The sequence below is a fragment of the Apodemus sylvaticus genome, chromosome 11, assembly GCF_947179515.1.
Source record: "Apodemus sylvaticus chromosome 11, mApoSyl1.1, whole genome shotgun sequence".
Lineage (NCBI taxonomy): Eukaryota > Metazoa > Chordata > Mammalia > Rodentia > Muridae > Apodemus > Apodemus sylvaticus.
This window is the reverse complement of record NC_067482.1, coordinates 67,281,964-67,426,142: the sequence shown is the minus strand read 5'-3', so window position 1 is coordinate 67,426,142 and position 144,179 is coordinate 67,281,964. Positions and strand designations below refer to the sequence as shown.

Here is a 144,179-nt window from a genome sequence, read left to right as displayed (position 1 = left end):
CAAGCCAAGAGCTAGACAGCAACTTAAAATAAGTATCACCTGATAGCTTTCAAATTAGTTCACATCTCAGAAGCTAGGAATGTGGAAAGATGTCAGTGGAGAAGGGAAGATCCACTGGACCAAACACTCACCTCTCCTGCCTACTACCAGCCCTCAAGGGTCTATCTTACCATTTAGAAGCATATTTTTGACTAAATTTTTCTTGGTGTATGGAAAAGAAGCTATAAAAAAAGAAATAAGTTTGTCCATATTTCTGGCACAGTTATTCAGTAAAGGTGGGTCTAGAAGCCCAGATACTTCTCTTTGTGAACATGTCAATAGTTCATCAGGTTCACGCAAGCACAGGGACTCTTAGGGGTCTTTCCTCCTAAGAAGAAGTTTCTCCAAGAGGCTAGCACTCTCCTGCAGAGATCCTGCTGGATCCAAAGAGTCCACTGACAATGCCTCTGTATCTAACAGTGGTCAAGATCAACTGTTTGGTTCTTCAAAATTCATTTTCTAGCTAACTGGTCCCAACAACCACAGAAGCCAGTGAACTCCACAATTCACTGAGTCTGAACATTCACAGAAGAGCTTACATATGACAAAAGGAGGGGACTGCGGCTTATTGGCTTTGGAAGAAATGAAAATCATTCTTTCATTGCTACATCCAGAGAACTCGAGCTGTTATCAGAATCTGATCCTCTAGTCTACTAATTATCAAGTATAACCATTGTCTCCAGAGATGAAGTGCTTTGTGGTGGGCTCACTAAGAAGATGGAGGTAGCCTTCACTGACCATCTATGAGGTAATGAGTTTCTGCTCGTAAGCTATACCCGCTTACAGTTCATTTTGGCTCAAGAATGTTTTATGTGTATCTGTGCGCAGTGCCCAGAAAGGCAAGGAGAGGGAGTCAGATACTCAAGAGCTCAGTTACAGGCAGTTGTGAGCCTGTAAGCATACGGCATGGGCACTAAACATGCATGCACATCCCATGCATAACAAACACACACACACACACACACACACACACACACACACATATATATATATGCACACACATATATAAAATTTCAAATAAAAGTAAAATTTTTAGAAGAATTTAATTCTAGAATAAACATTTGATTCTATATTCAGCATTTTCAGACTTAATCTATATCTTCGTTCCAAATACACAGTACAAAATTATAGGTATGTATTTTAGGCCATTTCAGAAATAACCAGAAATTGTGTTCTAATCCCATGCCAACATTAATTTAGTGATGTTTGTGAAGTTCAAGTCAAGCAGGAATCTTTAAGCCAAACATTCTAATGCAATATGATCTGAAGATGTGGTAATTTGATACCTTATTCTGAAGAATGATGTTGGAAAAATATTATCTTTGTTCTAATTAAACCATTATGTTTCTATTAGAGCAGAGATTCTGTGTACAGTAAAAACACTGCAATCCAATAGGCTGAGTCTAAGCTGAGGAATTCCAAGCACTAATCAACAGCATTGAGTGACATGAGAGCATGCGCAGGTCCAAGTGCACAGAACCAAGGCTTCGGAGACACCGCACTGGGGCAGCACAGGCACATACGTCAGAAACAGCTCAGATCTCTTATGCATTTGATTGCGAGTCAAGTTTCCATTGTAGCATATTCAGAAACTCTTTTCTGTTGCCAGATTTTTCACAACCCCAGCCACTTCATTATGTGGGTGAATCTGAGGTCACAGACCACAGTTTCAGATGCTTTGTGCAAAGCCGAGTCTACAACCTTTGTGTTTTTGATCTTGACAGTAGCCTAGTGGAGAGTCCAGTTCTATTCCAGAGAATAAACAGAAGCCAAAGATCTCATGGGCAACAAACATTAGCACACTAATATAATCTTCCTGGCCCCACACCCTGAATTCTTTCTATTAAAACTTTTTTCTTTTTTTAAAATATTTTTATTTTCTATATTCTTTGTTTACATTCCAAACAATTTCCCCTTTCCTGGATCCCCCCTCTCTATATGTCCCATAAACCTTCTTCTCTCCATCCATTCTCCAATCACCTCCCTCCTTTTTTACTCTGCCCTTATATTCCCCTCCAATGCTAAGATCAATCCTTTCCAGGATCAGGACCTTCTCCATACTTCTTCATGGGAGTTATTTGTTATGCGATTTGTGCCTTGGGTATTCAGGGCTTCTGGGCTAATTAATATCCACTTATCAGAGATTGCATTCCATGTGTATTCTTTTGTAACTGGGTTACCTCACTTAGGATGATATTTTCCAGATCAAATCATTTGCCTAAAAATTTTGAGAATTCATTGTTTCTAATTCCATTGTGTAAATATACTACATTTTCTGTATCCATTCCTCCTTTGAGGGGCATCTGGGTTCTTTCCAGCTTCTGGATATTATAAATAAGGCTGCTATGAATATAATGGAGCATGTGTCTTTATTGCATGCCGGGGAATCCTTTGGGTATATGCCCAGGAGAGGTATAGCAGGGTCCTCCGGAAGTGTCATGTCCAGTTTTCTGAGGAACTGCCAGACTGATTTCCAAAGTGGTTGTACCATCTTACAGCCCCACCAGCAGTTGAGGAGTGTTCCTCTTTCTCTACATCCTCGCCAACACAGCATCCTTTCATGCTAAAAGTCTTGGAAAGAACAGGAATTCAAGGCCCATACCTAAACATCGTTAAAGCAATATACAGCAAACCAGTAGCTAACATCAAACTAAACGGAGAGAAACTTGAAGCAATCCCACTAAAATCAGGGACTAGACAAGGCTGTCCTCTCTCTCCATATCTTTTCAATATAGTACTTGAAGATCTAGCTAGAGCAATTAGACAAAATAAGGAGGTCAAGGGAATACAAATTGGAAAGGAAGAAGTCAAATTATCACTATTTGCAGATGACACATAGTCTACTTAAGTGACCCGAAAACCTCCACCAGAGAACTCCTACAGCTGATAAACAACTTCAGTAAAGTGGCTGGTTATAAAATCAACTCAAGCAAATCAGTTGCCTTCCTATACTCAAAGGATAAGCAGGCTGAGAAAGAAGTTAGGGAAATGACACCCTTCACAATAGCCACAAACAGTATAAAGTATCTTGGTGTGACTCTAACCAAACAAGTGAAAGATCTATATGACAAGAACTTCATGTCACTGAAGAAGGAAATCGAAGAAGACCTCAGAAAATGGAAAAATCTGCCATGCTCATGGATTGGCAGGATTAATATAGTTAAAATAGCCATCTTGCCAAAAGCGATCTACAGATTCAATGCAATCCCCATGAAAATCCCAACTCAGTTCTTCACAGAGTTAGAAAAAGCAATTCTCCTCTTTCTCCACACCCTCTCCAACACCTGCTGTCTCCTGAATTTTTAATCTTAGCCATTCTGATTGGTGTAAGATGAAATCTCAGGGTTGTTTTGATTTGCATTTCCCTAATGACTAATGAAGTTGAGCATTTTTTTAAGATGCTTCTCCGCCATCTGAAGTTCTTCAGGTGAGAATTCTTTGTTTAACTCTGTACCCCATTTTTTAATAGAGTTGTTTGGTTTTCTGGACTCTACTCTGGAAATCAGTCTGGCAGTTCCTCCGAAAACTGGGCACCTCACTTCCAGAAGATCCTGCTATACCACTCCTGGGCATATACCCAGAGGATTCCCCACCATGTAATAAGGATACATGCTCTACTATGTTCATAGCAGCCCTATTTATAATTGCCAGATGCTAGAAAGAACCCAGGTATGCCTCAACAGAAGAGTGGATGCAAAAAATGTGGTATATCTACACAATGGAGTACTATTCAGCCATTAGAAACAATGAATTCATGAAATTCTTAAGCAAATGGATGGAGCTAGAGAACATCATACTAAGTGAGGTAACCCAGACTCAAAAGGTGAATCATGGTATGCACTCACTAATAAGTGGATATTAACCTAGAAAATTGCAATACCCAAAACATAATCTACACATCAAATGAGGTGCAAGAAGTAAGGAAGTGTGGCCCCTTGTTCTGGACTCAGTGAAGCAGTATTCGGCAAAATCAGAACGGGGAAGTGGGAAGGGGTGGGTGGGAGGACAGGGGGAGAGAAGGGGGCTTACGGGACTTTCGGGGAGTGGGGGGCTAGAAAAGGGGAAATCATTTGAAATGTAAATAAAAAATATATCGAATAAAAAAAAGTCAACTCTCTCAATAAAAAAAAAATGTGGTTTAAAAAAAAAAAGAAGAAGAAGAAGAAAGGAGGAGTGGCCCCTTGTTCTGGAAAGACTCAGTGAAGCAGTATTCAGCAAAACCGGAATGGGGAAGTGGGAAGGGGTGGGTGGGAGGACAGGGGGAGAGAAGGGGGCTTACGGGACTTTCGGGGAGTGGGGGGCTAGAAAAGGGGAAATCATTTGAAATGTAAATAAAAAATTATGTCGAATAAAAAAAATAAATAAAACGTCTTAACATAGAATAAAAAAAAAGAAAAGAAAAAAGAAAAAGCAATTCTCAAATTCATCTGGAATAACAAAAAAAAAAAAAAAACAGGATAGCTAAAACTATTCTCAGCAACAAAAGAAATTCTGGGGGAATCAGTATCCCTGACTTCAAGCAATACTACAGAGCAATAGTGTTAAAAACTGCATGGTATTGGCACAGTGACAGACAAGTGGACCAATGGAATAGAATTGAAGATCCAGAAATGAACCCACACACCTATGGTCACTTGATCTTCGACAAAGGAGCCAAAAACATCCAGTGGAAAAAAGATAGCCTTTTCAACAAATGGTGCTGGTTCAATTGGAGGTCAGCATGCAGAAGAATGCGAATTGATCCATTCTTATCTCCCTGTACTAAAGTGGATCAAGGACCTCCATGTAAAACCAGACACATTGAAACTAATAGAAAAGAAACTGGGGAAGACCCTTGAGGACATGGGCACAGGGGAAAAGTTCCTGAACCGATAGCTTATGCTCTAAGATCAAGAATTGACAAATGGGACCTCATAAAATTACAACGTTTCTATAAGGCAAAGGACACTGTTAAAAGGACAAAATGGCAACCATCAAATTGGGAAAGGATATTCACCAACCCTACATCTGATAGAGGGCTAATATCCAATATATACAAAGAACTCAAGAAGTTAGACCCCAGGGAACCAAATAACCCTATTAAAAATGGGGTACAGATCTAAACAAAGAATTTTCACCTGAAGAAATCAGGTGAAAATCAACATCATTAGTCATGCAAATCAAAACAACCCTGAGATTTCCACCTTACACCAGTCAGAATAGCTAAGGTCAAAAACTATTAAAACTTTTTACTTTAATCAGATTATTAAAAACAAACATGTGTGCCACCTTCTAGGAGCAGCCAGGCCTTAGTTCTAGAGGCTCCTTAGTGAGATATAAAGAGTTTCCTGTCACACATATCACTGTGTTAGCAATAAGCTCTTTGTCTAGTTGCCCTCTCAGGCCTGAGAGCCATTCTGCACTACCAGGGCTTAGCACAGTTACCAGCAATGAATAAATAGAATACTGTGCTCTGAGAGCTGCAGTTGGTCCAAAATTTATACCAATTAGCTGACTGGGGTTTGAGGTAAGTGATTTGGTCATAAGGGCTCTGCTTTGGAAATGCGCTTGGTGTCCTCATGGAGAAGTTTGAGGGGAGCATGGTCTGTGCTTCTGCTCTGGGTGGAAATGTTGATTCCTAGCAGGACCAGAGGCTGCAACGAAGTCACTGTGAACAAACAGTGAGTCTTCCCCACACACTGGATCTGTTGCCGGCACCTCGAGCCTGCACTTCCCCATCTCTCTGTACACGGGAGATTTGTGTCTTTTATAAGCTACCTTGTCTCTGTTCTGATTGTAGTCTGAGTTCACTAAGACATCAAATCAAATAAATGAAACATAATGAGATCAAATGCTGATTACAAGTCCGGCTCTGCCATTTCTCACTCTTCTGGCCCCAATCTTCTGCACTGAATTCCAGCGTGTGGAATCTACTGTGCTGTGTAAAGGTCACTCTGGTGTGGCTTTTGAATTTTTTTTTTTATTCCATGTTCAGTTTTTTACAAGTTTTTTTTTAAAGTCCTTACTTAGCTATTTTTCACAATAGCTCACAATACGCAGATTGCAAGGATAATATTTTAGCCATCTCTTTATTGCGCTCCGTGGCACAGACTCTGCATCGAAGACTGAGTTAATGTGGAAGAGGTGAATGAACTTGATTGCTACTAGAATACATGAATACTGAGAGCTTAGGAGTTTGCCATCTCTCAGCTGATGCTAACAAAGACCCTGGTATGCCCATGCCTTGATGTCATCAACATGAAGGAAGCAGTAGGTATGGAATAGTCACAATTTCACCTTGGCCATTTGGGGAGAACTGGGAGGTAGAAGTCTATTCACTCAGCCAACATAGCTAATGGCCAGTGACAAGGGGTTAGTGAGTTGTGGCTCCTGTGTGAAGATCTTTGAATAACTGTATATGACAGTTAACATTCACTGTCAACTTCAATGAATTTAAAGTCACCTAGGAAATCCCTGAGCATGTCTATAAGGACACATTAGAAAAGTTTAACTGAAGAAGGAAGCCCCACCCTAAATGTGGGTGGCACCATTCCTTGGGCTAGGTACCAAATAAAAAAGCAGGACTCTAGCTAGGCACCTGCATCCATCACTCTCAGCTTCCTGGCTATGGACACAGTGTGACAAGGTGCCTCACACTCTTGCAACATGCCTTCCTCGTAATGATGGCTTGTGCCTGCAGACTGTGAGCCCAAATAAATCCTCGCCTCCTTAAGCTGCTTTTGTCAAGTATTTTATCATAGCACTGAGAAAAAATGATGGTAAGGATTTTAGCCCTTATTCTAGAGGATGAAGTCAGAGCTCATTTCACAAAAAATCAATAGCTGGGAGAGAGAGAGAGAGAGAGAGAGAGAGAGAGAGAGAGAGAGAGAGAGAGAGAGAGCGAGAGAGAGAGAGAGAACAAGTTTCTATTAGACTAAAAAAATAACTACATAGTCTTTTCTCTACAAATGTTTAGCTATGTTTGAGTTTGTTGATTTCTGTTTGGGTTGAAATCTCAAATATAGGACTTTTCATTAGTACGTGATAAGGAACATGGATGTTGACAACACAAAGATATGATTTGGAGTGCTGGATGTACTCTGATTAGACAAAAAATCTCTCTGGTTCTCTGTGTCCATATCTGCAAAATCAGATTCCCCATGTGTCTTAGTTAGGGCTTCTATCACAGCAGTGAAACAATATGACCAAAAAGCAAGTTGGGGAGGAAAGGGTTTATTTGACTTATACTTCCAGATCATAGTCCATCATTGGAGGAAGTCAGGACAGGAACTCAAGCAGGGCAGGAACCTGAAGGCAGAGGCTGATGCAGTTGCTATGGAGGAGGGCTGCTTATTGGCTTGTTTCCCATAACTTACTTAGCTTTCTTATAGAACCCAGGACCTTCAGCCCAGGGACAACACCATCTGCCATGAATTGAACCCTCCCTGTTGATCACTGATTGAGCAAATGCCTTGCAGGTAGATCTCCTGGAGGCATTTTCTTAACTGAGGCTTCTTCCTCTCCAATGACTCTAATTTATCAAGTTGACACATAAAACCAACCAGTGCACCATGATACTACCTGCACAGAACTGCACTGAGGACTAAATGAATTGGTAAATGTATAACATTCAGTTCTGTGCTTGGCATGACATTACTGCAGTGACTGCTCAATGAGATAAACTTATCATGGGGGGACATTGATGGGGCTAGCCAATGGTTTTCCATCTCATTTGAAGCAGGAGTTTTACTGGATGCTGAAGCATATATTTGCCCAATGAGCTACACACTACTCTGGGGACTGGTATCTATCCTGGTCTCTGGGAAGAACGAACGTTATATTTAAGAACCGAGCATTGAAGAAAACAGAATATAAACAAAAATCTGTGCTTTCAAGGACCTTCCATTCTAATGACTCTACTTAAATCTCATAATGTACCTTGGCCTCCCTACCTGTAATAAAGTGATGAGAACTGTATGGGGATATAATAATAATAATAATAATAAAGCTTGACAAATCTACCAGCACAGAGAATGGAATACATCAGGACTTATTAAAAATAGATGTGTCATTACTCTATTATTGTTAATGTCCTTACTATTAGTGTCATTGTAGTGTACAAGCAACTTTCTCTTCTTGTGGGCATAGCTGCACAGCACACTATAAAGAACCTCAGTCTTTTATAAAGAGGCTTAGGAGTTCTATTAAAATCACCTAGGAGAGTGCTTTTGCACTTAATAAAGGCAGAGCGGAATTTAAACAAAATCTGTGCCCAAAATTGACACTCTAACTCTGTCCACATGTTCCCCAGTTTCCTCACTACATACCCTAGAGAAAAATTTATTTTCCAGGCACTGACTAGCATCAACAGTTATATGATAGGCTTGTTCTCCCAGAGTCATCTAAGCTCTTAATAAATGGGCTTTCCTGCGTTTGCAGTGATGAATGGGTGAATTAGCAGTATCTCTGGAATTTTTACTCCCAGGGTGACCTCATGAGCCTTGCATAGAGCCCAGGACAACGCTGAATAAAACAAAGGAAGATCTTCTATGGGAGGCAGTGTACTTTGATTACCCTACTGAGATGCCAGTCATGAGCACTGACTTTCACTGTATATTTTAATGCCAAACAATGAGACATTCTGTTGTTCTGAAATGCAAGTAGACATAGTTTTGTCTTGTTTCCTTAAAATGACTTTTCAAAGTCTCCAAGTTTGGTTTGCATACTTCTTGCCAGTAATGAATTTCTAAACCATCTCCCTGAAGACCAATTGAAATCCCCTTTAATCTACAGATTAACACCTAGTGGGAAATTAAATTCTTTCCCCCAATAAAAGGGACAAATAAGACAAAGATCAATATTGTGTGTGATGGAATTTCTCAAAGAGCTAAGTTCAAAGTAAAGACTGAAAACTTCAGGGAGAAAATATGCAAAGTACACAAGAAGAAAGCTAAAAGATTACAAAGAGAAAAAATGGATTAATAAAGTCTGTGCCAAGGCAGGAGATCAACCTCGACATATTTTATTTAAGCCTCTTGACTTTCTTGTTTAAGTTGAATTTCAATGGCTTTGAAATTTTTGTCTTTACATTTTCTGAAGTTGTTTCTTGCAGAAGAGGGACACTGGGAGAGAACAGAGTAAGGTTGCAAGAGGCAACCTTTAATTATTAATTATTTCAGTTGTAGCCTGGTTAAAGTTTTTAGGGTCTTCTCATGAATCTTTGCTGCACTTGGAAAGGCACTCAGGAAGTTGATTAAAACTGGAGGCACCTCACCATCTCATGTTCCTACTGTATTAGAAGCCTAGGTACAGATAGGGGGGAAAGCTTAGGTTTTCAAATACACCACAGGAACTCTTAAGCGGGCCAGAAGCCATAATTCTACCTTTGTTTGCTGATCTGCAACCTCAGTGAAAGTCCCTGCTCTAACTTGGATGTGAAAGTGGAACATGGAAAAGTGTCAAACTCAAGCCAGAAATTCAAATTTTTATTTTGAATATGAAACATAGAATATCACTGTATCAACTATTAGTGAATGAACGGGTTAGTGTCCTTAGGTGGATCAGGTCACCGTGTTACCATTTACCACCATCCACCTCCAGATCTTCTTGTCATCCCTACCAGACTCCATGTCTTCTCAACAATAACCCCGTATTCCTGCTCCAGCTTTTGGAAGCCACTGTTCCACTTTCTTGCTCTGTAAATGTGAATATCTGGAGTATCAAATAGAAAGAAACTCCATACAATACCCATCCTTTTGATTCAAGCTCTTACATTTAGTTTATCTTCAAGGTTCATGCATGATGTAACATGCCAAAATGTCACTGTGTGTACATGAACACACATGTCCATATTTTATAAAAATACCAAAGACACACACAAACATACACACACACACACACACAGGAAAAATACCATTTCCATATAAACATGCTATATACAGTATTTTAGATGTACTCATACTAAAAACATTGACTATCTGCTGATCTGATGTTCTTCTTTAACTGATGTCTTCTATTTTATTGGATTGCCCTAACATCCACAATCAAATCACAAGTGAGAATACTCCTGTTTGGAGCTCTGAGTTACAGGGGGTTTGCCTTTGCACTATACCTTATTGAAGATTAACTTACAGCAGGCAAAGGACAGAACAGCATAGAACCCACCAGCTCAGGAACTTTGTCTGCTGTATCACATCTTCTCCTAACCCTCAACCACAATTTTGTCTTCTCTTACGGAACTCTGAGAGTTCCCAGATTCATACCAGTGGGCTTAGGCAATAACTGGGCAGTTCAAAATGGAGAGCTTTAAAGAGAAATGTGTAAAAATTGGTGGGATGTGGTCTTGGTTCACTTCTTTCTGGCTTGTCTGCTCTATCCTCTGGAACATTCTCTGTAGGGAGAGTAGAACATTTCTCATTTCTTGTCTCACTGCATCTACTGCCTAGAATAAAGCCTTCTCTATTCTGGTAGATGGGTGGTAACTAGCCAAATAGCAACAACAACAACACAAAAGGAAATACATGACTAATCATCCTGGTTGAACTGTTCAAAAGGGTTCCTGATTTATCAATGACGTTAGGGTGAGCCAAGCAAAGAATCCAAAACTTCTGGTCAAATCTACGGTTAATAGACTGCTCTCTCCAGTGTGTAACAGAACTGTGTGAGCTCACACATTCAACATACAGGCTGCCTTCTCCCAACTTCTCTCTCTACCAACCTAGGCAGGCAAGTCCAGGGAGTTTATTAACCTTGCCAAATCTTCCAGCTCCTAGAACAGCATCTGGCATACAGTGGCCTCTTGATTAATGAAGATGGGATTTATCCTGGCAGATATAGAAGTGAAGCCTTCTTCCCTCTTGGATCAGCACCCACTCCACCCATCAACACGTACAAACAGTCCTCCTCTCTTTAATCATCATCCACATGACTTTAGGCAAATGGAAGGATGCTATTGGGGGAGGGGGGAAGAAACAAGTTGAGAACCCAGTTACTAAAATCCAGTCAACAATGCTATGCTGTGGGAGTGATATTACTTATTAAGAGAAAAACTTTCCAATTCTCTCTTTGGAGCAAAAGCTCAGTCCACTTCAGTGCCTCCATCCCACCATGCATTGGGCAAACTTATATAACAATGAACATCTATAGAGTATTGTGGCCTTAGCTACTTTCAACCAGACTCTAGCTTACAACTTCCTTATATATGGGGAACATGAATCCCTGTCTTTGGACAAGGGAAGACATCACTGCTTTGTCCTAAAATTAGATGAATGAACTGCTGTCCTACAGAACTTGGCTTACTTACAGGGGCATTGTTTGGTCACCAGCTGTCTGGCCTGGTATTGACTCTCCACTGATCTGTACACAGCAAGTGAGCTCACCTATCTTATTGTTCTTTCTCCTACCCCAAACATTATAATTTGATCTTTTTCTAGGTATGTTAATATACCTCACTATCAAGAGAATTGTTTCCTTATGAAAAGTCTTCTCTCATCTGTATTAAAAATGCATGATCTTCCTCTTAACATAATTGACCTAATTTTCAAAATGCTAACATCTCTGTTACAATGTGTTTACCAGTCTCTATCTTTCTTGGCAAGCCCACCCCTCTTTCTTGCTCTGATCAGATGCATCTGAAGACACTCCCACTATACTACAACTTTCTGTCCAATCACTGCATCTCTCCCCTGTCTCAGAAAAAAAAAAGATCAAAGAAAAAAGAAAATCACATGCTAGTGATTTTGGCAATACCCTAGAACATACTGATAGCCTGGCCAGATGGCTGTGGCAAAGGAAACGAGGCCATTCCCAAGGCCAGACAAAATTAGGTTCTATGTCTGTCTTGCTGACTAAATTTGCACAGAGAAGTCCAAAGTCTAAGCACTCTCACATGCTCATATGTCAATGAAGACAGCCACATTTTACTCATAGAAGTTAGATGCAAAGATGGAAATGAAATTATTCTTATTCTGCAAAAACTAAACTAATGCATGGATTGCTGCTGCTTTCAATTGGACAATTGCACAGGGAAATGATTGTTCCATCTTCATCCAGACTGCCAAGCAATCCTTGGCCTCTTTGGTCTGCAAGCTGTTGACAAGCACACTGGAAGACAGGTGTGGACAGTGAGCAACGGTGACTTCAAAGGCAGACCAACATCATCACTATCATACTGCATGGCATTATTTCAGGAAGAGCACTTCCTTCCTGCCTACCTTCTCCAGCAATCCCCTTCAGGTTCAAGAACAAAATGATCCCTCATTTGGCTGCTTGTATCAGAGATAATTCTCTCAGCCATATGTAATTACTGAAACACGATGAAACCCTACCACCACACACTCTTCTGATGGGAGGAGCTTGAAAAATCATATGGCAGTTATGAGCTCTGGACGTTTTTACCAAACACACACAGGCTCACAACTAACTGTAACTTTAGGTCCAAGGGATCTGACACCCTTTTCTGGGCAACTCGAATACTCATATATCCAGGCAGGCACATGTTCATACATCAAAAATAAATCCTCAAAGTAAGAAAAGGATAAAGGACATCAGGACTTGATAGATGGTTCAGTGGGTAGAGTGCTGACTTGGAAAGCATGTGGAGCTGAGCTCAGGCCTGCAGACTCCAAGGGAAGGCTGGACAAGGAGTTCACCTGGAACTCCAGCATGGGAGTGGAGGAAACAGATTGATCCTTAGAGCTTACTGATCAGTTGATCTAGCTAAGTGTTCATGCCAGGATCAATGATAGACAGCGTCTACAAAAATAAGCTGGAAAATACTATAGGAAGATAACTGTGTCAATCTCTAGGCTCCACATATTTCTGCAAGCTTGTTGTTGTACAACCACAGATATTCACATGCCCACATGAATATATACATACAACACACACGGAAGAATGAAACACTCTGCCAAGTCAGGTAATCACACAGGAGGATAAAGGGCTAGGCTGCAAAAGAAACGCTTCCTTAATATATCTATTAATCCATTCTACTATGACACAGGGCAACACTAATTGAAATAGACCATGAGCATTTGTTAACACAAGATGAACACCCACAATCCAAGTATCCAAAAGCAAAGATGCTCAAAAGATGGACATTTTTTGACACAGTCATGATGCTTCAACTGGGAAATTCTACACCTGAGCTGACCTTATGTGACAGACCACACTCAAAACAAAGGTCAAACTGTGGAATAGTAGAGAGAGAGATGACTGTGTGTGTAAGAAAGGCTTGTGTAAGCAGAAAACCTGAGTGTGGATCCCAGGCACTTCAACCCCTATGCTGGAGACGGGAGCTGCTAGAGTCAGGATAGTTGGACCTAGCCAGTCTAGCCAAGATAGTCAGCTCTGGATTCATCAAGGGAACCTGATTTGTAAAAATAAAGTAGAAAATAATAAGGCAGGATACCCAACATCCTCCTCCTATGGCCTCTACGTGTAGTGGGTGCATAAACACCTGTGCACAGACACACACACACAGACACACACACACACAGTGTTGTACAAAATTACTTTCAGGATATACCTACATAGGGTAGATGAGACAATATGTCTAGATATAGAGTTCATTCCAAGTTATTTCATTATAGATATATAAATGTTCCATAGCCAAGACACCTTCTGGCCTTAATCATTCCAGGCCGCTGAGACTACACTTCCTTTTCATTGTTGTATTCCAGAGTTCTTCAGAGAAACAGAACCAAATAAATGGAGGGAGATGAGGAGAAAGAAACCATCAAATACATATTTTAATAGACTAGCTCATATACTTTTGGACAAACAAGCTCAAATTTTGTTTGCCAGGTCTGCAGACTATCAGCTCAAGGCAAAACAGCTGTAGTAATCCCTGAGACAGACTTCCTTCTTTCCGGGGGAGATCTGTTTCTCTAGTCAAGGCCTTTAACTGATGGAGTATAGGCTACTCATAAGGCTCAGTGGTATAAAAATGTCAGTCTTATGCTCAGACTTATAAAAATGTCAATTCTGTTTGTAAAATACGTTTCCAGAATCTAGATGGTAACTTGGTCAAATGAGTGGCACCGTAGCCTAGCCACATTGATATAGGAAAATTACTACATCCTGTGGGTAAAGTCTTCATAGACCTATCAGTGTATAAACTGAGTCTCTTCTCCAATGAAGGGCACTGAAGTGGTTTGCAGAATTCTTGCCCAGTCTACTATGGAAAGACAGAATCCTTTGTTAAAGTAATAAAAGTAGACACACACACACACACACACACAAGCTCAGGGCAAAGCCTGGCTAAAAGTGGTTCCTTTGTGTTCTAAATTCAGTATCATTGGTTGGAGGCAGGGGAGGGAAGAACTTGATGTATTAATTGGCTTTCATCACACTAACAAAATACTTGAGATGACTAATTTATAAAATAAAATGTTTCTTTTGGCTCAGGCCCTGGAATTACCATTCCAGGATCCCATGGTCCCATGCTTATGGAATTGTGGCAAGCTAGGACACCACGAGGAGAAGCTACAAGAGGAAATCAACTTATTTTGTGACTCTGGGTTCTAGAGAGAAATAAAAGGAAGGAGACGAGGGACCACAGTTCCTGTTGAGGATTTGCCTCCAATGATCTCAGGACCCTCCCTACCCCGTCCCCACTCACCCTAAATTCTGCCTTTTCAAGGTTCCATCACATCCCCAAATGCTCATCCTTTGGACCAAGACTTAGGTCATAGCAACCGATTTCCTTGCAATGCACATGCTTGATCTTACTACAGAAAATGCAATCCTTGGCCAGCAATACTGACTTACTTGGGATTTTATTAGAAAGGCAGGGCTCCAGATTCCACCTATGGCTGCTAAGTGGGAGTCATCCTAGTGGGAATCTCCAGTGAACTCATTTTCTAAATCTGTGGAACGAATTATCACAAACGCAAATCAAACCAAAGCCTGAGCTCACAGCTCTGTAGGTCAGAGCTGGAGGCAGGATGGGGATGGGAGGCTGCTGGACTCCCTACTCGGAGTCTAATAAGTAGGAAATCAGTGGGGCTCCTGTTTAAAGGCCTGGTAGAAGGTGTTTCAAGCTTACCAGTGTGACTGTCTGCTTTTTTTCACTGACATTGTTGAAATGAGATCTTTCTTCCTTCGGCTATTGTGAGCTGACTCGCTCTTTGCTCTTGGAGGCTGCCCATACTCTCTCTCTCTTTCAGGATGCTGCTTCCATGCACAAAGTTGCAATGCTTACTTTATTAGTACACTGCTGTAAACTTTCATCTGCTTCCAGTCTCTGCTGAGTACTGCCACCACCTGGAGGAAGCGCTCTATTTTTAAGGGCTTACAAGATGAGATCCTCCCAATGCCAGATCAGTTACCTTCAGAAGTTGGCTGTGTCATATTGTAAGACATATGCCGCCTTCACAGGCTCCTGTGATCAAAGCTGTGCCCATTAGGGGTTCCAGAAGGTTATTGTATAAAACACTTTACTAGTTGTTGTGACAAAGTACATTGAAAACGTACCTTAAGGAAGGAAGAGTTTATGTTGGTTCGTGTTTCTAGGGTACTATGCCAGGGGAGTCAAGATGTTAGGAGCTTGAGGTGGTTCCTCACTGTGCATCCAGAGTCAGGAAATACAGAGAGATGAATTCTGGTGTCCACTTGGCTTTCTTCTTTTATACAGCCCAGGACTCCAGTCCATGGAAAGCTGTTGCCCACACTTAAGGTGGATCTTCCTACCTCAGATAACCTAATCTAGAAAAATTCCTCAAAGACGTGCCCAGAGGCTTGTTTCTGTGGTGATTCTAAATCCTATCAAGCTAACATTTAAGATTAGTCATCATTGCCAATTGCAAATTCTATGCACCATACCAGTGGGTCCGTTAGGCACATTTTTACAGTATTTACAATTGTGCGTTTGTACAGAGTCAGTGTAAGACAAGACATGTGACAAAAGAAACTCTTTAAATTTGGTTAATGGAGTTTATTTAGATCATACTTTGTTTGCTTGTTTGGTTTTCTCTCAGCTTTGCATCCGTGCCAGTTTTCCCTCCCTCCTCTCCTCCCAGGCGCCCCACCCACTTTTCTTCTCCCTCAGATCTACTCCGCCTCTCTTTCACTTTAGAAAAGAGCAGGCCTCCCAGGGATATCCATCAAACATGGCATAACAAGTTACAATAAGATTAGACAACTATCCTCATAGCAAGGCTGGATGAGGCAACCCAGTAGGAGGAAAGAGTCCCAAAATCAAGCAAGAGTCAGAGACAGTCTCTGCTCCCACTGGTAGGAGTCCCACAAGAGCACCGACCTACACAATCATAACATATCTGCAGAGGACCTAGATCAGACCTCATAGGCCCACCCCCCCCCCCCCCCGATTGTTGCTTCAGTCTCTGTGAGCACCTGTGAGTCCTGAGTAGTTGATTTTGTGGGCTGTCTTCTGGTGGTGTCCTTGGCCTCCCAGACTCCTACAATCCTCCCTCCCTCTCTTCCATGGGGTTCTCTGTGCTCCGCCTAATGCTTAGCTCTGGCTCTCTGCATCTGCTCCTATCAAGTGCTGGATGAAGTCTCTCTGATGACAATTTTCCTAGGTTCCAGTCTATAAGTATAGCAGAAGATTACTAGGAATAATTTCATTGACTTTTTTCCACTTCTGTGTACTTTGCCTAGTTAAATTCTCAAGATCAGTGGTGGTTAAAGGATGTAGCTGTTAGACAGAAAATGTACAAGCACAAAAAACAAAACAAAGAACCCCACACACACAAAATTAATATTCAGATTAATTAACCCAAACTTCAGATTAAATGCAAACACACTTCCTGCTTCTCTTTCTGTTAAATGCTCTAAGTATTTCTGAGAGACCAGGCTTGGGTAGATTATTAGCAACTCTGTCACTAAGTACAATTTTGCTGAAGTGCAGGAGGTTAATAGAATGATTCATGAATTTGTTCAGTAATTATTTGAGGGGGGATCTCACTGCTGCTGAGTGACAGGCTTGCTCTTTGGTGGCTGAGATCGGAGAAACTGCTCTCTGCTAGAGAAGCATGTCAGCAGTCAGAACGCAGCTCAGTACCCGGAAGCTGGCAGTACAGGGTGATGGTGTCTGGTCTGTAGATTTATGAAATATCTGCAGAGCTCTTTGTGTTTTGCAGCCCACATATGACCAAGTAACGTTTAAATCACTTTTTAGGGAGATAGTCTTAGATCAAGAGCCTTTCCTTTGAAACGACTCAATCTAACCCTAGGAATTGTGTGGACATTTTCAATGGCAGGAAACACAGATTCTAGACATAGCCACCACTGTCATAGGGAACATCACAAAGCAACACTGAACTTGGCTTTGGGAAGCCTCAACTGGAGTAAGGTACCTTCTGGATGCTCCTACTGAAGCATGTTATCCTAGAAACATCAAGAAATCAGAAGGATGACCTCAGGAAAGGAGAGACAAGATACCTGCAAGCCATTGTGTAGAAATAATCTGAACTTGTCTCTTAGGGCCCCAGGCTCTGCTGTCAGCTCATTGAGCAAAATCTGGGAAAGCAGGTGGTCCCAGAAGGGGCCAAGAAGAGCTAGCCTGGAGGAATTCCATGCTGCCAGCTTTTTACCGAGTCCCACCTCATGCCTGGAGGCCAGTTGGGTTTGGTAATGGCGTGGCCACATCCAAGCCACAGGCCTTAGGCACTGGGCCAAATATGGGTCTCTGGTGAGCCACTTTCTCTTGGACATTTTAACAGCTCAAATGGAAAATTCTCGGGGACCCAATTCCTGAAGCCTGGCAAGACAAACCATCAAACTAAGTGATGCCACCTGCATACTTCATTTCATCTGGAAAGCTTTTCAAATCTTTTTTTTGTTTGTTTGTTTGGAGTGTGAGCATCTGGCCACCAGATGCCAGTCTCCACTCTCTGAATTACATTGGCAGTTTAGCCTGGAGGTAATTTAATGACCAATCCAGACTGAAGTTGGTGCTTTGCAACTTATAGGCTGATCTTGGATTGTGACATTTAAATTTAGGACAATGAAAGCCTTAAGGAAGAGAAGGTGAAGATGAGCCCAGAAACTGGCCTGGGGACCAAGTGATCGCAGCCAACAAAATTTTATAATTTTTTATTTAAAACACTGTTCCTAGAGTAAATACATTAAAATAACTACATAAAATAAGACCATCTTACAAGTAATAATTTATAACAACTACCAAATTGCAGTCCATTTTAAGACTTTTAGCATTTATCAGAAACATATTTGCATGCAATTGAGCTGAACTCATCCAAATTGATGCTCCAAAATCAATCAAGTCTGATAGTTGCCAACTATTGCAGCACATATTGTTTTCAAAAGCATATTAAGCTGAATGGAAGAATCCAAATTCTCAAGATAATTATGGAAATTATTTTTGAGAGTATAATCATTATAAATCAACTTTATTTCACATTGTCTTAGTTAGGCTTTCCACTGCTGTGAAGAGACACTATGACCTAGACAACTCTTATACAGGAGAACATTTAATTGGGGCTGGTTTGTATGTTCAAGGTTCAGTCCATTGTCATCATGGCAGGAAGTATGGCAGCATCCAGGTAGTCATGGTGTTGTAGGAGCTAAGAGTTCTTCATCTTGTTCCGAAGGCAATGGGCAAAGACTTTCTCCCACATGGCTAGGGAGGAGGGTCTCAAAGCCCACTCCAACAATGACACACTCCCTGCAACAAGGCCATGTCTACTTTAACAAGGCCACATACTTCCTAATAGTGCCAATCCCAGTGGCAAGCATTCCTAACAGTGCCTCTCCTTGGGTTTCCAAAAGCTATCTAGGAGAGGCTAAGCCAGAGAGACTTCTGCCTGATTCACCTGAGAAAGGAGCACTAGCAATAAAATCCTTTCACTTAACTCCCTGCTGTTAAACAGTATGAGTTGATAGTGCTTGTTAAAGCACAAGTAATAAAGAATTAAGAAAGAGTTAAGGTTTTAGTGCATTATGAAGCACAGAACAGTAAGTTCTTAGCACAGAACAGTAAGACAGAGCTAAGTTTCCTTAGTGCTTATTTAAGCATAAAGAGTTACATAAAGGACAGAGAATTGTAATGCTTAATAAAACACAGAGTTTAGGGGACAAAAAGCTAGCATTTTTTACCCATAGAAGAAACAAGAAGGTTTTAGAATCTTTTAGAAGTTACCAGCAAGCATTCAATATAGTTAAAGAGCTAAAATGCCAGAGACCATCAGTCTTTAAAGCAAAAATTCAATGCTGTGTCCCATTTCAAGCTCATTCCAGGCCAAGAAGGCTCCCAGCACTGGGCCAAGCATATTCAAACCACCACACATTATAACAAAAGACGAACCTGACACATGGATAGTTCAGGGTTGTGTCAACTCTCTATCATTGTAACCCTAACAACAATCAAAGTATAGAATGTTCCAGGGTCTCCACACTTTCCCTGGAGCCTCCCAGGGTCCAGCTTCTTCCTGACCCCGAGTCCATTCAATCACTGAATCTATATGTAAGACAGATCAGCCTTTCCTAGAATTTCATGTCATTGAATCATTCCAGCACATTCTCTTTTATATCTGTCTTCTTAGTGTTTTCATTTATCTGTGCAACACATGGTAGTTATCTGACTATTGTTCAGAATAGTATTAATTGCAAAGATTCAGCATAATTTGTTTATTCATTCACTCATTACTGAATTTGGACTGATGGCAGTGTTCTAGCTGAATAGTTAAGATAGATATAATAATGTTGTGGATGGATATATTTATTTTCAGATTTTTCCATTATTAATTGGGCTGCTAATAATATCTTTAATTAACTTCTTAAGTACATATTCTTTCAATTATTTTGGGTAATGTTATGGTTTGAATATGAAGAACCTCTTCCTATGAGGGCACTAATCCTACCCAGAGGCTTACTGTCAGACCTCATCTAAACCTAATTATCTCATAGAGATCCTATCTCTAAATTCTCTCCCATTGAGAATTAAGGCTCAAAATTAGAGTTTAAGATAAAATATAAATCAGTCCATATTAGCTTCATCATAGCAAATCTTATTGCTAGTTAGCATGTGTATAAACAAACATTCCTCTTTTGAGAAACACCAAGATGTTACATAAAATTTCTTTGATCCATTTTCCATTGAGCCAAAGCAGCCCTTAATCCCTTTTCTGAAGCAATCTTTGTTGAGCCAAGGAGCTCTGAAAGACTCAATCTCTTACATTTCTATCCCCCCTCCAAATGCCATCATTAGCCTGGGGACAAAGTGTCCCATGCATAGACACATAACTGAGAGAAAAATCCATGTCCTTCCCAGAATTCTATGTGGTGTTCATCACCTCCATCTCCTCACAAAACCTCCCAGGAGCAGACGTTGCCCAAGAAGGCTTCGCCACATCCATGCAACCACTATTGGAGGTTTTGATGACATTCAAAATTATACATTATTATATATCTCATGTTTTGGGACTGCTAGTTTTTCTTCCAAATGTAGTCTAGTGCTTTGGAATAAAGAATCAAGCTTATGCTACAAAATGTGATGTAAACTTAAAGAGCCACTGTTATCAATGAAAATGTATTATGTCAAGTTTTGGCTTATTCCAAAACAAATTTGGACATTTATCCTCTCACAGGTTTATATAACCTTATGTCTTGGCCCCTTATGAACTCAAAGATTCACACTTCGTAACCAGGAATAATTTTGTTCCTGAAGGCAAAATAAGAGTTGAGCCAAAGATCCTGTCCATCCCTAAAACTAAGTCCAAGATAAAATGTTTTCTTGGCTTTTGTCCCATTTCTGCCTTCATTCTGGCAGCAGGCGGCCACCAGAGCTCAAGCATCTCATTTTCTCATCATCTATCTCTTGCCTTGTCAGTATTCATGATCCACTAACATCCTGTCCCCAACATCATATCTGGTAGCACTTAGAAATTGTTTGAAAACATATAAATACATGCCCTCATACCTAAATTCTGCTTCCTATGTTTGACCACATTCTTTCAGCATAACCTTGCAAACACTCTCCTTTGGGGGGGGTGAATACATGTAATAAATAAATTCTAGATTTTATGTGAAGCATGGTAAACATCAGAAAGTTATAAGAAAGTTTAAAACATGTCTCTAGTCCTTGAAAAACACGTTTTAGCACCAAACACACACACACACACACACACATTCACACATACACACACACCTGGAGAGCTATGACATGAAGCAGGAAGTGGTAATTACTCTCTGCATGAGATAAGTGACCACAGCTTGAAAGAATGGAGTGTCCTTGTAAGCAATTGCTTATTCCGCCAAGAGAGCTATGCAAGCAAGAGTTAGTATCAAAGTAAGAAGCAAAGGCAGGCTTTTACTAGGAGCTGGGTTGGTGCCTATTAATACCACCTTTGGGCTGGGGAGGAGAACTGCTCTGGAGACAGAGATGAAGCACAGGACCTGTGCTTTGACTTAGAAGTAAGCATTGTCTGTCCCTATTACCCATTCCAAAATGTGTAAAGATGCCAAGTCTCATTTCTTAATAAACTAGGAACACTAGAGATATAAAAGAGAATAAAAGGATGGTGTAGTCCTCCTCTGTGACAATGGCTTTCTTGTATCTATAAGAAAATATAAAGTACAAAACCCAGCTCTTCTGGAATAAACATTTCAAAAGGACTGTCTCATCCCATGAAAGATACACAGCTCCCTGGCAAGCCCATAGAGAAGGAGAATTCCTCCAGAGGAACTATGGATCCCCCATTGTGATCCAGTCACAATCCTCCTCTATTAGAGGACAACTGGACAAGGGCAGGATGATAATGTAAAGAGAAGACAATAAGTAGCATAGCTTCACTTCAACAAGCTGAAGATGAGCTGTGGGAAGAGATGAAGAACTGCCCTTCCTCTTCCTGTAGCACAGCCTCTTCCTGAATGTGCTTTTCATGGTTTTTCCATTATGAAGAGCTTCTGCATTCTGTCAATCAAGGGCTTGCTGTAAAACATGGAGTATTTTACCTAAAGTTGGATTGAGCACATCCCTCCTGTATCTGTGTCCCATAGTTCGAATGTGTCCCCAGCAAAGAGCCACATGCTGGAATCTTGTTTCCAGTGTCATAATGCTGCAGTAACTCCAACCTTTAAGAGGTGGAGCCTAGTGGAAGAAGTAATAGATGACTCACTATCTCACTGAGTGTACCACTATCTGGGAAGAGGTGGGTAGTTCCCATGAGACCCCAATTACGTTGCATGAGAATGACTTATTGGAAATCAAGCCCATCCCACATAATCGATCCCTTTTGCATTTCCCTACCCCCTTTTGATTATCTACCATACTGTGACAAGGAAAGGATACTTATATGACATATGCCCTCTAGTCGCAAGATTCACAAACCAGATAAATCTATTTATAAAGTATAAAGCACCCAACCTTATTCACTGCATTTCTGGAAAAAAAAGACTCATAGACCATGTCTTCCTTGTTCTTTTCACATTGACTCTGAGCAGGAGAGTGGCCTAAGAGGGGTCATCAGCAATCTTACAAAGAGACATTTGTTTAATTCGACCTAGGAATCTTCTCAGACTTATACAAGTGCCTGGGGGGTACATATAATTGTCAGATGGAGGAAACAGATGAGGCAGAGTCAGTTGCCACAACATTGTAAATTCAGTTCCAGCCAAAAAGCTATAAGTGAACCTCATCAAATTCCAGAAGAATTGCCTAAGCTGTGATGGACAAAATCATCAGAACAGCCCAGACAATCTGCAGAGTTATGAGGAATAACCCATAGTTAACATTCTCAGGGACTACGTTTTTGAAGAAATTGATGTTAGGGATAGTTAATTGATGTACCCTCCTTGGAAATTCCTGTATTTATTTTACTATATATTCCTTATCATGGAACATTGCAAAGTTTGGTTTTATAGACAATAACCTGAGGAAACACTGGGGTAATAAAAATTACAATAATGCAATTCCCACCAGGACACTAGCTTTAGAAATACAGCAAAGAAAGGAGAGTCAAGATTTATTTTGATAAAGAGGAAACAAAACCTATAAATATGTTAAAGTCTTAAACATTTGGGAGGACTGTTATTAATGACACATCAGTGACATTCTGGAAGAGTCCATTTAAGGGAAGATAGTTTAGCCTTGAATATTAAACTTGAAGGACTGAACTATTTCCAGGAAGTGAGTACCAATAGACAAAAGAAAAGAACCGTATCACACAGAGGGTAGGGTGGTCCTGTCTAGTCTGTATCACAAATAATTGACTGGAAAATGATTCTTCATAGGGATGTTTCTGAGTGATGAATCTACATACCCAGAGGCCAAGGATAAGACAGTGCCTTCTTAAGGATGAGAGGGTGCCTTCTCAAGAGTAAGAGCACACTTGAACTGCAGCTCAAATGTTGACTTTGGTCACCTTACCACACTCCTGCAAAAGACATTTAGCCATTAATTGGATATTGACTCACTGGAGGGCAGCCAACCAAGATGGCAGCCTAATTGAAGTCATGTCTCTTGAAGAACAGATGCAAAAGCAGACTTATTGGATATGAGGAAAGAAGCAAAGAGTTACTTTTGAGTGTTTGAAAGCCATGTGTGTGGTGAAAGGGGAAAGCATATTTGGTGTTGCTCAGAGATGTTTAGAGGCTTTGTGACATTGGGTCTTCCTTCCCTTGAGAAGGGCTAAGTGGAAATAGTATGGACACTTGTCAAGAGTTTACTGATGACCAAGAGTGAAGAAGATGATAATAGTGAAGGGATAACATGCCAAATACATGTCTAAAACATAAAGCTTTCACATGAGGCTCCACCCCTTAAAGGTCCAGCCACAAACCCATAACACTATTGTGAGGGCAAAATTAAGAAATGAACCTGTGGGGGTCATTCCAAATTCAAACCACAGCACCCACCAAGATTAAAATCGGCGATGGGAGAGAGTCTACAAATCCCAGAAATGACTTTGGTCCTTCCATGTCCTCAGTAGCCAAGAGCAGCAAACCTTACATCATCATCTATGTATAGTCGGACATGGAGGAGAGGCTTCACCTCCTTAGTGCTTTCCCTTGACACTGGGACTCGTCTTTCTCTACCACTCTAAACACAGATCATGTAGTTCATCTCCGATCTCCAAACTTAACAATGTTTTCCCAAGGGAAGTTGGGTTTCCTAACAAGATGTGTGCCTCCTCCTAGCCTCTTTCTTCATGTCCGTGGGTAATTGATAGAATTTGGCAGAGATTTATTAGAAAATCCAGGTGAAGCCACCTGGGTTTCAAGATATAATTGGAAACTTGTCTGGCTGCAGCATGCGAGCTGAGAGCAATCAAAGTTAACCACGAGAGCTCAAAGCTTAATACATGAAAAATGTCTGAACATTATAATCACATTCAGAGAAGGGCAGACGTGCTTTCTGAGTAAAAAACAACCTGCTGAGTTTTAGAAAAGCTTTCAGAAGGAACCAGAACTTATCTCAAATATCTGCCCAGCAATCTAGCTAAGGGAAATGGATGACCTACGAAGGTTCTCTTCATCGCCCCAGAGGTAACTGCTAAGGAGAATGGATAGCCTACAAAGGTGCTCTTCTCTTGCCCTGGAAAAACTTTTAGGCAGCATTCAAGAGTTTGGATTGATTGGGAGAACAAGACAGTCCATATACAAATTGAAGCCTGCCTTCTTACTAGCTCTGTGGCCATGAGCTAGTTGCTTAACCTCTCTGTGCTTCACACTGTCCGTCCATAGAAGGATAATGCTAGTCTTTGCCTCACAGGACTGTTATGAGAATAAAACAAGTTAATGAAATTAAAGAGACATAGATCATGGACATAATAAATAAATAGAGAGGCATAATGGATCAATAAGAGACATATTGCTAGATAGATGATAGATTAAACAAGAGAAAACTTTTGGAAAAGATGCTTCCTTATTGTTGTATAAATTGTGGTGATGGTCTCATAGTTCTACACTTTTTCTCCAGACTCATCAAGGTGCATATATAATATGCTTAGAATTCTATCTGATCACTACATTTAGATCAAAGGTCTTACTTCCTGCATGTCCATGTCTTAATCTAGCAATCTGGAAACTTAAACAGAAGTCTACAGACAGGTGAAAAATCTTTGTTTAGATCTGTACCCCATTTTTAATAGGGTTATTTGGTTCCCTGGGGTCTAACTTCTTGAGTTCTTTGTATATATTGGATATTAGCCCTCTATCAGATGTAGGGTTGATCAAGATCTTTTCCTAATTTGTTGTTTGCCATTTTGTCCTTTTGACAGTGTCCTTTGCCTTACAGAAACTTTGTAATTTTAAGAGATCCCATTTGTCAATTCTTGATCTTAGAGCATAAGCTATTGGTGTTCTGTTCAGGAACTTTTCCCCTGTGCCCATGTCCTCAAGGGTTTTCCCCAGTTTCTTTTCTATTAGTTTTAGTGTGTCTGGTTTTATGTGGAGGTCCTTGATCCACTTGGAGCTGAGCTTAGTACAAGGAAATAAGAATGGATCAATTCACATTCTTCTACATGCTGACCTCCAGTTGAACCAGCACCATTTGTTGAAAAGGCTATCTTTTTTTCCACTCGATGTTTTCTGCTCCTTTGTCGAAGATCAAGTGACCATAGGTGTGTGAATTTATTCTGGGTCAGACTGTCTCTCTATCTCTGTCTCTACCTCTGTCTCTGCTTCTCTATGTCTGTCTGTATGTCTCTGTCTCTGTCTCTGTCTCTGTCTCTCTCTCTCTCTCTCTCTCTCTCTCACACACACACACACATACATGCATACACTCACACACCTACAAAACGCACAGCAACAATAGTATAACCGCCAAAAAAGTTCTCACTCACAAAAGGGTGAGAACATAGGCAACAGTTATTGATACCTAGTCTGACCAGCCAGTTCATAAAGGCCCTGCCTCTTCATGGACAAAAGAGAGGCTTGGACTTGCCCCCTGGGAAATCCGTACGTCCATTGCTCTCTAAGTTGTTCTCTGTTGCTGATGTCAACTCCTCTTGCTAACAGCCCCAATTGCAGCTTTTCTCTTGGCCAGAGAGGTAAGTATTGGGTAGTGTGCCTTCACACAAGTCTTCATTTCATATCTCGTCTGTAGAAGTTGTTTTCAGACTTGAAAGACATTCTGAATATAGACTTACAGAAGTGCCAGAAATATGATTTGTAACATAGGCATTTTAGACCATTGAGATATTGGTAGGCTCCTTCAAACCATAAAATGGGTGTTCCCTTCCCAGATTCCTGTTTCACATTCATTTGGCTTTATATCTTGACCATTTCTTCCCTGGCATGGTCTCATTCTCAAAACAGCTGAACCTAGCAGTGGCCAGTCACATAATGTGTGTCTTCTCCCATCCCTTTCTCAGAGAGCTAAAAGGTTATTTACCACGCATTGCCTTCCAAGTTACTGCTCTTAGCAAAGGTTTTCCACTTCAAGCCATGGACTGTTGGCTTTTGAGCCCTGTATTCAGTCTGTCACCCTCACCTTTTGCCACCTAATGCCCCCGAGTTAAGAATTTTGATAGAGCAGTATCATGTCTATCACCTATTTGGCATTGGTCAGTATGCTCATGCTAGCTTCTCTGGTAAACATCATAAGATGACTTACTAAATCCCCACTGCATAGAAGGGCACCTGATTAGCACTTACCAAACAAATTCTTGATGGTATGCATATATACAAAAACCACTGTTTGACACATTGTTACTTATACTTTCCAAATTTTGCTTTTTTGTTGTTTAAGGTAAAGCAACACATTAAGGATTACAGGGAATGAGGATCCAGCATGTGAACTCAGTTCCCCACGCTGTGCTCTGCCTTGAGATCACTCACCAGGAGAAACACAAGCAAAGGAGGCCCCATTGTTCCTCTGATTCTCATATAGAAAACCTAAAGCCTCTTCATTTCTCTGTGGGCTTAGGTCATTTCTGTTGGTACTTATTATTTATAGACTATAAAATATTTTAAGTGCTACCTATTGTGTAATAGTTACTTGAAAGGACTCTAAAACACTGGGGAAGGATCAACAGCCTTTGAACTGGTTTGCATAATACTGTGCACTGAGCATTCTTAATGGAATGTGTCCATGTCAATGTTTCTGTTCATTCTTGAATGGTTTATTGGTCTAACTGATGCTTTATATTCATTGAGGGAGTTTTATTGCATGGATAGTCATTAAGTTTGTCAAAGTCATACATTATCCTATGTTGATTCCTACATAAATTATGAAATATTAATCATTTTAAAGGGGAATATGTTTGCAAATCAAAATTGGCACAAATTGTTTATTGCTATAAACATAAGCACCACTCCATTAGTATTTACTGAGCACAGGTTACTTAGCAAAACCTGTTTTGATATATACCATAAAATACTTTTAAATCAATATTTAAACTATGCTTTAAAAGATGTTGTCATTTTAATTCGTGTGTACGTGTGTGTGTGTGTGTGTATGTGTGTTGTGTGTGTGTGTGTGTGTGTGTGTGTGTGTTGACAGTGGGAAGAACTGTATAGTAAAATGTAAAATATAGTCACCAGCTAAAATGTCAGAAGATTTATTCTTATTACAGGCTAAAATATCAGAAGATTTATTCAATTGCATAGACATAATTTACAAAGTACATGTCCTTCCTAGATTTATAACACACATGTGGACTAATACTTAAACAAGACAAATGTAAATAGCATCATCTTAAGTATTTTCCTGTTTCATGAAAACATTGGTGATAAATTAAGGTGAAATCACAAAGAAACAAGCCTGTTAACACAGTTCCACTCGTTTAGCCCCTTTCCTAACTCGCTGGGTAAACTCTCCTGAGTGCTTCAGGAAATGATGCCCGTCAATCTCTAGATACTACTTGAAAAGGCTTCAGGGACTCAAATCCACACAGCGCGAACAGCGATGACTGCGGAGAGACAGGAAATCCTCCAGATACCTGAGACCCTTGCTTCGCATCTGCCTCCGTCTGGGGTTTGCAGAAGAACCTAGCCCACTTCTCCTCGTTCCTAACGAGTGTATATAGTAAACTCTTTGAAATGTGAGTATTATGGGAAGGATCGCAGTTGCTTTAAATTATAGAAGTTGGCAAGTGCCTGGGAGAAGGAGTGGGAGGTTGTTTAAACTGAGAAAGACGGTTGCAGAACTTCGTACGACAGCATGAGCTGGCGCTCCGCACACATCCTCTACTTTTCTTCAAGACACTTCCCTGCATTGTTGGGGAGCAGCTTGAGGAATAAACGGATTTCTACCCTGAGTATTTTTTAATGGTTTCTAAATTCATGGGAGAACCAAGGCAAGGAAGTCTAATGTTTGGGGAGGACGTTTGAACCCAGCAATGCCCAGGAAAGGTAAGCTATTGTTTTGCACTACAGCCTTTCTCTTTTCTCCTCCTGTTTGGACTTTATCAAAATATTTGCAGGAAGAACCACAGACAGCTACTTGTAAGGAGATGGAGGGACGTGTGGATAGAATGTCAACAAATGATAAATCAGAGGATGGACTCAACAGCGGTCTCTCCTACTTTCTGTTCCGCTTGATGTAGTGAGCGTCTATGTATGGAAATGCTGCTTCTCTTAGAAAAGGTTGGAGGGCTCTCTCAAAACCCCTGACTTTGAGCATAAGCTGTTTTATGGGCAGTGGGCTAATGTATGGTCCAATTTCAGTATTTATTTTTCTACAAAACTTGACTTCCAGAGCTGAGAGTCTTAGAACTCGGAAAACTTTCTCATAGATTGTGGTAACATCCTAAAACGTCTCTCAGTCGTGGTTACTGTGACTTACTGTTTTGTAGACTATGTTTTCTTACAGTTAAGTAAACCATTTGACTCTTTGTTGTAAAAACCTACGAAAATGTTACTAATATTAATTTCATCTCCCTGGAGAGTAAAACAAAACAAAACAGTCAAATGTGACATGTTTAGCTTAAGTCAAAGTTGGCCGAGAATGTCCTTATCTGAGAAGGGTGATTGCCTTGTTATTGTGCCTTCAGATAGCTCTCCTGTTTTTCTGTGCATTGGTCATCTGAGAAGCATCTTGGAGTGGAGGGACATGTGAACATTCTGTGCCGTTTTCTATTTTCAGGAGAAACTGTTATCAGCAAGTTCCTATTTTTTTCAAGGCAGAATTCCAGGTGGAAAAAAAAAAAGCCAGATACTCACTGAGATCAGAAGAGGGATCTTACAGGCTAAAATTTTTAGCCGAGCCCTCCATCCATTGCTTCATGTGCACACATATGTATGTGCTCACAGGCAGAAGTTAAAGAAAGCTGGGGTGGTTGGGACACGGAGGTGACCTCAGTCTGCAAGGCCCACTGGTGTAGAAACATTAGCAATTAAGGCAGTTAAGTCTGGGAGGGAATGGGAGGGATTGCTACAGTCGCCGTCTCCAGCAAAGAAAGCACTTTACTGTCTTGTTATTTTTTTTCTGCATCAAAGTCTAGTTACATAATGAGGATTGCTGTGACTTCCCTTGCCTTGAGGTCTTGGTGATTAAGGTCAGAGTAAAGGCAACACTGTATAAAAGCAAAAAGGTGACTGGAGAAGTAGTAGAGGGACAACATTTGTTAGCTCCCTCCCTCCACCCTTAACTAGTGGGCTAAGTAGCCCACAAGGCTAATTCACAGACAGCTCCCTTCCATCTCTTCCCTGATTTCTCTTTCTGCCTCTGTTCTACCCACATCAGCCTACAGATCACAAGGAGGGAGCAGGCGGTCAGACATGCAAAACTATCGCCACAGCCTCTCTCCCAATCCTTCTGGTCCACCCCTGGGCTGTAGAGAAAGCCCCCACCCTATTTGGAGGGGGTCTCCAGCACCCCACCCATGACCTCATCGCCGGCAGCTTAGAGAGCTGGATGGCCAGCGCTTGCATGGCGCCTGAACTGACCCTGGGGATGGGTGTGGCCTAAAAATGCGCAGTATGGCATGACGTGGCTTCTCATCATGGGCTCCCACAGAGGCTGGCAGCGTTTCTAGAAGCCAAACTTGCCAGACCCCACCCCAGAGCCCAAGAGCACACCCCCACCCAACGCACACCCCGTGAAGATGAAAACAAAAGCAATCAGGGTTGTTAACAAAAATACCCCAAGCCAGCTGACTCCTCCGAGACTCAAACACGGGGGCTTTCGGGTGAAACACAGATAATGCCTTGCAAGCAGCCAGTCAAGGTGGTCTCCAAAAGGGTCGTGATGACAGAAACCCAAGGTGATCTAAATGTGTCCTTGTTACAGAATCTGGGAGAAAGGAACAGCTTCTTCCAGGAAGTGAGGTTTGGTGGGAATAAGGTTAAGTACTAAACTGTCGGGACGATGCCAGCTACCTGTCTGACCTGCTTTGGTGTGAACCAGGCTTAGCTAAATCTGTCGGCATACAGAGATCCACCTCAAGTTAGTCCGGACTTGACAAGACGAGCTTAGTTATCAAAGGCTGAAGGGCTAGAAAAGTAGCTCCGTGCTCTTCAACAGCCTTTCTAGAGGCCCCACTGTGTGCCAGGAACCTTAACAGTATGCTTTAAAAGCAATCTTAAAATTAGCAGCAGTGTAAACAATAGGAGAAGGCCCAGAAATGCCTTGTACAACAGTCCATTTGTGTCAAAGAATCATATAGAGCAGCCTTTGGAGCCTCCAAACTAGACTTTGGAGGCTGAGTCCTTACCCATAAGAAAGTCAAAGGATGGTGTATCCTGGCACAGAGGTATGAAGGTCACCCCAGCTCTCCGATGGGGAAATATGTGGGTAGTGACTCTGTTCCTCAGCGTGCATTCCACAGCAACAGGTTTTACGGCTGTTCTGTTCGCTAGAGGAAAGCCCAGAGTGTGGCTTGGTCAGGCAACGTCCGGGATATGGAAAGCTATAGACCACAGTGAAGCAGGGTTTCAACTTCACAGATGTCAGACACCCAATCCCGGCCTGCACCCTGTGGATGAACTTGGACCCGTTCAAATATCGGGGTCTTCACCTGTTAGATGGGAAGAGCAAATGTATTCGTCTCCCGAGGGCATTCTGAGGATGGCCTTAGAGAGCCCATGTGAGGGTCTAGGCATGACAGCTTGATAATGCCAGCTATGATCAGCAATTCCGAGCTGGGTTTCCTGCAGGACCACTTTCTATTTTAGCTGATTAGCATGTTCTCTGGCTCTCTGTGAGCCGGATCATAAAAATCTAATGTTTTCCCGAACTTAAAAAACATAAGCGTGAATGCATGCTGAAAAACTGATCAGCTGAGAATAAATGTCCTTACCCTGCATGAGCTTTGCCAAGACTTAATAGAATTGTACCAGTTTTCACTGGCCACTACACAGGCTGCCCTCTTCAGAAGCCCCCCTGAGATCCAACTCACGCCCAAGAAAAATTGACTTATAATATCTGATTTTAACTTTTAGAAGGAAAGGTGGCAGAAAAGTAAAAAGTGCTGTCAGTGAGTGGACCATGGAAGCCTCAGTCTTTCTGAGGTGGTGCATTGTGTCCATGCTAAGTTAGCAGAAACCTCTGTCTAACTTCCAGGGACTTCCCAACTAAACGGAGAGGAGGCAATATGCAATACAGATCTGAAATGCAAATTGCAACCACTGCTCTAGAGATTGTAGAAGAGATTCCAAGTAAATGAAACTTCAGAAAGAGAAGTTCCCAATAATCAGATGAGCCGGCCATGGTCCTTAACGCCTGGCTTATACAGAGGCTCCCACTTGATCCCATCAGCATGTGTAACTTATATCCCTCAGGTGGGAGAAGAAAACTCATCCCCCCCACACACACGAGAAAACTTAAGACCCAGAGGAACTCAAAACACATCCTACAGTTTCAGAGTCTAAGTACTAAAGGAACAGGGAGTGACTGCAAACGGAACTTCATCTGATGCCCTGGGTCCCTGGCCAGGAAAGAGTGCACAAATCAGATAGCATGCAATATGATCCCCTAAAGGACTAGTGAAGACTGGTGGGTGGGGCATTGGACACTAACAGTACAGGAGCAAACTGAGGAGAAGCGGGAGAGCAGTCCTGACAGACAGAACGGAAGTGCAGCCACAGAGGGTGGAGTAGCAGGGAGGAGGAGCTGCAGACACTAGATTGACACTCAGCAAACCTTGAGTGCCAGAACACAAGGTTTGGGCATTATTGTTGTTGTTGTTGCTGTTGTTTCATGGAATAACCATTAAATGTTTGCAAATAATAAAAGCAGTGTGATGGTATCAAAGAGAAAACCTTGCTAGGAGCTAGACAGTGAGACATCCATGGCCGAAGCTCTTGCAGACATTGTGTGGAAAAGGATGCACTAGGCCCAGTCTACAGAGTCCAACCCATCGCTGTGGCCTTTGAAATGGAACCCTCAGGCTTCACCAATCCGATTCCCTGTGGTCCTCCTCAATTCCAGTAGAGTGCAGCGGGGTAAAGAATGAGGAGTGTGGGAGGGGCAGGCTGGCCCTGGAGAGCCCTCCCAGTCCACGCTTCTGAAGATGACATTCTAAGCACTTTTATGGAAATCATGAACTCTACAGTTCCCTGTTCCATCACTGAGTTCCAGACTTACCTTGTATCAAGTAGGCACATTTCCAAAACAACCTTTGACTCTACAAAAGTTTTATGAGTTTAAAGTTATAGCAATTACATAATAATGGCATTGGCATGCAATGGTGGAGGTGCTGGTTTTAATATCCCTTCAGGAGGGACTCAAGTCCCTCCTCCTGGCTGTCTGCCTTTTGCAAAAAACATAGCCTCTCTTATGTCTGAGGATTCTGACAGCAGCTTGCTTCACATTCTCTGAGTTTTGAGTGATGTGCACAGGAGTTGCTTTATGAGCCTCTGCAATGCCCAATACCCCAGGTGAAGGCATTCAGAGATCAGGAGTTAATTTTCCTTGATTCCCCAACGCCTTACAAATGGTGCAGACCAGAATCTTAATTTACAAATGGAGATCTGTAAGAAATGTCACATTCCTGTACTGTCTTTAATACAATGGAAATCTGAGTCCCAAAGTCCACACCAGCGAGGCCTGAACTTGGAACGTTATTGGTGCTGCCGGTTCCACCGTCCACAGCACCAGGATCGGGCGCTGGCCTCGGGCAAACATCGTTCACAGCAGTTAAGGCAGCTTCTTGACTACATTGCCCTTAACTTAAGCCTTCAAATCCCACTTCCAAACCCTGGCTGGGGACTGGGAATCATTCAAAAGATGGGGAAGCCTAGAATCTGAGCATTACTAGGCAGCCCTGGCCACTGAGATATGACAAAGAGTGGCAAAAATGGCATATTGATTTCTCATAGACTCTTCAGCCCAAGTCTAGCAGATCTGGGAAAACCTTTCATCTAAACCCCTTCACTTCGCCCTCCCCCATATACACTTTTTTTTGAGATGGTAGTTTAATTACACGTTTCCCTTCCTTTCCTCTCTCTAAGCCTCCCCCCTGGCCCCTCCCAACTCTCCTTCAAATTCTTGGCCTCTTTTTCTCATTACCTGTTACTGCATGCAACATCATGTATTCCTATATACACGTATACATTCTTAAATATAACCTGTTGAGTTTTCTATAATACTACTAATTGTATGTATGTTTTCAAGGCTGACCATTTGCCACTGAACAAATAATTAGTGTGCCTTCCCTGGGGAGGCCCACCTCTCCTGCTCCCAGCTTAAATCAGTTCCCTGAGGTTCTCTGTATAGTATTGGAGCCCCCACGAGGGCCTCTTTCCTTTTGCAGTTTAGGCTGTTGCTTGGTGTTGTCCTTGTGAAGCTGGATGTCTCTGAAAAGAAAGGCAAAATTTTCTCTTTCCTTGGAACAAAGAAGCAAGAACAGTCTGGCGGCATCCTTGAAATACTGTGGTGGAGATGAAGCCCAGCACATAAATCAACACTTCAGGAAGTGATTCTGTCCTGTGACCTTTAGATAAAACATAACCATCAGCAAATGTGCACACCCCACTAGTTAATAAAACAAATTCTTCAAAGTTACAAGCTTTCACCAAGGAAGTATTCACATTACCATGTTCACATTAATGGTGCTCTCTTCTTAAGCGTCTACAGAGCCAGCACTCCACCCGTACAGTGGCAACATCAGCCTTGATTTTCAGTAAGGAAAGGTGAGAGACTCGCCTAAGGACTTTAGTGAGGATGCAATTGCACACATGTGTGTGTGTTTGCAAGCACATGTGCTTCTGGAGGCCAGAGGACAACTTGGATATTGTTCCTCAAGAGCCATTCACCTTTATATTCTTTGAGAAAGGGTCTCTCAGGGGCCTGAGGAGGCTAGAGAGGCTGCCCACTGCACCCCAGGATCTGTCTCTGCCTCCTCAGCATCGGGATTTCACAAACACCCCACCACACTCACTCAACATCATTTCCAGATTTCTAAACATGGGTGGATGCTAGAATTAGAACTCAAGTCCCCGTGTCTGCATGGCAGGCACCTTACCAACTCAGCCATCTCTCCAGCCCATGGACTAGGTATTTTCACTCCCAGACTATCTCAAAAAGTAGCCACATACTTTCTACTCTGCCTCACAGAATCCCAGAAGAAATACCTTAATTTTTTTTTTTTTTTTTTTTGCTAAGCAACGCAGAACTCTGATCTTAGCTAATCCTTCAGTAATTACCTCCAGTTAAAATGAAATGTTTTATTATTTTGTTTTGTGTGTTATAGATGTTTTGTCCAGATATATATCTGTGCACCAGGGGCATGACTGGTGCCTCGGGAGCTATTGGGTACCCTGGCATTGGAGTTTCAAACAGGTACAGGTATAAGCTGGTATAAATAGAAGCTTAGCCCTCTAGAAGAGCAGTCAGTGTTTGTAACCACTGAGCCATCTCCATAGTTTCTAAAATACGTTTAAATAGAGCTCTTCTGTCGAAATAAAGTTTCACCTTAGTGTGGTAAGAAGCATTCAAAATGGCTTATTGCCCTGCCTCCTAGTTCACCTGTATGGTGGCAGATGGATGATCCATTCTGATGGAAGAGAGTACAATAAGATAAAGGATGTTATCCCAGGCAGAGTTGGAAAAGAGACCAAATTCTCATCCACTCTTCGGCCTTCTGCCTGTAACTCGGGAGAAGAAAATACTTCCTAACTAATGAACGGCTGACTCACGGAAAAGCATCAGACTGATGCATCTTTGAGCCTCTGCGTTCTACCAGCAATGCAAAGCCAGGGCCGATACTGTCGCCCTGAAACACATTGCTACCAGATGGTCTCAGACAAAATTTAAGAGCAGTCATTAAAACACTATTTGCTAGCTAATGGCCAACATCCTCCAAACAGCTTTTCCCCTTAAATTTGAGGATTTTTTAAAGAGTATTGTGGTTTTTTTCTACATTAACAAACTTACATAAGACTTTATGAAGTAATTCCTATTTCGTTCCATTCTAAACTCTAGTTTGACATTAACCTGGTTTGGCATCAGCTTGTTTACCAAGGCATTCCATCAGTTTCCGGAATCACTGTCGTTTCCTCGTATACTCTACAATAAAGATCATGTTTCTGTGTGTGAATTTAGAGGATGTTATGTTTTCAATGTGTTCCCCAAATGTAGGTCTTGAAAGCTGAAGTCCCATTCAACAGTGCTGAGAGCCAGAGCTTAATGGGAGGCATAGGTCAAGTGGACTCCACTGCACTGAGTGTATTGATGCCCTCTGCACAGGCTCTCCTTGTGATAAGTTCTGTTGTACATATTGCTCATGTCCTGTTGCTTTCTAAACAAGATAAAACATCATCAAGGCCCTCCCTTATGAGATAAGGGATCTTTGATCTAGCCTCCAGAACTTAATTTTTGTTACTCATAATTGTCCAATCTCTCGTATTCTGTCACAGCAGCACCAAGAGTATTGAAATGGGATCTTTGAGTTTCTGCCTCTTGAGTACCCTCCTTGTCAGCTTTATGCCTTCCACCCTCCTCCATAAACCCCAGTCCTTGGTTCCTAAGGTAGACCGTTTCCATTAATGAATTATATCAAGTCATCTTATTACCTACCAAAGAACTGCAACTTCATATAATTCTAAAGTAGTCAGGAGATGTAATGTAAAACTCTTGCTTCTTGAAGAAATTTACATACCATGTCCTTGAATACACCATCTCTTTGTTCTACATTTGCCCCTGAGGTCAAGCATGAACACTATCCAAATGGACTTTTAAACTCCATACCAGATATACACTTACTTTCAGCTTTAATAGCAGCAGGTGCAAAATGCTGATGCCTAATAAAGTCATCTACAGATCACTAGAAAGTTCATTATATCAGCAGCTGGGAGTTACTGAGGTTTATGATTGTCCTTATGCTTTCTTATATAGCAAGGGAAAGTCCTCCTTCCTCTGCCTGCCTTCTCCCAACTCTCTAGGATCTCTATTTATAGGAAGAATGTTTCTCTGAGCTCTGCAGCTTACTTAAGGTGTGTGTGTGTGTGTGTGTGTGTGTGTGTGTGTGTGTGTGTGCTCCCTTAACCCCAGGTCTCAAATGACCTCCACATCTCCCATCATGTTTACATTTCTTGTTACTATGATACAAGTATCTTGACAGAAGCAACTTAAAGGAGAAGGGTTTGTTTTGCCTCATAGTTCAAGAGGACAGTGAGTCATGACTGTGAAGTCAAGGCAGCAGGAGCCTGAAGCAGCAGGTCGCTTGTACAACTGCAGTCAGGAAAGAGAGAGCAACAGTTGCTGATGCTCAACTAGCCCTCTCCCTTTTGCTCAGTCCAGGACCCAAGTCCAGGGAACAGAGCCCATTTTTATGCTTTGTCTTCCCACCTCAATTGTCTTAACCAAAATCAGGCTTCACAGATGTTCTTGTAGCCTTATCCCAGAGGAGGTTCCATAACCTGTTCCTTTGATGATACATATACATGCCAAGTCCATTTTCATCAAGTCCTGAGGTACAGAGAGTACTTAATGGTTTGCCCTGAAAAAATTAAGTAAGGCAGGGAGAGACCTGGGAAGAGAGGGGAGGAAGGAAGGAAGGAAGGAAGGAAGGAAGGAAGGAAGGAAGGAAGGAAGGAAGGAAGGAAGGAAGGAAGGAAGAAAGGAAGGAAGAAAGGAAGAAAGGAAGAAAGGAAGAAAGGAAGAAAGGAAGAAAGGAAGAAAGGAAGAAAGGAAGAAAGGAAGAAAGGAAGAAAGGAAGAAAGGAAGAAAGGAAGGAAGGAAGGAAGGAAGGAAGGAAGAAAGAAAGAAAGAAAGAAAGAAAGAAAGAAAGAAAGAAAGAAAGAAAGAAAGAAAGAAAGAAAGAAAGAAAGAAAGAAAGAAAGAAAGGAAGGAAGGAAGGAAGGAAGAAAGGAAGGAAGAAAGGAAGCTTTATCCCTAATCTTGACTTAGCAAGAAAAAGTGTGGCTATCAATCAGTGGTCTCAAATGGAAAATCAGGTGTTTCTCAGGGTATTCCTAACTACCACTCAGAATACTGTCTGGCACCTATAGTACAGGGGATATGTTAAGCTCCATGACTCAAAGATTCAATTTCTATTAATGCTAAATTTGCAACAATAATCTCATTAGAAAAAAACAATTTAGATATTCTGTGTAATACTTCCTTTCTAACAAAGTTTTTTATCATCCATATCAGGGTTCTGTTTATTTCTTTTCCAAGTTAATTAAAATTAATCATAAATTAAGAGCCTGGAATTTTGATCTTCTTGTAAGCCAGCCTCAGCCCTGACTTTTTCCTGCTTTGTGACAATGCGTAACTCTATTTATCCTTTCTGAGCTGCTATTCCTCCTTGAAAACAGGACTGATGTCTACCTATAGCCCTGGCTCACTAGATGCATTGATACACTATGCAAGGAAAAGTGTGTAGTCTGGGAGGTAGCCCACAAATGAGTTGTCCTTAAGGCAAAGTTGATAATTTCTCTGAACAAATTAACACCTAACTTAATGAATACAAACAAAATCCAAGTAAGAGACGCCCGAAGCACGCCAGGGACTCAGAAAGAGACTTTCGTGAGAGTGTAAACATGTCAAGGAAGGTAACATGTCGGCAGCCAAGCTAGACATGTTTCCATGACGTTGCAGGCACAATGACAAGCACATTCCAAGCTGCCTGGCCTTGACTCGCTTTCATTATGTCATGTGTCCTTATCCACAGTCTCGCTTTCTGTGGTTTCATTGTACACCAGCCACTTTCAGCAGTCCCCCGTGGCCTGAGAAGATTAAACAGCAAGTTCCATAAGTAAATAACTCATACTTTAAGTTATACACCATTCAGAGCAGTATAGTAAACCTTACGGCGTTCTGCGCTCTCCTCCCTGGGACACAGATGCGTCCTTTATCCAGAGTAGCGCTTCTGTGTACCACCTATGTTCCAGGCGCTTGGTAGCTTTTCCAGTGATCAAGCTGAATCTTCTGACTTCACAGTGTACACCTTCATAGAACCCTTATTTACTTGATACTGATCCCAGAGTGCAAATATAGTTTGATTTTTTTAACATTGTTGCTTACTATTAATGCCTTCAACTTCCTATTATACCTAATGTATCAATTAAACATATATATATATATATAAACCATAGTGAACGGAGGTCAGTCCTATGTGAGGTTTTGGATATCCACTGGATTTTCACATGTTATTTCTGTTGAGAAAAGAGCGCATTCAGGGCTGCTTTGGGATGACTTGTGCTTGCTATTTGCATATACAACCCAACTCCTTCCCTGGTGTTTCTGTCAATGAAAGAAAATATAAGCACTTCTCAAAAATACATATCAGTGGGACACCACAATATCTGTGGGTAATACTCTGAGTTAGCAGTCACAGTTATATACCTACAAACATAAGCAGGAGCCAAACACAAATGCATGTCCGGAGAAGAGCCCAGGGAACGGGAACCACATGCTTTAGCTGAAGCTGATAGGTTCCCACGTGCTCTGGAGAAATGGTATCCAAGGAAAATGTGGCTTAACAGTGCCTCATCTTCATATTTTTTTTAAAAAAAATAAGACCTTCATGTTTAGATTTCTTAATGAATATTTCTTGAGCAGGAGAAATGGTTCAGCAAAATATTTGATAAAGAAGCATGAGGACCTCAGTCCAACTCCATGACTGACAATAAAAACAAACAAACAACAACAACAACAGAAACAGACACAGTAGCATGTGCTTGTAAATAACAGCCCTAAGAAGGAAACTAAAGGAGATTCTTGGGACTCTGCTGGCCTGCCTGCCTGCCTAGTCTAATATGTGACTGGGTTTCAGGTCAGTGGGACACTGCTTCAAAAAACAAGGTGACAGATCCTGAGGAGTAACACTCATAGTTGTCTTCTGACCACACACACACACACACACACAAACATACACACACATGAAAACAAATATACACAACACATGCACATACACAAAAACAAATACACACACACACACACAAAGACTTGTGATGTGTTTGGCCTATAGAAACAGCACTTTCATATGGTTCAACTCACTATTGTACAGAAATACTTTAAAGTTCTATTTTATTGTCATGTGAGAGATCTCAGGAGCACTTGCCACTCAGCATGAATACTGATTTAGCATGTACACATATGCAGATGTTCCCAGTAGGCATGTACACATATGCAGATGTTCCCAGTAGGCATGTACACATATGCAGATGTTCCCAGGAGCAGCATGCCTTGCAGCACATACTCACCCTACAAAAGGTGCAACAGTCTGTTTCATATTCCACAACACCACTATACAACTCACACTATATACCTCTACCCCTGTAGGACCCAGAGCCTTACAACAGTCAGAGGTGGCAACTACATAAATGAATATATAATTTGTTGGCTAGTGGAGCTAGTATCTTCACATCTTTGGTCATAAGTCTCAGAGGGTTACATGTAAAATATATTTCACTGCCCGTTCCCAGGAGGGTAGACAGCGGAGCCTGTGACCAGATGATTCTGTCATCTGCTCTTTGCAACAGCGTCAGTCTCTATACCCCTTTGCTCCTCTGCAGTGACTCAGTTTCCCCTTCCTCTCCCTCTTTTCTGGTCTTTAGCCAGGCCGGTGTCTGACAGCTGCCTCCTCCAGTGCCTTCTTCCTGCTCTCTCCTTTGAAGCGTTGCCTGTCTTTCATTTTCTGCTTTCTTTTTACCCATCTTGTCATCCCGCATTCTCTGGCCTTCTCTCTCATTCCTTTCTCTCCAAGTCCACCCCTATTGCGTTTTCTCACACACCCGTCTAGTCTGAACTCTCTTTCTTCATTTTTATTTGTGCATCTGTCTCCTTCAGTTTCTATGTCCCTACATAACTGAGGTTTCTAGCACAGTACCCAGATTTTTAGCAAACGTTCCATAAATACCAGTCGATCCTTCCATGTGTGATTTTTTTTTTTTAGGTGAAGGGAAAGAAATATGCAAAATAAACAACTGAAGTGGAAACAAAATCAGAGCCATGAAAAGGAGGAGAAATAAAATATGTGACCCGAAAGGATCAGTCTAGTTAGAATGATTGACCATGAAATTCTGCTTCCTGGCAGCCCACCAGCGAATTTTTAGACCCACGCATTCTCTGGCGCATGGAGGGTGAAGAACCAAAGGAGAGGAAATGAATTCTCTTTTTGCCCTGACCCAGCCCTGCTCTTTTGGAGCACATATGATTCCCCATAACTCCATTTTGTTTCCAGCAATCCATTAATCTTCCACCACACACCCAGAGCTTTTTTGTGTTAAAGCCTCTTTCACATCCTGTTTGGAAGGTTGTTCTGTATGGTAAATACAAGGCTTCTGATGAAGGCCATTTACATCGACGCTGTTGCTATGGTCTTTCGAAAGGAGACTTGTTAAGTCTTGGTTAATGAGCTTCCTGGATACGGGTTCCAGCTGCAGGGGGTTGGTTTAAGGGAGAGAGAATCAGATAAAGGCCCAGGATGACAGATCTTCAGATTCTTTTCCATTTTTCTTCAAAGGCACCCAGTTTGTCACCCTTCCTTGCCTCTTGTCTTTCTCTCTCTCTCTCTCTCTCTGATTAAAAACTATCTTTATTTTTATTTCTTTTTTTATTAGATATTTTCTTTATTTACATTTCAAATGTTCTCCCCTTTCCTGGTTTCCCCTCTGAAAACACCCTATCCCATCACTCCTCCCCTGCTCAACAATCCATCCACTTCCCCTTCCCTGTCCTGGTATTCCCCTATACTGAGGCATCAAGCCTTCTCAGGACCAAGGCCTCTCCCCCCATTGATGTCCAACAAGGTCATCCTCTGCTACATGTGCAGCTGGAGCCATGGGTCCCTCCATGTGTACTCTTTGATTGATGGTTTAGTCCTTGAGAGCTCTAAGGGTACTGGTTGGTTCATATTGTTCCTCCTCCTATGAGGCTGCAAACTCCTTCAGCTCCTTGGGTCCTTCCTCTTGCTTCTCCATTGGACTTGTGTTCAGTCCAATGGTTGTCTGGGAGCACCCACCTCTGTATTTGTCAGGTGCTGGCAGAGCCTCCCAAGAGACAGCTATATCAGGCTCCTGCCAGCAAGCCCTTGTTGGCATCCACAGTAGTGTCTGGGATTGGTGAATGTATATGGGATGGATGTCCAGGTTGAATAGCTTATTCCAGGGAGACTCCCAGGCTTTACTGCGAATGCCCTGGTACTTAATCTAAAAAGCCATCAAGGTAAGGACTGACTCTAGAGATGAGTTCAGGTCTGGTGTTTTCTACCCTGCTTGGTTTGAGCCACATGCACATCACTCTCCCAACAATACCTAAACAACATCCTAGGCACGTGGAACGACACCTGTACTGAGCACATGCCTCCATCCTCCAAAGCAATCTGGTCATGCTATAGCCCCTGTCCCCAACAACAACACTTAATAGAGCTAACTCCTTTGGTGGCCAAAATAAACCCTGATACTAAGGGTCGTGGGACAAGTTAGCCTAGATTGCTTTTAGGCTATATGTGCAGAAAGGAAAACTCTATCTTCAACAAAAACATTCAGAGAGAGAAAAAAAAACCTATTTACCATCTTCTGCCTGTGTGTAATTTGCATATGATTACATATACATAAGCAGACAATATTAAAATCAGATGCATCATAGGAAAACCATATCCAATGGCTTACATAACTCAAATCTATCAGTTAAAACAGAAATCATCCATACTCTGCCCCCCCATCACTAACTCATCCTCCTGAGGCCATACAAAGAAACCATGCAGTAATCACATGATACAGTATCCATGGGCATCGAGGAAGGACTTGTGCTTGAAACTCTTGCTCTTTGTCCTGTCTGTACTTTCACATCAGTTCAGAATGAAGCCCCTCCACCCTGTGGACCCTTGTGTGCTTCTTTGGTTCTTTAACAAGATGCCAAGGACCTGCAAACACCCAGTCCAGACAGAGACCATCGGTAATAGAGTTTCAATGAAATATTAACATGCTGTGTACATAAACCATAGCTACTGATAAAATCCTGTCTTCACCCTTAGGAATGGACTAGAATAGAAGCCATTAGCAAGCAGGGTGTGGACAGAATCGTGGTACATCAGGTTCTCTTTCCTTCCTTGCTTCGTCCCTCCCCTTTTTTTCCTCTTCCCTATTTCTTCTCCTTCTGATGCCCCAGTGAGAACACACATTTATTGAGTATCCTAATTAAACACAACCTGTGTAGATTCCATGCAACAATTCCAACTATAAACTGACTTCATTGTAAAATCTTCACCCTTTTGTTACACAAGACAGTGTTTTAAGCCTGACTTAGGTGACATCCTGAAGGAGGTTGAGGTGCCTGGTGATAGGAGAAAGCATGCGTGATAGTGTCGTGTACCCTTAAGAATGTGGGCATTGCAAGCATACTCTCAATCCTGGATGTACCGTAACTACTAGTAAGGGAGCCTCAAAACGCCCCTAAAGTGCAGGCTCTACCCACAAGCATTACATCAGAGCTCTGGGGGGTGGAACTGAGGTGTGCATAATTTTTAGAGCTCCCCCAGTGACTTTAAAGTGCAATCATTACAAAGAATCACCAATTTAAAGACTGTGTTAACCAATGGCGTGGAAAGCTGCTGAGTTCCCAAGGCTTTGTGTCTCTCCCTTGATCTGAAGGTCCTGATTATTCTTTAGCCCCTGCAGAAGAACCCTTCTAGGAACTTTAAAGAAAGGGAAGTCAGGCTGTGGAAGGAAGGGTACAAAATGCCTACAGCAAGTATACTCTGGTTTTTCAACAACAACAACAACAACAACAACAAATGGTGGACAGGAGGGAATGGGGCTAGAGGAATTAGCAAAAATAACATAATTCAGTTTCAAAATACAATTGATATGCAAGAGCTAAGTATTTTTGAGCCAGGATAAGTCAAACCAAACCACTTTAAGATTCAGTTAAGCTTTTTTTAGAAAGTGAGAGTCAGTTTGCCTTCATCCAATAGATTTATCAAAGGGTCTTGACCAAGCGGCTTCCATCCACCGCACCTTGTATATTTCTTTTTAATTGCTGCTTTGTGAAACTGGTCAAATGTGTCACTTCATTACCTCTCCTTATCTTCACAAGTATCCCATGAAGTGGCTACCTTCCAATTTACACATAAGGAACAAACTTCAGATGAGTAAACAGGACTCACAAAGCACAAGAAGTTTCCCTAAAGTCAGTAAGAAGCCAGACTAAGACTCAAACCTGGGTCATTACAAGCCTCTAAAGCCCACTGTCTTTGACACTGATATGTAAAACACAGGTTCAATTCCTGAAAAACTAGGTGTTCATTTTATAACCTGAAAAAAATGACAATTGTGTCCCAATGGCTATGCCAAACACCAGAGTCTCAGAATAAAAGAGAAAAATATCCCCAAAGCTGTAGCTATTTTTTCAGGTCCAAATCATTTCAAAGAAAAGTGGAAGGGTGTGAGGTCTTTGCTTTCATTGACACAGATGCCCAGGATACTGGCAGAGGAACAGCCAGGATAGAAATCGCCCATAACTGCCACTAATCAGGAAATGTCGCTCCCTCAACTCTAGACAGTCAGGGTTCGATAGGAATGATTGCTCCAAACACCATTCATCTCCACCATCTGCTCCTTCCTCCTCCCTGGACAAGTACTCCTTGCTGACTTCTGTCTGCCAAAGCATTATGTGTGCCAGCTCATTTGGCCATCTCCTCTTGAGAAAACCCAGTCTCCACAGCCTTTGATTGCTCTGAAAACTGATTAGTGTCCATTTGCAAGCCACAGTCTCCTGCTAATGCCTCCAGGTGTCTGTGATCCAGAGCTTTGATTTCTGGTCTATTAACTTAGAAGAGAATTAAACCTAATAAAAATATAGCATTAGCTCCAAATAGCAGCATAATGCAGGGCAGTAAGATGCTCTCCTTTGGTCTGCAGAATATGGAGATTTGTGTGAGTTCTCTTCTCCAATGAGGGGAATGAGTAAAATACCACTTCCTCCCCACAAGAAAGGCTGATGCAATATCCACTTGAAGGAATAAATGGCACTTTATATTGTCTTAATTAAACAAAAAAAAAAAAACACGTTAATGCTACATCTAAAGGGGGAAACTGGCTTAGAACTTCATTCCAGGACAAATTTAAGTTCCTAGAGAAAAAAATCTTAATAAGGCTATTAGTTGGCTTGTTCAGTTTGGATAGGAAAAAAAGGACACAATGTCCAATAAAGCAAAGATTAATTAAGCATTTATTTCCTTTCCAGCGCACATTTTCTTTTCTTTTCTTTCAAAAATTATTCTAACAAGATTTTGAAGGAAGGCATGTTGTATGTCCATAAATATAGCCATCTCTGAGAACACATAGCTCAGACCAAATTGGTTCAGGGAGTTTATGGCTATTTGGTCATGGCTGCTGTCCAGAATATTTACAGTTTATTGCAATAGTTGTAAGGAGAGTAGGGAAAGTAGGTACTGGCTCAGCATTCTGCCTGGACAGACCTCAGCTCTAACTGCGTGTGGGACTAATATTATCTCCCACTATTAGTACTCCCCCCATAGTTGTTTATCATCACTGCTTACCTAAAATGAAGCTGAAGGAGATGAGTAGACAACACAGCCAATACATGCTTGAGATTGGCTATGAGCTACGCTTCCCTAGTTTATCAAACTATGTAGGAATCCATACATGAATATGTCTTGGGAGCTAACAATAACGAAAGAAGAACGATCTCTAAGCTCCAACTCTGGAGGCAAGCATCCCTGTGAGTATAATGCTTTCATAAGGCACAGCCTAGTATCCACAGCCACAGTGACAGGCTTCAATGGCCTTGCCCAGCGCTGGTTATGAGTGAAGTTCTTGTGGAAGGCTGGTGTGTGCATTTACTCGCCATCAAAACCAAATTATCAGCTACAAAAAAAAAAAAAAAAAAAAAAAAAAAAAACGAGCAAAGGAGTCCCAGGAGAAAAGGGTGTGCAGGGTTCTAAAGGAACGAGAAAACCCACATACATCATCAGGAACAGGGAAGGAGAGACTTGCCTATGGTATATTCCCTGAAGGCCAAGTAGCTTTCTGTTTAGTCAGAAAGGAATGTTCTGGAAGAAAAATCGTAAGATGAAAGAAAGAGATTAGAAAAGGATTTGAACTGTGACAGGATGGAAATGGAGGGGAGGTGATTCTGACTTTCTTCTGAAAGGACTTGGAAGCCATCAAAGGCTCTGGTGTGAGGCAAAGACATGTGGGAAGCAGAGTTTGGGAAGATTAAGCCACTGCAGTGCACTAGGGGTGGGATTGCAGTCTGAGGCCAGATGGGGGCCTTCCCTGTCATTCGAAGGCTCTCTGGAGGTCAGAGCTATGTGAGGCTCTGAGGTCTTTCAGCTCTGCTGATCTCTGCCCTGGGAGCAGGAAAGGCAGGAGGATGGTCAAGTGGCCAAGAGTTTTCCCTAATGTGCTTCATTGTGAAGGTTCTAAGTACCCTTGGCCTTTGATGTGGAAATGTCATCAGTACATTGAGTGGATTCCAGAAAGTCTTCTGGGGGAGAACACGCCATAAGGAGGCCCCACACAACATACATGTGGACCTCGGAGAGCAGAAAGATTCGGATGAGGGGGAAAGCAGACTGGAGGAAAAATGTGATCTTTCCCCCAATGTGGTAGGACATAAATTTAAATTATGGGTCCCAGTGCAAAAGTAATATGTGAAGCCTCACTTAAACAAGGCTAGCATTTGAGGAATGGTTTTCCACAGACGTTCTGTTTTACCCTCTGAGTACTCATACATGCACATGAGGATCTGGTAAATTCTACAGAGACTAATGCACCAGGGGCATCCTAGCCGGGACTCAAATTTGAAAGCAAAATGTTCTTTCACATTGCTTAGCTGTTATACAAATTCAGGAATGCTCTGCTAGGGAACAAGAATTAAACCTACTGTCATTCTTAGCCATGTGACCTTGGGAGAGTTTGCTCATTACTGAATAGTAATAGAAAGACAAGGGTCCAGTGATGCTGCAACTATGACAGCATCTTGCTCAAAACAAGGAGGTGGCCTAAGAGTGAGCAGGGTCAGATATCAATGTAGACAGAGCCAGGCAGGAAAAGCGAATGAATCCTGAAGGATTCACGAGAATTCAGAGCTCACTAGGTACTTGCCTTAATTGGTATTCTCATGTGCAAGGGAGCCACACTGGATAATTCATAAACACTTAGACCAGAGAGTGAAAAAAAGAATGATTTTCTGTGGTTTATCAAATAATGAGCTTTATATTTTAATCATGCCCAGGGCCAATATTATGTTGCTGATCCTAGAACTGAGACTGAGGAGGAATCTCTGCCAATATGATGGGCTGAAATGAGTAAAAGTAGATCAATGTTAGCAACATTTGAGTGACGGATGATTCTACCTTACAGAGAACAATGTAGGGCATTGGGAGGTTCATGGAGTCCCAGCTCCTTCCTGCCTCCCAACTAAACGGGACAATCTCAGGTACCTCCAGGAAAGTGCCCTACCACAGTCCCTTGTCTGTACTAAACCCACATGCAGAGAATACTAGACGGCTAAAACAAATGTTAGCATAAGAAACCGAATTGTGGAATTAAACAATAAGTCTCAGCATGGAAGATAATTTGCAGGTTGTCATTCACGCTTCTAAAAGCCCTGGTTCTCGGTGGCTAGTGACCACTTTCAGCATCTGCTCTCTAGGTCCAGACATCCTGTTAATGCAGGCTTCCATCTCTTCCAAAGAATGACTCTGCCCAGGAACATCCGCAAAGGGCATGACAAGGTCAATCAAGAAATAGTACCTGCTCCCAGACTCTGAAGACAAAGGAAAAGAAAAAGATGGCCACCCTACATAAAGCTGAGGGGCCAGGTGACAGTGTCACCTCTATCCAGGTAGGGGTAGATATAGGCTGGCCTTATCTTCCCCATTCCAGCAGCCCTAATGTCCTCTGTGCACAGACCTACTGTTCTCAGGTTTGCACTAATCTGTCACAGTCCTGGTGGGCCTGACAGTGATGGCCTGCCTATGGAAACGGCCTTCAGAGGCCTCCACTTGGACAATCTGAGTAACCAGGGCTTTAAGTCTTTTCTCAGGGCAAGGGTAATCCATAAGTCTTTTAAACAGATAGGTGATTTGCAGTTGTAGATGTGTGAATAACGAGGACTATTTACAAACCACACACATACCACACCACCAGGCACAGTCAATTCTCATGGCCCACTACAAGCGTGTATCCAAAATCATCAGTATTGCTGAACTAGCATCCTGAGCCAGTAATGAACTGTTCCTGCTGGAAAGTAAGTCTAGGGCTCTGCTTCTGAAAGCCTTCATGACAGTCTTAGTAACAGGACATTCTAAAACCTCATCTTGCCTGCATTTATGTTCAGATCACCTTTTCCACGAATCATCAACATTGAACTTCTTTTTTTTTTTTTGAAAAGTAAGTTCTTTTGTTGAAAAGGGAAGTAAAAAATATGAGTAAAACTCAAGATTTACATGGAAAATATTTCTGATAAAAATAGAAGAGATACATAGAAAAACATGTTAAAATTGACAATTTTCACGGAAAATTAAAGAGTAAAGTGGTAGACATAAAAACATTGCTAAATTAATTAAAAATTGGAATAGAAACATTTTATGATAGAATTGAAGATTTATGTGGAAAATATTTCTGATAAAATTGTAGAAAAATATAGAAAAACATGTTCAAATTGAAAATTACCACAGAAAATTTTATATAGATATAATAATGGTAGGCATAAAAGTATTCCTACGTTGATTGAAAGTGGAATTATAAACATTTTCTGATAAAGTTGAAGATTTACATAGAAAATATTTCTGATAAAATTGAAGAAATATATAGAAAACATGTTAAAATTGAAGATTATCATGGAAAATTATATAGATAAAATGGTAGATATTAAAAAGACATTTCTAAATTAATTGAAGGTGGAATTAAAAACATTTTGTGATAAAATCAGAGACTTACATGGAAAACATTTCTGATAAAATAGAAGAAATACATAGAAAAACATGCTAAAACTGAAGATTATCATGAAAACTAATGCAGATAAAATGGTAGACATAAAAACATTACTAAATTGATTGAAAGAGGAATTATAAACATTTTCTGATAAAACTGAAAATTTGCATGAAAAATATTTCTGTTAGTCTATGTTTTTTTAATTGGGGAATTGAGTCCATTGATTTTAAAAGATATTAAGGAATAGTGATTATTGTTTCCTATTATTTTTGATGCTATTTTTATGCTTGTGTAGATATCTCCTTTTGGGTTTGTTGGAAGATTACTTTCTTGCTTTTTCTAGTTTCCCTCCTGATGTTGGCTTTTCCATCTATTATTCTTTATAGGACTGGATTTGTGGACAGATATTGAGTAAATTTGATTTTATCATGGAATATCTTGGTTTCTCCATCTATGTTTTGATGGATATAGTAATCTGAGCTGGCATTTGTGTTCTCTTAGGCTCTGTATGACATGTGACTAGGATCTTCTAGCTTTCATTGTCTCAGGTGAGAAGTCTGGTGTAATTCTGATAGGCCTGGCTTTATAAGTTACTTGCTCCTTTTCCCTTACTGCTTTTAATATTCTTTCTTCGTTTAGTGCATTTGATGTTTTGATTATAAATGTGCCAGGAGGACTTTCTGGTCTGGTCCAGTCTGTTTGGAGTTCTGTAGGCTTCTTGTATGTTCATGGGCATCTCTCTATTTAGGTTAGAGAAGTTTTCTTCTACAATTTTGTTGAAGATATTTACTGGCCCTTTAAGTTGGAAATCTTCATTCTCTTCTATACCTATAATCCTTAGGTTTTGGTCTTCTCCAAATCCAACTGAAGTTACAACTTTGTTTGTAACTTTAGTCCCAAGGATCGTACAGCCTCTTCTGGCGTCCACTGACATTGCATGCACGTGGTGCCCATATATACATGCAGGCAACTCCATTGTGTCCTGAATTTCCTAAATGTTTTGGATAACAAGTTTTATGCATTTTGCATTTTCTTTGACTACTGAGTCAATGTTTTCTATGGTATCTTCAGCACCTGAGATTCTTTCTTCTATCTCTTATATTCTGTTGTTGATGCTTGCATCTATGACTCCTGAATTCTTTCCAAGGTTTTCTATCTTCAGAGATGTCTCACTTTGTGATTTCTTTATTGTTTCTACTTCCACTTTTAGATCCTGGATGGTTTTGTTCAGTTCCTTCACTTGGTTGCTTGTGTTTTCCTGTAATTCTTTTTTTTTTATTTTATTCAATATATTTTTAATTTACATTTCAAATGATTTCCCCTTTTCTGGTCCCCCACTCCCCGAAAGTCATATAAGCCCCCTTCCCTCCCTCTGTTCTCCCACCCATCCCTTCCCACTTCCCTCTTCTGGTTTTGTCTTATACTGCTACACTGAGTCTTTCCAGAACCAGGGGCCACTCCTCCGTTCTTCTTGTACCTCATTTGATGTGTGGATTATGTTTTGGGTATTCCAGTTTTCCAGGCTAATATCCACTTATTAGTGAGTGCATACCATGATTGATCTTTTGAGACTGGGTTACCTCACTTAGTATGATGTTCTCCAGCTCCATCCATTTGCCTAAGAATTTCATGAATTCATTGTTTCTAATGGCTGAATAGTACTCCATTGTGTATATATACCACATTTTTTGCATCCATTCTTCTGTTGAGGGATACCTGGGTTCTTTCCAGCTGCTGGTTCAACTGGAGGTCAGCATGCAGAAGAATGTGAATTGATCCATCCTTGTCTCCTTGTACTAAGCTCAACTCCAAATGGATCAAGGACCTCCACATAAAGCCAGACACTCTGAAGCTAATAGAAAAGAAACTGGGGAAAACCCTTGAGGACATCATATAGGGGGAAAGTTCCTGAACAGAACACCATATATAGCTTGTGCTCTAAGATCAAGAATTGACAAATGGGACCTCATAAAATTACAAAGCTTCTGTAAAGCAAAGGACACCATCAAAAGGACAAATCGGCAACCAACAAATTTGGAAAAGATCTTCACCAACCCTACATCAGATAGAGGGCTAATATCCAATATATACAAAGAACTCAAGAAGTTAGACACCAGAAAACTAAATAACCCTATTAAAAAATGGGGTACAGAGTTAAAATATTCTCACCTGAAGAACTTCGGATGGCAGAGAAACATTTTAAAAAATGTTCAACTTCACTAATCATCAGGGAAATGCAAGTCAAAACAACCCTGAGATTTCACCTTACACCAGTCAGAATGGCTAAGGTTAAAAACTCAGGAGACAGCAGGTATTGGCGAGGATGTGGAGAAAGAAGAACACTCCACCACTGCTGGTGGGGTTGCAAATTAGTACAACCACTCTGGAAATCAGTCTGGCGGTTCCTCAGAAAACTGGGCATGTCACTTCCGAAAGATCCTGCTATACCACTCCTGGGCATATACCCAGAAGACTCCCCAGCATGTAATAAGGATACATGCTCTACTATGTTCATAGCAGCCTGTAATTCTTTAAGGGATTTTTGTGTTTCTTCTTTAAGGGCTTCTGCCTGTTGACCCATGATTATCTGTATTTTTTAAAGGGATTTTTGTGTTTCCTCTTTTAAGGGCTTTTAACTGCTGACCACTGTTCTCCAGTATTTTCTTAAGGGAGTTATTTAAGTCCTTCTTGAAGCCTTCTATCAGCATCATGAGATACGATTTTAAATCCAACATTTGCTTTTCTGGTGTGTTGGGGGTATCTGGGACTTGCTGTGGTGGGAGAACTGGGTTCTGATGTTGCAAATAGTTTTGGTTTCTGTTGGTAAGGTTCTTGTGCTTGCTTTTCACTATCTGTTTATCTCTGGTGCTAGTTAGTCTTGGTGTCTCTGGCTGGACTTTGTCCCTCCTGTGGGTCTGTAAGCCTGTGTCCATACTCCTGGGAGACCAACTCTCTTCTGGCATGGTCTATGCACAGAAGGCCATGGAGCTGTCTGGTTCCCTGGTTCGAATGGCAATCTGAAGACCTCTGTTCCGACTGCTCCACCAGTCATATGCCGTGTGTGCTCCTAGCTGTTTCCCTCCAGAGAGAAGGTGGAGATCTCACTTCTGTGCTCAGAAGTGAAAGCACTGCTGGGAGATCACTCTCTCCTGGCAGGCCATGCACATAAGGCTGTGGAGCTGCCTGGCTTCCCAGTGCAAATGGTGGCAGGAGGCAACATTGACCTTCTTGCCAAGAGCTTGCACATGAGCAAGGTTTGTCTGTCACGCAGTTTGCTCTGTAATACACAGCCTTCTTGTACCTAGGGATATGAGAGAGGAAGCTAGTCATGTCCATTTTTGTGTTGATTTTATTTATTTCTATTTTAAGTGTGTGAGGGTTTGCCTGCATGTATATGTGTGCACCACGTGCATAGAGTGTCCGTGGAGGCCAGAAGAGGCTGTCCAATCCTCGGGACTGAAGTCATAAACAGTTGTGAGCTGTCATGTGAGTGCTGGGAATTGAACTCAGGTTCTCTGGAAAGAAAAGCCTGTGCTCTCAACTGCTGAACAATCTCTCCAGCTCCTCCATATTCATTTTAAATAGCATGACCATAAAGACAAAGAAATTTAATGAAAGATTAATAGACTCACAGAAGAAGAAAAAGAAGAAGACGACGAGAAGGAGGAGGGATAGTCATTTCACCACAGGAAGCCCGAGAAGTGAAGGCAAAATGTCATCTTTAACTTCAGCCATAAACACCTGAAAATATAATAACTACAAGTGCTGAGAGCATTCATGTAGGAATTACAGACTTGTTATCCAAGGGTGAATTCAAACTACCATAATCTGTGAATGATGAGGAGTGGTTGTCTATATCTCAGAGTCGTTCTCTTTATCTCAGCTTAGCAGGTCCACAGTGACATCACAGGAAGGCTTCCGCCTAAGACTGACTACTAGATAGTCTAAAGGGCCACGTGTCAAAGGGAAACAGAGCACTCCATTACAACATACTATTTGGCTTTGAAAATATGAAGATCTCATATCTTCACACCTTTCCAATATACCACATATACCACTTACATACTTCAGCATTAAATTGAGAAAATACTTTTCCAGGGAAAGCAGACTCTTTTTCTAACTGAACTATAACTTATTTTTTATTTTTATTTATTTATTTTTATGTGTACTTGATGTTTTGCCTACATGTATCTCTGTGTGAGAGGGATCTTGGAGTTACAGACTAGGTGCTGGGATTTGAACCAGGGTCCTATAGAAGAGCAGTCAGTGCTCATAACCACTGAGCCATCTCTCTAACCCCTGAACATTATCTTCTTTTTAACTTGGTTTTGCTTTGGTTCACTTTGTTTTGAGAACTCATTATGTAACTAAGGATGACTTCGAACTTCTGACCCTCCTATTTCTACCTTCCTAATGGTGGAATTACAAGCCTGTAATTATGTGTCTGTACATACCCAGTTAATACTGTACTCAGGGTGGAACCCAGGGCTTCCTGCATGCTATGTAAGCATCCTACCACCTGAGCCACATCCTCAGCCCTGTTTTTTCTACTTTTTAGTTGATATATAACAATATGATAATTCTGCATGCTGGCCAGGGGATAGTAAGGAATGGTAGGTGGCAATTTGATATTTCCAAATAGGTAGACAACACACACTGAACACAGTAGAGTCACTAACAGGAATATTACTTCGAACACTTTGTCATTTCTTTGTGTTGGGGCACATTCAAACTTTCTTTTTTTTTTTTTTTTTTTTTTTTTTTTTTTTTTGTTCTTTAACTCCTTTCTTTTTTATTTTTTATTAGATATATTCTTTTTTTTTATTTGATATAATTTATTTACATTTCAAATGATTTCCCCTTTTCTAGCCCCCCCCACTCCCCGAAAGTCCCGTAAGCCCCCTTCTCTTCCCCTGTCCTCCCTCCCACCCTTTCCCAGTTCCCCGTTCTGGTTTTGCCAAATACTGTTTCACTGAGTCTTTCCAGAACCAGGGACCACTCCTGCTTTCTTCTTGTATCTCATTTGATGTGTGGATTATGTTTTGGGTATTCCAGTTTTCTAGGTTAATAACCACTTATTAGTGAGTGCATACCATGATTCACCTTTTGAGTCTGGGTTACCTCACTTAGTATGATGTTCTCTAGCTCCATCCATTTGCCTAAGAATTTCATGAATTCATTGTTTCTAGTGGCTGAATAGTACTCCATTGTGTAGATATACCACATTTTTTGTATCCACTCTTCTGTTGAGGGATACCTGGGTTCTTTCCAGCATCTGGCAATTATAAATAGGGCTGCTATGAACATAGTAGAGCATGTATCCTTATTACATGGTGGGGAATCCTCTGGGTATATGCCCAGGAGTGGTATAGCAGGATCTTCTGGAAGTGAGGTGCCCAGTTTTCGGAGGAACCGCCAGACTGCTTTCCAGAGTGGTTGTACCAATTTGCAACCCCACCAGCAGTGGAGGAGTGTTCCTCTTTCTCCGCACCCTCTCCAACACCTGCTGTCTCCTGAATTTTTAATCTTAGCCATTCTGACTGGTGTAAGATGAAATCTTAGGGTTGTTTTGATTTGCATTTCCCTAATGACTAATGAAGTGGAGCATTTTTTAAGATGCTTCTCCGCCATCCGAAGTTCTTCAGGTGAGAATTCTTTGTTTAACTCTGTACCCCATTTTTTAATAGGGTTGTTCGGTTTTCTGGAGTCTAACTTCTTGAGTTCTTTATATATATTGGATATTAGCCCTCTATCTGATGTAGGATTGGTGAAGATCTTTTCCCAATTTGTTGGTTGCCGATCTGTCCTCTTGATGGTGTCCTTTGCCTTACAGAAACTCTGTAACCTTATGAGGTCCCATTTGTCAATTCTTGCTCTTAGAGCATACGCTATTGGTGTTCTGTTCAGAAACTTTCTCCCTGTACCGATGTCCTCAAGGGTCTTCCCCAGTTTCTTTTCTATTAGCTTCAGAGTGTCTGGCTTTATGTGGAGGTCCTTGATCCATTTGGATTTGAGCTTAGTACAAGGAGACAAGGATGGATCAATTCGCATTCTTCTGCATGCTGACCTCCAGTTGAACCAGCACCATTTGTTGAAAAGGCTATCTTTTTTCCATTGGATGTTTTCAGCCTCTTTGTCGAGGATCAAGTGGCCATAGGTGTGTGGGTTCATTTCTGGATCTTCAATCCTGTTCCATTGATCCTCCTGCCTGTCACTGTACCAATACCATGCAGTTTTTAACACTATTGCTCTGTAGTATTGCTTGAGGTCAGGGATACTGATTCCCCCAGATTTTCTTTTGTTGCTGAGAATAGTTTTAGCTATCCTGGGTTTTTTGTTGTTCCAGATGAATTTGATAATTGCTCTTTCTAACTCTGTGAAGAATTGAGTTGGGATTTTGATGGGTATTGCATTGAATCTGTATAGTGCTTTAGGCAAAATGGCCATTTTAACTATATTGATTCTACCGATCCATGAGCATGGGAGGTTTTCCCATTTTTTGAGGTCTTCTTCCATTTCCTTCTTCAGAGTCTTGAAGTTCTTGCCATACAGATCTTTCGCATGTCAAACTTTCTTTTATAGCTTTTTTGAAACATAATTATTATCTACGATTCCCCTACTGATCTACAGACTACTAGAATGTAACTCTCTAACCTGAATATGGTTTACCACATAGCCCGTGTCCCATGTCCTGTCCCATATCTCTACCCTTCCCAGCTCCCATAACCACCATTCCAATCTCTACCTCATTGGACCAATGGTTTATCTTCCACATTTGAGGAAGAACATGCCACAGTTGTCTTTCTGCTTATAGCTTATGTCATGTAGCATATTGTCCTCCCGAACATGTAAATCAGACTGTCTGGAACTGCTACAAATTGGCATCAGTTCTGTGCTTGGGTAACCTTCTTTCCACAGAGCAGCGTTTCAGACACTTGAAGATGCTGCAGGTTCCCTCTTCTAAGGTGACAGCTTCCCACATCTGACATCCTACTCTGATCTTTCCTTACAACCTCTCCAATTTCCACATTATGGTTACTTTTTCCAGGCATGTTCTAATCCATCAAAATTAATGGTCATCTTATGCCTAGGCTATAGAATGCCATTAGTAACATCAAACTCTATGTACAAGACAAATTAATTCACAGAACTTTCCAGAGGACAGATTTCTCAACATCTAGGAGACTGCTTTTTAAAAGAAGACTCTTCCCATGTGTCATAGTGAATCCTAAAGGAAGTGGGGAGCTGATTCTGGGGGTAAACAACACTTGCTCCCAAGCCTGAGGACCTGAGGAGAAAACTACTCTCACAAGTTATCTACTGACTTTCACAGCACACTGTCTTAGAGTTTTACTGCTGTGAACAGACACCAGGAGGAAGGCAATTCATATAAGGACAACATTTAATTGGGGCTGGCTTACAGGTTCAAAGGTTCAGCCCATTATCATCAAGGTGTGAGCATGGCAACATCTAGGCAGGCATGGTGCTGGAGAAGATGGGAAGTCTACAACTTCATCTGAAGGCTGCTAGCAGAATACTGACCTCCAGGCAGCTAGGATGAGGGTCTTAGAGCCTACACCCATAGTGACACACCTATTCCAACAGGACCATAGCTTCTAATAATGTCACTCCCTGGGCTGAGCATATACAAACCATCACACACACCATAACATGTGTGCATCTATGAAAACACATACATACTCCGTGCACAAATATGCATACATACATGCACAAATGTATGCATGCACACTCACACTAACTAAAATACATATATGGAACAATAATATACATGCATGCACTAAAGTTAATTTTGTTGTTATAAGAATGTTCATTATGGAGATTTTTACTGCTCTGACATGTGGATATAATTATGACATCAAATATTATAGTACTAAAGAATTTAATGACACATAGATATAACTACTAAATACTTTGTAGTCATGAAAGATGGTGTCAGAAAGCCTATATAATGTATATATATATATATATATATATATATACACATTAATGTGCACCAACACACATGCTAACATGTATACCATACAGATGCAAACAAAAACAAATTACATCAGAGAAACTGCTCTCAATTACATGAATAGCAAGAAGGCAATACCAATCCAAGCTTCTGTGTGTCTAATCTAAATCTCTGTCTCCCCAGGATCAGGATTGTACAACACAACTTTTCTATCATTGTGTTTTAATCATAGCAAAGGCAAATCACTTATGTTGTTTAGAACATTATCTGGGGAAAAGGAGTCTGAAGTATAGTTCCTTCCACTGCAGTGTCTACAGATAGTAAAAATGATTCCAGATATGTGTTCTTCCCTTTGAGAGAATGACCCCAGATCTTCAGAGTAATAGTGTAGCCAGATATTAAAGTCCGGTTTGCAAACATATGCCCAGCATAGTCAGACTCACGAATATGGTCTACTGTGTTTCATTATAAGAATTTAATATTGAATTACAAAACCCAAATGGCATAAATAAATTCCAGATGTCCTCCCAAATCCCTAAATCTCACATTAGACTAGAAAGAGACATCGCTGTGTATGAATGGCTACATTTACTTCCCTGAAAAGTCCCAAAGAACCTCAGCCATCCCTCAGGCTTCTCCCAAGAAAATATGTGAACTCTTGAGCTTTTGAGATTCAGAGCCCAGCTGTCTAACATGTGTGCTGCCTTTCTTTCTCCCCACGAGGGACAACATCACCATGGTAAAGTACAGAGAGCAGGAGCCAGGCTGCGTGGGTTCCTCTGCAGTGGGCTAGCTGTGGGGAAGTTCCTCTGTCTCCTTTGTCACAAGAGAATGAACACAGTGCCCACATGGCTCGCCTACCTTGGTGCTGGCCACGAAGCAAAGCAGATGTGCTTGTTACTAAGAAATGCATGGCATGGGAGGTCCCCCAGGGCAGGAAAAGGTCATCCCAGATGAACAGACTTAAAATTATGATTGCAAATAGTCTTCTTTTGCAAAAGACTAATGAACTAACTTCTGATCATAGACAGTTCTAAATCTGGCCACGCCCTGAGTTCCTCTGCTGGACACAGTATTCCTGATCTGTGTGCTTGAACCATGTCATTCCAACAATGTCAGATGTGCAGAAACTAAACCACAGATGCTCTGTCCTCAAATGGCTTGTAGGAATGGCTTCCATCTCCAATTAACTTAAAGATCACATCTACGAAACTCCAAGATGCTTATGTTCAACAGCTCATCGTTTTCCTCCTTCTTAACCCTCTGAGCGACCTCATCAGTAATTGGCATCAGTGTTTACAAGAAACAATTACAACTATAAAAGGTCATCACTGCCGACCCCTAACAGAGCATTTGCAGCCAGTATATCCTTCAGCGGGCTCAGTTCACACCTCCAGGGTGTGAGTGCATGCCAGATGGCAAGTGCATCTCATGCTAGTTCATGCTTGGCTTGCCTTTCCCCTCTGAATAGTCACAAAGCATGCTTGAATTCAATGTCTACACACTCCTTTCACATGCAACCTCTTGCCTACCCTTCCCATCAACTCTGTGTGAGTAGATTTTATCATCATCATCATCATCATCATCATCATCCCACATTGTAGTGTATAAAACTGAAACATGGGAAAACGAGAACCCTTGTCCCAAATCATCAGCCAGTAAGAAATTTAGTAGAACTTCAAAATTTGTACTTGCCTTTAAAATTTGTTCTCTGCCCTCCCCCTACCACCACCACTAAACCTCACTGATTAAATTATAGGACTAGCAACTGTAAAGCTTAAAGCGGTCTTAGGGCCTCTTCAGCTGTGTCTCTTCTTTGCATGCTCTTTGTTTGAGATCTGGCTTTCCTGTTTTGTTTGATGTTCCCTTGATTGGCAGGATCAAGCCCAGGCATCCTTCAGCCAGGGCAAGCTGTCCTTGCAGTCTGTGACTGTGTCAGAGAGAGAGAGAGAGAGAGAGAGAGAGAGAGAGATTTAATTGGTGTTTTGTTAGGGCAACATTTTGCTCTAATAGCCAAATGGTGCCTCATCTAAAAAGAAAAATGAACTCTTCCAGAGAATTTGTTCACAAAGGCGCTGAATCTTTTGCAACAAGGAAGTATTATACACAACCTCTGAAAGTATTTCTTAATGAGTTTAGGATGGAAAAGCAAAGGAGAGATGTGTCAGTGAAGGAGTATGTCTGACTTTGTGGAAAAGAAGCCAACCTCTGTGGGCTGGCCAAACAGTTTTCCTGTTTAAAAATAAAGTGTGTGCATATGTAGTCAAGAGTTGATGCGATGGTGTCTGTCTTGGTTTGACCTCCTATAGCAAGACAGCATTGACTGGGTAGCCTAACAAACGTCTCATGATCAGCTTTGGAATTAATGACCTATGAGTAGGCAGATCTCACATCCATTGATGGCCACATCAATCCTTCATTCTTGAAATACTCTTTTCTGGCACGGAGGGAGAGATCATTGCTCTCAGGTCTCTTTCTATAAAGGGCAGCAATCTCATTCACCAGGGCTCCATCTTCATGACTTAATTACATGCCCAAGTCCAGTCTTCAACCATGAAATGGGAGGCTAAGACCACAACACATGAACTGTGGGGGAATGGTCACAAATCTCTACCGTCCTGCACCTAGCTGGCAGTTCCCTGTTACTCCCAACTACAAAGACCCAGATCTGAGCAGACAGTACAGGCTGAGTCTTGCTTCTTTCCCAGCGATGTCTGTCTGTTCACGCGTCAAGCTCCCTAGTGGGTGGGTTACATGGCCTCTGCTGGCCACAGGGAAGTCTGGGAGAGTATGTATGAGCTGCTGATACTGCCTCCCTAAACAAGATCTCTGCAGTAAGAAAGAAGGAGGAAGTAGGCATTGAGAAGCATATGGGAAGCTGCCATTCACTGAAGGTTTGCAGTATGAGGGGTATAAGCCAAAACAGTCCCAAGAAGAAAGACTATTCTTCTCAAACTAGGCATCCAGAAAGTGATATCAGAGAAACGTAAAATGTGAAGGAAGATTTACTTTTCCTAAAAGATCTTTCTGTAAATTTTCTTTTCTTTTGTTTTTTGTTTTTGATTTTTGTTTTTTGCTTTTTTCTTTTTCTTTTTTTTTTCTTTTTTTTTCTTTCTTTTTTTTTTTTTGGTAAGACAATGAGTGACTGGCTCAGCACACACCTTCAAAACTGGTTCAGAATGTTCCTTCCTCCTTTGTCCCCTAAATGAAATTAGAGATGCCATGCTGCATTCTTCTTGGAGTGGCTTTATATGGTCTCCATCTAACTAATCTGTCCTGATCTCACTGTGGCTGCTGATCTGTTGGATGTGGTCTGTAACGCCCCCCCACACCCCCGACCCACACAAGCGCAGCATTGCTGATGCGGTGAGGCAGTCAAATCTCGTTTGCCTATTGCATCCATGTTCAGTTAACATATCAGTAGTCTTGGCATTGTTGGTTTATCAACCTATTCATTATGCTTAACATTTGTCTTTGACTTCATGAAAAAAAGAAAGAAAAAGAAAACAGAAAAAAAAAAAGAAAAATATCTACCCCTGTGGCCTGCCTAAATAGTTTTCTTGCCTAAAAATGTGTGGATATGTAGTGAATAAGTGAATCCTGGACAAGTGTCACACCTCCAACAGGTGAGGAAAGAAATGTTATGAGCTTGTAAAAGCTGAGAGTTGTCCATTCTGCCACAGTATGGTAGTAGCAACTGCTGAAGACTGAACTACCTACCATCCACTGAGGGAAAAGAGATGTGCAGGAAATTATGTCAAAGATGTGTGTGCATGTATACACATGCACAGATACACACACACACACACACACACACACACATACACACACACACACACACACACGGGATTTGCAGCCCCCATGTGCATGCATCTCTATGTGTGTGTGTGTGTGTGTGTGTGTGTGTGTGTGTGTGTGTGTGTATAATACTAAGAATTTAACCCAGGTCCTCACACAATGTCATGCTAGGCAGCGGGTCTACTATTGAGCTATATATCCATAGCCCCCTTTTTACTGTTTAGAGATTAGGTCTCACTAAGTAGGCCAGGTTGGCTTTGAACATGTTATACTCACTCTTTTGAATGGCTAAAATTACAGGCCTGTCCCACCAAGACTGGTTCAAAGGTATTCATTACACAGAGTAATCTGTACTATAAAAAGATATGTTATCTTTCTGGTTCTTAATTATAATCAACGAACCATCCTGAATTATAATAACCTCACATTTAAAAATACACTGAAAAAACAAAATGACCCACAAACATCCCAGAATTGGACTCTGACTATTATAGTGTGAGGAAAATACCACTACAGAAAAGAAATACTTTCCAGACAAGCATCTTTCAGGTGCATCAGTAGCCAAGCATACGGGAGGATGTGATAAAGGAAAATTCCCAGAATGCTTATCTCACTGACCCAGGGTGTTGTAAATATGTTAGGCTTGAGTTATGGAGCACAGTTAAAGTGTCTCTGTGCTGTCAGTGAGGTTAGTGAAGAATATTTCCTTTGTGAGGCTGCTCCTGATCGTCAGTGAACACCAAAGCGAGTCTGGCAACCTGACAGCATTGCCTGAAGCTTCCCCGCTGCAAAATGTAAATTGGCTACGGAGCAGGATATCACATTCTATCTTTACACTGATGTATCTGTCTTCTTTCTATGAAGCATCCAGTGAAAGGAGGATTTTGGAAGCAAACAGCAGGTGTTTGGCATCATCAATGCCTGCACGTGGGATGTATGTCAAAATCTAATGCTAACTAGGATGGTGCAAGAGATTTCTTCTTTTCTTTTTCCAGCACTATAAATATTCAAAATTTACTTGTGAGCCTAGAATTAGAAACTGGGTTTGATACCTAGGTCTTCCATGTGGTAAATGTGTACGTGTGGACCCATGGCTTATTGTCCCAATTCTTTCTTTAAGTGTAAAATGGAAATACCAACACTTCCATTGAGCAAAATGCAAGACCTATACTAAAAGGAAGTTAGTGATTTCACATGGTTCAGCCTGCAATGTCTCTCACTGGACTGAGTCCAGGGAAAAATTACATGTCTGTCTATCAGTTCCAACTCTTTTGATTTCACACGACAGGTACCTGACTTGAAGCCGCTTAAGAAAAATGGGAGTGTGTTATCTCATGCAATTGGATAGTCTGAGCTTGAGACATGGCAGGATATGCATCCCCCATGCGTGCGTGCCTGCATGCCTGTGTCTAGATGATCAATAACTGAAAGGACATCTGTTTCCAAAGACTATCTCTCTTGAGCCATACATATCATTGATCTTTGTGGCCAGATGTGTCACATGTGTTCTCCATGGCTCAACCTGTCTGACCTGCTCAGTTAGGGGAAGGCTACAAGAGAGCAGGACACTGCACAAGGCACACAGAAAAGGAGGAGCCATGCAGGCAGAAAGAGGTCTCCACTACAATGAGGATTGCACCATGCAGGTCCCGCCACATGAAACATGGGCTCACATTACAGCAGACCCTGCACAAAGCTCAGAGGGAACAGCACACACAGTAGATTTACTGTTTGGCTCAAAGATCAAATAACAAACTTTGCCTAAGAGTTCCCTGGTTTTTAATCACTTAAGTCCATGCTCTGGAAAACCCCCGAGCCCTGGGCAAATCAGGTCTGTGTTTTCTTTTTTGGCTCACGTATTTACCTTTCAAGTAACATGTGATTTGAATTTTGTTTGGATTCTCCAAAGTAGCTCTTATGCATTGTTTGTAAAACAAGCCAGGCCTCGGTAAACACAAGAATCCCGAATAATCTGAGAAATAAGTAGGATCTTAATTGTCTATTAAGACAAGAAATGCCTACTTTGGCCTTGCTGAGACAGTGTGCTCACAATGTTAGATGTGAAGATGAAGAATGAGGAAAGAGAGGATGGTTTAGGATTGAGAGACAGAAGTGGAAAGACTTGAGACCAGATTTTTAAGGGAATCTTGGTTTTAGTATTAAAGTTACAAATTATTAATAAAGTTTAAATGTTAAGGCATAGGGCCTTGTTCTTTTGAGTAGTTATTTATAAAGTAAACCAGGAAATGATTTTTGGTCACAAACTGTGCTTTGAAGCTAAGTATGTCTTTGAAATTTTTTGATCAAAATCTTAACATTAAAAAGAAAACAATTTGCAGTCCATAAAAAAAGAGCTCTCAATAGAGAAAACAGCTTTCTAACTTACAGTCCTAAGAATAATATTGGACCAGTGAGATGGCTCAGCAGCTAAAGGCACTTGCCACCAAGCCTGAGGACCTGGCAGAAGGAGAAAACTAGCTGAATCAAGCTATCATTTAATCTGTGTATATACTCCATACACACACACACACACACACACACACACACACACACACACACACACATACATGCACACACAAAAGTGTTTAAGATAATAATAATGTGAATAGCATTGCTTTATTCAAATTAACTCTAAATCCTAATACCCCACCCCCCCACCCCAGGACATAGTTTTGAACAACTCTCATGATTTTTGTCATTACCCAGGATCACTACGCTACCCATTCACTCTCTCTTGGTGTACACATACCTAGTTAGGCAGGCTGAGCTGCCTCTTACTGGCTAGAGACTGGGGATTCTGCTTCAAAGCTCCAGGTTGCCAGTTCCTGGAGAAATAGGAAAGGAAAGGGAAAAGAGGGAGAGGAAGAGGGAGAAAAAGAACAAAAAAGAGTAGAAAATGATGAGGTGGCAGAAGAATAGAAGGAAAAGAAGAGAAGAAATGGAGGGGGAGGAAAGGAGAGAGGGAGAGAAGGAGAGAAGGAAGGAGGACAGAAGGAAAGGAGGAAGGCAAAGGGGGGAACTGAGCAGGAGTAATATATTCCAATTCACTGATATTTAATATCCTGAGAGTTTATGATAAAGGCTTTGAAGAGAGATCAAAAGAAAATTAATCAAACTTTTCAGATTACAAATTAAAGAATTACATAAATAATTTGATTTCTAAGAATGATTCCTTAGTCTAGTAATCTGGTTATCTTCATCCAAAAAGAATTTGTAATAAAAATATTTTAAAGGATCTTTTCAGTTCATTAAACACCCCAATATGTGCTTTCTCAATGGCTGTCTAGACACTAAAAATCAGATACTAATAAAATGTTTCATACATGTGACACTTTCACTGCTATAATCTGTTTTCCCTGAAGCCCACCAAATAAAGCTATCCCTTAGCTCTTTAAGCCCGACATTGTGCAATCTAACTCTTTGTATAGGCAGTCACTTGGGCTGAGAACATCTTTCCCTATTAAAATTCCTTCTTCCATGTTCCTACTCCTCTTCATATCTTGTTCCCTCAAAGTCCTACCTCCTCCTTTTCTAGAAAGAAACCTATGGCAATGTTGAGGAGGCAGCTCCTCCCACCATGCAGAACCTGTACTAACCGACCCACCCTTGAATCTGGAAGTTGACCAGAATGCTGAAAGAGAAAACCAGAGGTCTGGTCCTTGGTTGCCTCTCTTCACTCTAAGGACTATATCCTTGGGTAGCCAAACTAGCAACCCTAGGCAAAGTAGGATGGGGAAATACATTAAGTTGTACACAGAGAACTTAACAAAGGGACCCATTAGACTGTTCTGACAGGTATATTTTTGCTCGTCTCAGTGCTGCAGTGAACCCTGGGATACCTTTCTTTTGTTTATCTTCTGTTAGCTAGCCCTCATGCACCCTCATTTTCCCTTACAGACCCTCATGTGACAGTAGAGTGGATGGAGAGATCTTCAGGAAGAGTATATCTCTCCCTTCAGGCAGACAGATGGATGTCACAGGCCGCCATTGGTCATCGGTGGCCACTTAACTGTCTTTTTGACTCACTACCAACTTCGAAAAGTTGTTTCAAAGATCCAATGAGAAGGACACAAGTCGGCATCCTCAAAATTATCTCTGTTCTCCCTCTCTCCAGGCTCACTCACAGACTGAATTAAATACCGCCAACATCCCATGGTAGGTCCAGCACACTGAGACAAGGTTTAATTAGAAAACTGCTCTTGCAAAAGACAAGGCACGAGTCTTAACTGAAATGACATTTTAAAAATGAGTTCATAAAAGGGCATTAGGAGCCAATGGTATAATTAAATATGAGTTAGGTCTGGGTTGTGTACATTTTCAAGAGGAAAACAGGTCTGTTATTTGGCATCTATGCCTATTATAAGGATAAAGAAAAATGGAAAGACAGTTTGGACTCAAGTGAAGAAAAAAAAGTGGCAAATGTGGAGAGATGATTACCAAGAAGCAAATGAGACATGGAGTAAGGGGCGTGCCTTAGAAGAGGAGGGGGTTGGGTAGAAGCCCTGGTGTCAGGACTGTGAACCAGTGCCATGGATGAAGTAGGAAACAGAAGTGCTCCCAGCCCATTAACAATATTTTCTCCATATTTTATGCTGGAGGCATTACTGTCTTAATTCAGTAGTCAAACTCTGGGAAAATGCCACAGACCAAGCAACTTATAAACAATTTATTCCTCAGAGATCTGATGACCTGGTAGATCCAAGATCAAAGTGAAAGGCAGTTTAGCATCTGGTAAGGACCCAGCCTTTGCTTATGAGATATCATCTGCATCCTCCAGACAGGTCAAAGGTTATATAGTCATATGGAAAGAAGCCATCCGAGTCTTTCCATACGGTCACTAAGCTGACTAGTATGGACTCCATCGCAAGACCTATTCACCCCTCAAGGTCATCACCACAGCAAAATGAGGAATCATCGTGTCTCCAGTCAGGAAAATGGTGTGGAATATTTAAGTGACTCCCTAGGCTACCCTTTGCTGATAAATATTCTAGGCTGTGGCTTCATCTTGAGGTTTCTCTTTCCACATCCAGCGCTCTCTCTGAACAAGCGTCTAGACAGCTCTTCCTCTTTTTCTAGCATGGCATGCGTTCTCTACATCATGTCTGATTCTATGACCAAAATTCAACCTTTTCACAGAAAAGTATTTCAGTGCCTTCTTCCAATAACACCAAACTGAACGTGAGAAAGCACGGGAGAATGGAGGCGCGGGCATGGGGCCGTGATGATGAAATTCCATCCTATGGTGGTGCAATTGCTTATAGCCTTGATGAAACCTTTTCTCAAGGATCAACACATTATACACCCAAGCAAAGGCCACTAACGTTACCATCCCACTTTATAGCTTTCAGACCCATAACTCAGAGAGACATAAAGAACTTTGCCTGGTGATGTAATTCCTAAAGGCCAAATTCCAGTATCAAAATTGTGCATCTGCTCCCACCTCCCATTATGGACATAGTACTAAAGACTAGTGAGGGCTGGGGAGTCCTTGGCTCCAGATTTTCTACTAGCTATGTGCTCCTTGTGGAGTTTTGCTAACCCCGGTCTTCAGCTCTTTCCACGGCCAACTGAAGGTGATGACATTGATGGCCATCACAAACATTCTCTCTAGCAGCAATTAAGGAACAACAGCAGCTGGTCTTAAAAAAATCTGTCAGAGACCCTTGATTGCCCACATATGAAGCATGAGACAGTCAGCTGAACTTTAGATATTATCAAAATTCAGCACTCTTTCCTAAATATGATTTAGGGAGCAAGCCAGCAGATAAAGAAGGATATTTGTTTTATTTTGTTTGTTTGTTTGTTTGTTTGTGACATCCCTTCAAAAAGTCAGGCACTCTGCAGAGGCTCCTGCACCACTGGAGAGGCTCCCTCTATCTGCCACCCTTTGAAGCCTAGGAGTTTGCTTTTTAAAGCAAATCAGGAAAATATATATCAATCTGAAGCCAAGCGGGGGGAAGGGGGGAAGTGAGTGCTCCTTGCTGCCAAAGAAAGGGGCTTTGAGCTAAAGTCCACATCTGTGCAGAGTTCCAAGCATCCAGCTGTTGGAAGAAGTCCTTGCGAATGCTGAAAGTAAACAACCCTCTTGTCAACCATGCAGACATCTTCAGGCTATTTCCACCCTGGAGAAGACTCTTGGCTTCTGTCCTCTTACACCCTCTGTGTGCTTCTTTGATGCTTCGGGGTGTTTACTGACTCTACTGACTCCGGCTTAGTCAATTAAACATTTCTGGGAGACACTTGTGCCAAACTGAAGAGGGAAAGTGAAAGCGGGTCTTGGCTTTGCCTGGGTTAGTTTTGAAAAGCCCCTCCTCCCCCCCCCCACTTCCATCCCTCCTACTTACAGGGAGCATCACTCAAGCAAAGCAGACCTCTGACCTCCCTCAGAATGACTGCTTCTGCTGAACCCAGGGTGAAGATGCTTCCTTTGATTTGCTATAAGACTCTAACCGAGAAGGGAGAAAACATCTGAGCCAACTCGGCTCCATCTAGAGTACTTTGTAGAGCATAGATCCAGTGCTTGATTTATATTTTGTTAAGAGTGCTGATTTATTTACTGTCTATTTTATGATTAAACATATGTGCCACTCCACGTGGCTTTGGGGGATAGCTCAGGACAGGAGCGTAATAAGCATCTGTAGGAGAAACGATGGATTCTTGTTAATAGCAATTCCAAGAATAGAAAGTATGCTTTCATAAATGATGTGTGGTGTCAGCTTGCATTTCTTTTTACCAGTATTTTTAATTTGGATTGTGGTTTGTGTCTTTGGAACCATGGAGAGAGAATAACAAACTTCAAAGGAATCATTTTGTTTTCAACAGATTTTCTGCCATAAAGCCATAAAGCCAGTGTCCTTTTTTAAGGTCCTCATTATGGTTCGGTGACTATATGGGACTTGTGTCCCAAGGTCTCATCACCACCTGCCCCATTACCAGACTCTACCTCCCATCATGTTTTTAATTTAAATTTGTAAGGCACCACACCCTTGCTTCAAGTGTGTGCTCTAGACTCCCTGGAACGCTCCCAAGTTAGCAAGAATAAGCACTCTGAACGCTAGCTGATAAAATCTGTCTTCCTTCTTCCCTTCCTGTAATTTGGGCTCACACGATGGCATCCAGTGAGGGTGAGGGTGAACATGCAAGGTCTCATTCTTAGCAAACAGTGATTGTCAGCATACACTTAAGAGACTGTAAAAGTTAATGAGATTCTAGACGTTATTAAGAATTCCCAATAGTCCAGTTCGTGCTCAGCCCTCTAGTGAATGCACCATCTTGACTTTGAAACTGAGGTGATCTCGAGCCCCTCACCTTCACCTAAGTCTGCCTACTGCGCTGACAGACACCCAGTGAGGACAAGCACACGAGTGGTCAAGATACAGTACAAGCTAGCTTTCATTTCACAGGCAGTAGCTAAAGATGCTGAATGCTTAAGAGTATAAACGGAGATGATTTAAGGGGAAATATTACTGAGGACTTGGAGTGGTTTGGTATCAGTTGCACGTCAGAGTTCACCAGTCACCATGCTCAGCCAGCTCTGTAGTTTGGGGCTAAGTAAAAGCTGCGTATCCAGCCTGACCTGAAGAAAGCAGAGTTCTGCTGAGGACAAGAGGCTGACCATTTTCTCTCCACAGAAATTTATGTCATGTCCTGTGATCAGAGTCAATGGTAGTCAGGGTTATAGGCGACAAGGTAAGGTCGCAAGCCTGTAATAGTAATAGGAAGTCTCTGTGTGTCCAGGGAGCTCCTTCTTTTTTGACATAGTTCACTTTCTAAGCCATGTGACCACTTGAACTTTTGTCACCAATATCTTTAACTGCTTCAGTGGACAGTAGAACATGAGATTGTTTTCATCTAGGCCCTGTTTTATTACAAATCAGTACAGTTTTTAAAAAATAGTTAAGGGGCTGGAGAGATGCCTTGGTGGTTAAGAGCACGGCTTTTTCTTCCATGAGGCCCTAGTCCAATTCCCAGCACCCACATGGTATGTCTTTAACCCCAGTTCTGGGGATCCGATGCCTTCTTCTGCATTCTACAGGCACAGCATGTGCATGCTGCAAAAACATGCAGGCAAAACATCCATACATATAGAATAAAAAATAAATATATTTTTAATTCAGTTAATAGAGTGTATCAACAAATGAGAAGACATTTATAATATCTATATTGGAGAAATTTATTTTAAAAGCTTTCATCTATTTATCTTGTTCAGTAAAATGTGTTCAGGTTGATGTCTCTGTGACCACTGTGGCAAAGCATATGGAAACTGAAAGGGTGAAAGGCCAAATGCATGCGTGGAAGCTGGAAACTTCATGCCTGAGAAAGGGGTCGTGGAGGCAGAAGGGAACAACAATCATGGAACAATATTAGGGCTTGAAAGGAAATGATTTCTCTTCAAAAAGACTCAAAGCACATCACTACGTGTCTTAGTCAGGGTTTCTATTCCTGCACAAACATGACCAAGAAGCAAGTTGGGGAGGGAAGGGTTTATTGAGCTTACACTTCTATATTACTGTTCATCACTAAAGAAAGTCAGGACTGGAACTCAAGCAGGTCAGGAGGCAGGAGCTGATGCAGAGGCCATGGAGGGATGTTTCTCATCGGCTTGCTTCCCCTGACTTGCTCAGCCTGCTCTCTTATAGAACCCAAGACTACCAGCCCAGAGATGGTACCACCCACAAGGACCCCTACCCCCTTGATCACTAATTGAGAAAATGACTTACAGATGGATCTATCTCATGGAGGCACTTCCCCCAACTGAAGCTCCTTTCTCTGTGGTAACTCCAGCCGGTGTCAAGTTGACACACAAAACCAGTCAGTACCTTTGTGGAACAGACTTAGCCCAGTGTTCTGCATGATATATACCTAATAAGACCCCATTGCTATGGAAGCCTTTATCCTGCCCTACCTGATTAATAAGCATTTACTGAACACCCAACATTTGCCAGTCATTGCTCTAGACCAGTGGTTCTCACCAGCCCCAATGCTATGACTCTTTAAACGGTTCCTTGTATTGTAATGACTCCCACCATAAAATGGTTTTCATTGCTACTTCATAACTGCAGCTCTGCTTCTGTAATGAATTGTAATTTAAATATCTGTGTTTTCTGATGGTCTTAGTTGGCCCCTGTGAAAGCGTTGTCTGACCCCAAAGGGATCGTGACCCACAGGTTGAGAACTGCTCCACTAGACATAGCAGTAAGCAAGAACCAAAGTGTCTGCTCTTGGGGATTCTGCCTTAGAGGAAACTACAAACAAATGAACCACAGACCCAAATGGCCCTTCACAGACTCAGTGAAAAACAAGTTAATGGACAGAAAGAAGGAATAGACAGACAGGAAATGGGCACTTCTTGGCTGAAGTGTTTAGGGACTCATTGTTGATAAAGGGGTATTTAGCACAGACTTGGGTCATGAGGAAATCCAGGATGAAGCAGGTGACACTGAAACCCTTTAAAATTATTTATTATCATGTGCATATTCATGCGTGTACGGGTCCAGCCTCGGTCCACCTTTTTAAATTTTTTAAAGACAGGGCCTCTCATTATCTTGGAGCTTGTCGAGTATGCTAGCCTGCTTGCCAGGGAGCCCCGGGAAGATGCCTGTTGCTGCCTCTCCAACTTTACAGGGGTCCTGGGGACTGAACCTGGGTCTGCCCTTTTGCTAGGCAGGTACTTTACTAACTCAACTATCTCTCCAGCCCCAGTGAACTATCACCCACAAACTGCAGAGCTGTGATAAATCTGAGAGGTTTTCTTTTAGCCTTGGGAATCCTGATTTGGAGTTTTCTTTCTTAGTGTCATGCTGGGAGAAGTAAGTTAAGATTAAAACAAACAAACAAACAAAAACTAAACCAATCTCTGCCACAGTGGTCATTTGCTTCCTTGTTCTATTTCCCAGGTTTTGTAAATAATGTTTTCCCTTTTCAGAGCTATATGGGGAGGTACTAAATGAAGATTTAAAGATCCACTTCTCTTTTAAACACTTTAATTAATCATCACCATTTCTAGGGATTTAGTCATTAGAGAAGACAGAGCCAGGACATGGCAGACTTTGGAATGGGGTGAATTGAGTGGCTTCCTGGTGACTTTCTGTGTGACTCAGAGTCTGAAAGCATACATACATTAATTGAGTCAAGAATCAGCATTGCAGGCAGATGGCCAATCCAGCTCTACTGGCCTAGAGTCATGTGTACAGCTTTTAGAAACAACTGGTCTGGGATATTTTCTCATATGTCTGAAACCACACCTACCCAAAGGGAAGGTCCCCATGCAGGGAACATGCCCCAGAAAAATCATTGTCTTTCAATTACCCAAACAATTGCAGCCAGAATAGGCTTAGCTGTAAGGATCCAGACAATTGTCTCACGGCTGCATTTTGCCTTTGTTTCAAGAATATAAATCTCAGCTTTGGACCCAGAGCCCAGATGAGAACAGATGCATGATGAACGGGTGGATTTTCAAGGGTTGATTTCGTTTTTCTAATTTGGCTTATACGTTACAACAATTGCGAGCTTCCCAAATTGCAAACCATATTTCACAATTTTTGTTTTAGAAATGTTTCAAAACTAAGATTTAAGGGCAGAAAAATGTAAGGAAAGAAGACGAGATTAGGGAGTTGTGGCTCATTAGCCCGGAACTGTACAGGGAGAACACTGGGGCAGCTTTGCTGTGAGATGGATGGCAAGATGCCGTAGAGTGAGAACAGACTTGGTACTGCTACGAAGCACAGATTTTTACAAATATCCCCAGCAGTGTAGCGTGTGTGTTAGCCCTTTCCTATGACTTTGGGGGATGGAATGCAGCTAATGTTCTATGAAGCTTATTTGTATGGTCATATGAAAGTTTACCAGCTAGTAAGCTAGTAAGTGAGTGACTTAACCTAGGACTTCTACCCTTTATAGCTCACTAACTCCTCACTCTGCCTTAGACAAATAGAGGATACCTTTTTTCACATGTCTATTTAAATAAAACAAGAATGTACTGCAAGGTTTTCAGTGTTGATATTGTCTCCTGAGGGAAGAGGCTGAGGAAGCAGCTTCCTTGGAGGTCTATTAGAACCAGATTGGCTGTCATATATGTCTGCCATGGCTTCAGTGTGGTCCTTCCCCAAGGTAAATGTGTAGACAAAATGATCCCTCCAGATCCTTTCTTGTTCTCTGAAGGTCACATCTGTATCCACACAAAGCAAAATGGTGGGTCACGTGGGGTCCAGTGCCCAGTCACTCATACTCCCTCAGACCCATATTGCCTGAAAGGATGATATGATAGTCTCTTGGTTCAGGACTTTCTTCCCACAACCAGGAAGAGCCCCTCCCCCACTCTGCCCTACTCTGTACCCAACAAAATAAGCACCATCCCTAAAACTCTCTCGTTAAATTTCCAATATTTTGGAGACACAAATCCTGATAGAAACTGGCATGGATATAGCCCTATGTTAGAAAAATGGAATTCTCTTAAAATTCTCTTATGGGGAATCAGTTAGCATTGTACTTCCTGTGGGTATCATAAACCCGGTTCCTTTAGCAACTAGGGGATTTATCTCATCACATAACAAGGCATTCAAATGTAGGTGGTCCAGGGCTGATGTGGCTGCTCAGGATACCATCAGGAAGCCAATCTTCCTGCAAGTTCTTATTCCATCAATGTCTCCATGTGGCTTCCATTTTCACAATGGCAGTTGTAGTCGCTGCACCTCCAGTGTTGAGTTCACATTCATGCAGGAAAAGTAAAAGTTATTTCTTTGTCTGACTTTAAATTTGGGATAGGAACCCTCTTTCAAGACATGAATGTGCTAATTATCTAGCCAACAAAGTATGGACTATGGGTACCCCGCCCCCAGTTATACAATAATCCTGAAGTCTACAGGTTTTGCATTAGAGTCTTTGATATGGGGGAAAGCAAGTGAAATATGCTTTGAAATGGATTTTGAGTAACTATCAAAACATGTTATAAATTCCTAATTCTGAAAATAGCAAATTCGGAATTTGACACAAAAATGAGACATTATGTCAATATTTACTTTTTCGTGTCTATTTTTAACATTTAACAATTCTTCTGAGCATGAAAATAGCTTTTGGATAAGCAATAAAGGCAGGCAAGATCAGAATTTGACCTGAAATGGATAAGCTTGAAAGATCTGGGGTGTCAGCTCAAGGTCTGATTCCCAGCTCTCTATGTATGGGGTGCTTCTGGACCTCAAGTTTTTAATACTTGAGATGAAAGCTCTGAGCTGTAGCTTATCGTACAGAATACTTGCTCATAAAAAGAAGGCTCTGGGTTCCATTCCCTGAGCTGAACAAGCTAGGAGTGGTGTGGTTCACATTGTAATTTCAGCAAGCCAGAGTCTTCTAAGGTCAGGGTCATCCTTAGCTGCAAAGGGAGCAGAGGCCAGCCCAGACTGTATGAGACCCTGTCTCAAAACAATAAAATGAGAAGTTAAAAGGGAGGAGAGCCATTGCAGAGGATTAAATAAGCTGTAATTGTCACCAACTACATGAAATGCATAGTAGGCATTCAGGAAATAGAAACTCCCCCCACCCCCAGCCCCCTTGCTTCTGCAAGTTTGTAAGCCTTCAGGAAACCTACCTTACAGCTAACAGTGAGATCTTCGGTGGTGCTCAGCCTTTTGTGCGAGGGCATGCCAAGCGCCTTTCATCTGGGGGCATCATCACTCCATCTTAGCAAACCAGACAAAAATGCCTGAGCAATTTTGCTGTTCCAAGATGCATCATCCACTTCAAAGTGCCATCTGCCTCTAACTTGTTACAAAACAGAGTTAACAGAGCCATTTGGTGACATTTAAAAAAGTGACTTCAATGTTTGTTACCAAGGGATCTGATTCCTTGCATTTGTGCAATTTGTTCCGTGTTGTTGGGATGTGAAACACAGCCTTCACGGAGGCACTGGGCTATTGCAATGCATTGTCTGGATCCCAGCCCAGGAAGCCAAATTTTCAATTCAGTTACTCTCCATTTTAATTATCTCCTTTGTCACTCGAATGGTTCCAGTCAAAGATGGATGCTGAAAGCTTATCACGTCATGTCATGATTGAGGAGTCTAAATGAGAAACAAATAAACAAACCAATAAATAAATAAATAAATAAATACATAGATACATAAATAAAGCAAGCAATCAAGCAAGCAGCCAGCCCGCCTAGAGGATTTACCTACTCAAAATTCTACTTATCAGCTAAACTCTCATTTGTGCAAGAAGGCAAGGTGAAAGCATTCAAGAGCACAGATCAAAGTCATGAGGTGTTCTTATGAACCCGGCCTCTGGGGAGCTACCATTTGATCTTACTGTCTCCTTTCCTATCTACAACAAAGAATTAACATTTCATATCTCACACATCTCTCCTGGTTGATAGAAAATGTACTGATGTAATACACCTATATAGAATTATTGACACAATTCCCGCCTACAAAACATAACATGATTCAGTCAGACTTAATGCTGATACTTCCCACGGATTGGGGTACAAGGCACACCAGCTGTCCCTCATAATTCATAGCATGCCCCTCTCATACACTTCCCTGATTACACCACTCATACCTATGAGTGTACATACACATGTGCGAGTTGTATGCAGAGACTCACGCCATTACAGAAGGTTTTCCTGAAAATACTGCTTGTACTGCCTGACTGAACAACTGCCTCCATCAGTCCTCAAAGCCTGTCACTGAAGGACGACAGAAATACTTAGAGTTTCACTGGTAGCTCGTCACTCAGGACTTATGCACCCTACATCATCCTATCAGGTCTCATTTTCTTTTTCTTTTTTTAGAATGGATTTTCTTTTTTTTTTTTTTTCATTTTTTATTAGATATTTTCTTTATTTACATTTCAAATGCTATCCCCGTTCCTCATTTTCCCTCCAACCCCCCCCTGTCCCATCCCACCCCTCCCTGCTCACTAACCCACCCACTCCTGCTTCCCTGACCTAGCATTCCCCTCTCCTGGGGCAATGAGCCTTCACAGGTCCAAAGACCTCTCCTCTCATTGATGTCTGACCAGGCCATCCTCTGCTACCCATGTGACTGGAGCCAGATCCTTCCATGCGTACTCTGGTTGGTGGTTAAGTCCCTGGGAGTTCTGGGGATACTGATTGGTTCATTTTGTTGTTCGTCCTATGGGGCTGTAAACCCCTTCAACTCCTTGGATCCTTTGTCTAGTTCCTCTGTTGGGGACCCTGTGCTCAGTTCAATGGTTGGCTGAGGGCATCCCCCTCTGTATTTGTCAGGCAATGGCAGGGCCCCTCTGGAAACAGCAATATCAGGCTCCTATCAGCAAGCATTTGTTGGTATCCACAATAGTGACTGTGTTTGGTAACTGGGATGGATCTCCAGGTGGGGCAGTTTCCGGATGGCCTTTCCTCCACTGTCTGCTCCATACTTTGTATTTCCTCCCATGGGTATTTTATATCCTATCTAAGAAGGACAAAAGTATCCATACTTTGGTCTTCCTTCTTAAGCTTCATTTGGTCCATGAATTATATTTTGGGTATTCCAAGCTTCTGGGCTAATATCCACTTATCAGGGAGTATGTATCATGTGTGTTCTTTTGTGATTGGGTTACCTAAATGAGGATGATATTTTATAGTTCCATCCATTTGCCTAAGAATTTCATGAAGTTATTGTTTTTGATAGCTGAGTAGTACTCCATTGTGTAAAAGTACCACATTTTCTGTATCCATTCTTCTATTGAGGGACATCTGGGTTCTTACCAGCTTCTGGCTATTATAAATAAGGCTGCTATGAACATAGTGGAGCATGTGTCCTTATTACATGTTAGGGCATCTTCTGGGTATATGCCCAGGAGTGGTATAGCGGGGTCCTCTGGTAATATTATGTCCAATTTTCTGATGTGCCACCACACTGATTTCCAGAGTGGTTTTATCAGTTTGCAATCCTTCCAGCAATGGAAGTGTTCCTCTTTCTCCACACCCTTGCCAGCATCTGCTGACACCTGAGTTTTTGATCTTAGCTGGTCTGGTGTGAGGTGGAATCTCAAGGTTGTTTTGATTTGCATTTCCCTGATGACTAGGAATGTTGAAATTTCTTTAGGTGTTTCTTAGCCATTCGGTATTTCTCAGTTGAGAATTCTTTGTTTAGCTCTGAACCTCATTTTTAATAGGGTTATTTGGTATATGGAGTCTAATTTCTTGAATTCTTTGTATATATTGGATATTAGTCCTCTATTGGATGTAGGATTGATAAAGATCTTTTCCCAATCTGTTGGCTGCCATTTTGTCCTGTTGACAGTGTCCTTTGCCTTACAGAAACTTTGCAGTTTTATGAGGTCCCATTTGTCAATTCTTGATCTCAGAGGTTAAGCTATTAGTGTTCTGTTCAGGAAATTTTCCTCTGTGCCCATGTGCTCAAGGGTCTTCCACACTCTATTTTCTATTAGTTTCACTGTGTCTGGTTTTATGTGGAGGTTCTTGATCCACTTGGATTTGAGCTTTGTACAAGGGTATAAGTATGGTTAGATTTGCATTCTTCTACATGCTAACTGCCAACTGAAAAAGCACCATTTATTTAAAATGCTGTCTTTTTTCCCACTGGATGATTTTACCTTCTTTGTAAAAAATCAAGTGACCATATATGTGTGGGTTCATTTCTGGGTCTCCAATTCTATTACAATGATTTACCTGCCTGCCACTGTATCAGTACCACTCAGTTTTTATCACAATTGCTCTGTAGTATAGCTTGAGGTCAGGGATGGTGATTCTGCCAGTTCTTTTATTGTTGAGAATAGTTTTGCTGTCCTTGGTGGGTTTTTTTGTTTGTTTTTGTTTTTGTTTTTGTTTTTCCAGATGAATTTGCAAAGTGCTCTTTCTAGCTCTATGAGGAATTGAGTTGAAATTTTGATGGGGGATTGCATTGACTCTGTAGATTGCTTTTGGCAAGATAGCCATTTTTACTATATCAATCCTACCAATCCATGAGCATGGAGGATCTTTCCATCTTCTGAGAACTTCTTTGATTTCTTTCTTCAGAGACTTGAAGTTCTTGTCATACAGATCTTTCACTTGTTTAGTCACGCCAAGGTAATTTATATTATTTGTGACTATTGTGAAGTGAGTTGTTTCTCTAATTTCTTTCTCAGCCTGTTTATCCCTTGAGTAGAGGAAGGACACTGATTTGTTTGAGCTGATTTTATATCCAGCCACTTTGCTGAAGTTGTTTATCAGGTTTTGGAGTTCTCTGGTGGAATTTTGTGGTTCACTTAAGTATACTATCATATCATCTGCAAATAATGATATGTTGACTTCTTCCTTTCCTATTTGTATACCTTTGACCGCTTTCTGTTGTCTAGTTGCTCTGACTAGTACTTCGAGTACTGTATTGAATAGGTATGGAGAGAGTGGACAGCTTTATCTAGTTCCTGATTTCAGTGGGATTGCATCAATTTTCTCTCCATTTAGTTTGATGTTGGCTACTGCTTTGCTGTATATTGCTTTTACTATGTTTAGGTATGGGCCTTGAATTCCTGATCTTTCCAAGACTTTTATCATGAAGAGGTGTTGGATTTTGTCAAATGCTTTTTCAGCATCTAATGATATGATCATGTGGTTTTTTCTTTGAGATTGCTTCTGTAGTAGAGTATGTTGATGAATTTCCTTATATTCATCCCTGGGATGAAGCCTACTTGATCATGATGGATGATCATTTTGATGTGTTCTTGGATTCGGTTTGGAAGAATTTTATTGAGCATTTTTGCATCCATATTCATAAGAAAAACTGGTCTGAAGTTCTCCTTCTTTGTAGGATCATTGTGTACTTTAAGTATTAGAGTAATTGTGGCTTCATAGATCGAATTGGGTAGTGTTCCTTCTGTTTCTATTTTGTGGAAAAGCTTGGAGAGTATTGGTATTATATCTTCTTTGAAGGTCTGATAGAATTCTCCACTAAACTCATCTGGTCATGGGCTTTTCTTGGTTGGGAGACTTTTGATGACTGCTTCTAGTTCATTAGGGGTTTTATTGATGTTTAGATCATTTAACTGATCCTGATTTAACTTTGGACCTGGTATCTGTCTAGGAAATTGTCCATTTCTTCCAGATTTTCCAGTTTTGTTGAATAAAGGCTTTTGTAGTATGATCTGATGATTTTCTTGGATTTCCTCAGATTTCAGCTACTATGTCTCCATTTTGATTTCTAATTTTGTTAATTTGGATACTAACCCCCTGGTTAGTCTAGCTAAGGGTATATCTGTCTTGTTGATTTTCTCAAAGAACTAGTTCCTTGTTTGTTTGATTCTTTGTATAGTTCTTTTTGTTTCTATTTCATTGATTTCAGCCTTGAGTTTGATTATTTCCTGCGGTCTACTTCTCTTGGGTGTATTTGATTCTTTTTGTTTTAGAGTTTCAGATGTGCTGTCAAGATGCTAATGTATGCTCTCTCCAGTTTCTTTTTGCAGGCACTCAGAGATATGATTTTTCCTCTTAGGATGGCTTTCGTTGTGTCCCATAGGTTTGGGTATGTTGTGTCTTCGTTTTCATTAAATTTTAAAAAGTCTTTAATTTCTTTCTTTATTTCTTCCTTGATCAAGTTATCATTGAGTAGGGTGTTGTTCAGCTTCCACGTATATGTGGGCTTTTTATTGTTTTTGATGTTATTAAAGATCACCCTTAATCTGAGATGATCTGATAGGATGCATGGGATTATTTCAATCTTCTTGTACCTTTTGAGGCCTGTTTTATGACTGATAATATGGTCAGTATTGGAGAAGGTACCATGAGGTGCTGAGAAGAAGGTATATTCTTTTGTTTTAGGATAAAATGTTTTAAAAATATTTGTTAAATCCATTTTGGTTTATAATTTCTGTTAGTTTTACTATTTCTCTGTCTAGTTTGTGTTTCCATGATCTGCCCACTGGTGAGAGTGGGGTGTTGAAGTCCACCACTATTATTGTATGAGGTTCAATGTGTGCTTTGAGCTTTAGGAAAGTTTCTTTTATGAATGTGGGTCCCCTTGCATTTCCAGCATAGATAATCAGGACTGAGAGTTCTTCTTGGTATATTTTTCCTTTGATGAGTATGAAGTGTCCTTCCTTATCTTTTTGAAAACTTTAGGTTGAAGGTCGATTTTATTTGATATTAGAATAGGTACTTCAGATTGTTTCTTGGAACCAGTTGCTTGGAAAATTGATTTCCAGCCTTTTACTTTGAGGTAGTGTCTGTCAATGTCACTGAGGTGTGTTTCTTGTATGCAGGAAAATGTTGATCCTGTTTCTGTATCCATTCTGTTAGTCTATATCTTTTTATTGGGGAATTGAGTCCATTAATATTAAGGAAACATTATTATTGCTTCCACGTATTATTGTTGTTTAAGGTGGAGTTATGTTTATGTGGCTGTCTTTTTATTGGTTTGTTGATGGAAGATTACTTTCTTGCTTTTTCTAGGGTATAGTTTCCCTCCTTGTGTTGGAGTTTTCCATTTATTATCCTTTGAAGGACTGGATTTGTAGAAAGATATTGTGTAAATTTGGTTTTGTCATGGAATATCTTGGTTTCTCCATCTATGGTAATTGAGTTTTGCTGGGTATGGTATCCTGGCTGGCATTTGTTTCTCTTAGGGTCTGTATGACATCTGCCCAGGATCTAGCTTTCATAGTCTCTGGAGAGAAGTCTGGTGTAATTCTCATTGGCCTGCCTTTTTATGTTACTTGATCTTTTTCCCTTACTGCTTTTAAAATTCTTTCTTTGTTTAGTGCATTTGGTGTTTTGATTATTGTGTAACAGGAGGAATTTCTGTTCTGGTCCAGCCTATTTGGAGTTCTGTAGGCTTCTTATATGTTAGTGGTCATCTCTTTCTTTAGGTTAGGGAAGTTTTTTTTCTATAATTTTGTTGAAGATATTTACTGGCCCTTTAAGTTGGGAATCTTCACTTTCTTCTATACCTATAATCCTTAGGTTTGATCTTCTCGTTGTGTCCTGGATTTCCTGGGTGTTTTAGGTCAGGAACTTTGCTTTTTTGTGTTTTATTTGTTGTTTCAGTGTTTTCTATGGTATCTTCTGCACCTGAGATTCTCTCTTCTATCTCTTGTATTTTGTTGTTGTCATCTATGACTCCTGACTTCTTTCCTATGTTTTCTATCTCCAATGTTGTCTCCCTTTGTGATTTCTTTACTGTTTCACTTTGATTTTTAGATCCTGAATTGTTTTGTTCAATTCCTTCACCTGTTTCATTGTGTTTTCCTGTAATTCTTTAAGAGAGTTATTTATGTCCTTCTTGAAGTCCTCTCTCAGCATCATGAGGTTCAATTTTAAATCTAACTCTTGCTTTTCTGGTATGTAGGTGTGTCCAGGACTTGCTGTGGTGGGATAACTGGGTTCTGATGTTGCTAAGTAGCCTTGGTTTCTGTTGGTCTGGTTCTTACACTTGCCTTTCACCCTCTGGATATCTCTGGAGTTAGTTGGTCTTGCTGTCTCTGGCTGGATCCCTCCTGTGGGCCTATAAGCCTGTGTCAGCTCCTGAATGCAGATGGCAACCAGAAGGATCCTGCTCCAGCTGCTCTACTGACCGCATGCCCTGTGTGCTCCTAGCCATTCCTCTCCAGATGGTTCTTGGAGAGAGAGTGGAGATTTCACCTCTGCACCCAGAAGTGAAAGCGCTCCTGGTAGATCACTCTCTCCTGGCTGACTGTGCACAGAAGGCTGTGGAGCTGCCTAAATCCTGTGTGCAAATGGCAGGTCTCATTTTCAAAGACTATGTCCAACTTCTAGCTTGCTGTACCTAGAATATTCTAGAAACCAAGGGAATCTGGAAAAGGGTTAAAGCTTTATGCCTTTAAGTTGATAATTTTTAGAAATAGACATTATCACATACTCCATTGTAAGAAGGATGTGAAAATTATCTTCAACTCATACTACTTTGAGGTGGAAATTGTTGAGCAGGTACATCTGAACGCTTTCTGGTAGCAATGTTTGCAGCATCTGTAAAACGAGATACTTTGCTTTCTTTACTCCATCCTATACTGAGGCTGGTTACAACACAGCAGGCCTATGTCTCTTTGGATAGATAGGCATGTGTATGTTGGTTAGAGATGGTCAAACCAGCCAAGTCAGGGCTACTTCAGTATGGAAGATGCTCAAACATTTGTATTAGCTGAAAACAATCACCCAGTTGTTGGATTAAAGATATCAGAGAATGAGGGACAATGAGACAATGAAAGGTATGTCAGGCTGGGGAGATGGCTCAGTGGGTAGAGTGCTTGTTGTACCAGCGTGAAGACATGAGTTTGGATCCTTACTATGACTTAAAAGTTGGGAACAGTGGTATATACATGCTACTCCAGGGCTAGGGGTACAGAGACAGGAGAATTGCTACGGCTAGCTAGGCAGCCATCCTAGCTTAAAGGATGAGCTCCAGGTTCAGTGAGAGACCCTAACCCCCTAACCACCCCCAAATCCAGAGAGCAATGAAGAATAGAAGAAAATACTACATGAAATTTCTGACCTCTGCATGCATACCTATGAGTGTATGTATATTTTGTATGTATATTACATACAAAAGTGACTCACACTAACACATATAAAAGTGAGTTAAAATATACACATACATACAGAGAGAGAGAGACAGAGAGAGACAGACAGAGAGAGAGAGAGGGAGGGAGAGAGAGAGAGAGAGAGAGAGAGAGAGAGAGAGAGAGAGAGAGTTTAGTATTGAGTACCCAGGTTCTACCAGAGTTACTTGTCACCCATGTCCAGGAGAGAAGCAACTATGGATAAAGTATAATTGCAGATGTGGGGAGCTATAGCGATGGAATGACAGTGTTTTCCTCAGGCAGCAGCCAGAATCACTATCATTGCTTGAGACTAGGACAGTGAGCTGACTCACTGTGCACTGAGGGAACCCACTGGGGTGTTCCACAGAGTCTGCAAGAGAAGATTGCAACTTCACCTCCCTTGAAAGGCTGAGATTTATAACAAGTGTTTATCTACAAAATATTTCACATAAAAATAGCCCGGGACAACACCCACATGTTTTGTCTTCTAAGGGAAACACATGAGCCTTTACAACTTCTCCAAACTCATCTCAGTTTTGAAAATAACTTGGCTCATATGCAGAGGCACTTGAGGAAGCCCTCTGACCACACATACTCTTTGATGACCCACAGGCCTAGAGAGAGTCCTGGACCTTCACCAGCAAGAGGTGTGTGTAGAAAGAGAACTGAGATCTTGGGCTTTGTTCTCAGTACTATAAAAATGGTTCCAGACATGACAAGTGGGAGGGAGATAATCTAAAACAGGGGTGATTTTCATGTTTGCCCTTTGAAGGTTTTAATAAGCATGAGCCAAATCAGGTTGTTGGCTTCAAATGTTTCAGATTTACACTGTCCTCCTTTGATTGTTTGAAATCATGGGGTTGTTTAAGGATGTTTCCCAGGCAGCTGACAGACAGAACTCAACAGGTAGTGACCTCGAGTAGAGTCTCCTTCCCTTCAACCCTTAACTCCTCAGCCAAGAAAGCAAGGGAAGAAACAACAAGGTGGCTAGACTGAATGCGGGTTCAGCCAGTTTCTCAAGGATCCCAGGAGATTGCTTTTGTGTGAACGGTACTTAGGAGCTTGGGGTTCCTTGAACAAAACTGTGTTCTCTACCCCCTCCTTCCCCACCTCTTCTTCCTTATAATCAAGTACGGGCTTCTTTGGCTGGCCTTTAAGAAATTTTAGTGACCCACAAGATTAGAATATTCATGGGATTGAGTACTTAAGAAGTGCCTAGCCTAGCATGCTTGTGGTCATCTAGGACACAATTGGATATCAACCAAGATCTTTTTTTCTGGGCCTTAGAGTCCAACTGAGGAGTAGATTAACAGAAACAAAACTCACATATGTAAATGATACTCTCAAGAAGAGTAAATTTCTGAAAGACAAAGAAGAAAATCTTGAATATATAAAGAGAGTAGATGTTGGTAAGGAAAAGTGCAAAGGTTTGATTATGTGACTGTAAACCTATAGGTGAATGGAAGACAGATCATTAGAGGAAAAATCATGGAACTTTAAGACCAGGACATAAGGACATGTCTTCCAACTAGACACTGAAATCACAAAGAACTGTGCTATTAGAGAGAATGGCAAGGGGCAAAGAGTTGAATTTTACAAGTAATGATGGGTGCCAGGGATCTGTGGATGACTTCCACCAGGATAGGCAGTGAGTTGTATATATAGATAACATGAGCTTCAACACGGAAGGTGGGTGGTCTGACAATGGCAAGGAAGAAAAAGGAGGCTACCAATTTCATGGAATAAAGAAAGGTGTGGATTAAAAAGCTACCATCCAAGTGGGCTTCACAATGCAAAGATGCCACCCAAGGGAAGAAAGCCAGATAATATTCAGAGTGAAGAACAGAATGCAGACACTTTTCTGGTGTTCTAAAACGTATTGGTAAGAGGCCTGCAGTCAGGAAGGGTGAGAGACAGGTCAGGAAAACAGCCATACAAGATAATAGCCCAACTGCCCAGCAATAGCCTAGATGTGCATGAAGGACACAAAGTAGGCTCAAGGTGGGACTAGATTCCCTGCTAAGCCTGCCAGTGAAGCAGCACATAAGAAAAGAATGAGGCCCAGCCCATGGGGGCCATGGCAGGTTCACAGCTTTTCTTGACTCCTGTCCATGGAGGATTAGAGGCAGGAGGATGCTGAGTCTTGTTTGGAGCAACTATATAAACACCCAGAGTACTCTCTGCTCTCCTAGTACCTTGAAAGGCACATTGGTGAATTTAATCCTAAAACATAAGGATGCTGAGGAGGGAGAAGAGAGGCAGGAACAGGCGATGGAGAAAATCATGTGTCATGTGTTTGTATTCAGCACACTGGAACACATAGTGATGTGCAATAATTCCTCTGACACTAAAAGGTTATGGACTTTCTTCCTCTGCCTATGCATCTGCCCTGCCTACAGTTTCTATGTTCTCTACTCTACCACTCAAGCAGAAACCTAAAACCCACAAAAGAGAGATGTTGAGAGATCCACTGCAGAGATTTTTGATTTTGTGAATACGGGGCCTGCTTAGAAAACTGAAATTGAGGGAGGGAACCTCCATGAAAGAGGACTGAATGGAATTGTCAGGCAGAATCTGGTACTGCAGATAACAGGTAGAATTCCTCCTTTTGGGGAGACCAGACCTCAGCTCTATTCCTTAATTCAACTGACTGAATGTTGAAATAGTATGCAAAGTGAACAGATTATGGATATAATCACATATATGATTTATCTTCCCAGCAAAACTTAGATGAGGATTTGATGAATGGCTGGGGACTGAAGCTTAGCAAAATGGGTCTATTAAATAAACTATGACATCAGAGATTTCTCTAAACCCTGCCAATGTTCTGCTGGAGACTCTGCACAGGCAGAGACACATTAGGAGACACATTAGGAGAGAAGGAAGAGAAATTCCATCTTACAGTGGGAAGAGATTACATCTGCATGCTTACGTGGTGAGCATTCTTAGAAAAGGATAGAATGAACTACAAAAAATAAAATAAGACTTTCTTTATCACAGATCCATGTGAATTAGAGTTGGTCTCCATGGGAAATAAAATGGTGGAACCTCAAAGAAAAGTCATTCTATACAGAGAAACCCTATCTTGAAAAAAAAACAAAAAACAAAAAAAGAACTAAAGAAAAAGGAAAGAAAGAAAGGAAGGAAGGAAGGAAAGAAGGAAGGAAGGAAGGAAGGAAGGAAGGAAGGAAGGAAGGAAGGAAGGAAGGAAGGAAGGAAGGAAAGAAAGAAAGAAAGAAAGAAAAAGGAAGGTCATTGTAAATTTCCCTGTGCATGTCAAAAAATTATTTGTCCAGTATGTCAGGATATTTAAGAAATGGATCAAAATCCCCTGGCCAATCTTCCACTGAAATTATGAATTAGGAGTTGGCAAGCATTTATAAACACATAGTCAATGCCTCTTTCCAAAAGAGGGAGAAAAATTAGCTTATAGCTTCGACACTGTTCTTAGGGATGTATCTAGGAAATCCTTCAGTTAGCATCTTTCTAACTGAAAGAAGTAGGATGCCCAACTCAAAATTCTTCAGTTCAAGGCAGAAGTAGAACCTCTTAGTGGGCAGGACTGTAGGGTGGGGTAGATCTGACTGAAGGCTCTGGTGGACACAAGCATTCAGTATACATGCTCCAAATACTACCACTCCTCAACTTGTGAATCTGCTTGTCTCTGGGCTGACATCATTATTACCCAGGTCTCTCTCAGCGGTAGTAGGGAGAGAAATGCCTATAGTTTCAGGTCTATATTCTTAAATTCCATCCAGCTGACTAGAGAAGACTATTGGTTCTTAGGGTTGAGTAGAACCCCAGGGCTGTGCCTCAGGGGATTGTTATGCTTGACCTCCCCACCCCAAATTCACCAGTGCCACCCAAGAATGGAGTAGCCTGGAGCTGCTGGATATGAGACTCTAATAGAACTTAGATTCTATAGAATGGAGAAAGGAAAGTCCCTAGGGACAATAGGGTAGGCTCTCCCAGAAGGTTGTGAAAGAAACATCAGTGCCTTTCATCTAGAAGCAACAGCTTGAGCCACAGAGACCAAAACATAGAAGATAATTTCATGAAGACACGCATCCTGGCTGTCTGTTCTTCTTCTCTGAGGAGGTATAATAATTTTTTATAATGTCTCACAGTCCCAAGTGTTATTTACGATCAAATGAGATAATATATGAAAATATGTCTAATGAACAATAATGGTGATATGCAGGCATGTGTGCATGCACACACACATACACACACACACACACACACACACAGCCTTTGTAAATGAGGTGGGAGGCTAGTTTGAGCTAAAAGGGGAAATTAGGAAGAATGAGATGAAAGGGGGTAGGTACTCAGAAGAAGGCAATTGATACCACCTGTAAAGTAGAATTTGCTCTGTTTTGCTAATGCAGCCTGTGACCTAGTTATCTCTGGCCCTAAAATGTCCTTTGGAAATTTTGAGGATTGTTGGTTTTGAAACTACCACTCAAGCTAACTTCCTTGTGGTCCTTTGTGATCTGAAGAAAGGCTGTTCTCCTCTCCCATCTCTTCAACTTTAAAAGACAGCAAGCACGCTCACTCTACGTGGTAGGTTAAGGACCTGAGAGTATTGCCACCAAGGCAGGCAATTCACTCATGCAGTACATGCTTAGTGAGAGCCCACTATGTGCTGAAACATGGAGGCAGCACTGAGTAAGACTAAAACCCTGCAATGTGACCGTCTCCTCTGCTAAGGTGGGAGTCAGCTGAACCTGTGAAAAAACTGAGTGGGATAAAGGGACAGGTGTGGCCAAGACTGCAGGGCTCGTTTCATACTCAGTGCCAGGAAAGGGATGCTGGCATATCCATGGGGCTCTGAGGGGGGAAAGAAAGCTCGCCTGAGAGACTATAAGCCACAAGCTTTTCAGGCAGAGAAAGCCTCTTGGTAGGGCCCATGGCAGGGATGCTGCAGAAAGCAATTGGGAGATTTCCTCCAGCTGATGCAGCTGTGTCAGAGAATAAGCCAAGGCTGCAGATTGCAGCTTCAAAAAAAATAAGAACTACACTGGCACATTACAGACAACCAGAGCAGACACGGCAACTCACATCTGCAGACTAAATCAGGAGGCTCAGACGCTCAAGATTAGCTTAGGCAACCTAGCAATTCCTTGCTCAACATGAATTGTTTTCTCTTTTAAAATTAAAGACAGCCTAACAATACATGGGTTGAAATTATCTGGATAAATTATTCCACTTTTACTAAAGAATCAGGGCAGAGATGACAAACTAGCATGAGTTTCTTAGTGCAGAAGCATGCTACAGAAAGAAGGTATGCGAGGGCACCAACATAAACAAATGTGCAGAGTGGAACCAGTGTGGAAGATTGTGCCCACAAGGCGGCTAATGAATGTCAGAACGACATCTGCAGAAGGACATTTGACTTTCATGAGAAATAAATTGTACTACTTTCAAAAGCATAAAATGCATGCTAGGTAGACCCAAGGTAAACTAGACTATTCACTCTTCACATTTGAGGACCATGGTAGAGACAATTAGAACCCCAGAGGATCTTGAACCATAACTCCTGACTCTGGAACCATCTGACTGAAGACATCAGCCCTAGGTGCCTTAGGTAACACATCCCTGTCCCAGACGATTCTAAATATGAATAGCCAGTTGAATCCCCCACCCCTCCCCAACCCCTGTGTTTTAGAAGAGCTAGAGCACTGCTATCACCAAACACTCCCAGGAGATTTTAGAGTGTGGAGTGACTGCTCCCACAGCTTAGTGCTGGTGTAATGCATTAGGTACTGCCATTCCCTGGAACAGGGGACACACGGTGTCACACTGAAACACACAGTTTTGATGATGGGTCAGGACAAGGAGAGCAGGAGGATGTGGCAGAGCTTTTATTGCAGATCACAGAGCCAAGCCAGGGAAATGGCTGGGTGACTGGAATAATTGCAGTAGACTCAGAGAATCAGAACTGCCCTGAGTTGACTCTGGCCTTGGAATAATTGGAAACGCGAGGAATATTTGTTCACTTTGCCCAAGTTCAGCAGAAGAGACAGCTAAAGGTGAACTAAGAGTTGGTTGATTTGCACAAAAAGAAAATGTCCCTGGGTAAGCCTTTTGTTATCTCTCATGCATGTCTAGCCCTGAGTGGGTGTCCTCTCCAGTCAGTTGAGCAATATAGAAAATGAGGAAATGCAAATGACCCCAGGTGACCCTACAATACTTATTCCAGCTCTGTGGCCCTGGGTCTTGGATCTGCTCCATCCTGGATCTGGAGCTTGGCTTCCCCTTGCCTAGAGTAGGGATGATGACAACAAAGGATGTAGAGTCGTTGACATCCGAGGAAGACTCACTGTCAGCTGCAGCAGCTGCTGCTGCGCCTCAGAAGCAACTCTGGCATTCTCCTCTTTGTTAGTTGAGTTGAACTGACCACATCTTACCTTATATAACTTTAAATGGAGCTGTCCCACAGAATGCCTGGTATATTGTTACAGATGCCTGGGAGAACTGAGGTGTCACTCTCAGAATTCACAAGGCTCTTTCAGGGAGTGTATACTGAGTGAGGCTCAAGACCAGGCCTCACCCCAGAACCTTCCCCTCCCATTAGCTCATTTGTTCATGCCATTAACCCCATAGGATCAAAATGGCTACTGCTCCTTTCAAATTTTTATGGGTGATAAAGTTCCAGTGATTTTATAAAGTCGTGCCATTTGTGAATGGTGGGGCAAATATTCAAACCACCTTACATGGTTCTGAAAGAGACAAGACTGTGACTCTAACATGCAGTCTGTGTTTGAGAAAAACGAGACCAACCCTAAGACAGCTTCCATTGTTACTCAGCCTGACAGTCTCTCAGAGACTCAAAGTGTCTTGGATTGTATTCACATTTCATTTAAAGATTTTTTTTTAATTTGACTAAGAAAAAGAGAAACATTTATAGACTATAAATTGCAACACGGAGGGGACAGAAGCAGTTGCCGTGACTCTTTGGGAGCTACAGATGATCGCTGCAATCTATCATAAAGCCGCCACATTTGCTCAGGGTGGTAAATAGCACTGTCAACAGCATTCAGCTCAGAGCCTGACAAGATGTGTTTGCAGACAGGGAAGCAGAGAGAAGCAGAAAGGGATTGGTTTCTTTTCTGGGGAAGACGGAAATTTGAAGCTCTCTGTAACCCAAAACCCTGACTTTGGATCTTCTCCATCTCCCTCCAACATTTGCAGAAACCACTGGAGTGGCTCCATCCTAGATGCATGACAATTGTCTCCTCTGAGTCACATGGAGTCAGCTCTCACGGCTCCCTCCACTCTCTGGCTTCCTTGGGTTTGCTACAGAGACCATTGGCTTTTCCAGCAAAAAGCAACACAATTCAAACTTCAAAGGCTTCCAACAGAATGCATTTATATGGATGTTATGCCCTTATGGGGCTGGGCCCCATGTTTATCACTGGCAACCGGGGACTGACTGCCTTTACCATCCTCTAGAGTCACCAGCATGGCAAGATGCTTCAAGAGCTCACTGTTGGAGGCGCAGAGTCACGGGTGCTTTGGACTATTCCTGTACACATTCCCTTACCTAAGCAACTCCTCAAGCCTGGCCAGACACCGGGCCTTCAGGGATGAGGGAGGGTGAACCTTCTGTGTACCTCCAAAGATGAGAGAATTGGATGCTATGGAAGGCATGCAGCCTGGTCTGCAAAACACATGCAGAAGCAGTCCGAGTGTTTCTATTAAAATCCATTCCCATTGCAGACCAGTGATGGGGAAGGAAGTGGCTGATGACTAAGGAGGAAGCAGGAAATTATGTGGGCTTATGTTGTTTATGAAGTATCTCTGATTACTTGGGTTACTTGGAATAGGAAGTGATAAAGAGAGTGGGGAGGCAGGACCCTAGCTACCATGGTGACGCAGACACAGGCTGTACCTCTAAGGGATGCCTTATGAAACACACTGACTTCAGAATGCCTGACATTTTAGCCACACAGGTTAGGCAGAAAGGGCAGAGGAAGACTACCAACCTGATATGACCATAGTTACCCATGCCTTCAACACACATGTGCAGGCGTGCAAAGACACACACACACACACACACAACTGCTTCTAGTAAAACAGGTAGATTCATCTGTTCATGTGTCAACAGTGTTTCATAAAGAAATATGGCTAAGACGTTGCAAGAAATAAATACAAAAGGCAAGTTAAATAATAATAATGGATTCTCTTCAGGGACTGGCCTCCATGAGGAAAGGGGTTAGTTTTCATCAGTCTTTAATGAGTTACCAACATAGGTTCTCAGAAGAATATACATTCATAAAAGAAACAGAAATGATCAAAAGAAAAAAAGACAAAGACCAACTGAAAAATGGACTAGAAAAGCTCAAGAAATCAGTGGATGATGAAAGAAAAAATAATTAGAGAAATGCTCCTCAACTCAATAATAACCGAGAATAGACACCGGCCATGCCAAGTTCAGAGCATGCTGAGGAAATTACACCGTGAAGCTGACGGGAACAAGGAGCTGAAGCCAGCAGGCTATGCAGCCTAAAGACAGCGGGGGCCGAGAAGTGCATATTAGTATTCTGAACAGAAAGGATGGAGAACAAGGAAAAACTCTTAATATCAAAAGTTTCTCAAGCTAAGAGAAAGAGGGAGCATTTGGAGTATACACCCTGTCCCAGTAGCAATAAGCCAAACTGATGATGTCAAGATCAAATGTGGAGAATACATCTCTGCTGCTAGAGTGCTTCCCTAGCATGCACAGAGCACCGGACTTTGTCGAACTGGAGTTCGTGGCTTATACCTGTGGTCCCACTGTTTAGAAAGGATAAGCAGGAGACTTGGAAGTTTAAAGTCATCCTTAGGCTACATAGTGAGTTTGAGCAGGAACTGAATTAGGCTCAGTCCTTAAAAATAATAATCTATTCTATGAGATTCTGATATTCAAAGAACATTTAAGCAACAGAAGCACTGACCAGACCTCACCATCCCCTCCTCAACCCTCAACACTGCAGCATAGCAAACAGCATCCACTGAGTCCTAAAAGGCAAGGAAACATAACCCAAGGTTTCCTGTTAGCCAGCTGATACTGCTAAAGAGAAGCATGCCAGCATTCTCAAACACACAAGAATCCAAGGACTACATTAACAACGCCCTTTTGAAGGAATGTGATAATAAAATCCAACAAAACAAAACATGAATCAAAATTAAACACTCAACAACCGAGAAGCCACTATAAAAAAGCAAGAGTGACTGTTGGATCCTTCTAGACATGGAGTCAAGACTAAACAATAACAGGAACTCAGCCATAGAACAAAAGGGAATGTTATAATTCTAGGAAATGCCAAAATCATAAATTATCCCAAAATGGGAAGCTGCTATAAGGGTCAGAAAATGTACATGATCTCTTTATATGAAGGAAAGCAAATGTTAGCTGAAGATGAAATATATAATACTTTAAAATAAAATTTAGGGGCTAGAGAGATGGCTTGATAGAGCAACACTTCTAGTTCTTCCAAAAGATTCAGGATGCATTTTCCAGCACTCACACAGCTGTTCACAACTGTCTCTAATCCCAGTTCCAGGGGATCTGGTCTCTCTTCTGATCTCCTTGGGCACCAGGAACATACACAGTGCACAAACATACAGGTAGGCAAACACTCAAACTTATGAAATAATAAAATGCAATGTAAAAACAACATTGAAATTCTGTTTAACCTGTGAAAAGCCTTTTAGAAACCAATAACTCTTTTATAGTAACCTGAAGTTTAGCAATTTCTTATGCTTGATTCTTCCTTTTTTATTCTTCTGATAAACTCAAGTAGACTTAGTGGAAATCCTTTTTATAAAAGTACTGTGTGCACAGTATGAACCTACTTATAAACTCATCTCCACTAAAAGCTGCCTAAAGAGAATCTATAACAATACTCACTGAATCTGGCAAAGGGTTTCCAAGTTTGTTTTGTTCCCCTGTGTTTCCATTTCTGTGTTCTTTTCTGAAACTATGAAATTGTTATAAGCAGTTGCATTTCTACTAATACAATCAACACAGTCCCATTGATATAAACACACTACTACATATAAGATCCAGCCTGAAATTATCCCTGCCTGAGCTCCACCCTTTCATAAAATCCCAGGCAGGGCCAGCATCCTGCATTTCTGAGAGAAATGTATCTGTCCCCTCCCCTATTCTTCCTACTGTGGTAAACAAGACATTTAGCTCTCTGTTTCTCATTCCAGTCCTCAAATATTGTTCTCAATATATCTCATCCTCACACAGGTCCAGGGACACTCCATTAGTGCCCCATTGTTGCTGTAACATGATCACAACAAAAGTTCTTGAAGCCAGAAGTACAAACTCAAGATTTGGGCAATGTTGGTTCTCTTTTAGACTTTTCGAGAGACTCACTGTTAGATTTCAGAGTGCAGAGACAAAAAGCTGGAAAGGGACCACGATCTGACCTTAACTGATTATTAGTTTATTATATGTTTATTGTGCCCCTAGTGAGGGGAAGTCTCTTTCCTGCAGGAAGAGAGGGATCTCCAAGGAGCAGGAGGAGTACTTAGTGTTTATATAGGAGCTTCGGAAGGAGAAAGTTGATATTTTCAGCTTCTGGTGGCTGCCAAGAGTCATGGAGTTCTTAGATTGTGGGTATCTCCTCCATTTTGAATTCTTTCCTGTCTTTTCCCTCATTCTGAAGATATATTTGGATCTAGAGTGTATACTAATATGTGACTTTCTCATCACAATGTCCACACAAGCCCTTCTTCGAAATAAAATCAAGTTCACCAGTTTGAGGAATAAATGTTTCTGTTAAAAGACCCAGTACAGGAGCTTCCAAGATGGTGTAAACACACACTGTGAGCTGCCCCCTTGAAGAAGTTTATGTAAACAAAGAATCGTCTACAAGCTGAAGGTTTCATACAACATCTGTGCCCAAGGATCTCAGGAGAGCACAGTTAGGTGTGGAAGTGGGCATGCCTGGGGTGTGGGTTGGATGCAAAATGTCCTTCACAGGCTCATGTGTTTGAACCCTTGGGCTCCAGCGTGTAATTCTGTTTCGGGAGGCTGTGGGAGTTTGTGCATGTCTATATTCTTACTTTGCAGAATCCTTTCTAGGAGACTGGATGATATCTCCCAGACCAAAGTTCAGCCTGAAGGGTAGAATCAGACACTTCATAGTGAGTGTATAACTGGCAGACCCTGAGTTGTATGAGCCAGGCTTGAGAGTAACAGCCAGCTCCAAATCCAACCCAAGCTGCCCTCTTCCTGCTCACTGAAATGTGGGTAATTACATCACCCCATTCACTCTGTCTTGATTTCTCCATATTGTGATGACTATGTTCTTTTGAACTGTGAACCAAATTAAATATTCGCATCCCTTATATTGCTTCTGTCAGCAATATGATCACAGTGATGAAAAATTAAATAACTAATCCACTAGGTGCAAAATTTCTAATTGGATATAGTGAGCAAGTCGCTTAACTTTTTAGAGTCTTGATTTTCATCAGGAAAATAATTTCTAGCGTGTAAAACATGATGTAGATTTATCACGCTAGTGCATACAGCCTATACGTCAGGAGGATATGCCAGAAAGAGTAAGATCACTGAGGTCACTGTGGGAAAGCAGAAGAGAAAATCTGAAGTTTTTTTTTCCCCATGGGTCCACGAGCAGGACCACTTAAAACACGTGTTCTTCGATTTTCTTTTTTATGTGTGCTTGGGACTTTAAGGTGAGAAGGTTGCAGGGGGCTGACTATAGTGGTGTCATGCCATTCTTAATGGGAACTAAGATCATGGGAAAGCAAACAAATTGAAGAAGAAGTCCCAATTATCTGTACCAAAGCATGACTCATCTCTGGCAAAGGATGCCTGTCTGTGGACACCATTCTTATATTAGCGGCCATTTTAATGGTGCGTCCCCAAAGCATCTGAGATCAAGAGCCCTAATTCCATAGCACACAGTGCCTTAAATTGAGGTCACCAGCCACGTCAATTTTAATACATATTGAGGTGTTCCGAACTCCAATGATTCACATGCTCTTCTGTGGAATTACCAAACGAAACTGTTTGAGTTGCATTTAGGAATGCTAACCTGAGTTGCAGAGGCTGACACTATTTGGCATTGTCATTTTTTCATGACATCGGGTGAGTGGTCACCACATGGGTTCAGATACTTGTTAAGGACACCAGAGACCCAGGTTGCTTCTCTCGCCCCATTTTCTGTCTTTCAAATGTCATGTCTCCGCTCATGCTTATCAGATGATAGCAGGGTGGCTCTGCTCTTCAGACAGCAGATCTGTGTCAGAGGCAGGCAGAGGAGGAAGCAGGGGTCCTTTCATCAGGGAAACAAAGAACCACCCCACCACCCACCCCCACCCCAGTCACCAGAACTCACTATGAAGTGTCTGATCCTACCCTTCAGGCTGAACTTTGGTCTGGGAGATATCATCCAGTCTCCTAGAAAGGATTCTGCAAAGTAAGAATATAGACAGGCATATGTTATGGTTCAACAAACTCAGAATTTAGGCAGCAAAGATAGAAGACGTGAATGTCAATTTAATATCAGGATTCGCCACAGAGACCTGGACCAGCTGGGTGTGGTGGTGCATACCTTTAATCTCAGCTCTGGGGATGCAAAGGCAAATAGACTTCTTTGAGTTCAAAGCCATCCTGGTCTACAAATCTGCTAGCAGATGTCTCCTACAGACTTGCTCTTCAACTGTTAAGGGTGGAAGACAAACACTGAACAGAGTGCTTTGTTAGAAATAAAACCCGGGACACGGACCTCTCTTACTTCATTCAAGACAATCCCATCAAACATCTAATAAAAACTGAACTTCCCCCAGAGCCTTGAAGACAGGGACAACTTGGTCCCCATCCAGTCCACTGTTTAATGACCCTCTACCCCCCCTCCGCGCCCCCCCTCTCCTCTGATTTTCTCTTCTCCTTGTGACTTTCAGTTGCAAGTTTCTGCAGACATTTCACACCCAGATGTTCATAGGTGACACCATTGCCTGATGTAGATGTCACCTCACAGATTCCCATCTCAAAGAAACCTGCTTCTAACCCCACCCTACCATATACACACTAGCTGTTCATCTTCTCCCCACCCTGTGCCACCAAAGCAGCTGTCTAGTCTTTGAAGAATTTCAGATGTTTGAAATTTAGAGCGTGCTGCCTCTCTTACCTATATCTGCTATCACACTGGAAGCCTAGTCTCTGAAGGCGATGCTTTTATTTGTTGTATTTTCCACTGTTTTCCCAGCACCTGGATCCCTGCTTTCATAGGCCTGATGCTCAGTTAATTGAGGGGGAGGGGAGAAGGGAGAGAAAAGAGCAGAGCTAAAAGCCCAGATGCAAATTTTCAGACCAGAACCAGCAACAGCCATACATGCTGGTAACAGAACACAAGCATACAGCTCATCCTCCACAGGCCTGGACATAACAAAGGAGGGAATGAACAAAAAAAGAAACAAAAAACTATGGTTGGTCACTGCCCTCAAAGGAGTCCTCAGTCCATCTAGGAAGACAGATTAAGAAGCAAGGGAAGTTAAAGGAGCTAGAGGAAGTTAGAGTGTGGGGTTGAGCATGAGAGCTGCCAGCATCCAGCTTCCTAATTGAAAAATGGTCCATTTCTCTAGAGGGGTGCTCATTGCAATGTTATTGGTAAAAAGTCAAAAGTTAAAGACAACTGAACATCCCAAAACAGGGATTAGTGAAAACAATTCCAACATGTCCACTTGATATGATTTTAAAATTATATTGCAAATTATGTCTTATTGAATAATAATAATCGATAGGATTAGTAAAAGGGGGGCAGAACAGAGAAAAGTGATGCATGCAGGAGATAATAATCATCTATCTCGATGCAGATCCCCAAATGTTAACAAGGTCACTGGGGGTGGTCTTGTGACAGCTGGCTTCTGTTATCTTCCTTTTGTTATCTTTATAATTTTTCTCTGGTTAGTGCTTTAATTTGGGAAAGATTTCTCCAAATTTAAACAACTAAACTGGGGTCCTCGAGGTAAAGTCTATCCCTCCAGTGTGATCCAAATCCTACACATCAGAGTCTTTCCTGTGACAAGAGGGATGCTTCTACATATTTGTCCAGGAATACACAGATGTTTGAGAGGCTCAGTGGGGTACAGGTTAAAAATCCTCTAATGGTATCACTAATAGTGCAACCACTGTGAGACCTAAACAGCCTCAAATGTGAAGAACAAAGACACAGTGTAGATCAAGGAAATTGGCCATAGTCAGAACGCCTCTTGGAGCAATACCCAGTACCAAACTCCTTTATCCTCAAAAGTTACTTCAAATTACATATAATTTTTCTCTTTGGGGGGAGAGAGCATGCTCTGCTTGATTCCTACGGCCTTGCTTATTCCCTGCACTATAGTTACTCCCAGTCTATAGCGTCAGTCTCAGGACTGTGTCTGTGGGAGACCCTTAGTCAACAGCTAATCCATGTGCTAGGTGTTTGCCCTGGCTGCTGTCCTCCACCCATTGTTTTGACTACAAGTCTGAATCAGAGGTGAAATCAAATGAGACACTAAGTGTGATAGGATAGCCTTGATTAGAGATCCTGAAAAAGACAAAGCAACAATAGAGAAATGTGAACTCTGAAGAATCTGGAGATGAATTACTATTAAAATATAGACATAAGCAGAGGTAAACAGGTACAGACTGAAAAAAAAAAGATCTTTGTAGAGTGAGATCTATCAAAGAGGGAGCTATTGAGTTAGACGCTGATCTGTTTAGTCAGCAGCATTCCTTGACCTCAACACCAAAGAAGATCTTAGACTCGGGGGGGTGGGGGGGTGGTGGGGGGGGGGGGGTGGGGGGTGGGGGGTGGGGGGGGGTGGGGAGTGGATTTTGGATATCACTGAGATGAACCCTTCAGTTTTCATCATAGCTCCCAAAGGGAAGTGACAATTTTATGGATCGAATGTTTGTGTTTCCCCTAGACTTTTATGTTTAAGTACCAGCCTCCATATTGAAAGATGTTAGGGGTAGAGAGGGGCCTGAGGGTGGGGTTCTAGTGATAGAATCAGTGGCCTCATAAGACACACTAGAGGATATTTACTCACTCCTTGCTTTCTTCTCCCTCCCTCTTCTTCCCTCCTCCCTCTTCCTCCCTCCTCCCTCTTCCTCCCTCCTCCCTCTTCCTCCCTCCTCCCTCTTCCTCCCTCCTTCCTCTCCCTCACTCCTCCCTCTCCCTCACTCCTCCCTCTTCCTCCCTCCTCCCTCTTCCTCACTCCTCCCTCTTCCTCACTCCTCCCTCTTCCTCACTCCTCCCTCTTCCTCCCCCACCCCTACTCCACCTGTCTAAATGCCAAACAGTGATCCCTTGCCAACACCTTGATCTTGGGCCTCTAGATTGTGACTATGACAAGTGAACTCAGCAGCCTAAGTCCATTGAGATGTCATCTCTGTCCAGCACACTTCCCAGACAGACTCTTCATATCAACTCTCATTGTTGCTCCAGTTAAAATGCACCACTCTAAAATTATTACATTTGGCAAAGCCCAAGGAAAAATTCTCTCCTTTTACCAAACATATATATCCATTCCTAAGTGGCTGTATACACCTAAAACAGTACTCATGGAAATGGCAGGACTCTTTGTTTTAGTTACTGGGACATTTGGCACAGTGGTTCTGAGCATCAGGCTCCAGGTCTAAATTATCTGGGAAATTTGTTTTTTTTTAAATAAATAAATAAAACTCCCCTTTCTGGGAAGACGTAAGAGAGTTGAAGTCTTTTTAACTCTGTGTGTGGGTTCCTGGAATCTCCCTGCGTCTATTTAATGCCCCTATTTACTCTTGCCTTCTTCCAGTAAGATACCTGGAAAACAAGAGATGGGGTGAATGGAAGAAGCATTCTGACTGTGTTGCTTTTATGGCATAGAGTTTTTTCAACAAAAATCATTGTATGTGTACACAGCCACAGGAGGGAGTTATGACTCTGGCAAGACCTCTAGGTCCTCTCAATAACAGAGCACTGTACTAATTCCACATGGGACTTGGCGTGCTCTCCTTAGTCAGAACTCCTACCTAAGACAGTGAGCGGCAGAACCCGATAGCATGCCCCTCGAGCCAGCCCATGCCTGGCCTAGTATGTGTTTTGCTCATCTTCATAAACATCTCATCCATGAAATCTATGAAATAAGATGCACCACGGTCACCTCTTTTCTCATCCCTATGACAAAGTACCTGGCAGAAGCAACTTAAAGGAACAGAGGCTTATCTGACTTCACCCCTCATCATGAGGATAGAGGAGTGACTCCATCCTCAGAAGCAGCAAAACACTGAGATTACTGTAGGTCACATCACGGCAGCCAATCAGGAAGCAGAAGGCAAAGTAGGAAGCATCCAAGAATATTTCTGATAGAGTCCGTGTTACTGTCTGAAACCCTGTGAGCACAGTCTCCCCATTCACCTATGGGCCTTCTGGTATCCCAAGCTCTTCTGAAGATGGCTCATAACGCACTGCTTAGAGCATACAAGTGCTTTCCTAAACTGCATCAAATCTCCCACATTACCCCCACACAGTAGCTCCAAAGGCCTAAATACCACTTGGTCATCTTTATCTCACTGAGGATTTGCTCCTGGAGCACAGCTTCCATATTAGTTTCTTTGGTTACCACAGGAGCTAGTTATATCACAGCAGCCAACCAGGGTGTGACAGTGAAACAGAAGCCGCAGCAGACGTGCCTCCGGGGACAGTGACCAAGACCTAGTCTCTCTTACAAAGTTGTTCCTCCCAAATTCTCCACAATCTTCAAAATTGGCTCCACCAGCTTGGGAGCAAACAATCAAAAGGTAGCCCTATAGAGAACGTTGTGGATTGAAACCATGATACCTAGAAAGCAGTGTATGAAGATCGATTGGGATGGTAAGTATGAGCATCGCACACAGCACATAGTGAACGCCCAGGAAAGTCATTGATAGGACTCTTCCCCATTCCTCCGCTGAAAAAGAGGTCATTAACATGATCAGAACAGAGCACTTTGGGGATGCTAAAATCTTTCCTGCCTTATGTAACCAAATCAGTCTGCTGAAAGGCAGAAAGGATGCTCACCAGAGCAGCTTCCACACGCCACGCTAGAGTGCTGATGGCAGCCTTCTCCCCTGGCCTTCCTGTCATCAGTGTGTCAAAGAAATTAGAGCGCCCTGGGCATTTTAATTTAGAGCTGCCAAGTGTGCATATTCATAATTTTCCTGGATGCTTTCCACACAATTTTGAAGTTTGGACTTACCGCTTCATGTTTTCATTTAGTTCATTTTCCCTTACAGATGTAAATAACTAGATTGCTAAATATTTGGAAAACAAAGAAAAGGAAAAGCAATCACTCATGACTCTGCCACCTTAACAGAGTGGATGGCAGTATTTTGCTATATTTTCTGTTTATATGTGAGCTATAGGCATCAACATTACAATGCAAAGAACCTTGCTTCCCAGTATTCCTCTTCACATCATATTGCAAATATTTTCCTTATCATGGCAAAGTCTTTTTAACCAACACTTTTGACTAGTTGCATAATACTCCAGCGTTCTCCAGAGAACACATTTAAAGGACATGAGTTAATCCCCTCAGCATTCAAATGACTAATGATCAATCATCTAACAGTTTTCTATTTTAGTCCAATGTTTTTCTATTATTTTTCAATAATCCTGTAATCAACATTTGTGTGTACAGGTAATTAAGAATTAATCACTTAGTCTAGATTTGCATTGGATTTAAAAATTACACTAGGGAATAGCAAATATTGCATGTGAATATGCTTCCTCCTTCAGAACTACCAGTCAAGTAATTCACATGAAGTAACCATAAGGCATTCTAAAATTTGCCAGAGACACACTGAACTGCAAGAGTTCAAAGGTCAGCATTTTATCTGGCTGCTGAAAGTTCTCTATCTATGATTAATAACAACCAACACACAAAGTGGAGTTTGGAAAACCATTTCTTCCTGTCATATAAATTATATTTCTCAACCCATGTATAAACAGGAAGGACAACACACTGTCATTGAATCCCACTGAAACAAACTCTCCACAATGTGCATTGAATATGTATATATCCTAAGTTCTTGTCTGATGCTATTTGATGGCTATTTGGCAATTTCTACGCATGCTTACATCGATAACTATTGGTACTTGATGAATACTTTGGCCTAGAGATGCAGTTTAGTTGTAGAACGTTTGCCTAAAACCCTTGAGGACCTGAGTTTTATTTCTTTCACCACACATAGATACACATAAACAAAACAAGATTCTTACTGAGTCCTAGAGAATATAGTCTTGCTGCTACCTATAGCTCAGGCAAGTCTATTGGTGACTAGGTTTTACCTGGCATATCAGTTTTTACCACTACTATACCAAATTTAGTGTGGTATGGTGACTCATACACTTAATTTCAGTACTGGAGAGACTAGGGCAGGATGGTTATAGCAAGTTCAGTGACAACCTGGGCTCCATAATGAGGTTCTAGCCTAGCCTAACCACTACCTATCTCAAAAAAAAATTTTTTTTTACAAATTTAGAAGCTTAATGCAATACAGTCATTGGGCAATTCTTGATAGGTTCCCAGTACTGTGTTCTGTGCATAATTCTTCCCTCATCTTCAAAGCTGATAGTGCGACATCTTTCCTCCCTTCTCCTTTCTGAATCCATCTTCATATCACATTCTTTATATACTTGCTGTTAGCAGGACCCCTGTGTCTACATCACTGGGCCAACTCAGGCAGTCTGTGTGAGGACCCTTTTAAGATCATATATTTATCAGGGCTGGGTTTAGGATGAAGATAGCTTTGTGCAGGCATCTCTGAGGGGGTTGTTATTTGGCCTTTCAGAGCTGGGAAACAAGGAGAGCTAAAAGAACAATCTGCAATTATAAGACCACTATTATTATTCAGGACCACTTTCCTGGAGAGTCTGTTCACAGTGCAACAATTAGAATTCTGATCCTCTCACCTTAGCCAGAAGCAGGGGACAGAGAACACATTTACAGGACATGAGTTAATCCCCTCAGCATTCAAACCCTTGATGGTCCCACATACATAATTTATCTTAGCTCATTATTTATTGTCATGACCACTCAAACAAGGTTGCAACAGCCTTGTCCCCAAAACAGAGATGAGAAACCCTGAGCTCCTACTCATTTAGTGACTCTCTGGGGTTGCATTAGGCCCGTGACTAGGACCCACACAGCCTTAACTCCAATGTGCAGGCAATGGAAAACAGAAACCAAATTTGATCAAAATTAACACTTCTCGGAGACACCAAGGAACCAGGTCAGGTGGTACAGGCCTTTAGTACAGTTGAAGACTGTAGACTCATGGGAAATACACAACACCAAGGGAGCAGAGATCTACAGTGTTTGAACTACAGCAAGTATCAGCCTGTCAGTCATCTCCAGACTACCTGTCTGGTCTGTCATGCCCCTTCTCAGAAAGGAAAAGAATTCATCTGTTGCTATGCCAGCTATGAGTATAGGAGAGGCCCAGAGTAAGAACTAAGTGAGAGTTTATGTAAGAAATCAGAAACACTCCTTTGTCCCAGAAATAACCAATGCAAACAGACATAACCATTGCATCATGGGGAAGACGGATACTAAAAATGAATGCTTGGGGGGGGAAAAAACCTCCTCAACAGCCAAAACAAACAGCAACATGGCCAAGCACATGCATAATTTTTGGGAAAGCCCTCCAGACATAATCCAGAGCCTGCATTCACTTCTTAGAAACTGGTTTCCAACCTGTGTGAGCTCCATTACTCTCTGATAAACACACATCAGCCAAAGGCAAAAGGGTCTCGAGAGATTATTTAAAATGGTAGAACAATTTAACATAACACTGCTTCATTTTAGCAAAATTCAAAAGATGCACCTAGTTGTGAGCTCTGTGGGTAGATATAAGGACACAAAGAGGATTGGTTACACTTCTCAGTGTGACAAGCTGCAAAGCCAGAACCCTAATGTTATGTCTCCCTACTCAGGCCCTGTAAAGTGGCCATCTTAGCTTCCTCTCCTACTGCTGTTATAAAACGCCTTGAGAAAAGCAACTCAAGGGATAAAGGACCTATTCCAGCTTACAGTTCAAAGGCAGAAAAATCAAGACAACCGGAACTTCAAAACGCTGGCTGCTGACCACGTTGCATCAGTTAGCAGAGCACATGACTGATCCCCTTCTCCACTTATAGAGGCCAGAAAAGGATGCTGCAGTGGGAAGGTCTTCCCCGCTCTATTTACACAGCTAAGATAATCCCCCATAGTCACCGTAGTCACATCCAGAGACTCATCTCCCAGGTAATTCAAGAACTTAACAAGTTGACAGTTGAGATTGACTATCACAGTCAATTTGTCTATATTTTAGACCCATCCTTTCAAACACACATTTAACTAACAGAAATGGCATAGAGTCTGAAAGACACCGTGCTTTTATGTGCAGGTGATGCTGTAAGTGTGAGCATTCCCTTGCTGTTCAGTCCTGACTGAACAATGATGACCATCATTGCCTTTGCATTTTGTACATGGACCTCAGCTCCCTCCCTCGAAGCACGAATTTACTTCTGTCCTATTGATCTCTGTCCTAGAGCACTGGGAGATTTCCAAGGCAGACGAGTGCCTTGACTATTTTTCAGCCTCTAAGTTGGCGCCTGTGTATTGAGTGAGTGGGTGAATCCTTTAGAAATAAAATCACAGTCAACAAGAATTTCATCAAACAGAGAAGAGAGTCACAGCACATTTCCAGAACCATAACACAACAAGGAATATTGTGTTATGATTTTCTTCCCTGTGTTTTGTCTTCCATATCCAAAGTTATTTTGTTTTTAGGTTTTTTTTCCCATATAAAATCACATACATGTGTTCATGGTGTGTGTGTGTGTGTGTGTGTGTGTGTGTGTGTGTGTGTGTGTGTGGTTTTGTGCTGGACATCATAATATAAGCTTTGGCCCATGACATCCCATACTCACAAAGCTTGATTAAAGCCAAAGAATGTCCTAGTATGGACTGACTGGAGTTTTAACTCTGGCCCTCGAGTGATTAGGAGAAAATTGTGCCCATATCCCAGCTGTTATAAATCAGCCTGAAGTTCCCCAACTCGACTAGAAAATCCTTTCGTTTTGCCTCCTTTAGATTTTGTAACCTGTGCCCTAAATTTAGAATCCCTCTGTTTCCTCACTGTGATGAGCCCTGAGAGTCTCATAGACACCACTAGATTGCTCTACCAAGACTTCTTTAACAAAACACAGTGTCAGTCACAGTGTCTACTGTTCTGGTTGGTTTTTTTTTCTATTAACATAAATATTTTTATGAACTCACAAGATATTTTAGATATAGCCATCATGGAATTCCAGCTGGTGATTAAAAAAACAAACTGGGCTTAGGATAAAATTCAGCATGCTTTCCATACTCCAGATTCGGTCCTAGCTAACAGAGAGCAGGGGCCGATGCCTTGAAACCAAACATCATAAAACAGGAACAAGAGAAGCCTTCAGTCCCTCAGGTCATTAAGAAGAGTTGTTGTGCTGAAAACATTGCTTCACACTTGCTCAACTGAACAAATACATCTTTTCACAAAATAAGTCTAAACTCTCATCTATTCCAAGATGCTTATGATCCAAGACTTGTTGCTTTCAAATTCCTCAATGAGAAGGTGTAGGAGGGAGTTTGGTCTTGGACCAAATGCTTAAGCGTGGCATCAGCCAGAAAAGGCACTAAAATTGTGCATTTAAGAATCAAAGCAGGGAAGAAGGTTAGGGGTAGGTCAAGAAGAGGGAAAGCACCAGGAAAATACTCTAACATTTCTAGTGTTATTAGTATTTATTTCTTTTCTTCCTTCATGGTACTGTCTACTGTATATTTGGTTCTCATTTTATAGAACATGTATTGATAATCTATTTCTAAGCAGTGTGTTTATTGTCCCTTGCAGTAAATGAGAAAAACACAATTGAAATGAAACTAGAAATAGACATCACCCATCATATACCAATGAGGCACATTTATGTTCTGTCATTGAACACTCATCTTTCTGTCTCAGACATGTATTATTTTTAGGCCAGGATGATTGCTCCCAGTTCCTTGGGAACCAATACTCTTCCTTAAATGACTTATCATCATTACCTGCTTTGTTCATTAAATGTCCTGACACTAGAGTTTTCATAGATGCAAGACAGCTCTTTTATTGACATCCCTTTGGCTTAATCCTGAACTGCAGCAGAAATCATTTACAACAGGTAAAAAAATAAATCAACAGGGCTTCACTGTGATCAATGTACCTGTGCATGCCGTGGTTACCTGCCTCATCAATGTGCTCTTAAAATGAAATTCTAAGAGTATAAATAGCAGGCTCGTATGATCTTCAGACTCTTGGTCTTTACCAAAGCAAAAGTTGCTAAAATGACTTTATTTTGAGCCGGGCCTGTTGATACTATCTGTAAATCTAGCATTCAGAGAGTGAGGGCAAAAGTCCAGGCTACCCTGGACTCCAAACCAAGATCTTTTCTCAGAAAACAAAGACAACAACAAGGAGCAAAATAAAATGCTAACAGAATAACTAGGAGAGGACAGGAGGGAGAGCCGGGAGAATAGGAAAAGAGGGGAGCTGATGAAAGAGGAGGGGAGGGGTGGGGAGGAAGGGGGAGGGAGGGCAGAAGAAAGCAGAGGAGCCAGGAAGGAGAGACTGGCATTACACACTTAGCTGAAAATGGTCCACCTTGTACACTTTCCCTGACCTTAGGGAACCTTTAACCCAAAGCTGAAGTGTTCCATTCCTATGCATTCTCGGTGGTTTATTGTTTTACTATGAGAGTTACATAATAGGACACTATTTATTCACTGTACAGCGTATGTAAGTAGTCCAGTCCTTTCTGCGACTCAATCATATTCTATTACACAAGTGTATTGGTTTTGGCTAAGGTTCACATGCACCTGCCTACCTGCTGCCTCGTGCCTCATGCTCTTGTTTCAGTTCTGTCACACTACACGCACCAACCTGGCTTCCCTAGTGTTCAAGCCTAGAGAGAGATACAGGTGCTCACACACGAGCTGTCACCAGCACATCTGGATCTGAGGCATGGCTCTCCATTGCATAGTGTATGAACACAGCTGGCCTTCTTGTGTTGTATTGTGTCGTGTTGTGCTGCTTTGTGTTGTGATGTAATAATGTTATGTTATATAATATTAGGTTGTGTTGTATATTACTATGTTATGTTATATAGTGTTGTGATATGTAATATATTGTGTAGTATTGTGTTGCATTATGTTATATAATGTTATGCTATGTATTGCAGTGTGTTGTGTTATGTCATGTTATGTTATATTATGGTTATGTTTTGTAGTATTGTGTTACATAATGTTATGTTATGGTTATGTTGTGTTATGTTATGCAATGTTATATTTTGGTTATGTTATATAGTATTGTGTTACTGTCATCTTATATTATGTAATGTTGTTTTTCTTAATCTATACAAGGGAGATAAAAGGGAAATGATATCACATGGGTTTGGAGTGTAGTACAGTAGATGGTACCCACACTGATAAACAAAGCACAACTCTACACTGACTTACTCACAGTACATGATCGTATTTCTTCCTTCCCTGTTGCTGTGACAAAATACTCTGATTAAACAACACAATAGAGTAAGGGGTTATTTTTGCTCATAATTCCAGAGGAAATATAGTCTATGATTGTGGCGATGGCATGACATCAGAATCATGAGCAGTCACATGACTTCTTGACCACAGGAAGGGTGTGAGGTTGTTACTTTGAAAGGTGAATCAGAAGTTAAGAGCACATGCTGCTCTTCCAGAGGACTAGAGTTCAATTTCTAGCTCTCATATCAGGCATCTCATAACCTCCTATAACTTCAGCTCCATCAGAATCCAATGCCTGTGGCCTCATTGGGAACCTGCACCCATCCATTCTAGCACACATACATATGACTTAGTAAGCAATGTTTATTGAAGGAAAAAACACAGGGGCTGGAAAGATTGCTGAGTGGTTAAAGCACTGACTGCTTTTCCATAGGGCCCAGGTTTGGTTCCCAGCACCCACGTGGCAGCTCTCAACTCTGTGTAACTCCTGGTCCAGGGAATCCAATTCCTACCCACATTCAACCAATGTGTATAAAATAGAAATAAAACTTTAAAAACCATAAAAACTCATGAGCGGAAGTGCACTGTTGCCCTTGTAACATGATTTCTGCAGATACTTCCTGGGTTCCAACACAAAACTGCATAGGGTCATGCCATAACATAACTACTACACACCACATCACAACACAATGCTACACAAAACAACACAACATAAGACAATATAACGTAACGTAACATGACTCATAACAGTAGCAAAATTACAGCTATGAAGTAGCAACAAAAATAACTTTGTGATGGAAGGTCACCACAACATGAGAGAGTATACTGAAGGGTCCCAGCATTAGGAACATTGACAACCACTGGCCTAAGTGATGAATCCTATCCTCACCTATGTCCAATTCTTCCTACACACCTGCCAGGAATGGGGCACTGAATGAGCTCTGTGAGGTTACAAATGATCAGGGCCTGGCCTCTACTGAGGTTGGTGGTACTTGAGGCATGCAGGAGGAATGACTTAGGAGATGCTAATCCAGGGAGGGCACAATTGCCAGAGTCCTGTGGAACAAGCCTAGATGTCCCTGTCTGTGAGGATTAGTGTCACTGTGGTAGTGATTTCCTAATTATGCTACAGCTCTGTCAGTACTTCAAGGACAAGGGTACCTGATGTGGACAGATGATTCCCTGGGTTTTGTTTTTATGAAGGAATGGAGCAGCGTAAATTCACACAGCTATTTGCAACATCTATTTGGCAGCATGTACCAAGATGGACATAAAACATGCAAACCTTTTGACCCAGTAATTCCAGTTCTGGGAAACTATCCCAAAGAAACTATTCTAAATATGGATGAAGTCTTGTGCACAAAAATATTTACTGCAATCTCATTCAGACTAAGAAAGAAAGAAACAGCTTCACTGTGCAATCATAGAAAAGAATATTAAATAAATTACAAAGTGACTACTTTATGGATATTGTTTGGTTCCAAAACTAATTTTAAAAAGTCCTTATACTATTAGGTTAAAGAGAAGGCAAACACAGCGTACCAATAATAGTAAAAAGTTTTGAATGAATGATACACACACTCACACACATACATACAGACATACAGACATACACACAGACACACACAGACAAACAAAAAATAAACAAAAAAATACAAAACAACAATGGTGGGTTATCTGAAAGATAGACCTATAAGTAGCTTTACTTATATTTTTGTACCTTGTCCTTTCTATAAATTTTCTTTAAAGGGGATGTCTTTAAAATAAGATGTGATTAATTCCCTATAGCAATTATGCTCAATCTGTGCACATAGACAATAAGCATTGAGGTGAGAGGCAATATATGTCTTTTTATCAAAAACTTTGTAAAAGATTAATAAAAAATTTTAGGAGTAAAACACACACACACACACACACACACACACACACACACCACTGTAGTTTGGGCATTTTAAACATTCAGTTTAGGGGAAAGAATACCATTCCCAGAAGAGAGAGCCATAACATAAAGTCTGTGTCCTGGGTCTCATGGCTGACCATAATGACTTTGGCCTGAAGCTAAGTGGCATCACTCCACTACCCATTGCCACAAAGAGACATCCATGAGCAGGGGGAAAGCATGAAGAGTCTGCTAATCCAGACTCCAAGAGAACTTTCCTTGGTTTTGTCTCTGCCAGGCTGTGATGCGCAGTCATCTTCCCTGGCATACTGTGAGTGCTTGTTGGGTTTCCCAGCTCTCCCCCATGATGACATAGTCTGTGAAGACATTGTTTTGGCTGAAACGGTTGTTCATGCAAGAGATACCGCGTGCTGCTAAATGTGCCTTTGTTGGGTCTAGGACAGCTTGGCTGCCATTCACAGACCCATGTGCCAATAGGCCTCACGTGTTGTTAGCGAAAAGTCAAGCAGAGAACATGTGTCTCCCACTATTGGGACAGATATGTAGAAATACCAAAGCATTTGAATAGACTGATTGATGCAAAGAAATGAGTTTAGTGAACTACTATTATTAAAAACAACTCACTTAAACCATCACCATTATTGTTACTCTCCTCATACATACGGTCATGAAATTGTCAATGTATAGGGTCTAGACTCTAGGTATTATCATTGAGTAACTCTCTGCAGCCAAAGAGTGTGGCTTCTGAACAATTTTCAGAAGAGTGAGATAGGCAGAAAGAACACAGACAGAAAATAGTGTTTAGCGAAGGCTAGTAGTGCAATAGTAACACATTTAAGATTTGTTGAGCACCTATTATGTGCTGTGCATCATATGAGCCACTTTTTTTTATTTTTTTATTATTCGATATAATTTATTTACGTTTCAAATGATTTCCCCTCTTCTAGCCCCCCCCACTCCCCGAAAGTCCCGCAAGCCCCCTTCTCTTCCCCTGTCCTCCCACCCACCCCTTCCCACTTCCCCGTTCTGGTTTTGCTGAATACTGTTTCACTGAGTCTTTCCAGAACCAGGGGCCACTCCTCCTTTCTTCTTGTACCTCATTTGATGTGTGGATTATGTTTTGGGTATTCCAGTTTTCTAGGTTAATATCCACTTATTAGTGAGTGCATACCATGATTCATCTTTTGAGTCTGGGTTACCTCACTTAGTATGATATTCTCTAGCTCCATCCATTTGCCTAAGAATTTCATGAATTCATTGTTTCTAATGGCTGAATAGTACTCCATTGTGTAGATATACCACATTTTTTGCATCCACTCTTCTGTTGAGGGATACCTGGGTTCTTTCCAGCATCTGGCAATTACAAATAGGGCTGCTATGAACATAGTAGACCATGTATCCTTATTACATGGTGGGGAGTCTTCTGGGTATATGCTCAGGAGTGGTATAGCAGGATCTTCTGGAAGTAAGGTGCCCAGTTTTCGGAGGAACCGCCAGACTGATTTCCAGAGTGGTTGTACCAATTTGCAACCCCACCAGCAGTGGAGGAGTGTTCCTCTTTCTCCACACCCTCTCCAACACCTGCTGTCTCCTGGATTTTTAATCTTAGCCATTCTGACTGGTGTAAGATGAAATCTTAGGGTTGTTTTGATTTGCATTTCCCTAATGACTAATGAAGTTGAGCATTTTTTAAGATGCTTCTCCGCCATCCGAAGTTCTTCAGGTGAGAATTCTTTGTTTAACTCTGTACCCCATTTTTTAATAGGGTTGTTCAGTTTTCTGGAGTCTAACTTACCGGTAGCCAGCATCAAACTAAATGGAGAGAAACTTGAAGCAATCCCACTGAAATCAGGAACCAGACAAGGCTGCCCCCTTTCTCCTTATCTTTTCAATATTGTACTTGAGGTACTAGCTCGGGCAATTCGACAACATAAGGAGGTCAAAGGGATACAAATTGGAAAGGAAGAAGTCAAACTATCATTATTTGCAGACGACATGATCGTCTACCTAAGTGACCCAAAGAACTCCACTAGAGAGCTCCTACAGCTGATAAACAACTTCAGCAAAGTGGCAGGTTATAAAGTCAACTCAAGAAAATCAGTGGCCTTCCTATACTCAAAGGATAAGCAGGCTGAGAAAGAAATTAGGGAAATGACCCCCTTCACAATAGCCACAAACAGTATAAAGTATCTTGGGGTGACTCTTACCAAACATGTGAAAGATCTGTATGACAAGAACTTCAAGACTCTGAAGAAGGAAATGGAAGAAGGCCACTTTTTAAGAAGTGTCTGAAGTCATAAAGAGTGGAGACTGAAAATCTGATATTGCTGTTACATCTATCCCTACAGAGCTGCAAGGCAGTGGGCTGTTTCTCTTATTTAGAAATCTCAGTTTCTGGACTAGCAGCAAAATGATGATAAGGCATATTTCTTACTTCTCTGAGTGGTCAGAATTCACTATGGCTAGGATAAAAGAAGTGCTGCATAAACCATTGTTATTTTATGTCTTCATATTAGGAATCTCAATAAATATGTACTCACTCCCTTGAAAACTTCTTCCAGGTTGTGGCTAAACCCCTTCAGATAGATCCTATTCTGGGCCATGGGCATATTTCTCTGAAAGCCACCTATGGTCAGTGCAGTGACTATGCCCCGTCCAGGAGTGGAGGAGCTGTCCCTCACTCACTGGAACTGTAAGCAGACCTCTGGCTGATGGAATGTTCCGGAAGGCAAAGTGCAAGGTGGGTCTCCCATTCCACCCAATGCCACCTACACACTGGAAAACAGCCCTTCTTCCATTTGCACTTTTGAGTTCTTTTCCTTTGCTCTGCCCCCTTGGCACATTTGCATAATGAGAGGCTCTTCAGCCAACTCTTTTTTATTCTTAACAAGCTGAAGGTTATTGTTAGCTGGCTGCCAGGAGCTCCTGCTGGCCCAGCTTGAGGTGAGATCCCAGATTCCTCATCCCTTTCGGTTTCTCTCATTTCCCTTCCTGGGAGGCATTGCCCACAGGTGCCTTGCAGAAGCCAGACTTGCCCTGCTGGCCTGGGAGGCACATCCTCCTCTTTCCCTCACCTTGAATCTAGCCTGTGAGCCATAGCCAGAATGAAAATCCCAGAAGCAGCTCTTGGCTGCCTATTTCCCACCCACCATCTAGTTGGACACTAAGGAGAAGTAATTATGATGGAAACTTGGGATGTTTCCTTTGAAGCTCAACTCTTCCTCTTGGCCCAACAGTTACCTGAAGCGGCAGCTTATGTGAATGTGCAATAGGAATAATAATACTCACTCGTGGGTTATCCCAGGCCAGCCTCCTGTCATGTGTGCACTCAACTGGGAAACAAGCCCTCTTCCCTTGACCTCATGGAGGTTGAAATGGGCTACACAATCTATCCAGCTTTTAAGAAAACAAGACAAAAGTCAGGCCCTGGCTCACTGCAGAGGTCCTGAGTACAATGCCCAGCACACAACAAGCACTAAATACTAGACTGCTATCATCTTCATTATCAACACATTACCGTTGTCAGCCTCATTGGGAAGGGTTTTATCACATTAAAATGTAGCCAAAGCTTCAGCCAAGATATTTTCAAGTCAGGTACCTAATCTCAACAGCACTCCAACACAGTCACTGCCTAATGAATTCCATACCCACTTATTTTTTTTTATATACTGATTTTCTTTTTTTTATTTATTTATTTTTATTTACATTGCAAATGATTTCCCCTTTTCTGGGTCTCCACTCCCCGCAAGTCCCATAAACCCTCTTCCGTCCCCCTATTCTTCCATCTACCCCTTCCCACTTCCCTGTTCTGGAATTCCCCTATACTCTTGCACTGAGTCTTTCCAGAACCAGGGCCCACTCCTCCATTCTTTTTGGACATCATTTAATTTGTGGATTATGTCCTGGGTATTCAAAGTTTCTAGGCTAATATCCACTTATCAGTGAGTACATACCATGATTGATCTTTTGAGACTGGGTTACCTCACTTAGTATGATGTTCTCCAGCTCCATCCATTTGTCTAAGAATTTCATGAATTCATTGTTTCTAATGGCTGAATAGTACTCCATTGTATAAATATACCACATTTTTGTATCCATTCCTCCGTTGAAGGACAAGCTCTATTATGTTCATAGCAGCCTTATTTATAATAGCCAGAAGCTGGAAATCAGTCTGGCGGTTCGTCAGAAAACTGGGCATGTCATTTCCTGAGGACCCTGTTATACCACTACTGGGCATATATCCAGAGGATTCTTCAGCATGTAATAAAGACACATGCTCCACTATGTTCATAGCAGCCCTATTTGTAATAGCCAGAAGCTGGAAAGAACCTAGATGTCCTTCAACGGTATGGAAAGAACCCAGATGCCCCTCAAAGGAGGAATGGATACAGAAAATGTGGTATATTTACACAATGGAATACTACTCAGCAATTAGAAACAATAAATTCACAAAATTTTTAGGCAAATGGTTTGATCTGGAAAATATCATCCTAAGTGAGGTAACCCAGTCACAAAAGAATACACATGGAATGAAATCTCTGATAAGTGGATATTAATTAGCCCAGAAGCCCTGAATACCCAAGGCACAAATTGCATAACAAATGACTCCCATGAAGAAGTAAGGAGAGGGTCCTGATCCTGAAAAGGATTGATCTAGCATTGGAGGGGAATATAAGGACAGAGAAAAAAAGGAGGGAGGTGATTGCAGAATGGATGGAGAGAAGAAGGTTTATGGGACATATGGAGAGGTGGGATCCGGGAAAGGGGAAATCATTTGGAATGTAAACAAAGAATATAGAAAATAAAAAGAAAAAAGAAAAAAAGAAATTGATAAAGATAAAAGGGAAAAAAGTATAATTAATCGTTAGAACAGTTTTAAGCAGTCAAGTGATGTTGTTAATTAATGCATCTAAAGTCTGCTCTTTGGTTTCACTTTAGCCACAGACTGGAAGGCAAAATCTTGCCAAGATGGAGAAGAAAGGGAAGAAGCACCAGGTGAAAGATAGCAGGCAGTTGGCTATAGGAAGTAAAGTTTTATCCTTCATTCTTAATACGTTCTCACGAGTGGTTGCCTAGAAACCCAGCCAGCATCAACCATTACTGTTTCTTATATTATCACATTTGGTTAGACTTAGTCATTAACTCAGCCAATGTGGGCTGAGAATTTCGGAACTCCGGTCCTTGGGTGGATATGAATTATAGGTTATGCAAGAGTGAATGAATCAGGATCATTATTGAAAGATAGGGCTGGAAATATGGCTCAATGGTTAAGAGTACTTGGTGTTCTTGCAGAATCCCAGAGTTCATTTTCTAGTACCCATGTCTGGGTGGCTAATAATCACCTGTAATTCCAGCTAGGGATCCAATGTTCCAGCCTGGCCTCCCTGTGCACCTGTACACATACACATATACAGGCATGCATGCACACACACACACATATACATACATACAGAGAGAGAGAGAGAGAGAGAGAGAGAGAGAGAGAGAGAAATATTTTTAAAAGGCTCCTCTTTGTAAGGTGTACATTATTTTACCTGAATCTGTACCAGGTTAACTGTATGCACAAAAATCTGGCTTCCCAGGAAAAAGGGCGGGGAGGAAAACTCAGGCCAGGTCCCAGGTTTGAGAATCCTTGGCTTGCTTGGTCAGTTGCTTGGCTTGGTAGAAACTGTCTGGAAGCACAGAGAGGTTTCCTGCAGGAGACTAGATGATGGCTCTTGAGAGGAAGACCTGCTCCATTGCTCCAGCATGGCTGATCCAGATGAGAAGAGGCAATCCATGGTTTTAGAGCATTTATTGTAGAGAAGTAGAGGCTAGCCATGGTCACATGGAGAGAGGCGGAAAGGGAAAGCGGAGAGAGGGGGGGGCAAGAGGGCAAGAGAAAAGCAAGCAGGAAGCAGGAGTAAGAGGGAGGAAGGGGAAAACAGCCCCTTTTGTAGAAGGCCAGGCCTACTTGGCAATTGCCAGGTAACTGTGGAGAGGAGCATACCTAGCTGTTGCCAGGTAACTGTGGAGGTGGAGTCTAGACAGAATACTAGGAGCTAGGGGCATTGTCTTATGTGATTGATAGCCAAAGAATTATGGAGTTGGGGCCTCATATCAGGAGGCTAGTGTCTGAGAGCATGACAACAGCCTTCCATCCCTGCAGGAACACTTGCTGGGTCTCCTGATTTAAACCTAGCTTGACCAGAAAACAGGCTGCCTTTCACGGTCCCACACCATACTTAGCTTCAAATCCTTTCAAAGTAGAGGCCAGTTGTCTCATTTGTGCTGAGGGTCCTCCTCATAACTAGTTTTCAGCATCTCTGTTAGAGAGTTACACAAAGAGATGAACTATAAGACACGCTGACATCATGTGAAGATAAATGAAGACAGTGGACTGAGGAAGAGTGAAAGGTCTTCCTTCAGAGCTGTGCATGGATAGATTAGTGTTACTTGCATTTTCTCTAGAAAAGACAATGGGAAGGGGCCGTGAAAGGCAGCGTGACTTCAACAACTCCCTGGTGGGAGGCCAGTGTGGAGAAGCTGTGCAGAATGACTTGTGTGACTGGTCAGGGGGCAGCTCTCATTTAGTGCAAGCTGGACTTCTAGGTTGGTTAGTACAGAGAAGGAGCTGGGATCCTGGGAAGACTGTATACAGGTCAGAATTCTGGACTTTCTTAGTTATGCAAGTAGTTTTATTTGTTCTCTTAAATATTTATTATGCTTTGAAACTTTTCATGCAATATATATTTTATGATATTCTCACTCCTCTCCAATTTCTCCCAAATCCTCCCCATCAACTTCATGTTTCTCTCTGTCTCTCTCTCTCTGTCTCTCTCTCTCTCTGTCTCTCTCACACACAAAAAAGAACGAAAAGTCAAAACTTAAAAATCAACAAACAACAAAACAGCAAAAAAGCAACAACACACACACACACACACACACACCATTGAGTTCATTTTGTGTTGATCAGCTGCTACTTGTGAGCATGGGTCCTGCCTGGAGTATGGCTGATATATCTAGTGTCACTGCATTGGAGAAAACTGATTGTTTCTCTCAAGAAGATAACAATTGCCAGTAGTTTCTTAGTTAGGGGTGGGACTTTGTGTCCTTTTCCCCTTCTCCAAAGGGGATTTTGTGTGGTTTGAATCTGTGCAGGTTATGTGTTTCTGTCCATCCTTATTAGCACAGGGCCTATTGTGTCTGGAACACACTATTTCTTTGACGTTAGCCATGAACTCTGGCTCTTATAATCTTTCTGCCTCCCCCTCTGCATTGATTCCTGAGCTTTGATGGAAGGGAACTGATGAAGTCACACCAGTTAGGACCGAGTTCCACTTTCTGCACATTTTCCAGTTGTAGGTCTCTGCATTAATTACTTTAAGAAGAAATTTCTCTGATGAGGGTTGGGCAAGGCACTGATCTACATATACAACAATGGCGTTAGGAGGGTGCATGATCTGAAATTCACAAGAAAGCAATAGAAAGTTAAAGAGAAAAGAAGAAAAAAAGGAGGAAAAAAGAGAGATTGCTCAATGGTTAAGAGTGCTGGCTGCCCATCCAGAGGACCTAAGTTTATTTCTCTATACTCACCCACATCCAGGGAATCTGTCACTCTCTTCTGGCCTCTGCACTCAGGTACATATACCAATTCACAATTACAAATGGACACAATACATATGACTAGAATTAAAATTAGAATTTACAAAAAGTGTTTGGTTACTTGCATAACATTGTACTTGTAATCCTGTTTGATTTGGCTGAACATGTATCCTGCAATGTTCAATCTCTCAACAAGAAAAAGAAACTCAACCTCCACATCAAAACTTGAGTTGTGTGGACATAGACCTCAAGGGAAAATGCCCAAGCAAATAACGTCACAGTGCTTAATACTGAGAGCCAAAGATTTCTTAGATGGACTTATGTCCATAGAGAATGGATGAGAAGCCCCTTTGTCCACCATCTTCAAGTGGAAGACTCTAGAAAGCCAGTGAGCTTGAATTGCAAAGCTCTGGGAGTTGATAGTGAAGATTCCAGACCAAATCTCAAAGTTTGAAAGTCAGCAGAGCCCAGGGAAGAAGCAGATCAATGACCCAATTCAATGGGCCGGGCAAAGCACATGATCCATCTGTCTCTACTTCACTGTCCCCTTCCAGCCCTCAGTGGAATGGTGGCAGACTGACAACACCTCAGTGTGTGGGCTTTGGAAGCTGCCTTCTGTCCCATGGCACTGCTCTTGTGCCCTATCTATCACTCTATGGCTGAGCAATATGTCATTGTGTGGTTGTATCACTTGGCTTACTCATCCTGGGGTTTGCCACCCAGTTAGCCAATCGTGCTCAGAAGCTCCAGGCCAATGAAAGATCCTGTCTGCAAATGCAAGGTGGATGATGCCTGATGAGCAACATCTAAGGCTGTTCTCTGGTCTTACACACACATGCACACACATGTGCACCTGTGCACACATGCACATACACTTACACATGAACATGCACTAAAGGACACACTCCAAAGCTGACATGCTTAAGTCTGTAGCTATCCACACCTAAGGCCCTCCGAGTGATGCTGCTTGCCATGTTAGCTTTTACATTCCAAGATTCTAGGACAACCTGTTCTCCAGTGATTCCCAAATTCTCTTGAAACAATATGACATCTTCTTAGTAAAGTATACACTCAGACACTTGTGAGAAACCTAATCCATGCTCAACATGTCAAGGCACAGAAGACAAGCTTGGAACCATTTTCCTTTCCAGAACCCACAGCCCATAGTTAGGCCTGCAATGAACCCAGGTTTTCCTGAAATTCCTGTAATAAGCCATCAGAGAGCTCCTTCTTCCAACACACAGAAAATTTTATGGGAAAACTCTTGATAGTCACATAAAAATCACACTTCAGAATATTCAGTGCACAAAATACTGGTTTTTTTTTTTTAAGTGCTTTTAAGATGTTTTGAACCTAACTAGGAAGTGCTCAATTTTGGTTAAAGGGTCTTAAGAACCAAGAGAGCGACGTGGTGTCGACTACTCTACTGATATGCAAGATGATGAATGTTCCTGGGCTTCATATGATTGATTACCGACAAAATAATATGATGTCATACATTTGCTTAAAAATAACTAAAAGACAGGAAGGGGAAAGGCAATTAGGAGTATAAGGGTGTCGAGCCAACAGCATCAGCCTTCATCACCACTGAAGAGGAGTGGTAGAGATATGAACTCACTAGTCACACCCTTCTCCTTTTGAGTGTGTTAGAATTTTCCTGTACCTTTTTGTTTACAAAATCATTAAGTTTTGAATCTGAAAAGTGATATTTTGAACAAAGATATTCATTATAACCCTAAATAAATACTATATTCACAATAATGAATATTCATACATATCTGGAAAAAAAAAGCCAGTGTCTTCTACATGTGAGGTTAGGAGTAGGGTCTTGGTGAGGCTGTACTTAGTGGACAGAGATTGGCCTTCAGGCAGAGACCCAAACTGTAGTTCTGTCTTAGAATTAAAACATGGCAAAAATAGGTAAAAGTCACTACCGTGGAAGTTGTTTCTTTGTGTCTGAACTAAGAAAATTAGGCAGTTGTCTTTTAAGGCAGGGGGATTGCAAAATCCTCACTGGGTTCAAACTAAGGCCTTTTTTTTCTCTGCTCAAAGCTGGGCATCCAGGGCCTGGGGTAGTGCCTGACACACAGAAGGGGTCAATTATACCTGTTCCTTCAAGGAGCCAGTGTGTTCCATTTTTAAAAACTATGTAACCCCTTTTGCCATCTGAACCCATTTCCTCCCTATAATAAAAGTAGGTCCAGATCAGAGGACACGCTGAATCCTCTCACAGTTTTAGGCCACTTTGTAAAGACAGAAAATGGCAACAGCTACCAGCTCTGCCTCCATCATCCTCGGCAACAGCAGCAGGGGAAAATTAGCCGACAATCTGCCCAAAGCGCCTGCTCCCTGCCCTTCTGGGCTTCTACCTAACCCAGGATAAAGTTGTCGAGGGAATACTTTACATAAGATCGCCGAGGCTAGAATGATAAGATTTGCTTTCTAAGATAGCTCAGTGCACCTGTGGAGAGGAGGTGAGAGTCGCATCCATGAAGCCCACAAGACTGCCAACTGTGCCTAGAAACTTGGTCTTCTAAAGTTAGCCACACCCTAGGAAGAAAATCAGTATCACAGCAGGGCATCTTAATTACAGATCACACTCCCTAGGGCACTTATCTGTAAAAGTAGAAGCGGAGAATGCAGTGAGGACCCAGGGCACTGAGCCTTGTTATCAGCTCGTTCAAAAGCAGCTGGAACCACCTTTTGAAATCGATTCTACTTACTAACAAAATGCATGTGTGTGTGTGTGTGTGTGTGTGTGTGTGTGTGTGTGCACGCGCACACGTGCGCCCAGCGGGATAATAAACTCACTGTTGAGGGCCAATTCTGCATACAGCTTCCCAATTTTATATTTTGTAAATGTCGCATTGGCAGCTTCTAACTGGCTAGACTGGATTGTGGAATGGAGGAAATTGTAGTAACTACAGTCTGTCTACAATTGTAAAAAACTACAATTGTTTTTTATCTTTCTTGAGAGCTTGGGTTCCCACAATGCTGTTGGGTATTCTCAGAACATTTGGGTGGATTTGAATGAGTTGAACTGAATTAAAGTGAAAATTAAGTAAAACCTTCCGGAAAGTAATAACATGAGCTGAGAGGAAAACAAAATATATGCTTAGGAAAAAACAGAATGAGACCTTAGCCTTGCAGCAAGTAGCGGGTAAAAATGGAATCTTAGGCATTAATCTAAGCAAAGGCTCTCTTTGGCCTGTTTTCTACCTCTAAATTTTTATCAGTGTTTCTGAAATAAGTGTGACAATAACTGCATGAAATAGACCTAAAAAGTATTAACCACATCTGAGCTCTGAACATGCTAAGAGAGCATTTCAAAAGTTCATTCTCTCTGGAGAGAAAAGTAAGTCAAGAAAGATAGAGATTGTATTGAGTTACCTGAAATGAAAAGTGATTTTAGAAAGGGCAAAAATCAATTATGCATTAAAAATGCTATGATCCTTTAATAATTTGAAAAATATTTGCACATAAAATGTGGTAAACACTATCTGGGTATAGTGGCACACACCTTTAATCCCAGCACTTGGGAGGCATCTTTGTAAGTTCAAGACTAGCCTGGTCTACATAATGAATTCTAGGACAGTCAGAGCTACATACTGAGATTTTGTCTCAAATAAAAAAAGGAAAAAGAAAAGAAAAGAGAAAAGAAAAGGAAAGAAGGGAGGAAGAACAAGAAAGAAAACAAAAGGAAGAAAGGAAAGAACCAATAAATGAGTGAACAAAGGAACAAAATGGAAAAGAACACACAAACCCAGTTACTGAAGTGGGAATGGGTAGATGGAAGAATAGGGGGACGGAAGAGGGCTTATGGGACTTGCGGGGAGTGGGGACCCAGAAAAGGGGAAATCATTTGCAATGTAAATAAAAATAAATAAATAAATAAAAACAGATTAGTTCAAGTTCCCCAGCAGAAATTATTCTACTCTATGAGCAGCAAGAAAAGCCCATTAAAGTCATCATTAAGAGGCTGGATCACCTAAAATTAAGCTTGTCTGTGGCCAACATTCAATCCACTTTATTAGTACAAATTAAGGACTATAAGAAAACTAACAAATAAGAACAACCATTTTATTTGAGGATGAGAAGTAAAACACAGGGACCCTCTATGACTAGGATTCTACACTGATCTAGAAAATGAAATACCTGGCTGAGGTTTAAGACTTTGCACATGCTATGATGATATTCCGGCTTTGGAAGTCAACAAATTCACCTCCAGTTTGGTGGAGGGGCAGCTGAAGGGAATACAAATTGCATTGGAATGAGAGCCCACTCACTTTCTTGATCAAATCTGTGATCAATATTCACTACCACGACTCGAGGGGAAAAAGAAATCCTTCATTTAGAATTATTACTGTTGAGAAGAATTAGGAGGAAAACAGGATAAAAACAAGATTTTTTTCACATAATTTCCATAAATGACATCATGTATTACAGATCGCTGTTGCTAAGGAGATATAAGAAATACATATCAAATGGAAACAAGAGCATGGATTGCAGCAACGATGAACTAGTCGGGCTTTGGAGACACATTGTACCTTTGGATTTGTTAGGAAGGGTTGTCTTTATGAACAAAGATATATCCATCTTCTAAAATATGCACTCATTTCTCTATTCAGCAAAGAACAAAGAAAACATCAATACAATCTCACAGTCTTTCTCTTTTGCAGTAGAATAAAAGGCTAACATCCGGCCATATTTACAGAGAATAGGGATGAGAGTTTTTGGACCCCATCTAAAATCCCCCAAGCATTAAATGCTTCTTTTCTCAAAGCTAACAACCAATTTCCAGTCAGTGAGTAATTCTTTTCTCAGAACCATCTTATTGGAAAATCAATGAAAAGAGGAAAAAATTAAATAAGCAATCTTTAAACGAGGCCACAGAAAGCGAGATGGTAAGCTTCCAGCCTCACCAGTCAAGGAAAGCCGGCTCTTACAGCTTGTCCCAAACAAAGCCATAATTTTAACTGATCCCTGAGCTGAGCTTCACTGGATGAATGACTTCCAGGGCCTCCGGCTCTTTGGGACTAAACGAGAAGATTATTTTTAGCTCAACTATTTGGAAATCTTTGAGAACTTGGACCCGCTATTCTGTCTGGTACCAAAGCAAGTTTTTCACCGAGCTCTCAGGAAAGATCCTGACTTTTGTACACTGGGAATCCTGCAGCAACCTATTCTCCCAGAGCACGGTATGGTGTTTATTCTCTTTTTCAGAACTTTGGCAAATGTCAATATCATGACCCACCTTCATTATGATGGAGGTTGTGACTTAGTAAGCAGGTGGCTCTATAGGAAGAATCCAGGAAGTGAAGACCTAGCTCCAAATTTCTGACTGGCACTAGCTTCTTAGCCATGAACAAGGTTTGTAGCCAGTTGCTCTTCTTGCAGCCTATCACAAAGGCACCCTTGCGTGGGTGATATGGACTAGGGTTGAATCTGTAGACTCTAAGAATATTTGCAAATGTTCAAGTTTCCTTATTCACTGTTCGGCCATCACAGCAGTACTTTACACAGTCAAAACTAAATAAGGGACTGCTGTAGAAAACCCTGATGAATATGGATTTATTTTCATTCCACCTCTGTTGAGCTTCTACTTAACAAAATAACCTGTTGAAGTTACTTTGTTTGAAGTTACTCAACAAAGTAGTGTAACTTGTTGTCCATGTCAGAAATATGGAGTTTATGTTGTGTCGGGGAAATAAGCAAGCAAATACGTTTAAAACTAGTTGTATGGCCTTGAGGGGATATGAATAGGTCCAGAAGAAGGGACCTCATCAAAACAGAAAATCAATTCTGCACAGGAAAATGGGAGGTGCAAGGAGCTAAGGGGCTCACCAGAGAAGGAACTGTGGTGCAGAAAGCTCGAGTCTCCTTCCTGTCCCAAACTCACTGCCATCCCTCCTAGTGAACTAAAACAGACCCTGATATTGAGCAATGTCCACCTCGGAAGCCAAGGAGAGGTCCTGCTTTGGCCCTCCTGGTCACCTCTCATTGTCCTAATGAATTCCAGGCAAAGCGCAGTTTGAACTTGAATTAATCAAATCCAGTCTTCTGTCATGAAGTAATCGTTGACCATTCAGTGTTTCCAATAAGATGTCAGTTCAAATCCTGCCATTTTCTGAATTATAAAAGTTTTGTCTCTGTGAATATGATTTATCCAGGAAAGTTAAATAAAAGAAATTTTTTAGTATTGGACCTTTTTCTGACTATAGTGTTTTATGAGTATAGTGCCTTGAAAGTCCGTCCATGTCATGGCATTCATCAAAGTGCCTTCAATTTTTAAGGCGATTGCATCTGTGTGCCATAGTTTATGTATGTGTTAGTGAAGTCTTGGGCTGCTCATCTAGGCGGTTAGGAAAGATGTTGCCTTAAACATGAGTGTATAAATATCAGTGTATGTCCCTGTGCTTAATTCCTTGTAGGATATTCCCAGAAGTGACACTACTTGACCATATTTGAGTCCTTGAACTGTTTTCCAGCATCTAGGTTCTCATGAGTAACATTTTCTATTCTTAGGACAAAAATCACACTATTTTAAATAGATCTCAAGCTACATATCCATGTTTCTGGAGGCTCAGGCTTTACACTGACTTAATCTGTGTCTCTCCGGGTGTTTCTTACTGCTAGTTTGGCAAGAAAAACTTCTATAACTAAAAAAATCACATGCTACCATAATCTACATCCTGCCTTACAGAATCAAAGTACATAGTTACATAAAAATTTTTGTTATATGCATGTTTTTAAATACATGATTTAAAAATCTAAAAACCTGTCATTTGGTTATCCCTAAAGAAAAAGCTAAGACAGGAAATCGTTTCCATTTAGCATTCAGAGCCTGTTTGAGATTAGCATTATATGCAGAGCTTTGATTTTCTAAGACCAAAGAAGCATAAAAGCAGAGAGAGAGAAAAAAACATGTCAGTACATATTCTACATAAATTTGCATAATTCAAGCCAATGCATGAAAGCAGATAGCAGGAGAGGGGACTGCTAATGGAGATGTTTTCTCCTGAGGATTTAAAATATATTCTAAGGTTGGATTATAATGTGTATTGAGTTGTATACTTTGATTAGTTTTATGCTGTGCAAATTATGTCTTTTCAAGCTGTCCAAAATCATTATAATGTAAAGTTTTGACTCATGTGGTTTATTCTCAGTCAAAATAAGCAAATTCTTTGCAATGCTTTCAACTTTGGGCTTAGATGAAAATGGATTGTTCAGGAAATGGTGCTGGAAATGTGCAGTTCTATCACTACCTCTCCACTATTAATTAATAAAAGCCTAGTGGACCAAATTTTTATATGTGATAAAATGAGATGGGAGAATAGAAATCAATGTAAAATTATTTTTAGTATCATGGAGTGGAAAAATGGTCAAGTAGTGTCACTTCTGGGAATATCCCACAAGGAATTAAGCACAGGGACATACACTGATATTCTAAAATATAATAAATTAGACTTTAGAAAATGTTTTAATGATAAAAATTATTTTAAATGTATATTAAAAAGTAAAAATAAAAGCCGAAGTGGTATCTCAGTGTTTACAAGTCTTCCTGACCTCGCAGAGAACCTGGGTTTGGTTTACAGAACCTATGTTAAGCTCACAACTGTCTTTAATTCTGGCTCCAGGAATCCAGCATGTCTAGCCTGTCCCAGCTCTTGCAGTCAGACATGTGCACTTACACATAGATACACATAATTACAATTAAAATAAGAAAAATACCTAGGAAAATATTTCCTGTATTTGTCATGAAGTATATGAGACCAGTAAATTTAAATGTTCATTATAGTAGCAATTATAATCACAAAGAAATGAAACTACCCCAAGTGTCCATTGGTGGGGCACTAGTTAATTGTAGCATATGGCAGACATCCAAGAGTTCCTGAAACAAAAGGACTGTGGTGCCTCTATGCAAAGAGATGTCAATACAGGCAGATACACTGGGCCCTCTATCCAGAGGTTCCACATGGCTGCATCCAAGAAATCACAGATAAGCAATAAGTAATGATTATTTAGTAATTATCTATTGCATATGTGCAGACTTATTCTTACTATGCTCTGAACAGTACAATTCATGTGATGTTGGATATTATAAATAATCTAAAAGTAAGTGTCTCAGAGAATACAGGACAATGCACATAGGTCATATGCAAACACAACACAACTTATATCAGGCCTTGAGCCTCGGATACTTATGAGCCTTGGTACTTATGGTAGGGTGATGGTCTTGGGGCAAATCCCCCAAAAACATGATGTTTGTGAGAAAAATGAGGATTCTGTCTACATAAAACTATGCTGGGGGAGGACACAGAGGTAGTGGGCCACAGGACTCACCTCTGGGGAAGAAACCAGTATTTAGGAGACAGAAAAACAACACTAGATTTACTTATAACTTTGTACCCTTTGTCTTTCCATTTTTGGAAATACATTAATTAGCTATAAATGCAAAAGTATTTTGATACATTTAAGCTCTGCAGGCTACATAAACTAAACCATTGAAGTTCTTAATGTGTAGTCTTAAACACTGCAAAAAAACCCATGGTTGCAGGGAAAACTTTTCAACCTTCTTTGTCTTATGATATTATCATCATTTCTCATTAGATTTTTTTTAACCACAGAAATTATGTCTCATCCTCCAAAAAGTCTCTTCTCTCAACTTAGAGGCTTGTGTTAGATGCTCTTCCAGACAATTGGACCCATAAGCAAATGATAGAAAGATCCCTGCCCTTGTGGAGTTTGGATGCTATGGGTCCTATCCAAAAAGAAAATGCATACCATAAAATAAAGATAGGAATAATCTAGTGAGTTGAGATGATAACACAAGGGAGGCCAGAAAAATAGCAGAAAGAAGAGAGCTTGGGGATGAACAACATACTTCACAATATTAAATAAGATGACAATGGTCGCACTGAACAAGAATGCATATGAGAAAGACCTCACGAAAGAGGTGAGGAGTCCAGACACAGGGACATGTTGGTGCAGGAATTTTACCCAGAAGAAGGTAATCACGAGGACCCTAGGACAGGTTGTACTAGGTGCCTTTAAGGGACACCAAAAAAAATCCATTACAGCTAGAACTGAGACTGAGCAGGAAAGTCAAAGATGAAGTCACATGACCTGCGGGCTGTGTGGATCAAGTAGGTCTTGTAGGCATATGATGTTGACTGGGAAAGGAAACTAACAGGCATCTATCCTGGTGAGGAATAGAAAAACACTGTGCTTTTCCATGGTAACTCATACTCTGCCATCTTCATGCCTGAACTGAGTCCTGAGACTTGGCTCCGCACTCAGCATCATGCAGTGTCATGCAGTGAGTACTACGACACCTTGTTACTCCCTGCTGGTGACTGGTTAGTAAATAAGTGTCTTGAGTGATGCTCAAATGCTTCTAACTCTGGATCTCTGTGCCAGTATTTAGGGTCCTGTACCGGACAGTTCTCTAGTGCTTCTGAGAATGGACAGCAAGTCCATTCGTGCGATGACAAAACTGCTTTAGCCGCTTGTTTTGCTCCTGCTTTGAGCACATTCTGCTTGATATTGGTGAAGTCTTCTTTCTTCCAAGCATATTCCAAACTCTCTGTGTCCTGTCTACCACTCTCCAGACCCCCAGCTCACTCTTTTTCCCTAATGTTCCCATGATGACTTTCACATCACTACTGGTGCCTACACTCCCCCAAGCTCTCTTTCTCCCAATAACCAATAACCTCAAGTCTTTCATAGAAGTATCTCTTAGCCTCAGTCTACAGTCTCCGGTGTTCTGTGTGCATAGTTAAAAACCTCCTCCTGAGTAACCTCTTAAGTGTGCTCTGTGAGGAAGAGGAACTGTTTTTCTAATCAATGCATCCAGTTTTAATTACAGCAAAGGTTGTGCATAGGATGCTCATTGCATTATTTTTTATCAGAGTCTTCAAAAGAGATCATATCTTGTTTTGAGAAAAAGAAAAAATCATACATGAGTATAATGCATTTTGATCATAGGCATTCCAATTCCTGCCATGATCCCCCATATCTCCTTTTACAAATGCCATGTGTGTGTGTGTCACTAATGTTTGTGTGTGTGTATATATATAATTAATGCTGTCTACACATACGTGAGTTTTGGGCTGACCACTAGTGCTTAGATAACCTATCATGGGGCTTGCCTCTTTAAAAAAACAAACCAAAAAAAAAAAAAAAAACACAAAACCAAAAACAAAACAAACAAACAAACAAACAAAAAAAAAAAAAAACCTGTCTCCCTCAGCAGCCATAGACTACTTGTAGCTTTTCAACTCAGGAGGGGAGGGATGCTGTGAGTCTTATCTCTACTCACACTGGGATGTTGACTGGTGTGTTCTTGTGCAGGTCTTGGCAAGCAGCTATAGTGTTGAGAGTTTGTGGAGAGTTGCCTTGTCCAGCAGGAACTCTTCTGCAGTAGTCCTCTGCCTCTTATCTGCGTTTTGGTCCCTCGTCCATAATGTTCCCTGAAGAGCTCCTGTTGCTATCAGAATCACAGGGTTTGTCAAAGAATGCCAGAGACCCATCTGAACGCTAGCATCTGTGGTTTGAGGGTTGGCATTTTCCCTGTCCGGGGTATGATTTAACATTGTTGCTCCAATGGTAGAAGCTCGCTCCCACTATGACGTTGGTGAGAGGTTGGTAAGCCTTAAGGAGCAGGCCCCGGGGGACTCTCCATGGATGGTTCTAGCTTCCAGTCTGCTTCCTATCCCTCCCACCTCGATGTCACACACCCTGGTGTGACACAACCAAGAAGGCCTGTAGAAGAGCCTGGGCCATGTGGCATTCTCAGCCTCCAGACTGTGAGCTAAATAAACCTCTTTCCTATGTGAAGCCCTTGCCTCCAGTGTTTCATTACAGTAGCAGAACACAGAAAGATATAATGTTGTATAGCAGGTCCAGTTCATAGAACATGACAAAAGGGGTTTTATCCTTTGGTGGGAGAGTCAGTAACACTGAATACGTGCTTTTAGTCTTTTTTGATAAGATTTCTAAGACTTGAAATGATTCTTAAATCTTATGTACATTCCTGATCTGGGGCAAATTTCTGGGTATAATTCCAAGATGTTACAATTTTTCCATGAGCACCGTAAAAGTGGTGTGGCGCACGGTGTGCCTTTGGAACTATCTGGGGTGGCTGTCAACACGAACACTTGATCTCTCTTCCCTCGTTTTTGTTATTATTCCCCTCAAGAGAACGCTGTCCAGATCAAGCACTGTGGAGATTCTGTATGAATCTTCTCCAGGTCAGGCTACCCAAAAGCTCATTTACACGGCCTGCAGAAGCACCTGTGCGCATTCCCCCACTGAAGAGACTGCTCATCCCTGAGTATGGCATAGTCTGAAAATTCAGGTTTCCCAAGCTGATGCTGCCTCCATGCCAGGATATCCCGCTACTACATCATTCACTGCTCTCTGCGTCCAGGCTCTGTGGAGTAAGAAGCCAAGTCCTACGAGGTTCGAGTCAACACTGTATCTGTTTCCCGTGGCACTGTGCACGGTTCGAGTTCACACAGCTCTTTAATTGACCCCCAGTGCTCACAGCTGAATAGGACACAGAGGCATTATAGCCTGCAGATTTTAAATTAAAGCTTCAGATTCCCCCAGGATGCGCACAGTACTTCAATTAACACTAATTGCCATTACACATGATTAACAAGTGAGAAACAAGGGTTTTCCGAAACTGTGTCTTTTCTCCCATGTATTCTGACAAATGGACGGATGCCTACAAAGATGAGGTGGATACAACTCAGTGTGTGTTACATTGACACAACTCTGAAAACAACTTCTACACATACAAGAGAAGAGGGAGAAAGATGGTAATTAATGTTACAGATAATTGGCCCTGTAAGAGCTTAAATCAATGTTAAGTGAAAAAAAACAAAGTTCTAAATCACAGGACTGGCACAATATCTCCTTTCTCCACAACACAAGAAAGACTGAAAATAAGTAGAAAGTAACCTGTCAAGGTTGATTAATTATTCCTGCATAGTGGCAACTGTGCTGGTATTTAGTTAAGTCATTTAAATATGTTATTTCCTTTTGTAATACATTAGTCTTGCAAGAAGGAAAGTATATTTTGCTAAGAGCATCCATTCTTTCAGAATAAATGTGGCAAGGAAATGTGTTTAGAATGTTTCTACCCTTCATCATCAGTCCGTGTGGAAGGCACTGAGGATTCTGTCAACAGTGGATTGATGGATTCTTAAAAGAGGAAGCAGGCTTCTAAATGTGAGGAAAGGCAACTGCAGGAGGGGGCCGCGCGCGTGCCAAGTCTTCCGCTCACCCTAACTCCAACGCACCAAAGCCCTCCCCTGGAGAGTGCACTGACGTCTTTACTTCTCTTCTAGAGCCCAAGATGATTGTCCTGCTCTACGTGACGAGTCTTGCCATCTGTGCAAGTGGACAGCCTCGAAGCAATCAGGCTAAGGGAGAGAGCTACTCTCCAAGGTACATCTGCAGCATCCCTGGCTTACCCGGGCCCCCAGGTCCTCCCGGAGCCAATGGCTCCCCGGGACCTCATGGTCGCATTGGCCTTCCTGGAAGGGATGGTAGAGATGGCAGAAAAGGCGAAAAGGGGGAAAAGGGCGCTGCAGGTAAGGACTCACCATGAGGCTCTGCAAACACCCCCTCCGCCCCCCTTAAACCGCGCTCCCTTGGTTGCTTCTTCTCAGTGGGAATTGCTCCTTCAATCGCTTCTCCATTTTACCTTCACTAAAAATAGCAACTCACTCTATCAAAATTACACTACAAACTCTTTCCAGCCTTAGTTGGCCGCAATGACGACCTTCTCTGGTGGATATTTGTGACATTGGGAAAGTGAGAAAACTGAACCTGGTGAAGGGCACTGCAGGAGACGAGCACAGATAGGAAGGTACCGCGCATGCCTGATGGAGGTAGACGCCCAACAACTGATGACTGGAACCGCTTAGGTAGACAAGCAGATGGGACAGTGCAGGGAAAGAACTGTCGAGCAGAAACTCAGGTGCCACCCTGCTTAGAGCTAACTTTCTACACAAATATTCCTCAAGGGCTTCTAGATTTTTCCATGTATACAGCTAGGACAATAGTGTCACAGAGATGGCCTTTCCTCTCTCGGCTGCCCTGTAACAGCCGCCATGCCATGTAGACTTTACATAGCTCTTGAAGACAATAGAATTGCCCTCTAGTCCTTCACTGGTTTTCAGGCGTCCCCCCACCGCCCCCCTGCTGATAGGTTAGCCTGGGAAGTTTGCCAGAATCCACAGTCCTTCAGAGGAAACCAAATTGAAATTCTACGGAAGTTATGTGAACTCTACAAGAGGAAGGGATTTGAAATCAATCTTTGAAAACAAGCTTCTGAGTGCACAAGTTAAAAGATAAGAAGGAAAAAATACGTTAGATCTAAAAAACATGCCTCTTCCCAGTCACCACACCTGATTTACTGGGATTCTGTGAGACAGTACCACAGTATATATCCAGATTATTGGCTAATGCATCATTTATAAATACTTCGTGCAGAAAATACTGGGCAAATCAATAGCTGTCAGATGCACGAGGATTGTTCAATATTAAAGAACATTACATAAAGATTCAATGTCAAATAAGCAACCTTGAATTTGGAGCTTAAAGATAGCTATTTCAAAGTGTCTGTCTATAAGATAGATCGTGTGGAATGAAATTATGACTGAGCCATGATTTTGAATATCCTTAAATTTCTATGACACACAAATTATAGTTCTATACACTGACCCTTTCATCTTGCTGTGTCTGGAAGGAAGAATATAGTGACTAATCACACAAGCAGAAAAACAGATTCAAATCTTGGCTCTTTCTTAGCATCCCTGGGCAAATAGCCTCTTTGAGCTTCATTTGTAAATTGGCAATAGTAAGGGAAATTGCGAATTTTAAGGGTAGTTATATATGCAGAATGGCTCATACAATAATTGTCATGTGCTAAGTACTTGGACATGTTAGATACTGTTCATTATTAAATTTTGATCCTCAGATCAAAAATAAATCTGTAGCCATCCAAAGCCATAGAATAAACAAACAGAAAAAAGATTAATATATCATTGAGGTAGTAATCCTATTATTTCAGAACAAATGTAATATTCTGAAATGCTACAGTTTTAGCCAATGGGGTTAGGGCTAGTCCTGTATACAATCTAGTCTTCCCTCTAGGAATCTATTTTTTTGAGTAACTATTCACTTAGAAACATTTTTGTGTACCTCTACCAACTTTCATTTCTGGAGAGTGTTTCCCAGCCTCCACACCAATGTCATTTAGTGATGAACCATTTTTAGGGCAGGGTGAAGTGCTCCGTATAGTAATTGACAGCATCTCCCTGGATATCAGTGGCAAGCTTTCCCTAACTGTGACAAACAAGAGCAGCTCTAGACATTGCAAACTGTCAAAAAGGACACAACTGCCAAGTACGTTCTAGTCCCCAGGAACACAGACATTTGTCAGAAGGTAAAGGAAATAACTATCTAAGCTCTTCATCACCGTAGCTCCAATGCTGACCATTTACTAAGAACTCACCATGTGTCAGGAACTCATTTATGTTATGATCTGCCATAACTGTAATATGCAATAAAATAATGCTACAAATGAAACTATCGAGATTCAAATACAAAGTGGCTTTTCCAACCTGAGGTTATATCAACCCAACAGCCACACTAAAGGCTATGCACAACTCAGAAAGGAAAGGTAGGCCTGACTGGTTGTGAAGAGACACACACATCACTCAGATGTGTTTGTAATGTAGCTGCAGATGAGTCCACGGCTGGGAAGTTCTGTTCACTCCTTCCTCTCCAGTGGCAGCGCGGGGTCTTTTTGTATATGATCCCTTCTTAGATACCACATTGCCTTCACCTCAACCAAGTCCAGGCAGAACAGATAGTGTTCTTTTTCTAACTTCCCTATTGTAAATTAGAAATGTAGAAAGTATTACACCAAATAATAAATTCTTTGCAAAAATGCATCTCACTAGTCTATAACAATTATTATAATATAGCATTCAATTAAATCTGAGAGTGCACTCATTCAAATATCACTAGAACTACCTCACAAAGCGCTCTTATTTTTTTGGTTGTGAGGTTGGCCTTTAACAGTTAGTCCTCTTTCAAGTCCTCATGAAACAGTCTTTATCCCAGTTTAATATATGAATTATGGTATCCATGAGCTTATAAGACCAAGCTGCTATCATGGAGGCTTACATATAGTGAATGGTCAGTCAATATTAAATGAAATAAACGTAAGATATATGTTTGAATGGATACATAGATCTATTGATGGAAGGAAGGAAAAAAGGAAGGAAGGAAGGAGGTTTGCTAGATGGATGATGTATAGATGAATGGAAGTATAAGATGATTCTAAAGAGGAAATCTTGGTAGACCCATTTTAGAGAGAACTAAAACAAAACAAAAAAAAAAACATTCCGTATGGCTAAGCTTCAGCAATACATAGTTTAATCCTTAGTGCATACTGATTTATCCTCTTTATTTTTCTTCTGAGTCTGTAGTCTTCTGATACATGAGGAAACTCTCCATATAAAAGCAAAGAATGCCTATGTATTATTATTACATTTATTCCATGACTAAGTGTATCCTGCAGTTTAGGGTATTAAATGTGTATTGCAATAGAAAACATAAGCGCTGAGGTTATAAAGAGCTTTTCATATTTATAATTTGCATTTCAGTACTTAGGAGTTGTTCTCAGTGAATTTTCAAGGGGATGGGCCCTCAAGCAACCTTCTTCAAACTTTTATTTCAATGACTGGGAAGCCTAAGCTTCCAGTCCCCAAGAAGGGGCTCTTACCTCTTCCTCAGATCCACTGCCCTGTCCACAGCTGAAGTGGGTTTTATTCCAGATGTGGTGAGTCACAGTTAACAGTGTTACCCCTCTAAGCTCGGAATAGACTTATATCCGATGTCTCTGTATTACAAATCGAGTCCCTGAAACTAGAGAATCTTATAATCAGCATGATTTGTGTTTATAATGAAATCCTAGGGTTAAAATTGTTACTGAGACAAGAGTGGTTTCATTGCTGTAATGAAGATCAATACAGAAAAGGTGGAAAAGGTTTAGCTGCTATTGAAGCTAAAACACAGATTCCAGACATTGTAGTCTTTGATTTGTGACCAGCAAAAGAAAGTTTATATGTCATTTCTACACCAATGAATCAAGCATTGAAAGTTAAGATTTTTATGACCTTGTTGCAAGAAACATCTATCACATGTGTTCTGCTTGTACTAGTAGAATTTCAACTTAAAAGGACTGACTGCATTAAGGGGACACAACTGTTGTTGATAAAAACACTGATCTTGTCTCATAAACAACAGTGACATTCATCGCCAGTAACCTCCCTGCCTTGTAAATTGTTAAATAGCCACTTTCACAAGGATTAAAGGATGTGCTTGACATTTTGAGGGCAAAGTTTTAATTCTCCTAAAATTTACATTACCAAGATATTTCCTTGTTAATTTTGCCAATTAACTAGAAAAAAGGAATCAAGTTATCACATGTATGCACTGAAGTATGTACAGCATTCCAATAATTGATATCAAAACACCGTGAGATAAAAGGCTTAGCTGAATGAAAGTTACTGGGAAGACACCCGTTGCTTCAAGTGAAACCATACATTAACAATACACTTTCCCAGATGACAAAAAGTATAATAATAACAGATAAAAATAGTTTGGATACTATGGGTGGAAATAGTATTATTCAAGTACTGTTTATGACGTGGATTCAGTCACAAAATTAAAATTAATTAGTGTTAAAAGGAGTCAATTTTGCTGACTGCTTTCAATCAAGATCATTATCTCTCTATATCTAGCCTCTAGCGAACCTGCATATGTCAAGATTTGAACATACAGAAAATAATTCTATACAGTGGCTTAGAATTCATTGAAATTCTTTCACATCCATTATTTTTTCTGAGGAGACTCAGAGAAATTAGGAGACAAATCTAAAGTGATACATTCAGTGGAAGAGCCGGCTATAAGGAAAGAGGTATTTGGATCGAAGGGAGAAAGAAATCATGAAACTGAGAAGCTTGGGGTCCTTCTAATCCTGACACACAGGATTGCAAAAACATTCTCATAGATTTCCTGCAGTATTGGAGACCTTAATTAGATCCTAACTAATTAAACTAATTACCATTTCAGGACTCAGTTTTCCCTTCTAAAAGCAAGCCTATAGCATAGGGAAAGCGATCATTATTTTTCAGTTACAGTAACATAAGAAGCCCAACATTCTAGGTGTACTTACAGTTTTCAGGATCAGCCCAACACATTCTCCTAGAAAACAGGGTACCCAGCCTCCAGAGTTGGGCAGGCTTAGGTTGAGATAGCAGCTCCCTCACTAGCTCTGTTCTCCGCAATGGAGTTAATAATATTTAGCTATTAAAATTGTCATGAGATTTAAATAAGAAAGTTCATGCAAGTAAAACATTTAATATCCATCCTAGTAGAGTTGACAAATAGCAGGTGTGATTTTGATTCATTACTTTATTGTGAACTCTAACAGGAATAGAACAAGACAAAGACTAAGCTCTCTCCAAAGCATTGTCTATTTCTGTCTGCCCTGGGACTCATTCTATAGTCTTTCTGTAGGGACAAGTACTGGGATATGCCTAATATGCACCAACTAATCTGTCTTCAAAATAATATCTAATTAGTTTAATTAGTTAGGGTCTAATTAATGTCCCCAATACTGAAGGAAAGATTCTATGAGAACTTTTTAAGTTTCATTCTTAGTATATCAATGATTTCCAAAGGCTTTTTAATTAGTAGGATGCTGTGGATAGTTGACTGCGTTCAGACACGTTTAAGGTGTGTTAGCAATGGGTAGGTATGTTGTTTGTGATTCTTTAGAAGAACTATTAATTTAGCTATTGCTTGTTTTTGAAGGTCTGAAAGGTAAGACTGGACCCCTGGGCCTTGCTGGTGAGAAAGGAGACCAAGGAGAGACTGGGAAGAAAGGACCCATGGGACCAGAGGGGGAGAAAGGAGAAATCGGTCCAGCCGGGCCTCCTGGGCCAAAGGGAGACCGAGGAGATCAAGGGGACCCGGGACTGCCTGGAGTGTGCAGATGCGGAAGCATTGTGCTCAAATCTGCCTTTTCAGTTGGCATCACAACCAGCTACCCAGAAGAAAGACTACCCATCATATTTAACAAAGTGCTGTTCAATGAGGGGGAGCACTACAACCCTGCAACGGGGAAGTTCATTTGTGCTTTCCCAGGGATCTATTACTTTTCTTATGACATCACGTTGGCCAATAAGCACCTAGCAATCGGGCTGGTGCACAATGGGCAGTACCGAATAAGGACCTTTGATGCCAACACAGGGAACCACGATGTGGCCTCGGGTTCCACAGTCATCTACCTGCAGCCGGAAGATGAGGTCTGGCTGGAGATCTTCTTCAATGACCAGAATGGCCTTTTCTCAGATCCAGGCTGGGCGGACAGCTTGTTCTCTGGGTTTCTCCTCTATGTTGATACAGATTACCTGGATTCTATATCAGAAGACGATGAGCTGTGATCAGGACTGCAGGCCTGAAGGTTGCAACACAAGTACCACAGTGGCTTGCACTCTGATGTGATCTGGAGTGCTGCTGGAAGGTGGAGCAAAAGACACAGGGATTCGGAAAATGTTTTTTACAGACGGCTCTGGTAGAGTTATCAAAATGAGACAAACCACCTACCCATTGAAATCACAACAAAATGAATGGGCATACAATAACCCCAGACATGGACCCCCTAAAGTAATGACCCTAAATATTTAAGCAAATTAAAGATGATGTTAACAAATTTGAATGCCCTTGGCAATACAACCAGCTGGTAGTGACACTGCCTTATTAAACATTCATAAAACCCCAGTTTTGTTTGTTATTTAGGATAATCATAATATTACGGTCAAATTTGTTGACAATTCTCAAGAGTAAAAACAAAGTAAGAGATGCTAAGAATTTTCTAACAAATTAAAATAGAGTGACAGATTTCTTTTATTCCTTTATGCTTGTACATGATCCAATAACTCGGTGTGTGTGTGTGTGTGTGTGTGTGTGTGTGTGTGTGTGTGTATACACCAGACGATATCAGCTGTCCCCTCTCAGATGTTATCCATCTTGTTCTTTGAGCCACAGTGTCCCCTGAACCTGGAGCTCACTTATCTGGGTATCCTGCCTGACTAGGAAATCCCAGAAGCTACCTGTTCCCTTCTCTCCAACACAAAGACTACAAGCATGTATCACCATATCTGGCTTGTGTTTATATCGGTTCTGAAGGATCAAACTCAGGTCCTCACGCTTACAAAGAACACACTCTGAACTGTGCTATCAACCCAGCCGTCCGCAGCTCTCTAATGAGACTGTGTAGAGCAGATACTGAGTGCTGAACCAGACAGAAAAAAATATGGCAATAGCCTTATTTCATGCAGGCTGGAGTGTAGGGAGCATTGTGACACAGAGGCATAAGATGATCACCATGGTAAACAGATCGATTCTGTGCTAGAGACACAAAAACCATGATGCCTGAGCTTGGAAGCCAAAGACTTCTCACAAAGAAAAACCACTAAGAATAACAAATGCAAGTGTTTCTGTAAGTACAACAGTTGCAGAGGAAAAAGGGGATAAGATCCTGCAATCTCCTCATCCCCCCTGACATGTCAGTGTTATTTTCAATCAAGAAGGATTGAAAGATGGAAAGAGGGAATCCTGAGAAAGGAACTCGAGGTGGTGATTGGGGCAAAATAGTTTTCTAGCCCAAACAGGTTTCTTCTGAACAGGGTGCTATTTAAATTAAGGGGGGAAAGCTCCTCACAAATTACCCAGAGTTAGAATGCAACAAGCACAAGTCCCAGACCTATGAGGGAGCTGGAGCAAGGATGAACAGGGAGGAACAGAATATCAGTACAAACTACTAGCCTTCCAAGCCTCTTACTTCCTTCAGCCACTTTTATTAGCATTGGCATCTGCTGCCTACTCTAATGCACTATTTAACCTCAGCCACGATTGTCTTGTATACCACTGCTTTGGTCTGCAGTAATGGCATTCTGTTTTGTCTTTCCTTCCTAGATCTTCTGTGTGTTCTTTTCCTTGTTCATTAAGAATTTTAATGCCTGCTATGCATGAAACACAGGGTTAGATCCTGTGACAATGGAGGAAGCAAGATGAATGTAGCCTATACCACTCCAGTCCTAAAAACACCTATACACAAGTCCATGTGCTCTGAAAAAACATGCTGTTATGCAAAGTGTTAAATGTTTACTTTTAAATTCTGAAATGATAGAGGAGGGCCAGAGAAATTTCTACTCACTAAACTTTAAATAACAAAAGGACTTGGGGTAGCGCGCCTCAGGAAAAGGCACACAGACATGTCACAACATGGAAGAATAAAAGTGAGAACTGAGCCCATGGAGAGAAATCACTGGGCCAGTCCCAGAAGGGTGACTGTATTTATGGAATGGGTCCCAAAGTGGGGCACTGCCCTGATCAGAGGTGACACAATGATCACACAACCTGTGTATATGAAGTCAGTGTGCTACACCCACCTGGAGGCCACTGTATTACTGTCTTCTATCTGCTGAACTCTGAATCAATCCATAGACTCAGGGGCCAACTGTACCAAGAATAGACAAAAAAGAAGAAAAGGTGGATTTGAGATAGTCACCTATCTATAGATAATAGCCACTGCTAGAATTCCGGGCTACACAGTATATCAAACAGTCAACAGAAATATGCAAAAAATATATACATATAGACCATTTGAAATCAGATGAATTTCCTAGAGAAACTATAAAAACTGTCTTGACCCACAAGATTGTTGTATAATTAAAACTTTCTTCTGATTGTATTCTACTAATGCAATTGTGAGCAGGGTCTTGTTAAATAGCTGAAGATAAGGTTGAATTCTTGATCTCTACCGAACAAGTGTTAGGATTGCAGGTATGTACAGCCATGCCTGGGTACATGGGGCTGGGGATCAAACCCAGGGCTTTATGTGTGCCAGGCTAGCCCTCTACCAGCTGAGCTACAGTTCCATCCTAACAAGGGCATTTTGTCAACATTATCTTGTAAACAATTCTTCATTACAAAAATCTATTTCATGTAGAGTTTTCAAATGGAGTTTCTTTCACTGGTTTTATGTCCAAGATGAATTTGATTTTAAGCTATTAACATGGTGATGATGCGGGTGAGACATCTGCTATGGGAAATGAAAAACAGGTTTCATATTAAAATGATAAAAAAAAAAAACACCCTTCAGGAAATGCTTATGTCTTTTAGTCTCTAAAAAAAAAATATCTCGGCCATCATTTTTCTACATCTGTGAATATTTTTGTAAAGAGGGAGGAGATTGTTTTATTTCTAAAACCAATCCAAGTCTCATTCCTATCATTCTTGGTAAGGACTACCTTGTAATGAGTATGTATCAGTATATTTCTATATTATACACTTCCTTCTTCTAGAACGTCATGAGCCCTAAGCAGACACTGAGTCTACCAGCAACTGATCTTAAACAAACCAGCCTTCAGAAGTATAACAAATACATATGAGTGATGTATTCATACTTAGTTCTGGTATTTTTGTCATATTTTGGACTAACAATCCTGACTATAATTATACCCTAATTTTACAAGTGGCGAAATGGGACAAAACAGATAAAACATGTATGAAGGAAATCCTAAGTGCACGGTTGTTCCAGGCAGTCTGATCTCAAAGTCCACATTCCTCATCACTATTGTGGAAGTCCATCTCCACAATGGTTTCCCAGAGGTGACCCACTGTATTGTTAACAGATACTTTCATTTGTCTATCTGGTATAGAAGTATTCCTGGCCATCTATGCATCTCAGGATTCTACCTGCCATAGTAGGTGTGCAATAAAATCATGCCAAATTAATCAATGAAAAATTCTTTCTAATGTAGTCTTCACACATGGAAAGAAACAGAAGAGAAAAGAAGAGGAGAGGAGAGGAGAGGAGAGAAGAGAAGAGAAGGGAGAGGGAGGGAGGGAGAGAAAGAGGGATGTCAGACCTGGAAAGCCCTATAAATCACCTGCACATTAATCCAGGCTCTTCAAATTTCACCTGCTAGAACCTGATATATGCTAACTCAAGAGAGACAGACACACACTAAGAGAAGTTTGGAGATCCAGTTACACAGGCTTTGGCACCAGTGTTGTACCTTTCCCACCTCAAGATCAATTCTTTTCAGTGCTAGCTTCAACTTTGGCAAGATTTTATTTTGTGACAAAGATGGCCACCAACAAATGAGGTTGGCATTGCTTTGTGATTTGTTTGTTTCTTGTTTGATGGGGCTAGGGACCCAGCATGAATTTGTAATCCCAGGAGGGAACTCTAGCAGAAGGTGCTAACTCTGGCAGAAGGCTCAGATCTGACAGACATCTGACTATGACTAGTCCTGAGTCTATCCCTTAACCAGTAACCTTGGGTTCAGCCAAAGGGATGAACCTTGGTTGTGACTGTATCATATCCATCCTTGGAGCTTATATAATTCCCACTTCAAACTTCTGGTCCCAAGTTTGGAACAAGATCATTTCTCAGTAGAAAATAAAGATGTCAAATCTAAACAATGAATTGTTGGTTATTGGCAATCAGCTGTCTCCAGACACAATCAAAACTCCCTTGTTTTTCTGTATGATACACAATATGTGTGTCACTACAGTTTCTTTTCTCTGAAATAATCTTACTCTCTATAATGTTTGGCCAGAACTGACTGGGTGCTTCATACCCTGTGACCTGGCATCTGTGATGACGCAACCCTACAGTCTGTCATAGTCTTGGACTCCACTGATACTTTAAATGAAATAATATTACTCTCAACACGCTTCCTTCTTCTCCCTGAAAGTTCTGCTGTTTTTTACCTCAGTTACTTAGAAGATTCAACAATTCTCTTTAATAATGATTTTAAATAGCATTAGGGAGGCATCCTTTAAGATTTATCTCTTTATGGAATCACATGGCCAAGTATATGCAGTTTGTTCCTTGGAGACCATAACACCAGCACTGAAAAGCCACCCTAGGTTATAAACTACCATTCTTTCAAGATTTCCTTTGAGAGAGAGAGAGACAGAGACAGAGACAGAGAGACAGAGAGACAGACAGAGAGACAGAGAGAGAGAGAGAGAGAGAGAGAGAGAGAGAGAGAGCAGATACTAGTAGCAACCATTTACTAAATGCACCCTTTGTGAATGGCCTCATGAAGGGTATTTGTAATGTGTACTTCATTTTATTTTTGTAAAAAGGAGCCATGTTAGTTCAGGATTCTCTGTTTGACTGGGATACATGTCTGTCACTTTCAGGACTGGCTCATTCGTGCCCAAAATACTCAGTGTGGCCAGACCACAGCGCTCTGAAAACAATGAAAGGCAGCAATCTACCATCTGCCTTTTTCTGTGCAGAGAACTAAATGGGCTCCAAAGACCCCGTGCCAAGCAGAATCTAAAAGAGAGTTTCAAATTACTATACCGTTATGGCTGTAAGAACACACGAACTCTCAATTCTCTACAAAACAGCCCCATCTATAGAAGCATACACTTGTCCTTCTCAGATTTAATCCTGACAGTAGGCAGGGGAAAATAGGAACACTCTCTCCACAAACTATATTTGTACCGCAGTGGCATTTGCAGGTCAGCTCCAAAACACATCAAATGTGTCATACAAGTGAAGTGTCTCAGGAAAGGAAAAAAAAATGTAGGAAATTTTCCAGTGTCATGCCATGGTTCCCAAGAGACACGTTCACACTTTTCTTTTCCTGTGTCAGAGTTTCTCGCCCTTGGGACTGATGACTTTGGAACAGATCATTCATGTTGTGAGGAGATATCTGCACATTATAGGATACCCCGCAACACCCACTAGCATCTTCCCATAGAGACAGAGGAACATCTTCTGGCTCATAACAATTGGCAGTGCCAAATGTCCCTGAGTGATAAGAAACTGTCCCCATTTGAGAACAAGTTCTCTACAATGTTGGGCATGCTGACAGATGTAGCAGTGAATTAGTTTAACTGCTTTGGCTCCCAGCAGGTCGTGGGCAGTGTGTGATTAGATTAATGGTTGGGTGCTTCTATACCTCCCCGCAGCTAGCAAACACTCCCCTCCAGTATTTCTGAGTTAACATCTTTTAAAAATCGATATTTCAACTCTGCTACCCTAGACCCAATCAGGGAAATGGCTCCTGGGGCCACTTTCCTGGATTCTTACAAGGCGGAGGGCCTTTAAGTTTCGTCTTTCTCCTTCCCCATCATGGAAATTCTCTTCGTCTTCCCCTCACTCTCAGTTCCTTGCCAGCACAATCTAAAAGTCCCACTGGTCTCTCTGCCCATCCACTGGCTGAGTTGCAAGTCTTTATTATCAATCGAAGCCTTAGGTCTGGAAGCATGGCCTTTGGGAGCTGAAATAAGACAAAGCTTTAGAACCAATGCCCGACAGACGGAGCCTGCACAGCATCCGCAACCTCCCTTTTGGCCGGTAACCAGATCCTGAGTGACATTTGTATAGGTACGCTCCCACAGCTGGGCAGCAGTTCCCTCGTGACAGCCTCCAGTAGGCCTGAACCCACCCCGAAATTGTTCAAGAAGCAATAAGGAAACTCTGTTTTACTCCACTTCCCTCTTGCTACAGATATATTATTCTTAGTCTGAAATCCACAACTGCAAAGTCTCCTGTAACAGGAAAGTAATTAATAATGTTTGCAAAGGTTTAATTACAGAGTCTTACAACAACAAAAGCGTGTAAAATGGGAGTTTGAGAAATAGCCTGCATGTCTAATAATAGAATATGTGTTAAATGGACTGTGATTTCTCTCTTAAACAGAGGACAGATATTAAACAGGAGGATGGAATTGCATTGGCACTACAGATGATCATAAAATAGTAACAGAACAATGGCTACTGGATGATATGTTCAGCAATGATCCCATGTTAAAATAAACGTGTGCATGTGTATAAGGAAAGTTGGAATAAAATAAATAGAAAAGGTAATTAAAAAGCTTTATTTCTTCCTTCTGACCTATATTTTCAATTTATTATAATAAAGTCATTTCACTTCTTGTATATAATACTTTTACACAAACTGCTGTGTACAAAAAATTGCAAGCTATTTTACTTCCAATGGATTGCAGATGCTCTGAGACAGATGAAAATTAACTCCTTAAAATTGTGGGTTGAAGTGTGAAATGACATCACCCTAAAATTTCCTGGTGACATATCCGGATTTCTACCCCAGAGGGTTCTTCAAAGAAAAAATAAGGCAAAATAATGAGAGTTCGTAAGTAACTTTTGTAAGTTACCCCCCCCACCCTTTCTAACTTGAACGGGGAAGAAAATTAGCCTCGAGTTGGCATCATTTTATTCTGGTTTTTATTGGTCCGGAACCATAAACCCAGTGGGTTAGCCTTAGCATGAAGTCATTCAGAACTCAGAACCAATGCGTTTGTCAGATGGCAAAGGGTTTATGAGCTGCAGCAGGAAGAATCTGGGACTGTGCTCCACTGCCATCAAGGGGATGGCAGAATTTCTTAAAATAAAAGCTTGCCCATCTCATCAGAATCCCAGGAAATGATGCAAAAGCTGTAGGGGCAGAAAAACTATAAACTCTAGGGAGGTTGTAGCTGACCAAATGGTACCAAAGTCATTCTCAAGACTAAGTGGGATGCTGTCTGGGCTGTACTAGACTAGTAAAGGCTATCTGATCTAGTCCCACACAGCCTCAGAGCAACTCATCTGCTAATAATGAACTCACTATAGCACAATGATAGGGAATTGTAAAAGCTTTCTAGAAAATATCCAGGTCTCACTGCATTCAGAACTAGAGGTATAGCTACCCAGTCAGTTCAGAAGGTCAGACTACTGCCAAATAATTGATGATTGGTGTGTGAGGTGTCAGGACCCAGTGGAGTATGCATCTATAGGTCAAGATATATACACAAGAACTCACTGCCCATCTGACTCCCCTTAGGACTTCCAGATAAAACTAAGGAAACTCATTTGTGAATCTCAGACTACACAATAGTAATCACTTAGTTTAAGATAAATTGCAAATATTTTCCTGAGTGTCCAGTATTATTCTTCACCTAATTTAATCATCTGCAATGATATAATGGGAATACAGGTACCCTGCAGAAAGTCAATGCATATAATATCTTGTAAGAAGACACTCCTTAACCTAGGAGAATCTCTGTGTTATGGCTGTCTGATTTTATCTGAAGGTGGTCCTACCCATGGAAGCATGCATGGTCTGTGAGTTGACACTTGGTGTCTTCCTCAGTTTCTTTCCACTTTACTTTTTGAGACAGAGTTTCTCACTGAACCTAACCTCTCCATTTCAGCAGGCTGGAAGGCCAGTTGATCTGTGGAATATACCTGTCTCCAATGTTTCCTTCCACAGCACTGAGGTTATAGGCATGCAGGGTCACACCTGGCTTTTACATAAATTCTAGGGATTCAACTCTGAATCTTGCAATTATGCTACAAGAAATTTGCCCACTGAGCCATTTCCCCAGCCCAAAAAGAGTTTTCAAGCTGCCAGAACTAGCTAGATCAGAAAGGCATAAGAGAAACTGGATAGAAACAGAGATGAAACTTCAGCCTTCATCATGTGTCTTTGGACAAGGTTCTCAAAGTCTTCAACTGGGGTAAACAGGATGTTACTGCCTTTTTGTGTATGAACTCATTGGGCAGACACTGCTGTGGTAGACTGAAAATTTCACAATAATACTTCCAAGAGCCAAATGTGATGATATGTGTTAAAGTGGCTGTTTTCACTAATTTCTCCTAAACTCACAGCCTGAGGCAAGGATTAGAAGGTAAGCAATTTATCTGGAAGATATAGGAAACACTGATAGTGTTAAGCAGCTGGTGGGAATGGGCTAGTACACACACACACACACACACACACACACACACACACACACTCACACACACAGTATTAGTCAGGGTTCTCTAGAGTCACAGAACTTATAGTCTCTATATAGTAAGGGAATTTGTTGATGACTTACAGTCTGTAGTCCAACTCCCCAACAATGACCAGCAGCAGTTGTGAATGGAAGTCCAAGGATCTAGCAGCTGCTCAGTCCATAAGGCAAGCAGGCAAAGAACAGAGAGCCTTTCTTCTTCCAATGTCCTTATGTAGGTCTCTAGCAGAAGGTGTGGTCCAGATTAAAGGTATGTACTAACATACCTGGATCTGGGACTTGCCTTAATTTCCTGGGATTAAAGGCCTTAACTACCTTGCCTGGGCCGAAGCTTTTCATAGCCACTATGCCTCAAGATCAGGATCACAGGTGAACCTTCCAATTCTGGATGATAGTTCATTCCAGATATAGTCAAGTTGACAACCAGGAATAGCCAACACACACACACACACACACACACACACACACACACACTTACCGAAACACTTCCTGCAGCAGTACTTAACTCCCAACTGAGAGCTATTCCCAGGAATGTTCCTGTGCAGTACTAGGGCTCTGCATATATATTTATATGAAATTGGTGTGAATGATTAAATGAATTTTAAAAGAAACTTCTTAGCACTTACCTCCAGGTCTAGATCTCACGTGCTCTCATCTAGCTTCAGAGTGGACAAAAATCTACTTCAGCCCAGGACAAGTTCATAACACCCAAGACACACCACACCTGCAGACGACTATGATAGCTCATTCCAAATGATGCTAAGTGATGCTAGACCATGTCCCTCTTGTCAATGGCCAGAAGGAGAAACTTCTAACTCTAGCCCTTGAAAGAGAGCAAGAAGTCACTGGCAACTAGAAGTGGAAGTTCTTAGGGCTTTATGAAGGTTTAGTTCTATGATGATGATGATGATGATGATGATTCTGTGTGTTTGTGTGTGTATATAAATGTGCCACAGAGACTACCAAGGTTGTTGGAGTTACTCTCTTAGATCTAGAGTTACAAACAGTTGTGAGTATCCCAATATGGGTACTGGGACAAAACAGTTCAGGAACTAAAAAGTATAAACAATAAAGAAATCACAAAAGGAGGCAATCCTAGAAATGGAAAACCTAGGAAAGAGGTCAGGAGCTACCAAGGCAAGCACCACCAACAGAATACAAGAGAGAGAAGAGAGAATCTCAGGCATGGAAGATACCACAGAAGATATCGACACAACAGTCAAAGAAAATACAAAGCATAAAAAGCTCCTAGCCCAAAACATCCAGGAAATCCAGGACACAATGAAAATGCCATGCCTACGAATAATGGGACTACAAGAGTGAAGACTCCCAGCTCAAAGAGCCAGAAAGCATCTTTGACAAAATCATAGACGAAAATTTCCCCAACCTAAAGAAAGAAGATAGCCATAAGTGTACAAGAATCCTCCACAACATCAAATAGATTGAACCAGAAAAGAAAATTCTCCTGTCACATAATCATCAAACACAAAATGCACAAAATGAAAAAAGAATATTAAAAGTAGTAAGGGGAAAAGGCTAAGTAACCTATAAAGGCAGTCATATCAGAATTACACCAGAATTCTCAACAGAGACTCTAAAAGCCAGAAGATGCTGGACTGATGTCATGCAGACCCTAAGAGAACACAAATGCCATCCCAGGCTACTACACCCAGCAAAATTCATACTCATCATAGATGGAAAAACCATGACAAAACTAAATTTAAACAATATTGATCTACCAATCCAGCCATACAGAGGATTCTAGAAGGAAAACTCCAATACAAGGAGGATATCTACACCAAAGAAAAAACAAGAAATTAAACACCTTACAATAAACCCAAAAGGAGAGAATCATACACACGTAATACCACCTCCAACAACAAGCATAACAGGAACTAACGATCTCCTGTTTTTAATATCTCTCAAAAGGACTCAATTCCCCCCAAAAGAGACATATGCTAACAGGCTGGATATGCAAGCAGGATCCAGTATTTTGATGCATACAAGAAACATACTTCAGTGACAAAGACAAACACTATCTCAGAGTAAAAGACTGAAAAAAACAGTTTTCCAAGTAAATGGTCCCAAGAAAAAAACTGGAGTAGCCATTCTAAATTGAATAATCTCAACTTTCAACCAAAGTTATCAAAAAAGATGAGGAAAGATGCTTCATACTCATTAAAAGACAAATTTACCAAGATGAACTCTCAACTCTGAACATCTATCACCCAAATGCAAGAGAAACCACATTTGTAAAAGAAACATTACTAAAGCTTAAAGCACACATTGAACCTCATACAATAATAGTGGGAGACTTCAACACCCCACTCTTACCAGTGGACAGGTCATGGAAATAGAAACACAGTGAAACTAACAGAAGTTGTGAACCAAATTGATTTAACAGATATCTATAAAACATTTCACCCTAAAACAAAAGAATAGACCTACTTCTCAGCACCTCATGGTACCTTCTCGAAAACTGACCATTTAACCAGTCTCAAAACGAGCTTTAACAGATACAATAATTGAGAAATAATCCCATGAATCCTATCATGTCACCAGGGACTAAGGCTAAACTTCAATAACAACAAAAACAACAGTAAGTTCACACACCCATGGAAACTGAACAATTCCCAACACAATGTCAGGGAAGAAAGAAAGAAAGGAAGAAAGGAAGAAAGGAAGGAAGGAAGGAAGGAAGGAAGGAAGGAAGGAAGGAAGGAAGGAAGGAAGGAAGGAAGGAAGGGAGGGAGGGAGGGAGGGAGGGAGGGAGCGAGGGAGGGAGGGAGGGAGGAGAGAGAGAGAGAGAGAGAGAGAGAGAGAGAGAGAGAGAGAGAGAAAGACAGACAGACAGAAAGAAAGAAAGAAAGAAAGAAAGAAAGAAAGAAAGAAAGAAAGAAGTTAAGTACTTTCTAGAATTCAAGAAAAATAAAGACACAGCACACCCAAATTTATGGCACAGTGAAAGCAGTGCTAAGAGGAAAATTCATAGCACTAAGTGCTCTTGTAAATAAATTAGAGACATCCTACATAGCAATTTAACAGCATACCTGAAAGCTCTAGAAGAAAAAGAAACACCCAAGAGGAGTAGACTGCCAGAAATAACCAAACTCAGGATAGAAATCAATCAATTAGAAACAAAGAGAAAGATACAAAGAATCAAAAAAAAAAAATCTGGTTCTTTAAGAATGTCAACAAGATAGATAAACTCTTAGCCAAACTAACCAAAGGACACTGAGGCGGTATCCAAATTAACAAAATCATAATTGAAAAGGGATACATAACAACAGAAATGGAGGAAATACAAAAAATCATCAGATCTTACTACAAAAGCCTATACTCAACAAAACTGGAGAAATGAATTATTTTCTAGATAGATACCATGTATCAAAGTTCAAACAAGGGCAGATAAACAGTCCCATATCTCTAAGGAAATAGAGGCCTTTACTAAAACCCTCCAAACCAAAAAGCCCAGAGTAGATGGTTTTAGTTCCAGAACTCCAAAGAAGAGCTAATACCAACAGTCCTGTAACTATTCCATAAAATAGAAACAGAAGGATCACAACCTAATTATCTCTATGAAGCCATACGTACCCTGATACCTGTAACACACAAAGAGTCAACAAAGAAAGAGTACTTCAGACCAATTTCACTTATGAATATTGATACAAAAATACTCAATAAAA

The 144,179-nt window shown here is 41.3% G+C and overlaps 1 protein-coding gene across 2 annotated transcripts; it reads left to right on the top strand.

The window, feature by feature from the left end:
- Positions 1-27,802: 27,802 nt before the first annotated feature.
- Positions 27,803-133,312, top strand: C1qtnf7 (C1q and TNF related 7). Of its 2 annotated transcripts, none has more exons than XM_052199277.1 (3): positions 27,803-27,983; positions 125,923-126,168; positions 131,471-133,312. In XM_052199277.1, the coding sequence occupies exons 2-3, from the start codon at positions 125,931-125,933 to the stop codon at positions 132,100-132,102; spliced, it is 870 nt and encodes a 289-aa protein (XP_052055237.1). In that variant the 5' UTR covers positions 27,803-27,983; positions 125,923-125,930; the 3' UTR covers positions 132,103-133,312. The 2 variants fall into 2 exon arrangements, with proteins under 2 accessions (XP_052055237.1, XP_052055236.1); XM_052199276.1 differs by lacking the exon at positions 27,803-27,983 and adding an exon at positions 27,990-28,293.
- Positions 133,313-144,179: the final 10,867 nt, after the last annotated feature.

What these genes read in the sequence shown, in the direction of transcription:
- C1qtnf7 (XM_052199276.1), top strand. An exon ending in GGGGGAAAAGGGCGCTGCAG is followed by an intron (nt 126,169 to 131,470) that starts GTAAGGACTCAC and finishes TTGTTTTTGAAG; the next exon opens with GTCTGAAAGGTAAGACTGGA.